Source organism: Crocodylus siamensis, chromosome 14 (assembly GCF_052110815.1).
Source record: "Crocodylus siamensis isolate JL-2025a chromosome 14, ASM5211081v1, whole genome shotgun sequence".
Classification (NCBI taxonomy): Eukaryota; Metazoa; Chordata; order Crocodylia; family Crocodylidae; genus Crocodylus; species Crocodylus siamensis.
The window spans coordinates 6,078,550-6,220,190 of record NC_143408.1 but is presented as its reverse complement, the minus strand read 5'-3'; the positions used below and the strand labels follow the sequence as shown (position 1 = coordinate 6,220,190).

Sequence of the window (141,641 nt, the reverse complement as noted above, 5' to 3'; positions counted from 1 at the left end):
ATCCTTGCAGCAGAGTCCACCTTCAGCCGAGCCCCAGAAGTATATATTCTTTTTCAGGCCAGCGACCCTAACTCAGATTCAGAGCAGCCCAATGCTCCTCGTCCTTTAGCCCCACGCTGGGGCCCGCTGGGCCGTGCAGACGGCGGAGCACAGGGTCCTGCAAAAGGCACAGGTGCTGGATGTGTTTGTTCCCCCTGTGTTTCGCTGTATCACACGTGGCTGAATTAACCCGAGTACAGTGCTCCTTGCAGATAGGAAGGTATGTGGGGGGAATACAAATGATCTTCCTGAGAAGTTTCTTAGAAGCCTGTGAGTAATACCAATATCTCAGCAGCTGAATCGATAGTGGGCGTCACTCGGGCTTCATTCTGGAGAAAAAGCAGCTTGGCTTCATCATACAAGGTACAGACGGCCCCGGGGAAGGGATCACTGAAAGCAGGGAGGAAATGGGAGGACTTCTCTGCCTGCCTCTGTAAGTCCCGGACACAAGACTTCCCTTGGCCACAGCTAGGTCACTTTAGCCTGGCGGGTGGAGGGGCAAGCAGCATCAAGCCATGCCAGCCCTTGTGGCACGTCCCTGGGAGAGTGGCAGAGGGGCTGGCAGGCAGCGAGGGCATGCTAGGAAGACATGACCCTGAGGGAATGAACGGGAGTGAGAGCAACTCCGGGAGGGAGGGTGGGGGATGCCGGGAAGCAGGAGGGCAGGATGTTAACCGGCCCTTCGATTGACTGCCAAATTTCTCAGTATCCACAAGCCTCCTGGCCAGCTTTTGCAGTGCCCTTTGCAGGCCAGGACCCGAATCTGTCATCTTATCAGAGCAGGAGCCTCAGAGAGGCCGCTCCATTGGCAGTGGAAACAGCACCCGCTTGGAGCCCGGCTAGCGTCCAAAAATAAAACGCAGCGACACGTTACATTGACCAGAGCTGATCACATGAGGCCGCAGGCTTTAAACAAGTGCATGTCGGGCAAGTTGCTGAAACCACCACTGCTGACTCTGCCAGCTGGCTCACAGAGACAAAAATAGACACCCTCCCTGACACTGTGTGCACGTTCACAGGAGCTGCCTCTCTCTTACTGCACCTCCTTTCATACCGTACCAGCCCAGTCGTGCAATGAAGTCTGCTTGGTTCGGCAGGCAGGGCAGGCAGGACTCCTGGGCGCTGTGCACGGCTCTGCCACAGACTTGCTGTGCGCCCATCTGCTCTCTCCCAGCCTCCCCTTGGACTCACAGGAGGGGGCCTGCGGGGTCAGCAAGTGCTCCCCCTGCAAGAAGGCAGGAATGCTCCTCCTGCTTGTGCCGGTTACGCGTCAGCCTTTGGTGGATGCGAGATGATCTGATCACTAACTAGACAGTGACCATAATCTATCTGGCCACCTACCGCTCCAGGGCTCGGGAGAGCTTCGCAGCAACGGAGGGAGCAGAGAGTGTATCAGACACACAGGGCCAAGTCCTGATGTCTTTCTCTCGCCTGGACTCCATTTTTATTCTTTGCTCAGTCAGCCTCCAGGCCATTTCTGGGAGATCAGAGTTGACTCAGCAGCCAGCGCTTCGCCATTCGAGCCGCCAGGCATTGAGGATGGAGCAGGGGCTGGGGATGTCTGCTAAGGAAGCAGACTGACAAATGACACACGGACCTGGAAAAGTGAGTCACGAGGCCCCGTGACATCAGGTCCTCGTCGCTGGCTTCCCTCCTTCCCCCCATGACAACGTCTGACATTTGGTGAAGCCCCCCGCGGGGGCCGGAGCCCGGTGCAAAGGGCAGCTCGGCATTTGCTGGCTCTCTTGACTTGGGAGCTCGAGGGGGGTGGTGTCCCCCACCTCGCATTTGAGTCACTTTTTGCTGCCACCGTTTAAGTGTTCATGTTCACACTTGCAGCTATTTTCAGAGGTTAAGCCAGCGGCCCCAACCCTGGTGCTACTCCTCAGTACAAGCCGGGCCCCCATCCCCTTGCTTTAGTGGCCACCCATTCCCAGTGACAGGTCGTCTCTCCTGGACTCCCCACCATGAAGTACCATCAAGGGCCTGTCTTGGTTCTCCCCACAGCCATCTCCAGAAATGTCCCTTGCACAGCATCTCAGGTGCCCCAACAAACCTAATTCGTCGCACTTGCCCAATGTAGCGGGGGGTGTATTTCCAAACAGGTTTGAGCCATAACTCTTAAGCTGATGGGACAAGAAGAGGACATAGGGCCTTTTGTTCATTAGGGGATGAAATATTGAGACTCTGCAGTGGGCATGATCATCGTAGATGCCCTAGGCTGGGGTAATGAGATAGATAATTGTGCCTTAAAATGTCAATGGCTTTCACTCCTATAACACACACCAAAAAAAATCATGGCTGTAAGGTTAAGAGAAGGGCAGGACATGGCTTTCTCATCCTAGGACAGTTTTTGCAATATTGAAAAATTGTCCTGTCCCAAATCAGGGTGAACTGAAGGCTCAAAAACAGTCACAAACTGAAAATTCAAAGGCCACTTCTAGTTTGAGCCAGTCCCATCATTTTGGTGTCAAAACCTTTGAAATCCACACAAACCATTTCAAGCCTTCTTTACATGTTTGCCGCACAGAGCCTAAAAGTCATACTGAGAAGTGATGCTGCGCTGGCAACCTGGCACGTCTTCTCAAAAACATTAAAGCAAAATGGTTGGACAATGTCAAAACTTTTTCCCCCCAAATGTGTTTAAGTCAAAAGATCCATAGGGACCGGCTCTTTCCTGTAGAAGTTTTAGTTTTGATGAATTGGCATTTTCCAGTGAAAAACCTTTGCAAAATCCCTAGCCAGCTGATGTAAGGAATGGTCCATCCAAATGGGAAGGTTGTGAGTTTAGTGGCTACAGGACTAGGAGTGAGGACTTTATCCAGGGTGGGGGGCGAAGTACGGTCTAGACCAGTGGTTGTCAAGCTTTTTTTCATTTGCGGACCCCTAAACAATTTTGAGTGGAGGTGCAGACCCCTCTGACTTGTTCGTGTGGGTATTCACAGTCTTGTGATTGATCACAGTCATCTTCCGCAGACCCCTTAGACATAGTCTGCGGACCCCCAGGTTGAAAACCACGGGTCTAGAAGCTAAGAGAAGAGGGTGGTTGGGCCACGTGGGTTCAGTTCCCCCCTCTGCCACTGAGTCCTCATGCAGGGCTGAGAAAGTCATTTCCTTGCTCTCTGCCTCAGTTTACCCTTCTGTAAGGTAACAGCTCCCTATTTCCCAAGGGTGTTGTGACAGCTAATGTGCGGGCTGTGCGAAAGAAGGGGCATCGCTTGTAAGTACTGCTGCAAGCCAGGCCAGGGGAACGCTCGGTGCACACGTCCTCCTCCTGACCTGGTAAACGCTTGGGGATCCCGTGAGGTTGATTTTTTTAACTGAGGATGTCCCTGGAACAGCGGCCTTTGAGCAGACCTGCCTCTGGTCAGGGTCTCAGACGAAAGCCGTGCCCTGGGTGGGCTGTAGCCGCTGCTCTCCCCACCTGGACAGAGCGAACTGCGTGAGCTACTGCTCGCCTGGCAGGTGCCAGGAGATGGTGAGAGATAAGCTTCCCTTTTCACTGTATCGCAGAGCCCTGCTTCCTTTGCTCCGCCAGCCCCCTGCGCTCACTCTGCACGAGCGCACCCCCCCATCGCTCGCCTGTCTGCGTAGCAGACTGTACTCCCGGGACAGGGCAAGGGCACACCGCTGCCTTTTCAACTCTCTTGCGAGCCTCGGGGGGCCAAGGGGAGGGGTGGGGGTATGTATAAGGGCAGGCTGGTGTCTCTGCCTCCTTTTCACACCATCAAGCTCTCTCCTGTCTGGTGAGGATGCTGGCACTGTTTCAACCACTTCCTGAAGTGTCCTGCAGAGGGGCTGTGGTTAGCGCAGCAGCGTTTCTCACCCTGAGCCCAGCCCCTCCAGCTGGGGGGGACTTGCACCTCGGCCTGGGGCACTTCAGACCCTGCTACGGGGAGTGGAAAGCGGGACTGTTTTTTCCTGTTTCACTGCTTCCCTGCAAGATCGTCCCGCTGACGCCCAGCCAGCCAGGCCACGTGTGAATGATGGCCTCTGCACTTTCCAAGGTCGCGGGCGATTCTGGGGGACTCGACTTGAGACATCCTGGCAGGGCCCAGAGGAGACATCTAGGATCGAGGAGATTCAGGACCTTTTAAAGGGTCAACCCAAACCTCTGGCACTGATGCAGAGCTGGCAAAGAAACACCAAATGCTCGGTCTGTCCTTGTAGGCAAGGGAGAGGCTGTCGAGGAGAGCAGCAAAGTGCGGCTGCAGTGGCACTGGTGAGACCTGGTGCTGGCGTCAGGAAAAGCGGGTGGCAGCGGGCCCCACTCCTGTTGTCCCCCCGCACAGCTCTTAGGCTTGTGTCCGCCACTGCTCCCGAAACACGGACGGAGCCAGACAGACTTAAGGGTCGAAAGGGCCATGGGACCCTGCTGGAGACACGGCTCTCGGGCCACAGGAGTGAGACACTAACAGGAGCGCTGGAAGCGAAGGAACGGGATGCTGAAATGGCTGCACGGGAGGAGCGGGCCTTAATAGTCTGAGACATATGTGCAGTAACAAAATAAGACTGGTTTATTTGTAAGGTCAATGGATTTTTCAACCCAAGAGAGAGGTGCCTGGCCCAGGACAGGGTGCGAGGCCGCAGGGCAATTCCAGGAGGGACCCAGGAGGTGAGCAAAGGGGGCTAGGGGCTTGCAGCTTAGCTGGTGCACAAAAGTTCACAGGTTTGGTGAGCGATGCCATGGCCAGTCACAGCAGAGCATTTTCTTTCAGAGGGCTGCAGGAAGCAGCATGCCCCTCGCAGTGTTGGGAGGCATGCACTAGAGCAGCCACCGGTGTCCTCCCCGCCAGGGTATGGCGTGCATTCCCCAAAGCATCACCAGCACAAGCAGGTGTGGAAGGGGAAAGGTGCCCAGCATGCCCAGCCCTGCGCCCTTGGGCACCAGGGCAGCGAGCGGGGTGCTATACGCCAGCTGCTTCCTGGGAGGGCGAACTTAGCTGCCCATCAGGTGCAAAGCTTTCCCCGGGGAAGCTTGGAGACATCTAATGTGCTGCAGAGCTGGGAGCCAGCGTGGCGGACCCTCGGGAAGGACGCTGGGGGCAAAGTGCCAAGCCGGGGGGGTCTGGCAGCTTGTAGGAACGGGTTGCAACACTGTTCTGTGCCGTCCCTCAAACGTGCCAGCCTGTCAATCCCGGCTGCTGTTTGTGGCCTAAGATGCGAGCTGTGTTTGAGTTCCCTCGAGGGCCTCGTGTCCCATGACGTCGCAGCCGGCCGGAGAATTTCCAAAGAATCAGCGAGAGAAACACACCAGTAGTTCCAGCGCCCATCCAGAAAGACCAGTACAAGACAGAGCATGTGCTGAGGGGCAGAGGGAGGAGGCTCAAGGGAAGGCTGCGCTTGTCTTGTCCTCCAGGTTGGACCCTTTTTCCGTCTTGGCGGCGATGCTGTAGTAGTAGGAGCGGATTAGGGTTTCGACAGTCACAAACCCTGGGCGATCTTCCCACCTGGAAGAACAAGGAGGCACCAAAGATCAGCACAAAGGTCTAGACCAAAGCCAACAGCAGAGGACAGACCTGCAGCGCAGGTGTGGAGGGTGCGTGGGGGGACCTGCCAGATGTGTCGAGAGGTCCTTGCGTCACCCCGGAGGTGGGTCAGTGCCTTTGGTCCACTGACTTGCTGGACACCCAGCTGGGACTGCACCAGTCGCGCTGGTGGTTTTAAGGTATCTAATGGGAGCTGGGTAGAGACAACCACTTTGGTCACCGAGCAAATGGCTTTGTGTCCCTGCGTGCCCAGCGGTGGCCTCCTCTGAGGCTCTGCCTCCTGTTACCAGGTGCATGGCACCGAGGGATGGGCCCAGGCTGCAAAGTTCAGCTCTGGGGGAGTCATGGGAAGGCACCGACTGCTTTGGCTACAGCTGTGAACCTCTCAAAGGGACCCAGCTTGGCAAGTCAGTGGCCCAGGGGGTTTCCTCTGAATTGCTTGATAAGTCCCAGGGATTGTGCAGAGAGGTTAGTCTCTCGAAGGGGTATCCCTCATGAGACGCTGTGAAATCAAGAAGCCTCTACTGCTTTGTGTTGCCATACCCCATGACTGATGAGACCCAGCTGGGAGGTGAGCAAGGAAAGCCTTACTTGAAGGTCCAGCACTGCTGCATCAGTGAGTATATCTCCGGTGGGCAATCTGCCGGGCTCTCCATGCGCTTCCCCTGCTCAATGAAGCTCATCACCTCTGGGCCTTTCATTTTCTGCAGGAAGACCATCAAGCAGATTAATGACCCTGACCCCCAAGCTGGCAGGCAGGCTGAAAGGAGGCAAATTAGAATAACTCACGTGAGGAATTGTCTGTAACTGAGTAAAAGCAGTGGCTGTGGTACACATGCCGGTATACATATATGGTATACCATACGTATATGGTATACATGCTGGACTGCCCTGCCCAGCTTCCAGCACTTTGTGAACACCTGGGTTTTTTTCTAGTTGGCAGGTGGAACGAGACATCAAAGAAACCCAGATCCATCTTTTGTTTGTTTCTTCTCCGAAACCAGGCGATAAAAACGGTTTCGCCAAATGTTCAGACGAGCGCCTCAATTGGGGAGGAGCCTTCAGCCGGCCGGTGGTTAGGGCACCCCCCCAGGAGACTCGTGTTCAAAGCCGCTCTCTGTCTGACTGAGACCAGAACCAGGATACGGTCACTCTCGCCCCATCCAGGTGCTCCAACCCCTTGGGCTACGGCTCTTCTGGAGTGGGCCTTCCTCCGTCTCTCCTGTTGATGCCGCTTCGTTGCATAAATGATTAAATATTCATAGCGGCAGAGAGAGGACGCTCCCGCATCGCAGGTGCGGGGCGGGGGGGCCTTCCAAACCTGAGCGCATGCCCCATTTATGAGCTTTCTCCTCTTTCTAATGGAGGAACCAGTAGCACAGACCTGGACACCCCCCATTTTGGGACTGTTTGACCGTGGATCTGACCGCATCCGTGTGGGCACTCGTGTGACGAGCATCATCAACAGGGGAGCCACCTGTGCAAAAGTCCCCTCAAGCTTGGTGGTGAGGACACAGGCTAGGAGGTGGAGGATGCGGGGGGACAGAATAGGGCACCCAGCCCACATCCTGGGTGAGTGCCTTACCCATAGGGCTACTGACCAGTGCAGGGAAACCAGCTTGTCCTTGCTTATTTTCTGAATCTTATTTTTTCAATTCTTCAGTGGCTTCAGCCTCACATCATGCACAGCTTCCAGGAAACCAAAATCACATTTCTTCAGCAAGTAAACTATTCACTGAGCTCTCCTTGGGTAACTAATACTTTGGCTGGCTACTTGCTACTTGTCTCAGGTACTGTTTACACGGCTTGTGCATGCTTGTCCTCCGGGTATTCCAGCACCATACTGGGAATAACCGTACCTGGGCTTTCCCAGGATGCAGTGACAGATGTGGTTAGGACATGTGGTCGGTGTGGGTGCACAGCTCTACTGAGATGGAAGAGCGTGGCCCTAACACTTGCGACCCAACTGAAAGTCTTTGCCTTGCTTACCTTGTACGGTTTCTGCCCGTAGCTGAAAGCCTCCCACATGGTCACGCCGTAACTCCACACGTCACTCTTGCTGGAAAATTTGTGGTAGAGGATACATTCTGGTGCGTACCATTTCAGCGGCCACTTTCCAGCTGTCCTGGCCTGCAGCAGAGTGACAAAGAAAGGAGGGGACCTCTTACTTTGGGACAGCTGGATAAGCACTGTAATGCCCTGTGCCTGGCCACAGATCCAGTTTGCTGTACACATTTTTTTTTTTGAAGGGAAATGTCTCCTGTTCCAGGCCAATGGTTTCCAAATCCAGGCGTCATTCAAGAACCATGTGTGGCCCTGTGACCCAGGCACTTGCAGGTTGGCGGAGGACGGGGGGGGATGACGTGCTGTTCCAAACATGAATTGCTTCTCCATTGATGGAGAGATCGAAAGCCTGGGTCTGAACAAGCACGGCATGTCTGTGAGAAGAGCTGGTCAGACACCAGCACGTTTCCCATGGAGCAGGAGCCCTGCCTTTCTACCAGCTCCGGTTTGGGGACATTGCTGAGCCAAGGGCGTCCTCTGGTGGCAATCCTGCCTCGTGCCTTGGCAATTACCATTACAGTGTTTGCCGCCTCTATCTCGGTAGTGCCTTGCCTCCCCAGTGGATCGGGATTGAGGCCCTGTTGCACGACACATGGTGCAAACAGGAAACAAAAGGATGGTCGCGGCCCACAGAGCGTCCGATTGATTTGCCACCTCTCCTTCACCCCTCCGCTGCCTGTCTTGCCCGATTCTTCCCTTCCTACTCTCATATCTCTAACTGGCTGTTGTAAATAATCTTCGTCTCCTGCTATTTATCTTATCTTATCGTCTCCTCCACCTTATCACGCCCCGTCACTGCCTCTCTTTGCTGCCTTGTTCTCTTTCCCCGGGTACATTTCCAGCTCCTCTACTTCCATTGTGCAGCATTATGCCTGTCTACATTAAACCGGTCCCTTGAGACAGGGACTGTGTCTTCCAGTCTGTCTGCCAAACCATAGTGCATCCAATCCGGACCATGCAAGAATTTAGTGTAGTCACATGGCAGGCGGCCTGGGAAGGATCTTGATGTGCTACCCTGCATCTCAGCACAAGGCTAGAAAGGTTATAGGTCATTGGGTTTAATGGCATGTGTGCAAGATGCATGCATAACTCCTATAAAGAAATGGGGGTAAGGGCATGGGCTCCTGCTGGGGTGGCTGTAGATGTGCCCCTTTCAGCAGTCCTCTGCCATGCTTCAACTCACCTTGTAGTAGCTGTCATCAGCACCCAAAGCCTTGGAGAGTCCAAAATCACTGATCTTGGCATAGTGCTGGTTGACTAGTAGGACATTTCTGGCTGCCAGGTCTCTGTGGACAAAATTTTTCTCCTCCAGATACTTCATCCCAATGGCCACCTGGTGCATCAGCTCCACAATGTTGCTCATTGGAATCTCATCTCTGGGGAGGAAAAGGGAACCACAGGGTAACAAATCCACAGACTAATAGGAGCTGCAGCGAGCAGATCATTTGGACTCTCCTGCTCCAGAAGCCTTATCCCCTCTAAAAGAGAATTTTCATTTGCTATTATCAATATAGAAAATAGTTTGGTTAGAGACAATAGAAATCCTTCACCTTTCTTACACCTTTCCAGCCAAGAAATCCTTCACCTTTCTTACAAGTGGTCCCTAGGATAAGATGATCCTTTTGCCTTCATGGTGCAACACAGCTATATTGTCAGCTCATGCTATCCCTATGCTGGGGACCTGAGAAACTGGTTAGCTGCAGAGGATGTTGGCTCTTGAGAGAAGAGCCCATCCGAAGAGTTCTGGCTGGGGTAGTTTCTTCGATATTATTTGCATTTAGATTAGACTAGATGAGAACAGCTGATCGATAAACAGGGTGCATCTACACATGCACTTTAATGTGCAGTAGCCTACTTTATTGCACACTGAAGCATCATGTAAAAAAGCACGATTGCGATGATGCGCAGTACAATAGGCATTAAGTGGCACTTAAAAACCACGCACATTTGTTACTGTGCATTAAGGCAGCCTAATGCAAACCTTTAGTAACTCACCTTGGACGTACTGCATTTAATGCACATTAGAAACAGCACTTTAATGTACTTTAATGCCCACAAACTCATAGGTAGAGCATGAATCTTGGATGTCTGCATTACTCTGGAGAGGCAAGGCCCAAATGTGGGCCTTTTGTCTCATACCACAGCTTGCATAAATTTAGTACCAGTGCATGCTAGAGACAATAGAGTCCAGGAATGTTTCAGAGAGTTTTATAGGGACTATTTCCCATGTCCCTCCACCTGCAAAGCCAGACTCTTGAGTTTCTTTGAGTTTTTCAATAGTGTGCCTAGACAGGCAGAAGAATCGGCGAGTTCTGCTTTATCCACGACCCCCGGAAACACTCACTTCTTGGAAGACAGGTACTTGTTGAGTGGCCCACCCGAGGCCATCTCCATAATCAGCATCAGGGACTCCGCCTCGCAGACCCCGATCATGCGGACGATATATGGGTTGTCCAGCTGGTGCATGATCTCTGCCTCCTTCATCATTTCATCCTTCACGGCTTTCTCGTTGTTGCTCTTGAGGACTTTGATGGCCACGTCAATCTGCTTCCTAGCCAGGGAGAAGAGCAGGAGCGCACACATAGAGTGAGTTAAGCAAGCAGCTGATCTGCTGGATCCTATCCTGTTGCAGCTTGGCCGCTCAGGAGGCCGAGCCCTATGTAACAATGATCTTCCAGGACTGCTCCAAGAGGAGAAGCGAGGCCTTTGGGGAACTAGAGTAGAAGGCAGGGAGACAGGAGAGAAGAGCTAAAGAGAAGGTGATGCCAGCTGAGAAAAGCAGATTAAAGGAGCTGGAGCAGTCAGCCTCTCCCCGCAGTGCCTCCGCGCAGCCTCCCCGTTATCTGCGGATCTCGAGGCACTTACTTCCTCATTTTGTAAACTCCCTTCTTGACACAGCCGAAGTTTCCTGACCCCAGCTCCACTTCATCAATCATCAGGTGGTCCCTCTTCAGGAACAGCTTCTTGTCCTTCAGCTCCTCGGGGTCGCTGTAGGGACTCTCGTAGACACTGGTGTCCATGGGCAGGACGCGTGATTTCCCGATGCCTTCCACAAGGGAAGAAGATCAGGTTGCTAACCGCCCGTTTGTTCCCTCCCTCCCTCTGGTGACGGGGTATAGGTTGTAGCCATTGTGGTCTAATGATGTAAGCAGGCATGGCTCTTTGGGTAAATCCACCGACTAAAAGTAAAAAATTCCTTGTTGCAAGCTTTCACGTACAAACAGCCTTCATCAGGCTGCGGACAATTCCTCCGCCTGACGAAGGGCGCTTGTACCCCCCAAAATGTTTCCAACTATTTTAGTTGGTCTAATAAAAGAGATCAGATTTACCCAAAGAAGCTTGCCTTCCTCTAGTGAGGTCTTTGAGCTGGCCACCCCAGCCTTTCTCTTCCATTTTCTGGCCTTCCCACCTGGACATCTCCCTTCTTTTTCAAACCTGTGCTGTCTTCCAGGATGATCCCATTGCCACAGGCCCTGGTTTTGCAACATTAAATAATGTGCATGGCTTCCCTCATGACAGTCCCATTGCAGCCTCCATATAACATGCCAGAGTGTTTGCATGGTTGGGCCTATTCGCAGTGCTGCAGAGGGGGAATGGGCCAGGCTCGATTTACTTCTGGATTTAGGATTCCTTTAAATAGATTAAAACTATTATTGCAAGGGATATGGACACCCGTGGAGCAAATGGGACCTTTGTACATCAGATACAGGTGCCAGGGTGAGAAATAAGCCTTGTAATATTTCTCTTTGACCCGAAGGTGGCAATAGTGTGCTGGCAGCCTATTTGTGCCCAAAAGCTTGCAATTAAAGATTTTTTTTTTTTGCAAAAATCTTATTTGTCTAATAAAAGATATCACCTCTGTCCATGAGCCCTGATTGATTTTTCCTCTAGACCAATACGGCTACAACCTGGATACCGACACATGGAAGATACCGAATTTTAGCTGATTTTTTTAAACGCGATCTTCATATTTTCCCAAGCAGGCAACAACTTTGACCACTGAAACCTGACATCTTGCTCCTGCCCTTGTCTAAGGTAATTTGCATCGTCACAGCCTCAGAGGAGAGCTGAGACTCTGCCCAGAGGGTGTTTCCATCTATTGAGCCCTCTGTCAAACCCTATGAAATGTGAACTTTCATTTCTACCCAGGAGAAAGCTTGCAATTAATTTTTTTTTTTTTTTTTGCAAAAATCTTGTTGGTCTCATAAAAGATAGCACCTCTGCCCACGAGCCTTGACTGCTAGGCAGCCTATGCCATATGCTGGTGCATGGAACGCAGCATCACCAACCTGCTTCCAGCAAGGGGCCTATAAAGTGCCCACCCCGCTCCCACTCTGTATACAGAGAAAGACAGGCCTGTGCAGGGATGCTCACCTATGGGCTCTGGTGTGTATCCATCTGCATTTAGGCTTGAAAACTGCCTGTGGACCTGGCAGAGAAATAGCGATAAAGTATGTAAGGTGATGCAGGGAAACAGTAGGGTCACTCATGGAAGGGCGCTGGGACCTTCCAAAATGCCCTCATGTCTCAGCAAGGACCAGGGACTTCCCAGGATCTCTGTGGCTTTCTGAGAGTGAGAGCATTGTCTCTATGGGCCCGTAATCTGGGAGTTCATAGATGCTAGGGTCAGAAAGGACTTCAAGGGATCATCGAGTCCGACCCCCCTCCCATAGCAGGAAAAAGTGCTGTGGTCAGGTGACCCCAGCCACATGCTTGTCCAGTCTCCTCTTGAAGACCCCCAAGGCTGGGGAGAGCACCACCTCCCTTGGAAGCCCATTCCAGATTCTGGCAACCCTCACTATGAAGAAGTTCCTCCTGATGTCCAACCTAACCCTACTCTCCTTCGGCTTGTGGCTGTTGTTTCTGGTTATTCCAAGGGGTGCCCTGGTAAACAGCATCTATTCCCTGCTGCCCCCCCTCCAAGTGAAGATATATACTGCCACAAGACCCCCCAACCCCTCAGCCTTCTTCTGTGCAGGCTGAAAAGGTCCAGGTCCCTCAGCCTTTCCTCAAAAGACAGGTCCCTAACCATGCGAGTGGCCCTCCTCTGGACCCTCTCCATGTTGTCCACATCCTTCTTGAATTGCAGCACCCAAAACTGGACGCAGCACTCCAGCTGCGGCCTGACCAGTGCCGCATAGAGGGGGAGGATCACCTCCCTGGACCTGTTTGTGATGCACCTACTAATGCATGACAAAGCACGGTTTGCTCTGCTAATTGCTTCGTCACATTGGCGACTCCTGTTCATCCTGGAGTCGCCAACGACTCTGAGCTCTCTTTCTGCCGCTGTGCGGCTGACATCATCCCCCAGCCTATAGGTGTGCTGGTGATGCCCTCTCCCTAGGTGCAGCACCTTGCACTTGTCCTTGTTGAGCTGCATCCTATTGTTCTCTGCCCACTTCTCTAACCTGCCCAGGTCCTCCTGGATTCGGTTTCCTCCCATCAGTGCGTTTGCTTCGCCCGTAGTCTGGTGTCATCTGTGAACTTGAACAGAGTGCTTTGCACTCTGTGGGAATTGCAAGTGCATGAACACTGCTTTCCAACCACCCAGTCCTGTCCGTCACACTCAGAAACCAGAGTAGGGGAGGTGAGTGGGGACGTGGGACCCTGCAGTAGGACACCCCCCACCAGAAGTCCAGTGTTGCCTGAGGATGTGTGATACGCTGTCTCCAGCATACTTTATAGCCCAGCTACATCTCTTCTCCCACCTTCCTCCCCCAGGTCTTGCAGCTGCCCTTAGTTCAGGGAAGGGCAGGTTTTACTCACAAGGCCTGAAAGGTAACAACATTCAAAAGCACTTGGAAAAAATAGACCCAGTACTTACACTCATGGAGGGGTGGGCTGGTAGGACCGGTGCTACAGTGCCTGAAAGTCAGGAAAGGGATGCTATTGTTAGCTCTCTATCTGGGCTGGGCTGGGTAATACAACAGGAGTATCTGGAAAAATACTGGGGCTTGCATCCTTGCCCCCCCACAAGGCCCCCTCCACACCTCTGGTCTCATGGGGGCCTTTAAGTGGATGCAGATGTCATTAGCTGTTAGGGGAAAGTTAATGTCAATGACAATCAGGCGCAGCCCCTAGAGCTCATGAAAGATGCCGGCTCACCGGGGGCGCAGGGTCCTCTGTCCAACGGCAGAGCAGGGACAGGACGACCCTAGCCCATGAAAAGCAATGCAGTGCCATGAACAGGGCTCTGGACTGAGCCTCGCAGGAGCATTAACCCCTGGGCTGAGAGAAACCGCAGTGCTTCTGGAGAGTTTGGGTGTCGGGGCAGTGACCAAAGTGGGTTGTTTCTGCCCTTCCGGCTGGAAGAATCAACCCACCTGTTGGGGTGCTGGGATTAGGGCAGCATTCCTTCAGGTTATATATCAGTCCGTCTGCTTTGAGTTTCAGGTACTCCACGAGCTGGGGCAGGAATCAGAAGGAAAGGAAATTAGTGCACGGAGGAAAACTGCCTCCTTGCCTTATGGGCAACATCTGTGGCTTATGGTAGCTCTTTCCCACAGACTTCTAACCGAGTCCCAGCGAGCCCGCTCGCTCCACCGCACGTGGGACCTTCTTGCGTTCTAGGAGCACCAAGGAGAGGGATTTGGGGTATAGGATTAGGAGCAAGGAGAAGAAGGAGGGAAGAGAAGCCTCCAGGAGTGGAGAGGGTCAAAACGCACTCGATGCCTTTCGGCCGCATCAAAGCCGGACCGATTTGCAGAGGTTTGTCGGGCCTACGAAAGGCCGAGAGACAGAGCCTGGGGTCGGGGGCGCTGCCCTGGAATACAGGAGACCCAGACCCCAGGCTCCGGTGTCCTGTGGTCATCCGTAATCAGGTGGGAGAAGGCAGAGCAGGGGCATACGCCCAGGGTCCCGAGTCAGTGCTCCACCCTCCATCTCCCTTCCTTTCCCCTGCGCCTCATTCGTCTCTCTGAAAACGGACGTTTGGGCACAACTCCATTTTAGTTTAGGGGGCCATCTCAATACTCCCCGCCTTGGAATCACCATGACAAGGATGTTGGAAATCAAGGGCATTGTCCCAAAGGACCTCCATAGAAAGATATGGCAATGGGGCCTTTCAGTGAGAGGTGCGGGGGGCATCACGAGGCCAGGACTATTTCAGAAAGGCTGGTATCTGTCTAGTACTGGGGTAGGCGATGTGTTTTGGCTGGAGTGCTGAAAAAACCCACCACGTCCACCTCGGAGGGTGCCGGAGTGCCGGCAAGCCGGCGCCCAGAGCAGCTGTTTGCAGCCCCCCGGCTGCACCGAGAGGCCAGTCTCCCTGCAGCGCGGCTTGCAGCCTCCTAGCTGCCTGCTGGGAGCAGCCTGGGCTCCGGGGCTGGCGGCAGCTGCTTGGAGCCCAGGCTGGCAGTGGTGTGCCAAGCAAAATGGCCTTGCTGGGCACGCATGCCAAGGATTGCTGACCCCTAGCCTAGTATCTGGTACTAGAGTTATTGCAGAGGCCTGACTGCCAGCTAGGCAACCGAGCACTACGATGGGGCTACTGCTATCTCTAGATGGAGCCTCCCTCTCCAGCTCCTAAAACTCAGGCAAAAGTTTCCTACCCTCGAGAGGTGCATAAGGCAGGAGAATTTCTCCCTCTCTTGGAAGGGGTGCCAGCTGCAGAGAGTGTCCCACAGCACCTTACCTGCCAGAGCGTGTCAAACTTGGTTCCCTCGGGGATGGAGTACTTGCCGGACTTGTCCTGATCGATGCGGTAGTGGTACACCGTTTTCCCATAGACAAGGGACAAAGCGTAGGTGCCGTTTTCTTTCCTTTGTCGCAGCCTGTGTGAGAAGGTGGGGGCTTACTAAGAGCTGGCTTTGGGGCTCACCCTGTGAAACCGCAGGGCTTCTGCGCTGGGAGGCTGCAGCTGGGGAGCCCCAGCAGTGTAGGGACGTGCCCAGGCATCTGGGGCAAAGAGTAATACAGTGCCTTCTGGTTGCTGCTGCTATCGTGAATGCACGGCTGCTGGAGGCAGCTGCTTTTTTTCATGCTCCCCCCCAGTTCAGCACCCAGAGCTCTTGCCTCTATCGTTCCCCTTCCGGTTATGCCACAGGGGAGCTCTCAACATTTGGGGCACCCTGAACATCATCCTCCCAGCTGGTCTCCAAACCCCAGGGCTCTCCTGTTCCCTGTGAGTGCACAGATCCCAAGGCATCCATAGGAAGCTGGAGTGCCCCATGCACAGCCCAGTACACCTCACTAACCCTGGGTCTTTCCTGATATTCCCTATGCAAACACCACAGTGGCCAAGTGCATTCATTTCTTCCTGGACGCGCACGCGCCAAGTGGTGATGGGTTTTTACTGCTTTGCTGCCCAAGCCCCACCAGGTTCATTCCTTTCTTTCGCCTCTTCAAACATCTACATGTGAATTTGCTTGGGGGACTGCAAGATCCCCTGGACTCAGCTGCACACTGATGGTCCCCTGCTCTATACCCCACCGGGAAGGGGGAGCAGTCACAAGAGCGTGGCATACAGCATCTCCCAGGGATTTGGGTACTCACAGGAATTTCCCATCAGGCTGTGCCCCAGAGTAGAGCCTGCGCTCAGCTTCCTCCCGGGAGATGTTGCCGTGGTACCAGGCCATGCTTTCATGGGCAGTGGTAGCAATGAGCTTCTCTACCTGCGGGGCCTGGCTTATGATGGCTTGTTCGAGGGCATCCCCCTGCAAGAAAGTGAGAGATGAGACTTGCTGTGTAGCTACATTGGTTTCCTTTGATTTCTGCATCTTCTCAGGCAGGGGAGGGTAAAATCACAGGGCACCTCTGAAATCTGCCTGATGTCACTGCTAAAGTGCTAGCCAAGCGTCACCACGATGGTGACACCAGGCTGAATTCTGCCCCAGGGTAACTCTGCTAGCAAAATGAGCCGGTCCCTCATATCCTTTGCCTGCCGGTTGTGAGGAAGGGGGGAGGACTCACTGGCTTGCAGTCAAGGGAAGAGAAAGGTCATGGTGGCCATGGGGGGATCAGACCTGATAAGCACAGCACGGGCCTCGGTGACCCAAGAGACCCCTTCCAGACCCGGGTCCTGTGTTCCTGGAGAAATATGGTCGGAGCTGCTCGCACAGCCCTAGTTTCAGCGTTATCTTTCCAGCATAGATCTTGTCAAACCTAAGCCTTTCCCAGCTCTGTCCTGCCCTCCTGGTTGCTCCCTGTCGCTTTACACTCTTTCCCAGGCCCTGTCAGGATCAATGTAATCTGGAAGTCATCTGCACCGCACAACTGCTTGCAGACCTCGCGGATTTATTGACCATTATTTTCTATCACCAGTAGATGGCATCACTCTTTATCTTTGGAGTCTGCATGTCCCTGCTTGTGGCCATCCATATGTCTCCGTTATGAAGAATTTCCCATAACGGTCCCTTTCTTGCAATCGAGGGCCATCCCTCCGAGCCGCGCCGACTCCTTGCTGCTCGTTTCCATCGGCTCCAGGCACTGCTCTGTGGAGCCCTGTTGCACTGAGGTTTGGAAGCTAGATCCACCCTCCACACCTATTCATTTCTTATGGGAAATGGAGATTCACATTCCTTGGGTGGCTTGAAACTCCCACTCACAGGATAGCATGGACAAGGCACGGTGCTGTGTCAAAAGACTTATTGTGATTATAGCAAAAATGATTGGGGCTGTCTTAACTCTGGCCTCACACCACTGCCGATTTCTGCATTGAAGTCTAGACACTCGTCCCGGTGGGTGCCGGTGAGGACCTGCTGAAAAATTAATTTAACCAAGCCAGGCCAATGGCCAGCGCTGTAGTAGTTCAAATGCAATGTCGACAAAAGCAAAGTCTGAAGTTTACTTTGGAGGGAATAATATGTGCTCCCCACGCTGGGATCTAAATGAACTTCATTGCCTGTGGAAAAAGACCTCAGTGTTGTTTTGGGCAGCCCGATGACGGCCTTCACTCAATGAGTAGCAGAGGGTTAAAAAAAAAAAAAAAAAGCAAACATTTTAGGGTCCAGAAGAATGGGGGCAGAGAGGGATATAATGGCATAATGGCACAATAGAAACCCCCACTGCGCTTCCTTCTGCGCAGCTCTGATTGTCATGGGAAAAAAAGCATTTTTTTGGCGAGGTTCAAAATTGGGCAACGAGACTATGTAGGGGCCTGAAATACCTTTAATACAATCTGAGATGATACAGATTGGGACCGTTTACTTCACAGAAGAGATGAATCATCATTGTTAATAAATGCAGCAGTTAAAGAGTGTAGTACAGGTAGAGAGGAAACTTCCAGTCACCCTGTGTGCTCATATAAGAGAAAGGGGCCATGCAACAGCACCCAAAGGTGGCAAAGAGAGGCAGAGCTTATCAGTGCAATGTAGTCTAAGGACCTGGCAAGCTGGGCTGCAGGTGCCTGCTGGATCCTCGTGTCCTGGGCAGGCTTGTGTGGGCCACACCGATACCCGTCCTGCCACGACTGACTTAGTGCACTGATAGAGGTGCATGACAGGACATAAGCCGACCAATATGCTTGGACCCTGGAAGAAACTTTGCACATTAGCCAGGTGTTTTTAAGAGGACTTTGTGTCTGCTCTTTTGCACTGCCTAATACTGTTAGAGTAAGGACCCTGGAGCAGATGGCTCATAATAATACCTAGCTCTTGTTTAGCACATTTCCTCCCTAGATCCCAGAGTACATCGCATTGGAAAATGGGAGTCATGGCACCAAACAGATGGGGAAACTGAGACAGACAGAGGCATTGGGAGAGCCCCTAGGTGCCACAGGGGCTTAGGAGCTCAGCCGCTGAGACAGAGCAGAGAGAAGGAGGAATTCAAACATCCAGGCCACTGATCAGAGCAATTTATCTGGACAGAACTGGGAAAGGAGGGTGAATTGGGCAGGAGCCTCTGAAAAGCCATTTGCCCTAGCGGTGAAGGGACTGGGTGGAGGACTAGGGAAGCGCTGGTGTTAGAGAGGCCAAGAAGGTGAGTGCAGCCAGTGGGGCTCTGAACACAACCGTGGACAGCGCGTGCACGGGAAGTGCTGGTACCTCCAGTTTCCAGGTCTGCCGGATGTACTCGCGCACCATGTTGTCCCTCATGTTGTCAAAGATGCCGGACTCGGGCTCCACACCGCTGGGGCGGGTGCAGGGCTTGCGGAGGGTGCAGCAGAGCCCGTCGGCGTCCTTGGAGTAGAATTCGCAGAGCTCCTCAGGCCCGCAGTGCGCCTTGCCCCCTGCGATGGCGTAGGTGCCGTTCATCTGCCGCTCGATGGGGTAGTGGTAGAACTGGAGGTTGAACACCATGGAGAGGACGTAGCCCCCCAGGCTGCGCAGGCACTGGCGCAGCAAGAAGAGGCCATCCCCCATGCCGGCCAGCTTGAGGTGCTCCTCGGCCTCCGACCGGGAGATGCTGCCAAAGAAGAAGGGCAAGTGGGAGGCTGCATCGGGCATCTCGAATGCTTACTGGGACTCCGTGGACCAGTTCATACGCTGCTTGGGCTGGATCTAGGGAAAAGAAGCAGAAGCCTTCAGCAAGACTTTGCAGGGCAATACTGACACATGTAAAGGGAGGATGTGGTCTGCAAACCCCTGTGAAATTCAGAGCCCCGACCCGTGTACCCATCCATCTGCCTTGGCAAAGCAGGTTTGTCTGAAAATCTCAATCTGTCGTTATTCAGATGTTATAGACATCCCAGACCTGTTTCAACAAGAGTGGGATTTCTGATCCAAATCAAAGAGAGTGACTGTAGCTCAGTGGTTAGGGCCCTCCCCCTAAGAAACCAGGGCTTTTAAGTCCATGTTTTGCTGAAACAAGATGTGTGAGATGAGATATCTGAATATCTGCCTATTCCACTCCAGGTTAGTGCCCTAATAAGCATGCTTTTGGCCTTCCTGGGTTGGCTTTCCCCCGGGTCTCCAACTGGAGCTCTTCTGCTTTGTATACATAATTATCTAGTTATTAGATGAGGAACATCAACCTTGGTCTCATGCATCCCAGGTGAGTGCCATAGCTACTAAGTTATGCAGTCACTTTCACCGGCTCAATTCATATTTAATCAAGTATGGAAAACAGAACAGCCCCAACAGGAGAACTTGAGTGAGACCCACCCCATGATGAGCTGGTGGGTTGGAGACGTTCCTGAAATGCAAGAGACTCAGATTCGAGCGCTTGCCTGAATCATCAGGGCAGACGCTGGAAGCTAGGACTTTGTAATCCTGGGTCCGTGTTCAAGCCAGTGCACTATTCTGAGTCCCTGGCTTTTCACTTTGAAATGCTTTGGGTTTGTGTTCATATGTGATGAGAACATTTTTGAAGTCACAAAAACCTCTACAGGATGGGAAACCTGCTTCCTGCCCAACCCTATTTATGAACTTTTTTTTGCTTTTTTAATGCATGGATTAATTAGCTGTGCCACAAGATACTGCTCAAGCCAAGAGCTTGGTGGATGTGAAAAACCATTAGACATTTCCATAGGGAATCAGAACATTCTTAGTTAATGGGGATATAAAGGAATATAAGTCCTTTATAAGCCGACCCCTATGTGACTGATGTTAGGAGGAATTTTCTTCCAATTTTCTGTTGCTCAATGTCTTGAATCGTCCTCTGAAGCATTTGTCTATGACCGTTGCTAAAGATGGTCCGTGACATCTGCCAGTGATCTGATCCCGTTTGGCAATTCCTACATATTCCTGAGTACGTACATGAGTCACAGCTCCTATAACTTAGAGAAACTGTTGACTCATCCTTGGAGTTTCGATTTCATAAATTTCCACGGTTGCTTTTGAAACGGACTCTGCAAATGTCACTTGAAACCCCGCCGTTAAACGAAGGGGAATAACAGAAATGGACCTACCGTCTGCTCCAGTAGAGTCCACTCTTAGTAAGAGCCCAAAAGGAAATGTTGTCTTCTGAGTCAACGCAGAATCCCTCCTGGCAATGAGTGGCTGGTATTTGAATCAAATTATCTAAATCCCACCCACAAACCAAAACCCGTTTCCGGTGATTAATGGAAATACAAACAAATTCAAGGGGGCTCATCAGGTCCCTGGAGATCGACCTTTGATGATAAAAAGTAGATGTTGCCCCCAATAAGAGCTGAGTGTGCTCTTCCCTTCCATTCTTCCTGCAAATGCGTAATGGAAACACAACTTTCTGGGTTGCTTTGGCAGGTCCTGCTCAGCAGTGTACAGGGCTTTGTCCTCTCCCTCACCTCCAGACATAGCAATGACCCATCAGGCTGACCCCACTGGGGGCCCACTGTGTTGTTCTGGCAACTTCCTGTCTATCAGGCATTTTAAATGGCAAAAAATGGCCAGACTTCTTGGTTGACCGAGGGGCAGGCCTGTTCCGCATTAAAGGGCAGACCAGAAGAAACCCACCGTTCAAAATGGGGCTACCTATGTCTGCTTTGCCTGAGGTCCTACTTAGCATGCAGGAAGGTATGCAGTGTGAGGAAAGGGTTGGTTTTGTGTCTGGTACGCCCGTACAAGTGGCCTAGGGTAAATTGCCCAGGGAAACTATTCTGCTGTCTCCCCTGCTTACACTAGTGAGGTGCCTGTACGAAGGTCTGGATTTATGGCCATCAGCTCTTTTTTTCTACCTATTTGCTTGTTATCTACATCAAGCCCAGAAATGGCCTTCTGATGAGAACAGGAAGGGAAAGCAGGCCGAGCAGAGGAGGCATTTTACTAAGGCAGGAAACCACAGCAGGAAACAGTCAGTAGGGTTTGTGACTTGGGTATAGGCCTGAGAGTAAACTGTTTCAGGCGCAGCAAAATTAAGCCTAAGCTGTGAAGCCCCCTTCAAGCAAGCGCACAAAATGGGGCGATCCTGGGGTCAGCTGGATCCGCAGGCAGGGAAAAGTAGAGGGCAAAAACCTCCAGTGTGTCCGGCACTAAACTGCGACTGGTGCCCAGGATGAAAGGAGCTTGCCTGAAAGCCAGTCTCTTCCAGAGAGCAAGCATTTTCTATAATGTTAAAGCCACAAAGCAAATGCCCAAAAAGCAACACCACTGCATTCAACTCTTGTCCCGTTGACTATGGCAAGGGGGAGTCAATCAATGTGTTGGGTTTTTTTAAATGCAAGACAAACACAGGACCGGTTGCAGAGAGCAGTTGGAAGGAGAAAAGGGCATTTCAGCTCATTCGACATCACCTTCTAATTGCAGTCGCAAGCATCTGAAGCAAACTAGATGAACACCAAGAGCAGCGTGTCAAGTGGAAAAGCAAGCAGGCACAACTGCTCCAGTTGGTACTTGATGGCACTTGCAGCCTGGGTGTGAGAGCTCGGTATGCTAACAACTCCCCGTGCGAAACCAGTGCGAAGCCCAACATTTAAGAGAGAAAAAGGAAACCAAGACCTTTTTGAAAATGCTGAAGTCTCTGAAAACTAGATTGTACGAGCCGCCGCTCAGTTACAGATCCCCAGGGAGGTGCCTGTTTTTAGCCAGCTACATTATAGGCAGGATGGGCTTGTCCAAGCATAGGGTTGGGAGACAGAAGACCTCAGTGACACAGGAATTGCCAGACTGACCTGGACTATGAGGTCCCGTTCGTCCAATGTCCTGTTGCCAGCGGTGCCCAACACCAGCTGCTTTCAAGGAAGAGCAAGAAACCCTGCGGGGCAGTCCTTGGACAGTCTGCCGCCGGGAGGAGTTACCTCCTGGCCCCAAATAGTTCAGGGTTGGCTTCTGACCTGAAGCAAGTGCATTTATATCCCTTCCCAGATGCTGGTGTTTATTATCTGCTCTGCACTGTGATAACTGTGGATATGTCTCTTATCTTTATGCGTGCTCAATCCTTTTCTAAATCTTGGGCCTTAATGAGACTGTCCAGTGATTCCCACCCCTTACTGTTTGCCTCGCTGTGTAACCCCGAGCAACCTTGTGATCCCTCTATACCTCAGCTTCCCTCTCCCATAATGCCGGTACCAGTACTGCAGCACTCTCTTGGCAATGCTTCGAGGAAACATTTATTAGGATTCATCAGTAAAGGACCAGTCTGTGGGGAGCTGGGGCCTCTCAACTCCCACTAATTGCAAAGAATCAAGAACTAATTTGCTCAGGTGTCTAACCTAAGACACCTTGGGCCTAACTTTAGAAAAGCTGAGTATTTCCATTGGCTTCACTTGGAAGTATGCATCTTTGGCCCAGCCCTGGAGTCCCTTGGGTCGAGCCTCCAAAAATCAGAGGCTCCTAAAATCAGTGCCCACTTTTGAAAACATTTTGCTAAACTGCATAGACAAAGCCGCTGGCCCTGTTGATTAGGCATGGCCAAAACTGCGTATCATCTTCAAAAGAGAAAACCAATCCGGAAGACACTTGATGCGACTATCATGTGTAGCTATATATAGCCCTCCACACGTGTTGGCTAAGATTAGGACAAAGCCACTACTGACAGATTTTCATTTCATAACATTGAAACATAAGCAGAGGCAAGTTCTAGTCTCTTATAGCGGAGCACATCCATCAGAGTTGGGGAGAGGGGATTATGGGTCAAGTACTGAAAAAATGTTTGGCCTCTGATCTGCTCTGCACGTGCCCGTAAGCCCCAGCTGTGCAGCTGTCAGGGAATGCACTGGCCCTTTAAGAGAGGGGCCAGCTGCACCTGTAGCAGGTGTAACTCTGCTTTTCTGGTTAGGGAAAGAGGTGGAAGGGGTGTCATGTGATGGGATCACGTGATGTAGTGAAGCCTGCTGGGGTGTATAAGGAAGGTGGGTGGTTTGAATCTGCCCTGGGGCCCTGAGGAATACTAAGGAGGAGTGGGGTTTTTGCAGCTGCCGTTAATGAAGCAGCTATGTGGGGCGAGGCGGCTCGCTGGGAAAACTCCTGGAATGGAAAGTCTTATTAGCTAATGCATGAGGGGCACCAGGGCACCAGCAGTTGAGTCTGAAGCTGGACTGGGTAAACTCTGCCTCAGCAGCTGCAGGATTTGTGCTGTCTTGGCTAAAAGCAGTTGTCGGTGTGGCTGCTGGGCAGAAGCGCCCTCCCCACATCTTAGGCACTCCGCTAACTGTAAAAGGTGCTAATTCCCCAATTGAGTTGGTCCAATAAAAGATACCAGATTAACCCAAAGACCCTCGTCTGCCTAATTCCCCAGCGCCTTCATACAGAGTTGTCTGTTCTCGTCCCCGGGAACAAGGCAGAAGCAAGCACATTGGTTTGGCCTGGAGAAAAACTCCTTTTACACTCTTGCCCACGCTCAGCTTCGTCTCCTCGGACGGCCAGGAGAATCTGGGCTGTGCCTCATCTTCAGGGCTGCTCCGAATAGTTCCCTAAAGTCAGGATGCAGCTTGCACGAAAGGAGATGTAGCAAAGGTGTCACTGTGCCATTGATTGCAATGGCAGCACTCTGGTCTGCCACCAGCAGGGATGATGATGAAATGAGGTCAAGGAGAGAGTTATGACGACAGCGATTGAGATGGATGGGCCGGTTGAAGGGGCTTGTCTGGAGGCAGGACGCAAAGAAGGAGAAAGAAGCAAAGCAGTAAGAGCAGGGAGGGACGGGAGGGTGGTAGAAGGCACAGAGCTGGGAGCAGAAGGGCTGGGAGTGAGGCCTGAGGACCTTGTCTTTATGCATGCCCTTACAGCGGCCCCCAAGCCCCTGCCTTCCTATTCCTGCCCCTGTTTGACAGGAGGAGGCGGCACCTTTGCAATCTTTACACAGGCGCCGCAGGAACAGGCACCAACCAGGTTTGCTGGAGCGGAGTCTCCCGGCGGTGGTGATTGCAGGGCTCGCTAATCGGAGCTACACATCGCCCCCAAACCTGTCTTTTAAGGCTCTGAGAACAACTGGTTTCCAGACTCCCCTCCTGGTTCCCAGCTAAGGAGCTGCTTGCAACTGCCGTGGAACATCCCCAGCCCCGGGAGTAACTGCCTTGTTCAGGAGCTGCAGGACTTGCATGGCTGTGTGTGCAGCTGGGGCTAGGTCTCCCTCGGGACGGTGTAGCTTGGAGGTGCGAATGCTGGGGTGGGCATTGGACATTTCTGCAAGCCTTGCATCTTCTGGCCCAGGAACCAGGGTTTGTGCTTTTTAAAATTGGAGGCTCCGTCCACACTGGATAAATTGTCCAGAGGTCTGAAGCCAAACTGGGTCTCTGAAGTTTGGGATGAGCATCCCCCACCAGGGAAAGTGAGTTTCTGTCCTATAAGACACAGAGAAGCTGCTGTGCCTGTCAGAGCCCTGGCTATCTTCTAGTTTAAGCAGCAGAGACTTGTACTTTAGAGCCAGGGGTCCCTGATTTAGATGGTTGACGACCCAGATTTAATGCACATGCATGTGTTGCCCAGAGCCCTTTGAGGGACAGGAGCAGTAAAGACTCAACAACAGGTCCATGCACTATATAAGCAGGGTAACACCCACGGTAGAGAACCCAAAAAGCAGGAAGGACACTGCTTTGCTTCCGTGTTAACTACCTGACTTCTGTCTCTTACTAGTAGTAACACATCAAATAAATCCCTGTCTATACACCTGCACTCTACTGGTATTGCCCTGTGGCTGTACCAGGTACAGGGCAACCGCAAATCCGACCCAGCATCATAAACTGCTTACAGTTCCAGTTCTCTTTTATATTTTAAAGTGGATAAAGAGCACTATAGCAAACATTATTAAGGAGACTGGCTCTTAGGCACTGTATTTCATCAGCGCCTTTCAATGTGCTAGGTTAGGTAGGCCATTTTACTGGAGAAATTGAAACCTGAATGATTTATGGATATGGTAAACCTATTACGAACATGCATGGTGTGTTATAGGTGGTTCTGAGTACAGCTGGGCGATTTTTTTGCAGTCATAAATTCACTCAAAATAATGGGGTTAGTTCTGCCAGGGCTGTTTACAAATTCAATGCATCATTTTAGCCAAAATAAAAGGGGGGGAAATCATTCTGAAAAGTGTTTTGCAGACAAAACCTTTTGAGTTCTCATTTTGGAACCAGGTTTTGTTCCCAAAAAGTAACCTAAATTTTTAAAAATTTACCCAAGAATGAACTACGGCAAACGCAACGTTTCAGTTCATCCATAATCGTTACTTTTGCTTGTTTCTTTGCTTTTGCTGGGAAAAAAAAACAGCCTTTTTTTTTTTGTTTTTCTAGGCTACTGAACTGAAATATCCCTTGCTCACACAGCTCTGTTCATAAACCCACCCCTGGAAGCTGTTATAAGCATGTATAGAAGCACAGGTGTGCGAAGCCTGTTGATGTATTGCATTTTGCAATCATTGATGAGCCACTTAACAACTGAAGAGCTCATGTTTCAGTAACACTTTAGTGGCTACTTCAGACTGCAGCTGTAATAGAGTACAATCCTAGTCACCATTGCTTGTGTTTTTTGCACTCACAAGTCGAATACAGGCAAGCAAATGGAAAGCTCTTCCAAGACTTGGCTGTAAGCAAAAGACTGTATTTGCATTTGCAAAAAAACCACAAAAAGAAAACTCTGAACTTCTGCCCTAAGGATTTGCTTTTGGAAACTTGCCCCTTCCTGGCTTCACTTGGGGACCCTTGTCTTCTCTCTCCCCGAATATGAGCTGATCGGGTCGCGCTCCACTGCAAGGTATATTATCTGTCTGTGTGCTTGAGTTAGACAATAATAAGTAGAAATCTGTAGGTGATTTCAAGTCCACGGATCCCAAGCTGGATTGTTCATCCTCCCACGGAAAGGCCACCACCTCTGCTGCGGAGAACGTTAATCATTTTTACCTGGGTAGTGTTGTGAGACACAATACTTTTCAAGGAAAGTGAAGAATATGTTCTCTAGCTGATGTGATTGTGGCGGGAGGTAGGCTCCCTTGCAGCTGGGTGGCAGAGGGGACGCTCCCCCCTCCCCGAGAAGAACGGTGCTCGTGGCCCTTCATGCACAGCCCCCCTAGGTCTGCCAGGAGCTGCCACCTGCACGCTTCGCTCCCGGCCTGCCCCTCTCGTAACGCTGCGTTGCCCCCGCCCGGGCTCCACCAGCCTGAACCTGCTACGGGAACAGCTTGTTGATTCTGCTCTGAAGGGGAGGGTGAGATCGGGTGATAAAGCATGGAAAATTAATGACACACTCTTGATTGGTGGAGTCAGGTGGCGGTAAGCAAAGGCCGAAGTTCACTCATATCCTGCCAAGGACTTTTTTTTCTCTCTGTGGTTATTTGTCAAACGCTAATGAGCGGAAGCAATTGGCTCTCTTTGCCGTCTGAGAACTGGAGGCTGGGAAGGGGGGGGACCACCTGCACGGAGGAGGGGAGCAGAGGGCTGGGGGGGACTGCTCAGTCAGCATTGGAAATCATAGCTCAGGTTTCCAATCTGAGCAGGCTTGAACTGATGCTTTACCACTAAGACTGACCTGCAGTCTGCAGGAGGTTAGGACAGGTGCCAGGTAAGTCTGCAAGGCAGGATGACATTGCCTGATTGGCAAATACGGTACAAAGTGCCAGGGGAAAGCTTTACTGACCATCAAGACTTTATCCAGGAAACAGCATCTCCAGCCACACAGGAGGCCCCTAGAGCCGTGGGCAGGGGGCCATGTACTAGTGCTTTCGCACTGCTTTTGTTGACCCACGGTGAACCTCCTCACCCCACCAGTGCTGCCTGGCATATCGTGGCGCTTCTAGCTACCTCTCCAGGTCCCTATGTGGTCACATCAGGCCAGCATCTGAGCACCAACGCAGCAGCAAAATTTCATCCACGAGTCGGCCTCTGACGCGAGCACAGCTGCACCCAGCCTCCCCCGCCGCGTCTGCAGAGCACTGCCTGAAGCAGAGGGAGTGGAGGTCATGAGGTTTTTTTTGGACAGTCTTGCTCTGCAGCAATCAGTGTCTGACCACAAACCACGTGGCTGACCCTGACCATTTTTAATCAGGTCCTGTCTCTTTTGAAGGGTGCCGGGGCTCAAAATATCCTGCCTCGGCGTGGCCCTGCAAGGCCTCTGTCCTGCATACAGAGGACAGTGGGATCTCTTCACAGTCAGGGTCCTGATCCTTCTGTCTCCTGAGGGCCATATACTTCGGCCATGCGGGCCACAGGAGGATTTGAGCATGGGTGGTGCTTTGTCTGACTCTCATCTTGAGTCTGATCTTAGCGATATTTCAAATTTCCAGTGAACCTGACTGGGGAAAGGGCTTGGGACCCATTTCAACCTGTACCACTGAAGTGAATGGGAGCTTTGGCCGTGTGTAGCTGAAACGAGGGGAAGGGGGTGTGCATGACACTTTAAAGTGGGCTAAATGCGTTTGCACCGCTTTAATAGTGTTTGCACACCTCAGCGGCCTAATTGCGCATTAATTCCAGCTGCTGCAGGAAATTCGGCAGCATAATGCGCTTTAAATGACTTAGGGCAAAGCAAATTAAAACTCGCCCAAGGAGTGTCAGTTTGCTGCCCCTACAGCCACGGAGCAGAGCACCGGGCTCTGCGCAGCCCCACAGCTCTGCAGGCAGCGTGGCAGCAGCCCGGGAAGGCAGGCTCCGCTCAAGAAAAGCAACAAGCCTGACTCCCCCTGCCTCCCCTAGAGCCCACCACTATTAGAGCCACCGCTTCAATTTAGGGCCCCCGTTTTGTCTACACATGCCCTTTGTCATCAACTTCACTGCAAGCTGGATCAGGCCACCTGCTAAAAATCGGAGTCTGTCAGCCACACTCAGCGCCGCCTCTGCAGCTGCCTCTTAGCTTCATCTTCTGCGTGACCCAGTTTCTCACTGGTCATAGTTTTCCTTCTGGGACTGAGTGCTTGCCTGTTAGGAAATGGCTGGCGTGCTGCGGTTCTATATGGGTGTCTCTATAGCTATATGGGCATTATCTATATGGGGTAGTGTGAGGTCATTGTACGCCAAGAGAAACATCCTCTTGCCATGTCAGGAAGTTTGCCTTGTGATCTGGCGCAGAAGTGCTCCAGACAACTCTGGGGGTGTATAATTGTGTGGCAGCGTGAGTCCAATGCCCTGCTCCTGCCTGCGAGGGAATGCCGTTCCCTTTGACTTGCAGTCAGATGAGGGGTCCAGTCTCTGCTTCTTGTGTGAGTCACTTGTTTGTCCGCCGCGTGGGTCTGCTGCGCAGGGATTTGATTGCCAGGATGGGGGACAGACTTGTATAAAAAAAAAAGCAACACTCTTCTTTTGTCCAACCACTAAACAGACTTAATGGCTCTGAACCTATGGGTCCTGCACAGCGTTTAATTAGCGCGCTGTAATCCTAGAGTGCACCAGACAGTTCCCAGCCCCGTGTCCCCAGCTACTCTTGTGCCTCTGCCCGCCCTGCCACAAGGGCATTGTCTTTGTACAAGTAATGCTAAGTTTCCCAGCCCAGTAATTAGTAGGACGCAGAGCCAGGCCCAGCACCCACAAGCCAGCTAAGCAGAGCTTTCCTGAGGACAATAGCTGCAATGTAATAACACAGCTTTCATGTCTTCCCTGGGACTGCCTAGCAAACAGGAAAAAGGGGCCGTGGGCCAGCCGAGAGAGCCATCATTCACCTAGCAAGGAGGGTGCTGCAAAGCAGGGGGTCTGTTACCTGCTTCCCTAGCTCGCCTGCAGCTCTCCCTCTCCGCAGCAGTCTGCGGCAAAAGCCCCATACAAAGCAGTTGCCTTCCCGGAAATGGCTAGTTCCAGCACGAAGCGTGCGGGGGGCTAAGATCAAGCGTAGTCATTTCACTGCTCTGCTGCGCAGACCGCGATGGATTTGAATGGCGTTGTGTAGTGGAGGGTGCTCCCCCGTCCAATGCACTGCGGACAGGACGCCCTACAAGAGTCTTGCAATTAGCTTCCCAGTAGACAGCTTCCAGTGCGAGGATCTCGGCTACACGCCGACTTTATGGGAACGTGGGACTCCTCCCTGGCTTGCTCCTATGGCCATTGGCTACGGGCGAGTGAGATTCGGGGGCATCTGAACTCCAAGTCTCCAGGCTTTGGCCTCCACATAGGATGCCCACCAATGGATCTGGGAGTATCTGAAGCCCCAGGCTGAAAAGTCTGGGGTGGAGGATAGTTCTCGGTTGTATTGCCACATATGGTGTTTGAACGATTGAGTTTTGCTCAAACAAGAGGATTCAGAATTGGTTCGGCTAATTTGACCTGGAATACGAAAACATTTCCAAAAAAGTTTTTTTTTAAGTGTGAAGCAGGGAGAAGCCTGAGAAGGTAGAAAGTCTGGTCCCGGGCTTAGGGGGCAGGTTGAGACTTGGGAAATGAGTGGGTCTCCTTGCTTTGCTACAGATCCCTTTGCAGCCTTCAGCAAGTCCCCAGCTGCATAATAGAGCTAATAGCACTGCCCTGCCTCCCAGGATCAATTCTTTGCCCATGAAGTACTCGTGCACTATGGTGCTGGAAGGCATGTAAGAACCTAAGACGCACGAGCATTCAGGACTTGTGGCAGAGGTGATATCTTTTTTAAGGCCAACTCGATTTTTGCAAGGTTTCAGTTAAAGAAAAAACATTTTTTCTTGCAAAAATTGAGTTGGTCTAGTAAAAAATATCACCTGTACCACGAGTCCTGAATGCTTTTTCCCCTAGACCAATATGGGTGTGATCTGGATATAAGATGCATGAGAGGTTTTTTCATTTTCCACTCTGACCTGAGTTTTTCTGGCCATGCAATGCATATGCATCTTCCGTACCATAGCTGAGCCCTAGGTGAGCACAGATGAGGCATGTACTTGATAGGCAGGCACATCTCACCTCAGCCCCTCACTCACGCTGCGCTGTACGCTACAGCAATAACGAGAAAACTATATTTCCAACCACAGAATGACCTAGCCAGAGACCCAACCAATTTCCTACAGGTCAGAAGCCTTGCAGTATGATTGATTTTTTTTTTTAATGGAACAATTTTAAAATCTCCACGTTGCAGAGTTAATCTGTACATTTCTCTCTCTCCACATTTGAGAGTTCAGCTTTTCATTATTGTTTGTATTATTCTCGCACCTTGTCTACTTGCTGTAGCCAGTGGGACAGTCTGTCTTTCTCAGCAGTGCCTTGATCTCAATTTATATTGCACTGCAAATAACAGGCATGTTGCTAAGGCTGCTTTCATGAGCTAAGTTGCATACAACCATTCTACTTTTCTCTAATGACGGGAATGAGACTCAGCTCCACCTTGGCTGCCATCCACAGCTGCCACTATCACCCTGCAACACGGCCCAGCCATTATCTCTGCTAATCCCAATTGGTTCATCAACCTCTACTTGATCACTAGGGGCACAGACAGAAGTGCCAATTTTCACCCACTCTGGCCACAGAAAGCAGATGATAGCTGTGACCAAACCCAAGTGCACAGCTGCAGACCACTTAAAAAATGGCGGGGTGGGGGAGGCGAAAAATCGCGCCCCCTCATTGCATGAGGGCTCACGTGACGACTATTCAAAACAGCGTCTTCTGTAACTTGTGTCTGCGCTGTGGGTGGACCTGAGTGCAATCCTGAGCTGTGCAGGAATGGGGGTTTCCATCCAGCAAGCAGTTGCGGGTTCCCAAACTCCCTTTGATTCTCAGCTGGGGCAGCAGTCATCGCTGGCAAATTGTCCACAGAAAAATTTTGGAAAATGCTGCCTGGCAAGCTAGCCAGGCACGGCAGCCCACTACTCAGGCTTGTCTGGAGCTAGACAGCCTGGGGGCCCACCCACCTGGTGGGCAGTGCATCGGCCTCCAGGAACATAGGCAGGTAGGCTACTCAATCAGTCTGCCTGCCGGCAGCTTGTGTGTCGCTCAAAGGTTTCAGCGGAATCAAAGTATTCTGCAGAAAGGTTTGATTGTGCGAACGCAGTAAGTTTTCAACCCAAACCAGTTCCCTTGGAAAATATTTGACAAGATCTGATGACAGCCCTGAGCTGGTTTCAAAAGCTTAATAGTGTCACAAATTATCTCCCTTTGAAACTATTTTTTTTTCCAATCCACACCCTCACCTAAGCTGAAAACTTCCATTCTTGTAATCATGCTGTTCGCTTTATGCTGAACTTCCCCCCCGCCCCCCAAGTAACTGTATCTTCAAAGCAGGGGAGTAAAAGTGGAGACTGTATCCCACATGTCATCTGAGCAGAGGCTTTCTGAGTGATAGCACATTATCCTTGTGTTTTTATTGCACGCTCTTTCATATTAGAAGCCAACCAGCTATCAGCTTTTTGTACTGCTGGGGCATCTGACGGTGGGATTTGTTAGTACCTCCTGGCTTTACATCTGTCCTTCGGTATATTAACCCCTGTAACCAACATTAACATCTCTGCTGTTGCAGAGAGTATCAGAGTATGTCTCACGAGATTTTTTCCAAGGCCAGGCAAGTTGGACCAACAGCAGAACCAGCTGGGCTAAAAAGTGCTTTAGGAGCCTCATGTTTCTCATTGGAGCTATAGCCATTCACGTCCGTGAACAAAGACGTTTGTGGGTGGGTTGAACGGAAGCCATCCAGGTTGGGGACGGACTATTGGGGAATAGGTATGTGTATTAAGGGGTTTTAAGCATACAAAACTGCACCCTTTTCACAGGGAATATCAAGTTGAGTTTCGGTTGGCAACTTGGCAGCAGAAAAATGTCAAGGACTAAGCAAAAATGCAGAGAAGGGTAATAAAAATAAGGACCTTATGAGTCGCTTTTCAAGAGCTAACTGCGCATGTAAGTGCACTGGCCAAACATGACTAGGAGGAAAATGTGATAACCATCTACAAGTAGCTGAAGAGGGTTGTCACTAAGGAGAGGAAGAGGAGTTGTTTAGGATGCCCCAGGGGGATATTAGTAGGAGGAATAAGATGATATTAAGATATGGAAAATGTAAGCTGGGTATCAAGAAACATTTCCTACTAGCAAGATCCATTAGTGTGCGGAACAGTCTCCCCGAGGGAAGCACTGGAAGCCCCGTGGCCTGAGTCATTTAAAACTGGACAGAAAGTGTGCTGTAGAAAACAATCCTGCGTTGGCAGGGAACAGGCAAGATGAGCTAACAGGACTTTCCCATATCTAATTTCTGCAATTCTAGGAGTTCCATCTGGGGAAAATAATCCTCCTGATTTCTAATCTTGGCCAGAGAGTTAACGTCAGATGCGGTTAGTGCTCCATGGAAAACTCTGCAAAACATTTGATGTTGAAACAGTCTGCTCCCATATGGTGGAATCCTTGGGCTGATTTTCTGCTGGGTCTGGGGAGCTTATATGGACAGTCCCGGGGAATGAAGGCTGGCATCTACCAAAGACGGGGAATTACACGGGCAGCAACAGATACAAGCTTCTGCCACCCTTACAGCTTCCACCTCTGTGCCGGCCACTGGGGGAACAACCAGTTCCACTTGCATGACCTGGTCACCCCTTAGCTTTCATCCTTTCTACACGGCTGGGCCTGGCTTCCCATGCTTTTTGCATTAAGCAAAGCCTGTCCTTGCTAAGAAGTTGTCTACCAGGATGGGACTCGGCCCCATTCTACTGCTGAATATTTGAACGATGTGGCTGAGATCAGCAGCAAAGAGCCCTCTGACTACTGTTGTTTCCTGTCTCCTCCTACTGCAGTGTCCAGCTAACGAGTCAACGTGCAGGCCGCTCCTTGTGTCGAGCAATAGTAACCAGTTCAAATTCACCCTCAGGAGGGGATATCATGGCTCGAGGAATTAAGTTTATGCTATAAAGCCATTCACCTCTAGGTTACCGGATCACATCCAGCCATGGGAAGAGATTGCTTGATAGTCCCAGTTTACAGCTGCTTGGTAGCCCTTTGCAGAAATGTCTTCCTTCCTTCCAGCAGAAAGGCTGGTTTCCCATCCCATTCTCCAACCAACCTATGAATTACACTGATGTAATTCATAGGTTGGTTGGAGAATGGGGTGGGAAACCAGCCTTTTCTGCTGCCTTTCGGTTTCTCTGTGTAGCCAGAAGGCTTTAGGGAGGGTCTTGCAAAAGTTTCCAGTGTGATTTAACTCACCCAGTGAAGGTGACAGTAAAACCCCTACTAACTTAACTAAGAGCAGGCTACCATACTGAGAGCATCCCTGGTGCCCATCAGTCCAGGAGACAGATGCAGGATAGAAAGTTTTCTGGCTGTTGAGTTTCCTCTGATCCGTTGTCCATTCATGCAACTGGATCGTGTTGTTTGGCCGCACCCTTTGGAGCAATGACTTTTAGGATACAATGGAGCAATGACCTTCAAGCAGGATGAGAGACACCAGTGACTCTTCTGAATCCTTTGCTTGGCTCTGGTCTGTGCCCCCATTCCTGTTTCTGTATCCTTTGCCCCTCATGATCGATGGACCCTGTTGTCTGACTTTTAATGGAGGTGGCAGGGCTTTCTTCTTCCAACTCAAGGTAAAATGGGCAGATGCCTTTTATCTGTGCTAAATTAATTAAATAAACAGACAAACCCAAGTCCGAGTTTTGAAACGATTAATAATCATACAGCCACGCAGACTTTCTTGCCTCTGCTGCCAGCTTTCCCAGGGTGTAGATCGCAATCAGCTCAGATAAGCATACGTACATGTTTATACCCTTAATCTTTAACATCTCGACATTTTCCATTCAAGCATCATTTTGGGGGAGGTAGCTGCTTGCACGGCAGAGGGGCATAACATGCACAGAGCGATCCTCCTTAGTTGGCCATTTGCCAGGCAGATCTCAAGCAGCGCTGCTGCTTTGATTTCATTAGGGTGTCCTCCTGGGAGTTTTTTAAACTGAAGCATAGGCAGCAGGAGGCAGGTTGGGAATAGGGCTAGCGGGGGGGACCTGATGACTCTGGTGATCTTTTTCAAATTGACTAAATGACAGTGAGGTTCAGATTGACGGGCTTTGTCAAAAGCTTTTTGAAAGTCCAAATAAACTACTCCGACATAGAGGTCAAGACATTATGGGACCATAATGATCATCTGGTTTCATCCGCTTAACACAAGTCCACCAGTCGTGTTCTGGACCGGCTCAAGTCTTGAGCCAGCGACCCGCAGGTGGCTCGGATCCCATTTGCCACTCCGTGAGCCACTCTCTTTGCCCCTAGCACGTGGCTCTTCATCCACTGTTATGCTGAAATAATTGTAAATGCTTCAAGTTATGCATGGTGGACTACTCATCTGTGCTAATTCTTGTAAAAACATCGAGATTGGTGCTGTATTGCACCGCTGTCTGCATGCTGGCAGCTAGCACAGAGCCAGGGAGCAGTAACGTTTGCGGCTTTACTGTTCAGCCGGCTCCGCTCGCAGCCTCTGGAGGTTTGCTCTCCCCCTGAATCCTGCCTGAACTTGAATTGTTCCAGGAGCCCCTGGAGGAATCGGGCACGTCCCGAGGAATTCGTCTCCCTGCTGTGACTTGAGAAATCGTGTGAGCAGCATCGCCAAGTCTCGCTGCGGATGAACTGGAAAGGCCCAATGTTCTCCTCTGGTTTTAACCCTTCTCAAGGAGAGTTTTAAACCTCTTTGCGAAATGTCAGGTTTTCTGCACGCGGCTGGAGATCCCGAAGGAGGGGGTAGCGGAGAGCTTTCCTTCCGTGCCGCGAGGCTTTCTCATCAGTATATAGACTTGTTCTAGCTTTTGCCTGATACAGTCTGTACGGCGGAAACATTCACATGGGATTTTCTCGATATCAGAAACACTTTGCATTTACAAAGCACCCTTCACCTCGGCATCCCCTTGCAAAGGTGAGAAAGGCACCTCCATCTTGCGCTTGGCAAGCAGGCATTAAATGCCTGAGCTGCAGTAACTCCGACAGTTGGGGAAGTCAGACACCTTCGAGACCCATGGTCTATTTTTGGATCATAATGATCTGCAAAAGGCATTCAAAATATGGCGGGATTTCTTTTAGCTTTGTGCGTTTTATCGGTACAAATGAGACTTGAACCTATCATGCTCCTTGAAGACCCCATGGTGGTTTTTTATGAATATGGGTGTTAGGATCAGTGTCCCAGCTACTTTGTGCTTACTCACTACATCCTCCCTCCCTGATTTTTCTGTGCAGTTTCAACAGGAGTTAGTATTTTTCTTTATTTGCTGCCTAATATTCTGCATTGTGTCTTGTATGTGGGTAAGCAACTGCTGCCTACAAACGCAGAAGCAGCTGAAAAGGTTGCTTTCTTTGTAAAGTACTGCGGGAACCTTCAGGGGAAAAAAATGGCATGTGTTTGTACAAGAGGATAAGAAGAATGGATAAAACACAGCGATTCAAAATGCAGCTTTGCATGTAGGAGCTGCACTTGCAGCCTCCATACTACCCAATGTATAATACATCACGGCACCTGCTAAATGAGCCCTGTAATAGTTTTCAATAACCGGCAAACTGCCACCTCTTCCCTTGAGATCCAGGTTGAACACAGGGTTTCAATAGCTCCATGAAGTCCTGTGTCGGTGTTTGATGCACATGCACAGATCATGTTGCAGGAGGGAAGCCACTTATTGCCTCCAGCCAATTCTGCACCTTCTCAGTACACAGGACATTACTTATGCTCTGGTTGTGGAGTGTGAATGGCCCACAGAGTCCAGCCGAAGCTGGTAGTATTCTCACTAAGCACAGCAATCCATCCAGGGACTGTCCTTTTTGGGATGAGGGTCTTGGGGTTCACGGGCACTGCATGGCTTCCCCAGGGAAAGTTTCCTGTTGCCTCAAAAGTCTTGCATTTACCCACACTTACATTTTCAGCCCTGTTGACAAAACCCTGGTATTGGCAGGTATTGCATCAGTACCAAACATCCAGAAGAGTCCTATCTAAATCACTGCTGCTGCTTCTCCCTGCCACCCAGCTCTGGCACAGCCCTAGGAGCTCCCAGCAGCTGGCTATGAAGCCACCTTTCAAGTGCCTCTGAAGCCGCTGGTGCTGGGTTGGCTCTGGCCCATAGTCCACAGGTTGCTGCCCTCTACTTTATGTATGGATTTGTTCCAGCTTGAATTTTGTTCCAGAAAAGTGGATATATTTCATGACAGAATAGTCTGCAACACCAGAGAGTATGGAGCACACCAGTTCCCATACTAGAGCTAGTGCAGCTACTGTCGCACGGTAGTATGTGTATGCCTCTGCCACTGCCGCACGTAAAAGGACCCACGAAGCCAGATGAACTACTTAGTTTGGGAGGGAGCATGCAGGGAGCAGAGGCAGCACATCTGAGCATGGCACTGCCCGGCACCCAGCTGGGGTGGTAGAGATTTGAGCCTCTGAGAATATGGTGGCTTTAGATCAGGGGCCCGTGGGCCGGATTTGGGCTTCCAAAATATTGGATCCGGCCCTTGAGTAGGTGGCCGCCAATTGATTGGATCCAGCCTGCAGCTGCCTCATGAGGCCAAGCCCTGCCCGCTCCCACCCAGGGCAGCGTGTGCTGCACTCCTGCCCATGCCCACCAGTCCTGGCCCCAGCCAGCGCACACAGCTTCCCAGTAGGGCTGCTCCCAGTGTGGCTGCAGCTGCCCGGGGACTGCCCGGGTCCCCCTGCCTCCAGTGGCTCCTCCTCCTCCTGCCTTTGTGCCATGGGGAAGGATGGTGGCCACGGGGATGCACGCTGGGTACCACATGCCCAGCCAGGCAGGGGGGAAGCTGCAACCAGGTGGCTCCTGCCCCAGCGCCTTCCACCTACTCCACCTGCCTGGAAGGATGAGCAGCCACCTGCGGGAGGCTGAGTGGGTGGAAGGTGGCCAGGAGCTGGAGCTGGAGCCCCACGCACTGGGGCAGGAGCCACCTGGCTGCAGCTTACTCCACAAGACTGCTCAGCACATCTCCCCATGGCTGCCATTGCTTCCCCGTACTACCTGCTTCCCAGAGCAGCAAAGAAGGGGCAGGAGGAGAAGGAGGAGCCGTCAAGCCGTACCCAGGCATCTGCAGCCACACTGGGAGCAGCCCCGCTGGGAAGCTGTGTGCACTGGCCAGGCATCAGGGCTGGTGGGTGAGAATGGGAGCTTTGCACTGGCTGCCCCGGGCTGGAGCTGGAGGGACTCAGCCCCATGAGGAGTGCTGCAGGGGCAACCATAGGCCAGATGCAGGGGCGATTTGCACATGCACCTGCACAGCCCAGGCGAGCTCTGCTGCACGCATCCCCTTCCCCCACCCCTCCCCACTCCTGGCTGGCTCCCAGGACCTAGCACACAGGCAGATCCATCCCCCTTCCCCCCCCACACACACTCACCCACTCACACACGCTATATACAGAAGTAATACTTTATTTTGAGCTATCATGCAGTTACCTCTATATACACTACTCAAAAAAACCCCAACCCCATAGATCAGGACAAACATTTTTTTTTAAAATAAAATTAAAATATGTGAGAGTAGATGTTTGATTTTTTTTAGCATATGAGTTGTTGTTATCTATAACTTGTTCAAATTCATATCTTCTGAAAGATTTTATGTGTGCGGCCGTCAACAGATCACCAGATGTCATTACATGGCCCTCCAGCCAAAAGAATTGCCCATCCCTGCTTTCCCACCCCCCTAAGCACTGTCAGCCGTCTACTAGGTTAGCTCTTGATGCAATGTCAGAGTTGATACCAGAGCTGGTATTGGCATATGCAGTCCTCCAATAATGAGCCATCAGCACAGCTGTCCTTCAACAGTGACCTGCCTGCTAGTCTTCAGACTAAGCTGTACTGGGCGTGCAGTGGGCAGAAGCCTGAATCTCCCATTTGAAGAGTGCAGGGTATTGTTGGTCGCCAGCTCAGTTCCTATTACCTACTGCCTTTCCCAGTGCTACAAGCATAGCTCCAATTCACCATGTTACGCCCCATGGACCAAGAGAAAGGTTCTGGATTTTCTTTGGAAGTGTAGCCAAGTCATTCTCATAGCAACTACACATAAGGCCCGAGCCTAACTGTGTAGGGACTGATGCCAGTGGGAGATGTAGCTGCTTAACAACTCTGGGAGCGCGCATGTAGGAAGTGATTTTGAAGTGCCTAACGCTTTCCACACCTATTAACTTCAGAAGGTAAAGGGAGCACTCAGCCCCTTGCAGAAGATCCCCAGAACCTCTTGGGATGTGAGAGCTCCAGAGTCCCTAAATTCAGTACAGTGGATGGACCTTGATGAATAAGCTTCTTCCCAGGTAAGGATAAGAGCAAAGTTTTACAATAAGACTCCTGTGCAGAGTTTGGCCTTATGCACCTTCAGTCTTTAAGGACAAACAGAACTTTCTAGCCCAGGGGTGGGCAAAACATGGCCCGGGGGCCAGATCCGGTCCACCAGGCCATTCTATCCAGCCCACGGGGCCCCTAAAACATTTAGAAAAGTAATATTTATTTGCTTCTAGCTGCCTGTCAAAGATGACAGGACCCAGGGGCAGTAGGGCCTAGAGGAAACTGGTGGCAGGACCCAGCAGCAAGGCCTGCCCAGCTTTGCCCCCCCAACCAGAAACCCCTGCCTAGCAGAGGCTTCTAGCCTGATTCATTACAAGCCAAAAACTGCTCTCTTGGATCTGCAAGTCTGGTGCTTGAACAATAATAGCCAGGTTATTTATTAAAGCCTCCGACAGACAAATCGATACTTGGCACATTGAGGAAGATTTTCACTGGAGTCTTCAAAAAAACTCTTACATGACTACACTGAGTTTTTCAAAGGGCCCTAAGGATATCAGGCACCTGAATCCAAAGGAAAGCCAACCCTCGGGCTCCTATGAAAATCCCAGCCTAGGGGAGTTGAGTTCTTAACAACTTTGAAAACCCGGTCATCCCTTAAGGTGTCACAATAGGATTCAGGGCCAGTGTTTTTGGAAAGCCTGTGGGGGTGAGGTCTGTAGCTTCTTGTAGGCTCACTCCTTAGGCTGATTTGAAAATCCTGATTTAAGTGACTATTTTTAGGGAGCTGGCTTTGCAAACATTGAAGTCAGCGATTATGAATGGTGAAAGGAAGCAGCAAACAGAAAGAGCTTGATTCTCATTTTACTTAAGCTCTTGTAGCTCCAAGAGCCTCTATCCTGCCATAGCAGTGGAAAGAAGTTTATTCATAAGTAAGGACTGAGCTATGTGAGCCTCAGCTATTTTGAAATATTAGCTGCAAGTGAAGAAGCTGTGGGAAATGGGTATTGCACTAAAGAGAATGCCCAATTTTCCCTAGAAATCATTGGACTGAAGAGAACAGGAAGGTTCATTTGATAATACAATACTGCTTATTTGAGAGCTTTAAAGTTACAAAATTAATTTATAATTGAAGTGAAACCAGCAGCCAGTGGAGGTTTGGCAAGATCTGATACTAGATGGCACCCACAGCAAGCAGTAGGGTATGGTACAGGCTGTATTGTCAAGCAAGGGATGTGCATTTCCCGTATCAGTGTTGTTTTGCTCTGCCTTGTGGAAGAGCATGCAGGACTGCAAGTTTCTGAGCAGAAAGGATATTCATCCTTTCCTGAATAACCAAAGGCACGCCTGCAAACGTCACACTAATGTGCACATTTCAGACAGCTACGTCCAATCTCTCTGTCTTGGAGAGTAATATAATCGGTGCAGCGAGGGATGAAGGTCCAACCAATACCAGCTCAGCTGGCTTTGCAGGACAAGCAGCAGTTCCACATCCCCAGCAGGCACCTGGGCAAACTGCACGAGTGCCCAAAGTAACGGGTGTTTATGTATTTCCTCTGTGAAATGGTCTGTTCTGAGTGTGAAAATGCACTAGTAATCGTGCAGGCAGCACGTACCCTTTGGGGAGGCAGGTTAAGTCCAGCGGTGTGAAAGGCCAAGCTCTTCACTTCTGTGCCCCAGGGCCGTCGCAAGGGGGGCGGGGAGCGGGGTGACCGCCCCAGGTGCCGAAGCAAAGGAGCACCTACGGGCACTGCCCAGCTGGGGCAGGGTGCAGGACGGAGCCACGAGCAGCTCGTTCGGGCTGGCGCGGGGACGGGGGGAGGGTGGCTCTCGCTGCTGCGTGCACTCCCAGGCAAGCACGGGGGGGAACATGTGCCCCCTGCATCTGTGCACGGGGTGAGGGTGGGCTGCCATTGCGGGCTTTGCCCCAGTGCTCCAGTTAGAAATCAGTGTGTCTTCAGTGCCTGCCTCCAGCTGCAGACAGGCACTTCCCTGCACTCGGGATGCATGGCCTTTCTTATGAGACCAAAGAAGAGGTTACTCCTTTCTTTCAAAGCACGGCCTGAGATGGCGGGGGCCTTCGCCACTTCCTCAGCCCACGCCTTTTACATAATAGCCTAGTGGGTGGAGCACTCCCGCAGGATGTGGGGCAGCCATGTACAGTTTCCTCCTCTGCCCAAGGGATTTGACACCCACCTGTCCCATCCCCTCGGAGAGTGCCCTCAGCACCAGGCTAAAGGCTTTCCTGGGACAGAGATGATCCCCACCCACTCTCTTGAGCTAGCGAGTGCAGGAAGGCAGGACCCACTGGGCCGGAGAGAGCGAGCACGGGGGCAGGGGCAGGGGCATGACTCTGCAGCCTCGCAGGCAGAGCACTCACAGGGCTCCGCTCCCTGCTCCTCATGCTGTTTATGGATTTTTTTCTAGTGGCTTTTTCATGTGAAAGACGGAAACAGTCCTGGGAGCCACAGGCACCAACTTTTCTTTTTGCCGGGGGGGGCCTAAGTTGATGGACACCTGAGAAGTTTTATGCATGTCAGGTGACAGGCCTCTTGCCAAGGGGTTCCCACGTACTCAGCATCTCCACTGGGAGCAGGGATCAGACCCGAGCTCCTCTTTCCCCCAGAGGAGGGCCCTGACCACTAGGCTAGATGCACGCCGTCTTATATTCTCGCTGTCTCCCAGTATGATCTTCGGTACAGGGGACCCACTGCAGCCGGAGGAGTCTGGGGCGCCCCGACCCAGCCGGGCAGCTGGGAGCTGTGTGTCTGAACCCCAGCAGCGTGTGGGATCGGAGCCTCCCACATCCGCTTGAGCGTCACACCCACTGGGGCAGCAGCCACGCTACTTCTACTGGCCCCAGTTTTTGACCAAAACCGGTGGCTGCCACAGCATGTGCAAACCTGGGGCGTGATCCTGCTGGCACGGGTTAGACCCACTGAGAGCACAGCAGGCCCTCCGGGGCACATCAGCGGGGAGCGGCTTAGTTTGTGAGCTTAAAAAGGCCCCAGGCTGCTCCACACGAACGAGACTGAAACAATTCTGAGCATGAGCAGAAGCAGAACTTGAGGCACGGAGGGAGTTTTTCTGACGAAACCTCAGGCCCCTGCACAGTTAGCTGGGGGTGGAGGAATGCACTTGCGTGCCCAAAGTTTGCCTGCTCACAGCACTGTGCAGAGATACTGTGAGCTTATGGTGAAGCTCCTGCCCCAGTCACACCTCTCCCCACCCCCATCTCCATTAGGCTGGCGTCCACAGCACTGTGGCCCCCAGACTGGCATCCTACTGCATGCATCAGGTTTAACCTCCATGGGTTGAAGCAACAAATGCAAGCTACTCTTACCCTTCCTGGGACAGTGCCTCAAGTGTGACCTATCGGCATCAATGGGGTGGAAAATAGTGCTGTCTCAGTGTGTGTGGCTTCTCTGCTTTCTCTGCTGCTGGCTCCAGGTGTTAAGGGTTTGTGGTAGATAAGGTCCATCCTCGCTAAAGTGTGTGTGTGTACACATATGTGTGTGGGCATGTATATATAGGTATGTATGTGCACGTGTGTGTGTGCATTGCCATGTCAGTCTCCCAACTCCTCACAACTTTAAGAACCTGGTACCCTGGTTAAAACACACCACTGCCTTATCTGTGTTCAAAGACCATCACACTTAAGGCTGCCTATACACATGATTGGAGATGGGGGGGGGGGGTGCGTTTTAATTAGAGCAATTCCCAAACAGCCGCTCTAATTAAAATGGGTCACCTTCACATGTATTAAGTCTTATGCCTCTCTCCTCGCCCTGCCACCCCCCCACATTTCAAAATGGCCACAGAGGCGCTTTAACTAAAGCTCATTTGACAAGGTTTACTTAAGGTGTTCCCATGCCCATGGCCAGGGGGGGCTTAATACACATGACAGTGAAGCAATGCTGGAGTGTTTTAATTAGATCACAAACAAGCACATCTATAGGCAGCCCAAGAGTCTAGCTTTCTAGTGAAGCATCTGCTCATACAGAGCATACTCGCTGGTAGTGCTGCACAAAGAGCAAAGAAAAGATGGACAGCCAAGCTTTAATGCTCTTCCCAGAAAGGCTTCTGACCGCCAATTACTTTCTCACGCATTCTCTGATTAAAGGACAGATATGCCGAGGTGACTTTCATTTCTTCCTCCTTCTAATCGTGGTCTTGGTGGAAAAGAACATTTAGCAAAATGTTATTGAAAACCACAAGTGTGTTGCAGGCTGGCACTGCAAGCCCTTGTGGCTTTGTTCCTATTTGTCTGCAAAACTGTGTATATCTCAGCATTGGTGCCAAGGCATTTTCCAAGAATATCAGCAGGTTTTGCAGGAAGCTGGACCAGTCCTCAGCTCAAGGCGGGAAGGGTGATGAATTGTTGAAATGAAGGGCAGGGGAGAAAAAAAACCCCCCAAAAGCTCTTCAATCATTGAGACCACCTCCCTGTCAGGGCTCAAGCCTTCCCTCTGATCCCTGCCACTGTTGTTGGTCCAGTTCTGCCCATGTGATGGGGTTTCCACCCCTTCCCTTGGGAGCTTATTCCACAGCCCAGTAGAGCTGACCATTAGGAAATGTTTTCTGAGACTTAATCTCAATTTTCCTTTGTTCCACTTCATTCCATAACCCTTTAGACTGTGCTTAAATCAATGGGTTCTTGGACTATCGCCTGGGTTCATGGAAAACGGCAGAGCAAGAGCAGATGAGAGAACAAAGGAATGAAAGGAACTGGATGAGAATTTGAAGTGGCCTTCCTTTGAGGGCAAGTTATCCGTTGGCATTTTTATGTGGGGAACCTTTGAAGTCCTTTTTTTGGGGGGGTGTAGGGGGAGTTACAGGCATGCTCCCCCTCCCGTACTGTTAGATGGGACTTGGGGGCTCTGGTAAGATCCCAAGAAAGGAGAAAGAAGTGGGGTGTCAATGTTGAAATAGGTGTCCTGACACAGAGAGGTTAGGGAAGGACTGGCTTAAAGGACATCAGGCCATTTTTTTCACCATCGTTTCATGCTAGCCCAACCCATCTGCTTCTCCATCTGTTCAGAAAAGAAAGCACATGGGCCCGATGCGCTCTGTCACGACTCCAGTTTTATTCTAGAGTAACTTCTGAACCCCACAAGGAAACTGGGAGCAATCGAGTTGGGCTCAATGTGTTAGCAGTGACCTCTGACAACATCCCTAGTCCCCAGGAGGCATCAAGACAGACATACGGCAGGGGACAAAAGCAGTACTCGTGCATCACAACAACCGAATAACCAAGGAGCCAAAGCCTGTCTCTTACCTGGTCTCACCACTGGTGGAAGGGTCTTGTCTGGGCTTCTTCACATCAAATGTGTTTTAAAAAAAAGCCAAGCCAAAATATATTCCTCTGCGTTAGTGACTTTTGGAAGAGAGGCAAAGAGGGGAGTAGGCCACGTAGCATCCACCGTGCTGACTGACATTCACAGAGCCTCGCTCACTGGTTTCTTTGAAATGTGACCTATTTCCTTGTTGCATAGACAGGAAGGGAAAGAAGAGAAAATAAAAGCTCTTCAGCTCTAGCAGGGGAGCGAGTTCTCAACACCTGCTCGCTACCATTGCAGGGCTACATCTTGTACTGGGGGCAACAAAATCGAAGGAAGATGCTGAAGCAACTGTGTTCATCTCATGTAGCCCTGGCGAACAATGTCGCCCTTCCTGGACAGCAAGCCCAAGGAAGAAATGGGACTCAAACCCTCTCACATAGATGCACCTCACTAGCAGGGCACGACCCTTGACTTGGAAGTTACTAGGGGCAAGAGGAGTGTTTAGTCGCCATGGAAGATTGCAGATTTGGTCGCTCCATAGAGATTACCAAGGAAGGACAGGGTCACTGTTTTATACAAGAAATGGCACGATGCAATGCCTCTGATGGCATGGGATTACATTTGAGAGTGCAGGAGGTTCGCACCAGTGCTATGGCTCTGTGTGTGTTGCTCTGCCAGTGGCTTTCTGTGCAGATGATGTTCAAGTAGCAGCTGGACTGAGGTCTGCCACCCCCATTTCACATCAAACCGTGCCCACAACGGATGGACTCATAGCTACGGTTGACCTGGGTCCGTTCCCACCTCAGAGAAGAGAGGTGTTGCATCCCGTTGCCAGTTCTGTACTCTATTTGTTGGGCAGCGGAGACCTGGCAATCTTATGGGATGAGCGTGACATGCATTTTCCCGGGCAATCAGGAGAATGATAACGATATGCTGATGACAGTTCACTGTGAGCAGGCTGCAGCATACCAGACAAGTCTCTCTGCTTTGGTGTCCCTGCCCCTGCCCCCGTCCCCAAGGATTCAGAACTGTGACCAAGGTATGGTCCAGCTGGGTTTTGTTTTTTCCCATCTTTTGTGATGATGCATGAACAAGACCCACAGTAAAGGTCACAGCTCTTTGCCTCACATGGCCTCTGTCACCAGCCTCACTTATCCTCCTACAGGTCTCTCACATGCTGTTTCCGGCACTGCCAGCACAGGCTAGCAGAGAGGGTAGCATTGCTTTGAAAACCTTGGTCCCCTGACTGCACTTCCTTGTCACATTCTTCCTTTGGCCTGGTGTTGGTTGAACCTTCTGGGGAAAAAAGTGTGACACAACCCAACTTAGACCACCATCCTAGTATGGTGCACCAAGCTCCCCATCTTTGGGGACATAGGACAATCTCTGTTAGCTTTTCATTGCATTTGAACATTGGATTTTGTCGCTTCATAGATCTCCTGTCAGGAGAGGGCAGCACAAGCATATGAATGTGTCCCAGTCAAGCAGAAGAGAGAGGACTGGGTTACTCCAGCCATATGCAAACCAACCTAGACCTCCCAAGGTCTGGCATGGCCAGACCCTGGGCTGGATTCCTGTTTATGGAAAGGATGGAGTTAAGATATTTAGCACAACGGCTTCACGCCTGACATTTATAGCCCTTGAGGGGTTCATTGCAGATTGTAGGATGTCCTGATCACCCTGCCCCTCCTGAGAGCAGTAAATAGAAAAGGGGAACTAATAACAGTGGACTGGATGAGAACCACTGGCCTAGTGACGAGAGGTTTAGATCACTAATTGGTGTAAAATGCTTTCAGATACTGAGGTGAGTGAAAAGTGCAACAGCAGAAAGTCCCTGACTTTGAAAGTTGCTCCATTCATTCATCCTGGGATTTCTTGTCTTATACTTCAATGTGCAGCAGCCTTAGATTTTTCCTCTTCAATTTGTAGTAAACGTTTCATGCGAAACACGGGATACAGTAAGATGTAAGAGCTTGGTAAGAACACTACAGGTTTGGCTATGCTGCACGCCATCACTACCCAAAATGTCACAGCCTGGTTCATGCACTACTGTCCCCAGCAGTAGGGACCCACGCTCACTCTCTCCTGAGGTGTCACTAGTATTTGTCTGCATATTTGTCCCGCGCTGCTGACCCTCCTCCATCTGGGCAGTAAGCCGTTTCCTTGCGGATTGTCCTGTTCCAGTTCTACTTTCTTGCCATCTCTCTTCTTGTAACACTGTCGAATGCGGGGTTTGCTTTCCATTATGACACCTGATGCGCCTTTAGAGGGATGCAGGTTAAAGTGCCGCTATGCACATTGTAGCTGTGCTGCAGCTAACACCTGGGATTAAGGAAACGGTTGTAATTTTTCTCTTACTGTGGATGCAGTTAGCTGACTTCCTGTTTGCATTTCTCCCAGCTCAGACTATGATTAAGGACAATCATTTCACTACTGTTTATAGCCAGCTTCACTTGCAGCTTTTCAGCCCAGCAATATTTGGGCTACAAGTAAAGCAGGGGAAATAATAATAATAATAATAATAACTATAAGAATAATATATCCCATGGCTCCATCCTGCTCCGCACCCCAGCCCCAGGGTCCCATTCACCACCCTGGCTGGGCAGTGCCCCGACCCAGTTCCTGCCCTGCTCCCGCCCTCACAGTGGGGCTTTGATCTGCCCCCACCATGCCCCTGCCCTCCCCCACGTCCCTTCCCCTCCGCAGACTTACGTTCAGGGCACTGCTCTCCATGCTGCCCGGCTGCATTCCTGGTCACGTGCATGCATTCAGCTGCACGCATGTACGTGGCATCCGGGGGCTCCGGCCAGAAGGCATATTGTATTTATCAGTGCATTATTGGCTAAACCAGCCAAAAAAGCCGATAGCCGATAATGTTAACTTTCCTTTTAACCCTGCCAATATGATATGGCACCAATATACCAATGCAACTCTTCTAATAATAATAACAATAATAATAATAATTGTTGTTGTTCTTTGGTCCTGGGTATGACCGTAAGCTGCATCTAACTTGAGGGCCTGGTGGTAACATGGTGGGATAGCTCCTATAAAATACCACAATATGCCTACCCCCAGAGTAAGGTGGGTATAGGGCACCTCAAAAACCTAGCCCCCGCTGCCTTGTGGGCTGCTGACTACTCTAGGCCTTTTACATGTACACCATGATCCAGAGGATCAATGTTTGCCTGTTAGTACCAGTCTTTGCTAATGCTGTTGTTGCTGAAGTACTTCAATTGCCCCACGTGGAACCTTGTTGGGCCTTGCACTGTATACATAGATACAAACTGACCTCATGATCCAAGAAGCTGACAGGACACACGACCTATGAGAGATAAGGGAAATCCCACAATAGAATTATTTTGCATTGCCTGGACGGTCTGGAGAGATGTGTGCCAAGGCATCATTAAGTAACTGAGCTCTAAGAGGTTAAATGCTGAGAACTCTTGGCAGCACAGGTGGAAGTGGCCTAGCTGCTGTCAGACCACATCACGTCACTAGGACTTACTCAGCCTCAAGTGGCTGGGCTCGTCCCAATGGCGTGAAGTCATCCGTGTCCTGCTGCAGCCTCCCACCAGAAGACCTGTTGGGATGATGCTGTGTTGCAATGCAGCCTCACCAGGCCTGAAATGGCTTTGGGGAATCCTCAATTAATCTGTGAGCTCCAGCTGTCACCTCTCCAGTGGGTGATGCTCGCGCTGTGCCCCAAAATGTCCCTCTTTACAGTATTTGTACAGGGACAGTCAGAACCAGCGTGGCAGCCCTGTGAGATCTGTGCCAGTCCGATGACTGGTGATACTGGTCTAGTGACTGGTGATATACAAGCACTCTGGAGCTTACAGTGGAAGTTACTGTTCAGGCTCCTATGCCAGGGGGAATATAGGAAATACTGAACCACTTCAAATCTGAATCCAGATGTGACTGCTGCCAATGGCGGCCACGGGAGAGCACGGTGTAACTGGGCATCTGGGCACGTGCTGTTTCTAAGGGTTCTCTGCCAAACCGATGAGAGCGCAGTGAAGCCGGGTGTTTGCATTCTGTGCATCTGCTGAAAACGGGACCACAAGCCCTCCTTACTGTAGAGACCGTGAAAAAAAACACTGGCCGGGAGGTCTTAATTACAGCCTGAATCCTGTGTCACCTGCACCCTCTGCTGGAGAGAAGCAAGACAGTTCAGAGGATCAGGACACTCTGACCCTTCAGACCAGTCTTTTTGGCAAGCGTGCCACAAATTAGCCCCGCACCCCGCCCAAGTGCTGCTTTGCTGTCCTTTCCCTGCCTGATCTGCTGCTCTGCTTTCTGCTCGCAGCCCTGTGCTCCCTGCCCAATCTCCCTCTTTTCTGCTTCCTGCCCTGTGTTCCCTGCCTGATCTGCTGCTTTGTTTCCCTCTCCATCTGCCACTGTGCTTCCTGTCCCCTCCCTGGGCTGCCACATGCCAACCCTGCTGTAGACTGGCCACGTTCCCTTTTTGCTCTAGTGACAGAGGCTTGTGCATTGGAAGCAGGAGGACCTGAACTCTGTTCCTTCTGCTGCTGTGCATTTCTAATGATCACATCATAAAGTAGATGGATAATAGCTTTAGGGTCAGCCATGCCCAGCTGGCCTGCTCTCAGGGCCAGGATAAGAGTCTCTGTCAGGATGTGAGCGGGACTAGTAAACAGATCCAGCTGGGGCTCTTGACCTACCTGCGCCGGGTTCATTTCTGTGAAGTAATCTGCTCCTCTTGAGAGCTGTTCACCTTTTTTTTCTGCAACTATATATACACATATACTTCTATATATAGATACACACACATACATACATACACACACACATATGCATACATCCATACATATACATCCATATATATGCATATATATACACATATATGTACATATGGATATATGTATACATACATACATATACATGCATATCTATACACATACATATATATGCACACATATATATATACGCATGCATATATATATACATGCATATATATACGCATGCATATATTTATATACACATGCATATATACATACATACATATATATACATACATCTCTCTCTTGCTCTCTCCATATATATATATATATATGTAATTCCACCTCCAACAACTGTGACCAAAACCCAGGCCCTGCCACTTTAGCCAGGCTGCCCACAGCCATGCCGAGCAGGCAGAGGAGAGAATCCCCATGCGCAGGATGAGGCAGCTTTGAGCTGGAGGCAGCAGAGCATACTTTAACCTTGCTTCCTTGTTTGGAAGAAGTCTCCAGCATCCTTCCTACAGGCTTCACAAATGCCAGTCTCTGACTGCAAGGAGCTGTGCCCTAAGGGAAAGAGCAGGCAGCTGAGGGGATGGGGCTGGCAGAGCAGCAGATTCCCCAAGGAGAAAGATGTATGTTTGCAACCTTGTTTCTTCTTAATTACATGCTGAACCACTCCATCACAAGCTTAGCAGGGAGAAGTCGATCAAAAGCTCCTTGCCTTGGCCTTGGGCCACAGTCAATACAATTAGTGAGTTTTCTCCGGGCCGGAAGCACTTCCATTCAACAGTTAAGCCCCAAGTACTTTGTTTAACTGCTCTTTTAATGTCTGCGCTTTGGGGGCTCACATAATGGCGAAAACAGCATGAATGGTATGAAGAGGAAGGAAGCCACTCTTCCCACCCAACGAGGGAGCTGGCCAAGAATCCAGTAGTCGCCTCCTCTTTGAAATGCGCTTTATAATGGAGACCTGATCCCATTTGGTTTTCAGTGCCAGTAATGAAAGGGTATTTCCTTGCCTGGTAAGTTCTGTTCTCCGGTGTCACCTCCCGCGGAGGCACCAGGGGCTCTGCCCTCTGCTCTCATTGTCATGCTTCCAAAGTGCCCGTGGATGTTACCCACCCATCCGTCACCGCAGGATGTCAACCTCTTGCTGAAGCTTTGTATCGCAGCAGGGGAGCTTTAACTTTCCGAGTGAATTCCTGGCTGCGTGACATACAGATGCCATGGTGCTCGGCTGTGGGGCCACGTGCAGACTCAGGAATGGGAACCCAGCGCTTTGCACTCCCACCACCAGGCATCTCTCTTCTTACACCTGTATGGCTTCTCCTTTCTATGGGCTACTGAAGCCAGCACATGCAGTCCTGGCCCGCGCTAGACCCGACGGCTCCTTTCTCCTCAGACCCTCGAAGCCTGTTTCCAAGCTCAGTATGGGACATATTGAGACATACTGCAGAGATAAGGCAGTCGGGAAATAGAAGGATGCTCAGAAAGTCGTAGCATAGTCACTAGGTGCAGTCTGTCCTGGGTCAGTACTGGCAGGGGAGTCTCGACTGTGGGCAAAAGCCAAGCTGAAAGGGTGACAGTCAGCACAGGCCATTGATGGAAGCTGAACCCAGGGCCTGATCCAAGAGCATAAGCTTAAAGGAAAGCCTGTTTAAGCCTCTTGAAAGCCTCCTGAAAGCCTACCCTTCCTCTAGCCAAACTGGTGCCTCCAAGCTGCCATAGTGCAAAGCCTTCTCTTTAGGGTTAGATCATGCTGGCTATATAACTGCTTTTACCAAGGAATGGTCTGGATAAGGATTTGCCTACCTCTTTCTGGAGCGTCTTTGTGGCTCCTTTGGGAGTCTTTGGCCAGTAGAGCTCATGGTCAGGAAGTTTGTTCTGATACTTGGCCTAGATATTCCCTCACTGTATTTCACACCAATCCCCTTGTTTCAACCCCATCTTATTATGTCAAACAAGTCCTTGGAGACAGTTTTTGGGCACCTTTTTAAATAAAGAAGGACCCCCCTGGCATCTTAGTACCCTAATCGTTAACTTTAACCCCCATAAATGCCCTTTTTTACACCGCTGTTTTTTAGGTCTAGTCCAGGGGTTTTGAACCTTATTGAATCGGTGTACCCCAGCTGCAGAGCAGTGTAGCCCCAGCGGTTGGACGCGGAAGGGGTAAGGGGTGACGCACGGCCAAATGCGGAGTGGCGGCAACCACCACGTGCGAGCTTCCCCCGTGTCCAGCGCCTGCGCAGCACTGCAGGATAGTCTGCGGTGATGCGCTGCCCCCACATGCCCATGCATACCCCCCAGGGCCTTCTCAAGTACCCCTGGGGGTATGCATGCCCCCAGTTGACAACCCCGGTCTAGTCTACCCAGGAAGCTGCTAAGATGATTTCAGAAGAAAGGTAACGGCAACATCACAAGAGCCAAAAGAAAGAAAGTAGGCTAACTGAGAAGGGAAAAGCTATTTTAGATGGTATTAAGTCCCCTTTTTTCTCATTTAATGCTAATATTGAATACCAGGCTGGAAAAAAGGTTCACCAAAATTCCATATTCTTTCCATCCAAGGTGCAAGAATAGGTAAAAATGCATGTGGGGGGTGTTGCCGTTCGGGAGCCGAAGTCTGGCTTTCTTTTACCTATTGCCAGGAAAAGAAAGCAGCCCGATTTCTTAGACATCAAGCACACATTTGTCACCGTCAGACGAGCCCACAGATTCCCTGCTCCTTTATGAGCCCTGATTCTTTGTACCGGGGTGGCACGGGGGAGCTCGCTCGCATCTGGTGCTGTACACACGCCGAATGGAAAGCCGGTCCACCTATGTCGGGGGTGGCGGTTCTCTTGCAGCCGAAAAGACGATTTTTTTTTTTCTTTCTGTACCAGAAAAGATCTGCCTTCTGCGATGACATCATCAGTCTGGGGAAGGACTTTTATAGCCTGGTGAGTTTTTTCACTTTTTTTTTTTTTTTTGGTATAATCCTGGTAAAATTCCTAAACAAAGGGGTTGGGTGTTTCTTTTCCCCCGTTTTTTTTCTTTTTTCGAGCAGCCCCTGTCCATGCTGCCTCCAAGCTGCTCTCTTATTACTGCTCACTTCCTGAAAGGAGACCTTTTAGCAAAGCCTCCAGCTCTTGAGCTGCCTGAGTCTGACAGGAGAAGGCTATTCTACCGTGACTTGAAGACAGGCAACGCACACCCTCAGCCTGGAAAATTTCTGACACACACAAGACCGAGGGAGAGGGAGCGAGAGAGAGAGAGAAGCTTTTGGCAGCTGCTGGGAAAAAAAGAAAAGAGGCTTAAAGAATAAAAGAGAGAAAGGAGGAGGAGGAGGAGGAAGCATCTAGCAAAGGTAAAACATTTTCTTTAAAAAAAAAAAAAAACAACCTTGGCAGAGAAAAGGCAGAGAGGTTGGGATTGGGGTGGCTTGGAGCAGGGGCTTATGCAAATGTTCATCGAACTGAAAGCTGTCTCGGTCTATCGAAGGAATGAGGCTGAGGGATCCTGCAGGCTGGAAAAAAACATTTCTGAGAATGAAAACCATGTTCACCCTTCTCCGAGGATCAGACTTTCCATAAAAACGCAGGGTTGTGTTTCAAAGCGTCCGCAGGCAAGAGGACTCAGGCTGGGTTTTGCTCGCTTTCGCCCTTCCTTCCTCCACCTCCTCCTCTCCCCCACACCGGTCCGCTTCTTTTCTTGTGTCGAGCCATGCGATGGCATGGCTGTGCTTCTAAAATGGGATCGCCGCTTGAAAAGCAGCTATGGGGGAAGCTGTTAATTAAGACAAGCCAGCGCTATAATCCCTGCTGCAGAATTATATGTTCTTTGCTGCCCTCATTCCTGCGAATAAACACACGTTGCACTCCCTCGCGATTCCTTCGCAGCCTTCACGAGCTGCCAATGCTTCCTCTCCCTCCTGCGCTATGTGGTCAGTGGCTCAGAAACTCTCTGCCCTGCGAACGGTTCAATGTCATGAATTTTGGGAGCAGCAGCAGGCACTTGGCCGTTTTGCACCGATCAGACGGTCCTCTGCCTTGATAATATCTTTTTAAAGTTTGGTTTTTGGGTTTTTTGGGTAATGAACGCCCTGGAACGTGTTATTTTAAACATCAAAGTAAATATTAGTAATGGTGAAATGCCAGCAGATTATCTCACTACAGCTGATGAAGCTGCACTATAAATAGAAAGGAGTTTATAAAATAACCGTGGCCATCTATTCCCAAATTCGGGGGGCGGGGGGCAATAAAAATCAAGAGAGCAGCTTAATGTAGGGCTGGTCTCAGCCCCGTGGCCGGCTGGTGCTCGCTCCCTGGGCGCCAACTAGGGGGATGCGGCAAGATTTAAATTTTCAAATCGGGGTCACTGTTTGGAGGCTTTGCTCAGCAGTGATTTGGTCAAATAGAAAAGTGTAAGCCTTGCGGGAGGGTGGTTTTCCCTCCCACCTAATTGCAGTCTGTACCGCTGCCTGCTTCGACGGGAGAAAACTCCCTCCCGCAGCCCGCCACAGCGACCGGACCGGGTTTCCGCTCCACTTCTCTCCGCTTCTCTCAGCAGAGTTTAGCTTGTGACAGCTCAGGATCCCCCGTAAGGTGTCGGCAGCAGAAAGAGTCTTTCCGTCGGGGGCCCTTGCTGGCCTGCTGCCTCGTTTCCCGCGGAGAAGCTAGGAAAGGCAATCTAGGCCATTTTGCCAGTCAACACAGGATTGTTCCCTGTGGCCCATTAGGCTTTGCCTAACCTAGTCCCCCCTGCTCCGCTGAATGACTGAGGTCTCTGTGAAGACTCTCTATAGTATTATCTATCAAGCATTAAGAGGTTTGGCGGGGGGTTGCTCTGTTTCTTCCCCTTGTTCTTCCATATACTCATTTCCAACATCTCCTGCCTTTATAGTTGCACATGGAATATCCTTGCCAATGGGGCTCTAGACATCTCCACCTTTTTTCAGTTGCCATTAAGTCCAGTAATACAGATTTTGCTGCTGGGATCATCGGAGGGAAGCCTATCCCTTTCCCAGTTCAAAAGGACGAGACATTTCATAGACTTCATAGACGTTAGGGCTGGACGAGACCTCGGAAGATCAAGTCCAGCCCCCTGCCCCAGGGGCAGGAAATCAGCTGGGGCAAACGATCCCAGCAAGATAAGCATCCAAATGTTTCTTGAAAGAGTCCAGACCGCCGCTGGAGGGGGGTCTGTCCCAGGCCTTGGGGGCTTGGACAGTAAAGAAGTTTTTCTTTATGTCCAGGCTCAAACGGTCTTCCAGCAGTTTGTGACCATTGGACCTTGTCATCCCCTGGAGCGCTCTGATGAACACTGATGGCAAAAGCATCCCATTTTGGAGCAGAATGCATCAAACAAGTTATTTTTATAGAGAAAGAAAGGGATTCAGGGAGCGGGGGCTATTGTCTTCCACAAGTTTCTGCAGCCCACACTGGGAACCTGTGTCCTTCAAGCAGTCCTGCAGAGGACCTAGTGATCCTTGCTCTCCCGCATGAGAGCAGGATAGGATGCTTTGCCACCACTGATGGCTGGAGATGATCCAGAGGGGGGAAGTAGCCATGGGATAAGTGAGCATGTAAGGTCTCCATGGCTTGTGCCTGCCTACCAATGCAAGAGGTCGGGGGTGCTGTGCTGTTCAGAGGGGACCTGATCCAATGAGTCTCCTCATTGACTTCAATGAGTTGTCTGGCCTTTATTGATCCAGATGCCTATCTAAAGCATAGTTGAACCCCTCTAGAAAACCAATTTGCTTCCCAGGCTTCCAGTGGTTAGTTCGTGCCATGAGAGAGATACACCAAGAAGCACTTCTCTCAGCTGCTTAACCCTTACTGTGCGAGTTGAATCCCGGCACAGACAAAAACAGGAACAAACTTTCTGCATGTCCAGGAAGGCTCAAGGGTGTTGGTTGTAGCCGTGTCGGTCTAAGGACATAGGCAGATGAGGTTATTTGGGCCCAGGTGATATCAGGAAGGCAGATGAGAAAGGTCAGTTTGGAGTTGGAAGTGAAGTTGGAGCCCCACTTGCCTAGTGCGGCCCAACCCAGCAGGTACCCGGCCCAAGCCCCAGACGCTGGGCAAGGTTGAGAGGGCTGGCAACGAAGGGAACTCTCTTTGGATGTGTCAGCTGATCCGCTCTGATGTGAAATGATTACAGTGGAGTCAAGAAACGTGGAAGCCCACCGGGGTGCTTTCGGTGCTAAGCCATGCGTAAAAGGACACCATCGAGGTATTGCTCACATTAGTCACTGTTAACCTTCAGATTAAGTCAGAAAGCAACTTTGGTACCGAGCCACATCTTTGCATAACCCACATGCAGCCAGTAGCTCTTTATCAGCTGACCCCTGCTGAAGGTCGGCCCGTCGCTCTGCCTGCCCCAGAGATGCTCTTTGTTTTCTTTGGGGGTTCGGCCAGCTTGGCTAGTGAAAACCAAGTGCTCAGCAGCACTGCTTCTGCCCACTTTCATTTTCTGTTCATCATCCTGACCCAATGCTGTTATATTTGGGTTTCCAACACTTCTATTTTAACTCATTTTTAACAGGGAAAGAAACCAACCCACTCACTTCTGTTCCTAATGCTTCTCCAAACCCTTTTGATGCAAAACCTACACAAATACTGGTCCTAACCTGAGCTGAACTTACCGAGTGAAACGCTGGCCTGATGAGCTCATGGGAGTTTTGCCATTGACTTCAGTGGGGCCAGGATTTCACCCAAAAGTGGCTTCGGCTGAAACCGCAGCAAAAATTATTGGTTGAATCCACTTTGGGGCAAACAGCCCTTTATTTCGAAGCCATGAACCAAGGCATCTCCTCTGTGGCTGGACAGAGGCAGTGACTTTGTGGCCTTTGAGCTGCCACTTCCTCATTAGAAACCCACACGTGCTGGCAAGTCAAGGGAGCTTTTTTTTCTTCCTTTCACCATATCCCATCAGATCTAAGCAAGCTGGGCCACTTGCTTCCTTCTGGGGGAGAGCCTGCACGAAGGAAAAGTAGGACCCCCACATTTTTGGCAAGTTAGATCGGCTGGAGCAATCCCCATGCTGCCTTTGGGGTGCAGGATTTGGAGGCCAGGCCAAGAGGAGCAGGGGACACGATGTGTAAATGAGATTTGAGACCAACAATAAAACCCCCAGAGCTTTTGCAAGGGGGCCAGGCCCTCTGTGGCACTCCTGAGGCCCGTCTCCCCCCGGGCAGAGCTCTTCCTTAGGGACCACGCTGTGATTGATTTTCCCCTGCCTTACCCCAGCCCCCTACCCAAGGGGAGAAGGAGCTGCAGCAGAGAGCTAGTGCTGCTTGGCCAGCTTCATCTCTGGGCTGTATTTTTGCCCAGCAGTTTGCAAGGCATTGGAGGGATGCTCCTTCCCGACCGTCTGTCCCTCTCACCCCTCTCTGTCTTCAAACGCACTTCTCCCATGAAGGCTTTTGGACGGGATCTCTCAGCTGGGCTTCAGGGCTGACCCATCCTGTGTTTCAGCTGGGTTGCCTGTGTCGACACAGACTGCGCACTCTTGGGGACCTTTACAATGGATTCAGTCCCATTGTCTGAATTGTGACCGCACAGTCCCAGGTCCATAGGGTGATACGATGACGTGACAGCACAGTACTGGATAGCAATGTGGCATTGCACTGCCCATTCCTAGGATGAGGGACCAGTGCTGGGTTAGGACTGGGAAGATAAAATACTGGTAGAGAACATATATTACTGTAGTGACCAGAGGCCCTAATGAAGTTAGAGACATTCTGGGTGCTGGTTATGCTCCTGGTGCTGCCAGGGGGACCCACTTTCAAGCACAGGTTGTCCACTCATTCTTGTCAGGGGTGACACGCTGCAGATGAGGTGGCAAAGTAGCTCCAGGGTGCCCCTCCATCGCTGTCTCTAGTGACCTTGAGAGTGGCTGCAGGGGCCGTCCCCTGGAGCAGCAGCACTGCTGCATTGTGGATTTGGCACACGTGGGTGGGAGTGGGTGGGTCGGGCGCACTCAGGGGCGAGACTTGCCAGAAACACCACGGATGCGGTGGAGGTTTTTCATGGATCGTTATTCACAGATTGTTAGGGGCTGGAAGGGACTTTGCAGATCATCGGGTCCAGCCCCCATCATTGACGCCAGGTGACATGGTGAGAAACAGCCCTGCCCCAGAGATGAAGATGGGAGGGGAAAAGTGGTATTAAATAGGAACCACCGCTCAGTCCCTGCATTCCTTTCCAGTGTCCTCCCGCACCACCGCCGGTACTACAGTGCGGTAACAATTTGCCCTGGAGACCCATCCTAGAAAGGACTGATCTTGGCCCCTTTGCTAGCGCTCACTGCAGGCTTCTACTCCGGCGTTTTTAAAACCCAGCTTGCTGCAGCATTTCTCTACGTGTGACACCGCGGCATGGGGTGGATCTAGGATTATGAAAAGGAGGGTGCAGATGAGATGACACAACATGTTTTTCTCCATTTAAAAAGAGACTAGATGCTTTAGTCATATGGCAGGGGGCTGGCACTATGCAAGTAGAACTATTGGACAGTGCAGTACTTTGCTAGATTATATATAAAGTTGAAAAAACTGACACCAAACACGACCAAAAATAGTCAAAAGATATTGTTGCATTAGTCCGGTCATCATTATAGTTAAATGTACGTCTCATTCAGATTCATAAAACAACATCTAGCCTTCCTGAGCATCTTGGCAGTGCCTCCAGAAGTTCACTTGTAGTCTACACCTGAGTTAATATGACCATACCTGGTCACTGCACATCCCACGGCACGTTTCAGACACTGGGATGTTACCTGGAAAAAATCAGGAGAAAAAACACCCTGGCATAAGGTACACTGGTGTCGGCCACTTCTATCCCAGATTAGCTGTTTATTCAATCGCAACAGGCTGTAACCAGCTCCCGATCACTCACGCACATGGTGCAATAATAGCATCTATTGCTGCATCTCTCTACACCAGGGCAGTTGGTCACCTCCTACCACTGGACACAGGTCGACAAAGCCGATCTAAGTGACACCAGTAGTGACACATGCTGTATGTACGCCTGCAGGTCTGCACACCTGATTCTCAATACTCCTAGATGTTGGGCAAGGGGTTACTATGCTAGCATCATTTGTAGAGGGGTAAAAGGCTGCACAAGCAGAAGGCAGTAGAGGATGAAGCCGCCTGTGTCTGTCTTTCCAGATAGGGCAGAGGTATGTGCTCACTTGTGCAGGCAGAGCAAAGCGCAGCAAGGCTGCCTATGGAGGGTGAGAGGGCAGTAGGAGGAGTGGGAGGGGACCGGTCTTCACTGACGCCCGCAAAGGCAGCGATTCCATATTTCCTGACCACACCAAACCCATAAACGGAGTGGAGCATAGTGGGGCCATTCATGATTGCACACAGCGCAGCTTATGTGTCTCGGGACCGTGGGGCAGGGGCTGCAGGCCCTCGCAGCTGCTAACTGGAAAGCAATAAATGGTCCAGTTTAGGAAGGGAGGGTTGCAGGGCTCGTGTGGAAGGCCAGGGTGTAAAATGATTGGGCAGCACTGGACAAGGGTGCCTAGCAGGTGTCCTGGGCTCTGGATCCCCTGGAAACAGGATTGGTTGTGTTTTACGATTGTGCACTGAAGATCCCTGTACTAAACACACACATACACTCCTCTTGCATTCATGTTCAGTCTGCCCCGTGGTTTCTCAGACGCATCCATTGCAGGCCATACAGAGGACAGGGATTTTCACAGAGAGAAGCAACAAGCATATCAGTGATAAATACATATCATATACCCGTGGCCACTTGTGTACTTGTTTTATACACAATTTAAGGCCAGACCTTGAAAGAGCTCGGGGCCAGGGCTCATTCTGTGCATACACTCAGAGCAGATGGCAGTCACGTAAACAGGTTGAGAGACGATCCATGTCAATGGGTGGAAAACATACCTAGTGCCATGCAAAGCTGGAAAGGGCAGATGTGCAAACGTGTAGCTAGCATCCATACTGAGAAACGGGTTTACATGTCTTCATACATAAATAGATTACACATATGAATGTGGTGACACGTACACGGATGCATAGAGGACACAGATGCAGAATGTGTGCACATATCCATAGGAGTTATGCACCCAAGCATATGTGAATGGCACAAACGCACGTGTATGCATGCGTGCGCGCACACATATACATAACACATGTATGGGCATGTCACACGTGTAAATGCATAGATGGTACACGTGTGTGTGGTATGTACATATGCCCATACATAGTGAGAGCACGTATGTGTGCAGATAGCATGCACATTCTTTCAGTGACTGCTTGCTCTTTTTTTTATATATAATCTGCTGTGTTGTAATGTGTTCGAGCCATTGAGGAGGGTGGTGGCTTGAGGCCAGGAAGTCTGGATCACGTGGAACCGCTCCAAAACATTGCATAAGTCCTGTCTGAGAGGGGACCTGCATGGGAACGCTCAGATTTCACTCCTTAAAGAAAAAGAAGTGCCAGGGCCATCGTTTCCATCGAAGTCAGGGCAGGAGCTTCATGTGGCTGTCTGTAGTCATCTCCTGGCTTAGGAAGTCAACTTGTATGGTATGGAGATGGGTTCAGCCCTTGTGCTCCACAGCTGAGGGGATGCCACTGGACATGCATCCCTCCTAGAGCTTCTCTCTTCAGTAATAACAAGGGTTTTCTCCTCCATAGCACCTGCCATCAAAGGGTTTTGCAGAGCAGGGCTGGAGAAATGAAATGATCCTAGTTTTATGGAGCAGGAAAGTGAGGCACGGAGGAGTTAGGTGATTGTTCCCAAGACCCCCAAGGCAGGCAGGCGTGGAACAGGGAAGGGACCTCAGGTGCTGTGCTCCCCAGTCCTCAGCTCGGATACCCCCACTCTGACGAGGCTCCTTCTGGTCCATACCTGGTGACATTAAACACCCTACAACACTGTTAGAAGAGAGCAGTGAGCGATCCAGTCTCCTGGAGGGCTGCCTATACCGCTTTCCGACTGTGCGGAGGGCTGCTGGTAAAGCATGGCATGCTCCGTCAGTGCACCCTGCATCCAGAGACAGCTGCGCCCGAATTGCATTAAAGCAACGCTGGGCATGTGCCAGGTCATTAGCTCTCACATGTGCTCCTTGGCATGCAGACCACACTGCCCAGCTTCCTCGAGCAGGTGCTCAGGGGTGAGGCTACATAACGAGGAATTCAAGATACACAGTGAGACACTCTGAATCCCAATTTAGGCATCGGATTTGGTATGTGATTTCAGTAGGAGCTGGGTGTCTAATTGGAGTTATATGCCTCGGCAGTTCTTAACACAGGATGTGTGCGAGGGAGCAGGTTGTGACGTCAGGTCTTGCCGGCACCTCTAAAGCACCAGGCCATCCTCCTCCTCTGCGCTGTGCTCCTGTCCTGATTAGGATAACCATGATTGTTGCATTGAGGAGGCGATGACAGAGGTCAGGTCTTCTCGTTCATTCATTGAGTCTAGGCAATAGAGCAACACAGGAATATTCTTCTCTTTGGAAACGGTACAGCCAGAGCTTTCCGTCCTCATTGCTTTCCACAGCTGACGCTGCACGACGCGCATCATGAAAGATGAGCTTAGCCATAGGGGGCAGGGTGGGGATTGGAGGGAGGGGGTTTGCAAGTATTTCCTCCCGCTGGGGAATGTTGGAAAGCGAAAAGGCTGTTTGTATTTACTTCGCTTTCAAAAAGGGAAAGGGACACCTGAGCTCCTACTTTGCAAAAGTTGGATGAGAAACCTGGACCCAGCCAACTGCTGCATCTTTAGAAGCATTTAAGTTCCTCCCCTCTGCACTAGGAGGCACCTTGAACCTTTCTCGGGGGCCAAATCAGAGTCCATCTGCTTCCTATTACCTTCCCATACAGCTGCCTCCCGAGCCAAAAAGCCAAGCTTTCAGGGAATTCTGTCTGCAGCCCCGATGTTGAAATTAGTAACAGTTGTCATCTGTTTTCTTTCTTTCTTTCTTTCTCTTTCCTCTCAACTCTGAAATTCCAACTTGACTTTTACAAACCCCGCTAAACTCCTCCATGTTTTCAGTGTTGGGAAAGGCCAGCTTGAATCCAGCTGTGGAGTCAAGCTCACCCCTCTCTCGAGTCTGGGTTTCTGGGGTGGCTGTTGCCTTTGTTGTTGCAGCGGAGCAGGGGATCCAAATAGCCTCCTTGTCCTCGCTCCTCAACCCAAAAGTTCACACAGCAAAAGCCACCTTGGCACACGCAGCAGGGAGTGTTAGCAGCTCTCCGGCAGCGCCTGCCAAGTACAATGAATTCCTCGGAAAGAAGCAAATCGGAACCGGCCCAAGTGAGGCAGGCACGAGACTGCGAGAGGTCACGCTGTACCCTGGCCCTCACCGCGGATGGACACGGTCCACCCCGTGAGATTCAAACGAACACCCATGCCCCCCGCCGTGCACAAATTCAGGGTGCTTGCATTCGTTGTGCCTGTGAATTATTGCCATCCTGAAAGCACAACCTGAAAACTGAGGTTATGGAAAACTTTATACATGTTAAAGGAACTGAGAAGCCCTTCGTCTTCCAGCTTCTCTCCTCCTCTGCTCCTTTTCGTCCTTGTTTTGGGTCCTTCCTTCACGTGATAAAGGCTCGCGGGGGTCTGGGAAGTCGAGTGTTGTTGGGAAAAGGATGTCTTTGCGCCACTCGGTCCTTCCCCCACCTCACTTCACAAGAATTTCACAGCCCTAATTCCCAACATGTGGTGTTGAAAACATACCTACCTCCCCTTACAGCCAAGGGATTGAGGGACTCTCCCACCCCTGAAAACCTGCATAGATTTTCCCTTTGGCTATCAGGGATCCACTGACAAAATGTGGATTTTGCCCACTGGGGAGAAGGGGAGGGGGAGGCGAGGGAGGTCATAAGTCAGGACCACTGCAGTTCAGGGGCCTGGAGGTACAGAAGAGCGACAGGAAATCCTAATAGCTTTGAGGAAGCTCGTTCAACAAGAAAAACAAGACAAATTAGAAGGGTAAAGCTCAGGGGAAAATGTACTTCAACTGAGAGGCTTTCTGTCCAGAAACCTTGGAAGTGTGACAGAGTTTAAGAGCTGGAATCTCTAAGCTTAACAGACGCTGAAAAATGCTGACTTAGGAGAGAGTCGCTCCATGCTGGGCTTCTGTTTCCCTTTTGCAGTTTGCTTCACACCACCGTAAATGCAACGGGGAGGCACAGGCCCTCCGCTTTTGCAGTGGTCTTAAATGTATTGCATGCAGGCCACAACATCCAGGGTGCGTGTAGATGAAATGAGGAGCATGTGTGCGTGACGCTTTGAAGTGGGTTCAATGCTTTTGCACTTAAAGCGGGTTCAATGCTTAATGGCGTTGGCGTTTGCAGGCGGCGGAGGCATGTCGCATGTTAATTCCAGCCGCTTTAGCACACGCGGAGTTGTAATGCGCCTTAAATGACTTTGGGACTCAGCAAACTAAAACACGTCCAAGACGTTTTAGTTTGCTGCCTTATCACTGTGGAGTGAAGCACCGGGCTCCGTGTGGCTCAGGGACTGTGCAGGCAGGCCATGCAGGCAGCCTGGCAGCAGCCCGGGAAGGCAGGCTTCACCAAAGAAAAATTAAAAAATTGGCAAGCCTGATCTTTTTTTTTTCCCCCTGGACCCTGCCTGCCTGCATGAGCTGTGCAGGGGCCTGGTCCTTCCCTCCGCAGCTGCGGGGTCCCCTGGGACCCCTTGACCTGGGTGCCTGTGGACAGGTGCTGCCGGTGGGGGGTGCTGCTGCTGCTTTGGAGGGAAGCACCAGCCCCCACCACAGCCCAGGGACCACTCCACCTGCCAGCAGCTCTTCCTCCCCTACCCGCCACCGGAGAGGCAGGTAAGACACGTGTACACGACATGGGGGTTTACTTCGCCCTAAATTGAAGCAGTGTTTTTAAAAACCCACCGCTTCAATTTAGGGCCCCCGTTTTGTCTACACACACCCCTAGAGGTCAAATTGCAATGAAGCAGTATAGGCAGGATGCCAACTGCTATGTCACTGCCTCGTCATCCCCCATGACTAACCCCCACATCATCATATCCACACCGCCATCTGGTAGGATGGGAATAGCCCTGCAAGTGTCCCCCCATCTTTCTCTGTTCTTCATGACAGGAGGCTGAAGTTCAACCAGTCATTCTTCAGCCAGACATTTATTTCACTATGGCACTGGGATAGTTGTGAACTGAGTGTGACGTGATTTAAGGAAGGGTATGGACAGCTGTGTGCTATCTGCATAATACTGGAATTTGGATCTAGGGTTTCTCGTGGTTTCCTCCAGTATTTTTAAATGGATGGTGAATAGGATGTGTGAGAAGATAAAGCTTTGTGGGGACTCCTTCAATGAAGCCCTAGAGGCAGGAATGAGGATGGCCATTGAATAATAGAATCATAGAAGTTGGGTTGAAGTGACCTTGTAGATCTTCAAGCCCGACCCCCCACCTGGGCAGGAGAAAAACTGGGCTCAGATGACTCTAGCCAGGTAGGCATCAAGCCTCCTCTTAAAGACCCCCAGGGTAGGAGCCAGCACCACTTCCCTTGGAAGGTGGTTCCAGCTCCTAGCCGCCCTGACCATGAAGTACTTCTTGCGGATGTCTAATCTAAACCTCCTCTCCAACAACTTCTGGCCATTATTCCTTGTTATGCCTGGGGCGCTCGGGGAAACAAGGTCTCTCCCAAACCCTTCTGGTCCCACCTAGGGAGTTTATAGATGGTCACCATCTATAAACCTATAAACCTAAATCTTCTCTTCTGAAGGCTGAACAGGTTCAGGTCCCACAGTCTCTCATTGTAGGGTCTGCCCTGCTGTCCCCGGATCATGCGGGTGGCCTCCTCTGGACCCTCTCCATGTTGTCCACATCCCTCCTGAAGTGTGGCACACAGAACTGGACACAGTACTCCAGCTGTGGCCTGACCACATGTAGAGGGGGAGGATCACCTCCTTGGCCCTGCTTGAGATGAGCCTGTGGGTGCATGACAAGGTGCGGTTAGCCCTGCCAACCGTGACCTCGCATTGTCAGCCCATCCCTTTCTGCCTCCATGCTCTCAAGCAGGGAGTTTCCCATCTTGTAAGTGTGCTGCTGGTTACTACTGCCCACGTGCAGCACCCTGCACTTGTCAGTATTGAAATGCATCCTGTTTATGTCATCCCACTCCTGCAACCTATCCAGGTCTTGCTGCAGTCTTTTCCTCCCTACTAGCATGCTCACCTCACCCCAAATTTTGGTATCTTCAGCAAATTTAAACAGGTTGCTTTTCACCCCATCATCCAAATCACTGATAAAGAGATTGAACAGCGCAGGCCCAAGGACTGAGCCCTGGGGGACTCCGCTGCCCACTTCCCCCCAGGTCGAATATGACCCGTGCACCACCACTCTCTGAGTACGACCCTTCAGCCAAGCTGCAATCCATCTGACTGCATTGGCATCAATGCCACAGTCGCCTAGTTTTTTAATGAGGATGGGGTGGGAAACGAGGTCAAAGGCCTTGTTGAAGTCCAGAAAGACTACGTCCACGGTGACACCTGCATCCAATGCTTTTGTGACCTGATCATAAAAGGCAATCAGGTTGGTCTGACAAGACCTGCCCCTAATGAAGCCGTGCTGGTTGCCCTTGAGCATCATCCCTGAAGCCGGCCCATTACAGATGTGCTCCTTGATGATCTTCTCAAAGAGTTTCCCTGGGATTGAGGTAAGACTGATGGGCCTATAGTTGCCCGGGTCCTCCCTCCTCCCTTTTTTAAAGATGGGGACCACGTTGGCTATCTTCCAGTCATCTGGCACCTGGCCCAAGCACCACGAGCACTCGTAAAGCCGTGCCGAGGGCCCTGCAATAACCCCTGCTAGCTCCCTCAACACCCTGGGGTGGAGAGCATCTGATTTGAACATGTCCAGCTCCTCCAGAAGCTCTCTAACCCGGTCCTCCCCAACCTGAGGTCTGGAGGCGTTCCCCTCGAGTCCGTCTTGCATCGTGGTGGGGAAGTCCCGGTCCCTGCACAAGAATACAGAGGTGAAGAATTGGTTAATGATGTCTGCTTTCTCCTCTGGCGCAACCACCAGATTGCCCATAGGATCTTGCAGGGACCCCACATTTCCTGGTGCTTTCTTCATCCTCCCTATATATTTGAAAAAGGACTTTTTATTATCTTTGATTTTGGACGCTAGTCCTAGCTCTATGTCCGCCTTAGCCTAGCTCTATGTCCGCCTAATATTGCAGCCCTCTGGGTTTGTTCTGGGAGGGGGCACTGGAGTCATGAACATGTCATCTCCTCAAGAGCATTATCCAGATGACTAAGGCCATGTCTCAACTGTATCCTGGCCTAATATTTGAAGGGGTACAGAGTGTTGATGCAGTGCAGGTGTTGTTGGAATTAGCCCTTTGTTAGCTTCTCATTCACCTCATTTAGAAATGGGAAGTTAAGACACCAGGCAGTAGTTAGCCATGTTGGATGATTGGCCAAGTTTATGTCAAGTGCTGGTTTCATAATTACTGCCTGAAGTCTGTGGATTCTTGAGAGCAAAGACATCTACAGTCTTCCAAAGAAACATAAATTATTACATTTCTGCAACTGGAGAGCCCAAGATTTCCTGGCTGTTCTTCACCAGGCAAAATGGGTATGGGATAGGACTGCACGCAGTAGCTTCTAGCTCTTGTGGCTCTTCCAGTGCTTCACATTATGTAAACATCCGGAAACCTACAGAGAAAGAAATGAAACTATAGGTTTTATGCATGTGCATCAGTGTTTTCATCCTTGATAGGCCATCTTGGAATTGCTTGACTCGACCAAAAAACCTCCTTATACTTTTGTGCATGGCCGTTCATGCTCTGTTACTGACCTTCCAGCTTCATCCTCTAAAGGTCCTCTAATGCCATGGCCCTCTAAAGGCACAGGCATCTATGGGACAAGCTGAAACGGAAGGGGGAATATTGCTAAAGAGTCAATGGCAATGGGAAGTATGTGGTGTTATAATACCTGACTGGGTTTCCATGCCTTGGTCATTTCTTTGAGTACTGAGTTCTTTTTAAAAGCCTTGCAAGTTGGCTGAGTCTTCATGTTCGGGCTATTTTGACTAGAGGGGGCAATACCTCACTTTACCCTGGATGAGCTGACAATCAGGCCAGGGCACTCATGAGCTACATAACAATGCCTGTGTCCAAATCTAGGCTGAAGATAAAGTCGTAAGTGTGACAGGCTAAGTAGATAGGACTAGAGGCTACCAGAGGAAAGTCCAAGGAAGAGAGGAATGAGATGGAGCTCTTCATGCTGGTTTCTCTGCAGAGCTGTTGGTCCATGCATTGAAATCTTTGTGACCCCTAAGAACTGTGACCCATAGAAAGCAGTGCCCCATAATAACTCCACTGCCACCCTAGAAAATATTTCTCCCTTTCAGTTCTACTGGGAAATCCTTCATTTTTGGAAGTCTGTGAATTCGAAGGACATGGATGAGGACGTTGGGTTTGCAGAACTCCTGGGACATTCATTGCTCTAAAGGAAGCCTCTTGCATGGAAGAAAGCTGGGAATAACACAGCCACCCTAACCTTGGGTTTTCTCTTTCTTAGATGGCATCAAGCATTGTAGCATGAAAGGACAGCATCAGCCACAATAGGGCTTGTGGTTACCGCGCCAGGCTTTGGTGATGCAGCCCATTATGGAAGTCCCCAAGAAACTCCCAAATGACCTTGCTGTCTCTCATTTTTCATTCCAGATTTCTTCTCCAGGCTCCCTCTAGCGTTCTTGAGTATGCGGTACAGTTAATCGCTCCAGCTGTCCAATTAGTATTTGATGTAATGCAGTGCTACGTTTATTTATATTGCTTTGTTTCCTGACTTTTCAATGCTTCAAGGAAACATTGTTATGAGACTAAATAGAAAGTCATGCTATTTAAATTCTTGGATGGTAGGAGTGCCCAGAAAGAGACTTTACCCTTGGGTTTAGCTCCTTAAACCTAGGTCCATAAAGCAAATTTAACCCACAGAGCTTATAAGCACAGGTACAAATACAGTTGTTCAGGGTCCTTTGGCTTGCTGCAGAATTGGCAATTTGCTGTAAGCTGAAAGTTGTTCACTTTGACTGTCACCTGCTATCCTCCCACTAGCTTGCAAAGTCGTGCTGGACTCTTCTCTGCGTTCTTCCATGTAGCCCAGTGTCTGCAACCTTTTGCTGAAGTGGTTTCATGCTCTGTCTGTGGTTTTTAAAGTCCTCCGAGTAACATCCCCAAAGCAGCATCGTGATCCTGCTGCAGGATCTCGAAAGGCCCTTGGGGCAGATTTTCCATTATGATCTGGGTGCAAATGAGCAGAGAATCACACAGTCTAAAATGTGCTCAAATACCTAAGGGAACAGTTAAGACAGCTAGCCCCAGTGTGAGGAAGGGAACTGATTGAATGCTCCTTGGGGCATCTTTTTGTTCTTGCTACAGTGCCCAGCACTGGGGGGGCCCTGCTCCCAAACTGGAGATCCTAGGTGCTGCCACCATACAAGGATTAGCTACAGTTCACAGATGGGGAATTTGATGCTCAGAGGGACTATGGATGAATTGGAGGTCACAGAGCAAGTCAGCCTGCGACAGAGCGAGGGGAGAACTCAGGAGGCCTGCCCTGAAGTCTACCCACTAGACTACACGGCCCTCCTTTGCGAGTTAGACACAAGAGGAATCGAATCTATGAAATCTGGACAAGGCAATGATTTAATGATTCAAAATCCTTCTTTATTCAACGCATTTCTTCACCAGGATAAGTTGAGTTGGATCGCTCCGGATAATACAGAAACCACTTCCATTCTCAGTCCTTGAGCCAAAACACACACAAACACACACATACGTCAAGTAGATCTTATCCTAAGGTTCAAAAATGCCCCCTCCACGCTTTCCCTCCAGGACTGGAAACAGAAATGGGCAGTACCGGGCCTGAGCAAATCCTGTGAAACAATGTCGCTGACTGTTCAGACTTGAAATCAAGGTTCAGTTTGTGCCTGTCACCTTTTCTGTGTTTGCATTTCCAATTTGCACTTGGTTATTTGTGTGTGAGGATATCCACAAATGGGGTATTTTTATCTCCAATACTGGCAGGAAATGACTTTGAGATTCTGTATTCCATAAGTTAAACATAGGATACATTGGGTATTTGTAGAAGTTGTCCAACGGGTGAACAGAAACAAAATCACGTGACTTTTGCAGCTATCCAACACTATGAGCATTGCTTCTAATTCCCATAGACTGGCCAAAAGTGAACTGCAAGCCGGACAGCTTTCACTGAAGCGATTCATCAAACATTTTGAATAACAAATGCAACCGAGAATCTCATCATCTGTAGAGTGAAGGGCAAAATTCAGTGACTGCTTTGGTTTGAATTCTTTGGGTAGCTCTAGCCAAGATGCTGAGCAAAGGGGTCAGAAGGGGGGATGGTGGGATCTGTTAAAAAGCTGGGTTTTCCACCCAATACCATTTATTTACTGCATCTATTTTTTGTTGTCAGTAACACCAGCGATGATGTTGTCTCAGTTACACATTGAAATGCCTGGTACCTAATGATGGTTTAATGGAGGCAAGTGGTGCTACCACTTGGGAGAGCGTGCCAAAATGTGCAGCCCAGTTTGGGAACCTAACATAGTCCAAGGAACATCATAGCAGTAGATTTGTTCTTGGCTCCAACTGCCCATAGACAGATACAATTCCCCTGCAGGCAGGAAACACGGGGCACTGGGAGGGGAGACTTTTGTGGGAGACTTCCACTATACCACAGCCCTCCATGCCACTCTTGCTGCCTTTTCTGCTCTTTGTTTTTCGTCTCTCAATACCTCTGCTCTGGTGCCAGCTCCTCCAACATTTTGCAGAGGGAATTCTTTAAGGGAGAGCTTCCCAATCGCAGTCCTGATGTCTCCTAAAATGGTCCAGCAGGGACAGCAGTCTAGGTTTATGGTTCAGTTTTGAGAGATCAGGTAGCTCTTGATGGTGTCCATCACTGGCCAACATCTTCCCATTTCCCCTAAGGCCCCTTTACACCCCTCTAGCAATGTACAATACATTAACAGACCTCAAAGGCCCCTTTGCATTGAGAATTTAAGCCAATGTGTGTATGCGGGAACTAAAGCGTTACCAAACTTGAACGGGTGTAAATGATGGCACAAGATGCAGGTGACAGAGAGTCAGGTCCCTGGCAGGCTTATCAGCGCACTAGAATAATGTGGCTTGAAAATGCTGTGAATTGACTTGTTTGATTTCATGTGCCCTCTTTTCCCCACTTGCCTTCTTTTTCACACTCCCTCTCTCTCACTTTTCCCTGCTTTCTCAGTCTTCTTTCTTTAGTTTTTTTTTCTTTTTTCCTTTTACTCTTCCCCCCCCCTTCCCCTTTTCTCCAATCCTTTTTCTCCCCCTCCTCATCCTCTCTTCTACAGGGGCAATGCCGCCGAGAGGCTTTGATGCTAATTAGCACATGTTGAAGCCATTACGCCAGCCTGGGTACAGTACAATATAACGACTCTATCAGCCTCGCTGCTTTGGGGAGAGCACGGAGTGGCTGAGGATGTCTGCGAAGCAACTGAGGACTCCTGTCTCTACATAAGCAGTGGCCCAAAGAGAGACATGTTGGGACAGAGCTCTTTAGGCTGGTACAATACTCCCTGCACTGAGACAAGCATCGCAAACTATGGCAATAGCTTGGAGGCTCCTGACGTGGACTGTCATCTTCACCACGGCCGTGTGCAACTTTCCTGGTTACACGTTCCAGTCACAAGGTAGGGGTTTGCCATGGGGAAGGGGAAAGTGGGCTGGACGGTTGTGTCTCAGTAGACGGTTCCCAATGCTGGTGTGCACATGGGGAACCTCCTGTGCGAGTCCTGTTATGCTGACCACTGCACGCCACCCTGCTTGACCGGCAGTAGCGGAGCTCCTGGTGCCATCCCAGCTGTGTCTGGGGCAAAGGAATACCCTTCCACCAATGAAAAAGAAATAATTTTGGTCTAGGGTTTTCAGGTCCTTGTAGCCAGGAGCTGTGTCAAATGATAGCTAGAGAGCCGGGCTGCTTGCCTCCTTGAAAGCAAAAAGGGTCTTCGGGCCAGATAGTAATAGAGAGAGAGCTGCCGTTGCATTTCAGATGAATGAAGCATCCTAATGTGAAGACGAACTTCATAGCGAAGAGCCTTCCAAAAACGAAGGCGTTCGGGTGGGCACGTGTGCTTGCGAGCATCTGTGTATGCATGGTTGCAGGTCTCCATTTCAGTGCTTGCGGGGGTGTTTTCTGTGGGTGTGCGGATAAGCGTGGGTGCTTGCATGTGTGTATGTCCCCGTTCCATGAACACGCGCACGTGCTACCTGGCAGGGAATGTCCATCTGTGCATGTGTGTTTGCCTCTGGCTACGGATATATGGACTGGATGCTTTTTGTGCGTGCCAGCATACATGTTGAGCATGTGCGTTTAACTGTGTTTGTCCAGATGCTGGATTGACCGTGGGACACTGTGTGCAGTTGAGGCTGTGCAGCTAATTGCAGTAGGGCTACACTCCATGATGTATTAAGGCCCCCTGCATACATCTGAAGTTATCCGCCGGCAGTTACTGTCGAGTGAGACTGAACAGAGACAAAATGAAAAGCCACAAAACACACTGGGGTTGCAACGCTTTATCTGTGCCAAATGTGTAGAGCTGTCCCATTGCCGCATATGCTAGTATAAACAAGAGGTGACCGGAGACAGAATAATTGCAGACGCGGCGCAGTTCACAGCTTTGTAAAGGCAGAAGACAAACTTCGTCTGAAACAAGCCTGGGTTTTGGTGCTGTTCGCCAAAGACTCTGGCAATTCCCGTTTCTAATGTACTGGGCTTCCTGCAGCAGTCAGTTCAACTTCCCTCCATCTGCATCACCTTATTCGCCACACCAAATACATCTGAATGACAACTCGACTCCCCCGTGCAGTCCTGCCAAACCACCGCAGTGCTAACCTGCAGCACCCCCTCCAATTCTTAGCCCCGCTCGATTTGCTAGTTCATCTCAATCCAGATGTGAAGCGCCCCTTGCCTTCCAGTCTTGGGCCGCTTTGCAGGTCATTTGATGCACTAGGGTCCTGACGCAATGTACCTTTACTATTCTAGCCTTGGGCTTCTGCTAAGTAAAGGCCGTCTTAGTCTATTCTGCCAAACTCTGGAGTTGTTTGGTGATATGCAGAAGCAGAAAATATGCTGAGGCTGCCAAACACCCTTGCACATTTGACTCAAGTCAGGATTAGGACCCAAGTCTCCAGACTTGCAAAGTTGATGACCGTTTCCGTTGAGTAAATGTATTTATGACCACCCCTTGGGCACTGGCCTCAGCGTTGATGATTTTAACTCAGTTTATTCTAGTTGCCAGCTGGTAGGAAGGCCCTAAGTTCTGGGGAGTCTTGAAGATAAAAATGAGGATTAAGAACCTGGCGTGAGAAGCAACAAGGTGACAAAGGAGGAGCATGGCCATAAAGTTGGTTAACTTAGATGGCTTATGGTTGAGTAGAGGTGAATGAGGTGGGAGGCATGATGCCTGGAGATCAAGGGCCTGCAATAATCAAGTGGGAATGATATGGTAGGAATGAGAAGGAGGCGATGCCATGGAGAGGAACAGCAGTTCAGGAGGAGGAGAGAGCAGTAGGAATGGACATCAGATCTGGCCACGCCAATGCAGTGCATTAGGTTGTCCTAATTTAGTCCGAGAGCCTTTGGGGACCAGAGGTGATTTTAATGAGTGAATGGGCTGTTGCCAGGGTTCACCTCTTTTCAGGTAATGAGGTCAGGGGGAGCTACAGCTTCCTTCTCATTTGCTAGCCAGATCCTTGATTCAAGAAGCAACGAGGAAGGAGTGCGGGGTGAAGAAACAGCTGCTCTTCGTTATTTTTGTTCCCCCTAGATCAAAGCTGCCTGTGTTGGGAATCACACCTTCATTTTGCTGCATAGGCAAACCCACAGAGATTCTAGCTTTCTTAGGCACATCTTGAGCTGGAGGCTGGACCAGATGACCTCAAAAGGTCCTTTCCAGTCCCACTTGCCTACGATCCTGTGATCTCTGACAGCACTGCTGCATATCCAGGTTGGGGGTGCATCAACAGGCAAGGACTTCAGACCAGCATCACGGAAGTAGCATAGATCTACCCTGTGTGACTTACCCAGTGTCTCAGGGCATTTATGGCCCTGCAGGGACCTGAACCCAAGTTTCTCCCATTCAGACTCATTTCCTACCTACTCTACCAGCCTTCCTGGCTATGCCATGATGAGCAGAAGATCATTATCAGAGAGCCCAACCCCTGGCTCCCCACTGGCACAGCCCCTATTCCTAGCTACTGTTGTGTATGTCCAGGTGGTGGACTGGAGGAGAAAAAGAAAAAGAAAATGCTTCCAATAGGAGCAAGTTTTTCCAGGCCTGAAGTCATGACTTAAGTGGAAATAGCTGCGTTCGTTTGCCCGGCTTCTTTACACACAATGTGGGATGGTGCGGAGGAAGCTGAAGCATGGGGAATAAAAAAAAAGTCATCACTTCTGGTTGGTCAGGCCAAAGATAGGTGCCAGAGGTGTTTATGGCTTGGAAGGTCAGGAGCTAACCCCTAAACCCAGGCAGTGGGAAGGACCCACCCATTAGCGGTGGCCGAGGAAACCACGGTCAGATCCCACACTGGAAAACACACTAGAAGGAAAGCAAACTTTCCAGAGCCGGGCATGTGGTGAGAGTGGGATTTGGAGTCCAAATTTCTGATGGCTAGGAAGGCTTTGAAGATGGGTGGCGTGGAGTCAGGCAAAATGCAGCCACTGCAAGGCAGCCCGACCTCTCCCTGTTTGCTTAGAAAACAATGGTAAAAAAAAGAAAAAGATGCAGAAAGTACAGCAAGTCCCTTCCAGTTTGAGGGCAGGGTAGAGACGTCCATTCCACACCATGAATCATTCCTGCTTCTCAGCATAGGCCCACGCCAAACTGTTGGGAGTTAGGTGGAGAGTTCCCTGGAGGAAGGTTACCCCAGAGCTGCCAAATGCGGGTTACCCCATAAACTGCCAAAGGACTCACTGTACCTTCCTCCGAAGCATCTGGATGCAGCCACTGTCAGAGACAGATCTAGACAGGCTTGCTCTGGCAGTTCTTGTGACAGTTTGCTGGTCGTTCGAGACATGTTTCTAGACGCTGCAAAAAGCCAATTTCTTTGACAGGGAAAGGTGTTATGTTACTATGCAAGCACAGGCATGCATTGCGGACTGCAACCTTGTCAAATCATATTTGCTCCGTGGTGTGAGGCTGACTCAGGGACTGAAGTGTCCATAGACAGTGTGGTAGGACAAACGGATGTGTCAAAAAGCAATGAGAGCGGGTGAGTTGAAAAGGCAAGATGGCCTAGTGGTTAGCGGACCCGCCAGTGAATCATGGGCCTGGCTTCCAGTCTCGGCTTGGGCCTGCTGTGTGTTCTTGGACTCTGATTTACCACCTTTATTTTTCTTGTAAGGTTTTTAATGCAGGAACTTTCCTACCATGGGTCTGAACCGTGCCTACCCATTGGAGCGTTAGTGGTTGATGATACCGCTATAATATAAATAATCATCTTTACAGCAACAGATTTTCTCTATATTGCTCTGCAGTCTATATTTTCATTTGCTAAATACATTCTCATTTCCTCAGTGTATGGTTCTGGGTACTTTTTTCTGTGACTGAAACACCACCATATAGATAGATCTATAGAGCTATAAATATAGATCTATAGATATCTATCTATAGCTAGATCTAGCTATAGATATATAGCTATATCTATAGCTATCTATAGCTATATCTATAGCTATATCTATCTATATATCTAGATATCTATTTATCTATCTATCTATATAGATAGATAATCTAGATAGATAAATAGATAGATAGATATAGATCTATAGATAGATAGATATAGCTATAGATCTATAGATATCTATCTATCTATTTATCTATCTATCTATATAGATAGGTAGATTTATCTATCTATATAGATAAATAGATATCTAGATATGTACATAGATAAATAGATAGATATATAGATAGATCGATATAGATCTTTATATTAGTGGTGTTTCGTTTTAATCCTGGAAAAATGTGGATTTTGGGTACCTTTTTCTAATCCCAAAATTGGGGATTTTTTTTTTTAATCAGGGAAAACCAGGATCCCTGGTGATCACTTTACCAATGCCCCAAATTGCTGTGTGAAAGCGAGTCCCCAGCTGGAGAGAAGAGGAATACCAGGGGGGGAGTCTAAGGAGAGAAACTGGTCCTATTGTGGGAGATGTTGAACATCTATCCCAGACAGCGTGCAGTATTCTCGCTGCAGCCTTACTCCGGAGAAAGAGCCGGTCGCCTTTTTTCTTCATGGCATGGCCGAGCAGCTGAGAATTGCACTGGCTTTTCATTGCTGGAGTCATTGCCCATTGTTGCCCCCATGCCCCTACGTCATTGTGTCTGTTGGCCAGATTGCCTAGCTAGCTAGTCACTGCTGTTGTGTTTGTTTTGCCCGCCAGAGGAGTTCCTCTCCAGCCTCGATCACTATGAAATCGCTTTTCCCATCCAAGTGGACAAAAACGGGGACTTCCTCACCTTTGACATGAGAAGCCCGCTGAAACAACGCCCCCGGCGCAGTCTGGGATCCCTGTCCTATGAGCCATCTGAGCAACAGGTCTTCTACAAAGTCTCTGCCCACCGGACCCAGTTCCTCCTCAACCTGACGCTGCATTCGAACCTGCTGGCTGAGCACTTCACGGTGGAGTACTGGAAGCGCGACGGGATGGACTGGCAGCACGACTTCCACGAGGACTGCCACTACGCAGGCCACTTGCAAGATCGCTACCTGAACTCGAAAGTCGCCATCAGCAACTGCAACGGACTGGTGAGCCTCCATATTTGCCCAGCCGAGGCCATTGTTACTCACTATGGCCTCCTATAAAGCAAAGCAAATCTCCTAATCTTTATCACAGAATTGTACCTTGCAACGCTGATGGGTCCCAACATGCACTTCTCCACTGGAGTACAAATGATCAAATGGAGGTGGAACAGTGCGTGCTGGGATCTGGACTCTCCAGAAGCCATAGCCCTTGGTTAAAGTTATGGGTAGCCATAAGCCCTACTTGGATACAAGTCAAATTCCCATTCAGATCTGTGGGAGTCTCTCTGCTGACTTTAATTGGAATGAGCTGGGCAGATTTATAGCCCGCATTCAGATTATTTAATCTCTAAGAGATCCCACACTGAGCTCCCTTGCCTCTTTCCAACAACAACAGAGGCATTCTGCATGTACAAAAGGAGGAATGTATTGTGGAAGGGTGGAGGTTTCTCCGAGAAGGAACATTCATAAGTCAAGTGCTTATCCAGGCCTCTGTAATTAAGACAGCATCTTTAGGGACCACCATCTGTCTGCATTTAAACTGCAGACAAAAAACCCCAACCAAACAACCAAAAAACCCACCACCCAATGCCAAAATGCTTGCGCGTCTTTGCTTCAATGATATCTTAGCCAGAAATGGGGACGTGTGGTCACACTGTGATGTAAACCTTGCTGTGCTGTGATGCAATGGGTTTTCTGCAAGCAGTCACGGACATGGTGAACTGTGCTTATACTGATGAACTGTCCAGTATCCCCCCATGCAATCTCCAGAGCAAAGGCAGAGTCTAGCATCCCGCTGGTGCCAGGCACACCTATACCTTCTGTCACCTTCCACTTCCCCTGGATGGATGTGGCCATTGCTCTAACGCTTCCTCAACACGTGGGAGTTGGTGCTGCCTCCAAAAGAGTCTCTATCCCTAGCCTCTCTATCTAGACCCCTCTCCTCTACACCAAGCAGAGGGCTTGGTGCAAACATATTCCTTGAGCAAACCATGAGAAATGTCCTAGGATCATAGCAGAGCTGGAAGGGACCTCCTGAGGCCATCTAGTCCAGCCCCCTGCTCGTGGCAGGATGGTTTCCTTTGTGGGGTAAAACTAGAGAAATAGACTTTATGGGTTAGACTCATCTTTAGAGTAAAGCCCCCATATACCGCTACAGCAGTGTAAGAGGGCTCTGATTTGGGAATTAATTCACAGCCAGTCTACAGTCAGAGCAGCCTAAAGGGGCCTTACTTACTATGTACGATACCTCTGTATGTCCTGTTTCCAGTCTGCCCCACAACCAGTGGATAACATAGATCTTTCTTTCTTAATTTACTGATAGTCCCCCCGGAGTTTGCTGGAGGGTACATTTTGCACTATGAGGGATCTAACCATTAATTTTCCCCTCCTAGCATGGCTAGCAAATCCTCAGACAATGTGTGGCCAGGCGATACTTTGTCCAAGACCAGATAGTCCCATAGAACAGGAGGGGCACTGGGAGATCCCAGTGGCAAACGAATCTCCAGTCCCTCCCCAGGAGAGCACAGCAGGGCAGTGAGCATATTTTCTTTGCCTTCTGCTGGTACAGTAGCCCAGCAATGGCCTTGTTATCTGAGTTTACAGAATCAGCTGGGGGGGGCTCTTCTGTTTTAATGAGAAAAGTGGATCCAGCTGCTTTAAAGATAAACAAAGCTCTTGGATCAGAGGCAATATTTTTTATTAGACCAACTCAATAGTAGCAAAAAAAAAAAAATCTTTTTTGCAAGCTTTTGGGTCCAAACACCCTTCTGGAAGTTTATTCCTTTGCAAGAGTGTTGCTCTGTGGTGTGCAGATTAGGCAGGCTTCTTCCCTGGAGATGTCCAATGTCCATCAGAGAGGTTAGCAATGAAGTTTAAATTTTTTGGCTGCTTTGGCATGGGCGACTGGTGGGGGGGGCATGTGCCCCCCCCCACCCAATAGAACCCTCCCCCCACTGCCATCGCCTGCAGCTTCTATGGTTGCTTGCCAGCCCCATCCCCACCAACAAAACCAATGCCAGCTTCTGAAGGTGCCCCCCCCCCGCGACACAGGAGGCACCAGTCACCCATGGAGACTGGTGTAATCTAACCCAGTAGTGTGGATGCTGTCCAGCCGCCCAAAATGCCAGCCCACACTTTTGTCACCGCCTCATTCTGCCATAGCGCTTCCTCCACTAGGCCCTTCGAATGGAGGTGACTAAGCCTTCTCTGGGGATAAAAGAGGATAGTAGGGACCAGAACCTGGCCCAAGTGCTACTTTCATTTTCTTCCTCTTTCCTGCCAGAACTATTCAACTCTCACCCTCCACTGCTGCAGAGCCCTCAACATCCCATCCTGTGGCCCAACAGCACCTCCCCTTTTAAAACCTTTTTAACCGGCAGTGGAAGGAGAACCTGGCAGCCTCCTCATCCTGTTTCTTCTTCTTCTTTCAGCTCTTTCCTCTCATTGTCCATCTCATGTGCCTGGGAGAATCCAACGCTGGGTGTGTCTCTGAAAATGGGGAACCCCTGGTTTTCCCCAGTTGCAAGGCATGCCTAGGACTCCCCCAATCATCCCTCTGCTAGTGGAAAAACCCAAGGTTCCCCCATTGGCAAAAGTGTACCCAAGGGTTGTCCCACAGAATCAGGCCCCAGCTGTCCCCAGAAGTCCCTGCAGGACAACAGACAGCATCTGTTTTGCCCAATGAAGCAGATCAGCCAGGATGTGTCCCAGTATGGCTGATCCACTTCCTTGGACAACGTCTGTTTATAACCCCTGTGTCCAGTCAAGTAGAAATGGAAAAGATCCGTCTAGTTCCTCTAGTCCCTGTCCCAAGGGAGAGTGCTGGACGGACCGGTCCCTGTTGTTGCTTGCATCGTGACGGGAAGGCATGATATTTTCCTGCACATGACATGCAGAGCTGCTATTAAGGGGGTGTTTGTCACATGCTGCAGTTAGTATATGCTAATATAATCCGTAGGCTAAGGAGGCCGAAGGTGCTAGACGTCAAAGACCAAGCAACCGAGAGAATGGGCAGCAGAACTCAAGGCTGTCCCAGGTTCCCTGAATGTCCTGCCCTGTCCCCTCACACAATGCACTCATTTCTGCCTCATTGGGTAAGTTAAACTATCTGAAGTTGCAGCAAGGGAAGTTTTGGTTAGATATTAGGAAGGATTTTCTCACCAGGAGGGTGGTAAAGCACTGGAACTGGTTACCCAGAGAGGCGGTGGAAGCTCCATCCTTGAAGGTTTTCAAAACCCGGCTAGACAAAACTTTGGCTGGGATGATCTAGCTGGGGCTGGGCCTGCTTTGAGCAGAAGGTTGGACTAAATGTGACCTCCTGCGGTCCCTTCCAGCCCTCGTTTTCTATGTCAACCCCCTCCCCACTCTCATTTTGCTGTCTACTCACACCTTATGTCACCTCTGAGTTTGGCCTATGTACTTGCGTACATCCACACAACTCACACTGACCTGTGTACAACTCACAACTCTCACAACTCACCTGTCATGCTATATGCACACGCTCAGACACCTCAACACAATCCCAGCGATCGAAACACGTGCACAGTCACCTGGACGCACAGACAGTCATCCCGACACACGCACGCACCCATCCATGCTGGCATCCCGCACGCCCCGATGCACACCAACCCACCGCATCCCAGCACAGAGAGCCTGCTCACGTAACGTGCACGATGCTCCACTTCAGTTTGAACAGAATAAAAGTCACTGCGGCTTAAGTTGTCGGAAGCGAAGGGCAGGATGGTCGAGGCTCCAAAACACGCGCCGGCCGCTGGCTGCCAGCAAGGCAAGGCCGCCAGCAAGCCTGCAACAAAAAGCAGCTGGAATCGACAGGAAGCAGGCCTAGAAGCGTTTGCTGCCTGAGCCGTACAGGGGAACTGAAAAGCTTGTATTCACCAGAGAACTATTTCAATCCACTGGCTGTTTGGGATCCCAGAAACCCATGTGCCTGGGAGCACCATACATTTGCACACCTCAGATGGAAAGAGTCCAAAGTGACATTGCCCTGCATTTGCCTCTGAAGGCAGCATTTCTCCTGTAACCAGGATGTCCGAGGAGCAGCAAGATCTATTACACGGGGGGGGTGACTTGTAAATCTGCAGACCTGTGTCCTTCTCCCACCACTTCTGTTACCGAATGCGTGTGCGCTTCGGCATATCGCTGCTCTTCTGTGCCTCTATTTCTTCCTCTGTAAAATGGGGAGAATGCTACTTACCCTCCTTTGTAGAGGAATTCAAGTCCTGCAAACGAAAAAGGCTGAGGAAGTTTTAGGTATTGCTATTCACCTGGGTAGAGAGTCTCTGGAAAGCTGATCCTAAGGTTAAAAAACGTGTCTGTTCCTCTTCTATTCTACTTAGTAAGAGATTTGTAAAATCATTCGATTTTACCTGGTAAAGTATTATTACTGTTATTGTTTCTATTTTGCCTTAGAGTAGGACCTACAGCAGTGGTTCCCAACCTTTTTTTGCCTTTACCCACTGCTGGGAGCGGAGTGCAGTGACGGTGGCTCCTGGCACAGCTCATTCTTTGCGTGTGGCACTGCCGGCATTGCCCCCGCGCCTCTCATTTGGGTTGCGACCCAACCGCTGACCTAGAGGCGGCCCATTGAACTCAGAATCTCATTGTGCCAAAGCTGTACAGACCCAGAAAAAAGGTGATTTGTCCTTGCTCCCATTGTTCTCTCCCCTGAAAATCGGTCCACTGTTAATAGTCAAACTGTAGAGACAGGAATGATACAATGACATGATATGCCAGTAGACAGGCAAACACCTACATGTCAGGTCTTTGGGGTGGGGATTGTCTCAGTGCTCTGTGTTACTACAACACCTGGCACAGTGGGCTCCTGCTCGATGGCTGGAGCAGCTTAGATCACAGCTTTAGACTCCACTACTGGTGACGTTTGGATCCAGAGCCTAAGCAAATCTAAGCTTTGTGGATCAGGTCTTCATTGAGCACCAGCTCCATAAAAATGAAATCCCCCGGGCCAGTCCTGCAAAGACAAACACATGTACTCCTGTAAATTGTCCTCCTGAAGTCAATAAAGCAACTTGGGTGCTCGAGTTGCCTTATTAACTTATAACACTAAACCCAAGCTCTTATCTGTCTCTCTTTTCCTCAGCAGAACTCAGTGTTTTACAGGGGCACCGGTATGTGTAAGGGTTTGCAGTTTTATATGCCAGAGTTTGCAGGATTTGGGCCCTTATCCTCCCAGCCTGGTTATAAGCAGGGATCCTGATTTTGTCTGATTTAAAAAAAAGCCAATTTTCAGTAAAAAAAAGTAAATCCAAATCCACATTTTTTGGTGATTTAAATGAAACACCACAGGTAGATAGATAGATAGATAGATAGAACTACCTATCTATCTATATCTATATATAGTGGCATTTCATTTTTCCGTGATTTAAATGAAACTCCACTACCATATAGATATATACAGATATAGATATCTATATCTAGATATATCTCTATATAGATATCTAGATATATCTCTATATAGATATCGATATCTATTTATCTATAGATATAGATTAAAATGAAACACCACTATATATCTATATCTAGATAGATAGATAGATAGATAGATAGTGGTGTTTCATTTTAATCATGGGAAAATGTGGATTTGGGGTTACTTTTTTTTAATGAAAAATTGGGGATTTTTTTTAAATCAGAGAAAACCAGGATCCCTGGTTAGAAGCTAACAGGACAAGCCGTTCAGCATTCGTCTCTGCTCTGCAGGTGACTTGAGTGCATTGCAGACAGGATGTCCAGTTCAGCTCCCACACAAACCACAGCTCTATCCCGGCGGACTCCACGCGGCCCCCCTTCAGCAGGCGCTGGCCCGTTGGAGAACAGCGAGAAGTAGTGTTTGGCTCACCCTTGTGACGGGGATAGTGGCAGGGCCTAGAGGTGACAGCCCTGCAAAGAGCCAGAGAGGAATCCCTAGACAGAGGGAACGACCTGTCTCTAGCAGCACGGCCACGCTCTCCCTTCCTGCTGCTCTGCCATAAGCCGGCGGTGACCTCCTTCTCCCCGTCCCACAAAGCCGGCAGCCAGCTGGCTTCGCAGGCCGACACTCGGCTTTCCGTCGGAGTCCTTGCCAGGCTAACCTCACACTACCTCGCTTGTGTTTGAAACGGTGGAGCTGGGCCAAGAGCAACAGAGCTTGGTGCAGAAGGAAATCCCCCGGCACTCTGTGGAGATGGGGACTTCACAGGGCGCACACTGCCCTGATTCAGCTTTCCTAGTGGGGCGGGAGGGTGGGGAAGGAGACAGAGAAAGACCTATTAAGGAGGCAGCTTTGACCCCTAAAAAAGGCTCGCCCCACTCGCTCAGCAACAGCACTTTTCGTGAGAGTGCACCTTCCAAACAAGCATTGCAGGATGTTTTCGAGGCATTTTCATTGCCCAGGCAGCTCAGTATTGTTATTCCCCTTTTAAAGAGGAGAAAGCTTAGGGACAAAGGGGTGATGCGCCTTGCTGAAGGCCAAGCCGTGGCAGAGCTTGTAACAGATGCCTCTGTTCTCAGGGCTGTGCTTCAGTGCCTAGGCTGGAGAGGAAGGATGGTTCAATGGTTAGGGTGCTACCCTGGTATTCAGAGTACCCAGTTCTTGCTCTCTTCCCTGTCCCTGTAACCAAGTCACTTTGTCTTACTGTCACTCCACTACCCAACTGTAAAATGGGAGGAATAGCACTGCCTTACCTCACTGCCGTTGTATGAGAATAGATTCAGTAGGAGCGTTGAGGTGCTCAGGTATTACAATAATATGGGGCAGGTAGGTATGTACCTTGGATAGGGTTTCTCCTACAGACCTTGGAGGACCCTGGTAGATCACCTGGGTCAGTAGGCAGAACTGGAGCTTAGTGGTATGTAGGGAAAAGTATTTGCAAACTTCTCCTGGTTCGGAGGCAGATTTTGATCAGGCCCAGGTCTCCCCACTCTTTTCCACTGCTTCTTGTGGATGTTGTTAAGATCCGCGTTTCACATGCACAGCCATTTCTAGCAAGTTAGAGAGCTGAGAGATGTTCAGCCAAAGGGAAAAAAACACAAAAGGAAGGAGGGGTGCAGGTTGTAGCCATGTTGGTCTAAGGACATAGGCAGACAAGGTCCCTTGGGTAAATCTGATATCTTTTACTGGACCAACGCAAAGTCTTTTGGACCAACTCACAGTCTTTTATTAGACCAACTCAACTTCAAGAGGAAGTAGGTGAAACAGGCTATGCCAACCACTTAATGTAGTAAATTGTGGCAGCAGAGCTGAGCAGTTAAAGCAGTGGCCTTAGACTTGGGTTATAATCCCATCTCTTCCATTGGATTACTGAAGAAAATTGGGCTGGATTTTTAAAGCTATTTGGGTGTATGAAGCTGCTGATAGATGCCTGCCTCTTGGGATCTTCAAAGTCCCTAAGTATATTACCTGGTATATTTAAATGCATGTAAAAATGCTGTATCACACCTAGGAGTAATAACTGAATAATACTGAACATAATGCTCACAGCAAATACACATAATCCAGGGGTGGGCAAAATGAGGCCTGGGGCCAGATGCGGCCCACCAGGCCATTGCATCTGGCCTGCGGGGCCCCTAAAAAATTAGAAAATTAATATTTATCTGCCCCTGGTTGCCTGGCATGCAGCCCTCGATGGCTTGCCAAAACTAGGTAAGCAGCCCTCCGCCCAAAATAATTGCCTACCCCTGACATAATCCCACAGTCCCCTAAGCCTCCACTGGTGAGCAGAGCTGATTGACTAGGAAATTGCACATTGATAAGTTTGCAAGTAAAGGCTGGGATTGTCAAAGGATGATGTGGAGCATCCACGATGTTGAGTGTCCTATTGGCGTTGAGTGTCCACCACAATCGCAAGCACCAGGTTCAGCTCGCTCTGACCTACGTGGGCATATGTCCATTTGTGCATGAAGGATCACTGCACATTCACAGAAATGCTCATTAATCCCCAGAAGTTCACGTCATTGATCGGGAATGATTAGCTGTCTGCAAATTCATTATGAAAGGTCATTGCATGTCACTCATTATCCTCCCGTTCTAAAGCGTTCGGTTATGGAATTAGGATGCACTGCAGAAGCAACTACCATGCCACGCAGGGGACTGATCACACAACGTGCATAACCAAGGGGCAAAGAGAACGCTTAATGAGCCTAATGAGCTGGCTGGATTTGGTCAAACCCACTGTGTGAGCGCTGTTGAATAAGGGGTTTGGGGTGGGAATGATTTGCTAATCAAAAATGGGACTAACTTCTGGAAAAAATCTCCTCTATGTGAAGCTGTTCAACCCACTCAGCTAACAAATAGTCCTGGGATGAAATTTGTTCACACAAACCATTTCTCATACAATTAGGAATAACAAAGTGTAAAAATCAAAGCAATAGGGTCCCCATTGCCCTGCTTCTTCTCTTGCCCTCTACCAGTGCAGCATGTGTGTAAAATGCTAACAAATCTCCGCAATAATATTTTACAGCTGCTGTTTTGCAAATGGCTGCTCGCAGGTCAACAGAGAGTCTCCGCAGCTCTGTTCATCGCTCACTCGGAAAGCATTGAGAGAGCTAAATTTACCAAATTGAATTTTTTGTGTGTGTTAATTCTGCACCCAGCTCTGTTCCCTCGGGTCCGTTCAGTCTACTAATGTGCATGTGTGCGTGTGCTTGCACGTGTGTGCATGTGGATCCCTGTGTGTATCCAGGCGTGCACGCATGCACATGCATAAAACTCATCTGTGTTGGGGTCAATCAGAATTTGTGCTTTCAAGGCCCAGTTCTCATTTACACTGAGGCCCTTTAAAAATCTTTTGCAGTATATAGAGGGCTCAATATGAATTAATAATGTGCATTGTTACGTGTCTGCCGTGGCAGCAGACCTTTCTTGCCCAGTTTATCTAATGGGGGGAAGGGAACCGGCAGGGAATTTTACACATGGGACATATCACCTTACTTCTCTCCTCTTTTCCTTTTATTCCCCCGACCTTTCCTTTTGCAGCGTGGGGTGATAGTCGCAGATGAAGAGGAGTATTTCATTGAGCCGCTGAGCCTAGGAGCCAACGTCAGCACAGGGAACGAGGGCGAGGGAAGCCCGCACGTCGTGTACAAGCGATCGTCTCTCCAGTACTCACACATGGATGCAGCCTGTGGCGTGTTAGGTATTTGTGCCAGTGACTCCGATTCTCTCCGGTGCAAGCTGGGAATTCAGTTCCATGTAGACCCAAATCCTCAGCTCTTTGCTGCCCCTTGTAGCAAGAAGCAGCTCCGCATTCGAGCCAAATTTATATCCTTCCTATGAGAACCTGGCATTGCCCAGGTTGTTCAAGGGTATAAATCAAAGAAGTCAAGAAGGCTGCTTCTGAAAACCTTTTTAACCCAGGCTATGGCATTTTAACTATTTTAACTATTTAACTATATTTAACTATTTTAACGATAGCATTTTGTCCCCATCTATTGATTAGAACACATCCCAAAGGTAATACCTCGCTCAGAGGTGCTCCAATAGCTCAAGGAGCACAGGCTTGTGGTCTTGCTAACAGTTTTGGTCTTGCTAGTGACTTGTGAGGGTATCAGTAGTATGCCACTATATATGAGTTATGTTACAGCCTTTAATTGCATGATCACATGCTGTTTTTCCCAGAGAACCCCGTCTCATTCAGTGCACAGGAGTTGTGTAGTGAAAGCGATAGAGGCTGCCGAAAGAGAAAGGACAATGAATGGTTAGGGTGGTTGAATGCTACCCTGGAGAACTGGATTCAGCCCCTGCCTCTGCCACAGAGCTCCCATTCGATGCTGGGCAAGTCACTTAAAGTGTTTCATGGTTGATTACTAATTGCGTTTTCCACATTTCCGACTTAAGATCCTGGTGGCTGATTTGCAGAAGAGCTGAGCACTCAAGCTAATGAGTGGTCTGAACATAGATAGCGCTGCATAATGCTATGTGCTCTGAGAAGTCAGGTTCTTATCACATCAAGTCTGAGGTCCTCCTGAGCCTAGCAGCCTGTTGTGGTTAACCTTATCAAGGGCGGGAGGGATTTTGAGATTGTCTCGGACTGGGTGTTGCGGGATGGAATTAAGAGCTCCCTTGTCAACAACTGAGTCTCAATTGAGAAGGTCTTGAAAATGCTCCTTCTAACGGAGTTGGTGGGTCCCCTGTCCTTGATCAGATCTCCTCCGTCCTTAGGTCTCAAGAGGGTTGGTCCCTGGGTGCTCGGACCTTAGATGGCTTTGTTGACACTGACAAAAAACCCATGCATAGCGTGGATGTCAGCAAGATGTTGAATCTCCTTCACCTTGTCTTCCCACCAGCTATTCTTCATATTGCAGGTCCTCCTTTGGACCTCTGCCTGGGCTTGGTGGGAGTTGATGTCCTTCTGCCAAGCACAAAAGGCCTTGCGCTTGCAGCTGATTAACTCTTGGGTCTTCCCTTCATTCTCATCAAACCAGTCTTGATGTTTCCCAGTAAAAAATCCAAGCATCTCTTCACGGACACTGGTGACAATGGACTTCAAAGCACCTCAAGTGCTACCAACAGTCTCCCATTGTCCGGATGTCTGACACCCATGCAGCTGTCTGACTCCAGATTCCTAAAGCAAGGTTTCTTCTCACAGCTCAATTAAGGCGTACGCTCAAGAGGAGGGCAGAGAAAGTGCTTCAAGGATGTCCTCAAGGCGAGCTTGGAAAAAATGCAACATCAACATCAACTCATGGGAGGCTATCAGCCCAGACCACCCCAAAAGGAGAAAGAGTCTGCTGCAAGGATCTCAGGACTTTGAAACCTTACAGTGACAACACGAGACGGAAACCCGGGAGTGACAGAAACAGCACATCACAGCCCAAATCAAAAACTCAGGGCCTCCCACCGCACACAGAAACATGTGCCCAAGTTGCAGCAGAGCCTGTCAAGCCCAGATCAGCCTCGCCAGCCATCTTCAGACCCACAGATAAGGCAGTCATGGAAGGCAATCATCCTCAATGGCGAGGGACTGCTGAAGATTGTGGTTAACGCATACCAGTTTTTGTAGCCCACAGCACACCAAGGAGTGATGTGGCCAGCTGCCTTTGATGCTCCAGCCCGAAGGAGCAAGGAGTACCCATTTACAGCTGGGTCATTTGGCATGAGTCCAGGGCAGGACTTTAACTCACATCTCCAGAGCTGTAGCAAGCTGCCTTACCCCTTTCTGTCACTACACCCCTTAGGTGTCCCATGTTGGCGCCCCAAATCAGTGACCATTTAGAGTCTAGTGTTTTTGTGCCTCAATTCTCCATCTGCAAAATGAGGACATGGACTCTTCATATGGCTATGAAAATAAATTAATTTGTGTTTGCAAGGCTCTGGGATACTCTAGTTATGAGCATCACAGCAAAACTAATAATTCAGAGGAAATGAATAATGCTCCTTTTGGAGCAGGGTTGGAATAGTGAGCAGGAAGCGAGGCTTGGGGACACATGCTGAGTGAGGAAGATGCAATGTGGAACAGCTGTTTATTAATTGAGCACTGAATGAAACAAAGGTTGTGTCGAACACATAGTATGTGATCAAAGGCAATCAAAGACTGAAGCATAACCCGCATACACAAAAGGGGCAAATTTAAGATTTGCACGGGTTTTCTTAATCCTGACATCTCCCAGATTTGAGAGCTTGACTTTGCAATGTTAATAATGTTCTTTTAACATACTGCTTGTGCATGTGATTAATGTATCTATATATCTATACCTATATCTCTCTCTCTATCTCTCGCTCGCTATACATAGATATAGATATATAGATATATCGATATAGATCTATATCGATATATAGATCTATCGATATAGATCTATATATAGATATATCTATAGATAGCTATATATAGATATAGATATAATATAGATGCAGATATAGCTGGTGGTAGATATATCTATATATATAGTTGGTGGTGATGGAACAGATACCATTTTCTCTTCTGTCTTTCCCTCCAGAAAGATGGAGAAAAATGTTGTTTCGGTGAATGTGAAAATCGGTTTATAACCCATGTATTCCCAAACTTTGTGTTCAAGCACCCCCTTCAATGTGTGCCTTACACGTGGGTCTTGATGGCTAGAGATGGGAGCTTGCAGATCTGTCGGTGCTGCACGTGCCATGACTGTGCTGGAGTCTTTCTGTGCCCGGACTGTGTCCATCTGAGGGCACTGTGCATTTGGTAAAAGCTGGTATGCGGCTGGATACTGTATAGCAGGGCTGTCTTTATTCTACAGTGATTTTTGGTGAACGTGTACGGGGCTGGGAGGTATCTCAGAACAAAGCGCGGGGGTGTGGGGGGGGTGCGCACGGTTGAGCGATGTACCAGAACAGGAGGCTCTGTGCTAGGCAAGTCTCTGCAGACGGAGGTTGTGTGAGAGGCAGGAGTACACGAAGGAAGGTATTGTACACACGTAGGTGAGAGGCTGTGGGCAGGGTGCCTTATTAAATGGGGAGGGAGCCCCAGGGGAATTACTTTTTGTGGGTGCACCTCTTTGTCATGGGCCGAGTCGTGGTAGCTGTGTGCCTACGGTGATGAGTTTGTCCTGGCTTTTGGTAGGAGCGCACCATGTGCAGGGGAACGCAGGCACACGTGCAGATGGTGCGCGCGTGCCCTTTCTCCCCCAGCTCTTCCGCAGCCGGCAGGGAATGATGATTTTGCCCTCTGTTCCCCGTGTGGGATGACCCCGAGGCCCGGCACACGTTCGGTCTGGAGATTTACGCTTCATTCTGGATTTCCTGCCTGGTGTCCTGGCCGCCAGGCCCTGCAGTGGATGCCCGGGTGGAAAGCATGTTGCTGGAGGGTTACAATGCAGGAGACATTTATGTGAGACGACAGCAGTTTCTTTTGAGGAATTGCTGTGGGCTGCCAGAGATATTTCAAGCAAAGCAATGATGTCTTTGCCTTCCCCTTATCCTTCCACTTGGAAGCTTCTGCTTTCCCCTTCTGTTTTCTCTCATTCATCTCCTCCCCTTCACCTACTTATCCTTGTCCTAGAAGAAGTTAAGTCTAGGCTCCCCCAGAAACGTTGCCTCCCCACCCTCTGCATGACCCAGCAGGTGCCAGGAAAAGTGTCCTTGCCAAATGCAGGGCCTTCAGTCCTGGCTGGGCTGCCGAACATGGTCGTCTCCTCCTTTCTTTGAGATGGTGCTTGGACTACACTTCTAGCCCCATCCCATGCACAGTAGCAGAGGCAGGAGACACATACCTGCTCCTTGCTACAAAGTGCTTGCAAACGCTGTGTCTCACAAGGGTGCTGTGAGGAAATATATATTGCAGATTATCAGACGGCGCGGTAAATAGTTAAGAAAAATATAGTACGTAGTGCGTGCGTGCGTGCATGTGTGCACGCTGCAAGGAATTATTGCTCAGGTGTTTCAATGTGCCTGTGCTGGCAGTAGAAAATCTTAACACAAGTGGAAGCAGACAGAGCTGCTGTCTGTGGCATGCAGCAAGGTGGCAGTCCAGGGCCTGAGAGGGCTTGCGTGTCTGTAGGATTTCGGACTTCTTTTCCATGAGTAAAATCTCCCCATCTAGCAAGTTGCACCGACGAAGCATGTCACTTCCTTTAGTGACAACACGTGCCTATACACATGCGCCAGGGTGGAGGCGTTTTAATTAGAGCAGCTCCCAAATAGCCGCTCGAATTAAAACGTTGCAGCGTCACGTGTATCAACCACCCCGCATGGGGAAATGGCAGCAGGGGCATTTTAACTAAAGCTCATCTGACAATTTCAGCTAAAGTGCCCCCGCCACCACGTGGACGCTTACTATACTACACGTGACAGTGAGGCACAATGAATCGAGTCTGTGCCGATGTGTTGTAATTAGAGTGTGCCAGAGCATGTGTATAGCCACCCAAAGGCTCCCACTGACCTCTGGAAAGGAAGCTAGTAAAGGAAGGGAGGGAGGCTGGTGTTTTACGGTCAGGATCAGAGGATGCAGAGAGGAGGGTGCTCCCAACTGCCCCGAGTCCTTGCCTGGTTTGTGTGTCCCTGCAGGATACATTTGATCCTGAGGTTGTAAAGCCCGTGACACGTGAGCCAGCGTAGAAGCACGGCTGCGAGGGATGGTGCTTCTAGGAATAGCGTCACCTTTGTGGCAGTGCCGGCGGGGAGTGAGGCGGGCTGCATCCCTCCTGCTCCCGCCAGAGCGTCAGGAGACGACCTGGATTTTCCTGGCCCCGCTCCTCCCACCGTGGCTCCCAAAGTCATGTTACGCAAGGCAGCCAGCAGACTCCCCTTGTGCTGACTCTTTGCCACATTCCCCAGCTTCCAGACGAAAGCGAGTCTGTTCCCAATTGTTTCTTGGAAAGCAAAGACCACGGAGCAGGAGCCACAGGCCAAATACAGTTCAGAACAACCACAGCGCAACTGGCCTCGGCAGTGACATCCCCTCCTGTCGCCCCACAGTCTTGACCTGTCCTGACCTCCCCAAAAATCCCCCTTCTCTGCGGGCAGCAGACCACAAGCTCTCCCTGGGCAAGCCAAGTGGCCTTGTCTGAGCTCCACGAGGTCGGATTCAATCACCTTTCCTACATCCCCAGATTAAGCCCACCGCCCCCATCCTGCCCAGGAGGATGTTTCAGTTTTATCACCGCTCCATAGTAGAGGGGCACGGATTCATCTCTGCCTCTGGTTTCCTACCAAAATAGCTTCAGAGGGACCCCCAGCTTCCGGTGCGCTACGGTTCCCAGCACTCGGGATGCTCCTCCCGCAGTGCCGCTGTGCTGGGCAAAGCATGGCAGTAGGGAAGGAGTATGCTCAGCAGGGCCAACTCTCTTTGGAGACAGGCACTTGAGCTGAAGCGGCTCGATTTATCAGTCAAGGCTGAAGCGAAGTCCTCCATCCTCCTCCTGTGAGTGTAGGGCAGAGGTAGGCAACCCCTGGCACGGGTGCCACAGTGCAGCACTTGAATGCTTTCTGCTTGGCACACGTGCCTCGGGGTGGACGGCAGGGAAGGGGCCACTACAAGGATCGGGCCCCTGGGGGCTCCCCCACCATCTGCCCCCGGCACTCCAACATCTGCCACGTTGAGCTCACGGGTGTTTTTGGCAACTCCGCCCAAAACTATCGCTGACCCCTGGTTTGGAGGTTGCAGCCGCTGCTGAAGCCAAAAGCCCAAATCCTGTATTTAGGGGTGGAAGATGAAGAAAGTGGGGGGGAAGATTTGCAATGGCTTTGTTTCCACGGCATGTTCGCATGCTTTCTAAGTGGAAGAGCCATAGGGGGAGGGCGGAGACGGCTGGAGCAGCGAAAGGTGCCGCAGGTAAGGACTCAGCTGTGTTGCGGGAGTTGTGGGGGGGAGCCCAGAGACAGCAAAGGGGCTGCAGGCTGGCGTGAAGGAGAAGAGGCGGACCTGAGCTTGGGGTTGGGGGAGCCAAGGGACCTGGGGCTCAGCACAGCGGTACAGGTGAGGAGCCTTTGACAGGTGTTATGCACCTTGTACCTGGCTGCAGCCAATGCTCTCGCGCTTCACTTTCCTAATACGAAAAAACACTCTCAGTATGGTATTTTGGGGCAGTATATAAGCCTTAAAGTACCTTTCTTTCCCCAGATGAGAAGCCCTGGAAAGGAAGACACTGGTGGCTGAGAACACTAAAGCCCTCCCCGCTGAAGCCATCAAGCAACCACAGCCAGCGAGGCCAGCTGCCCCTAAAGAGATCGGTCAGCACCGAGCGCTACGTGGAGACCCTAGTGGTGGCTGATAAAATGATGGTGGGCTACCACGGGCGGCGGGACATAGAGCAGTATATCCTGGCCATCATGAATATTGTAAGTGTTATACCCACATCACAGTCCTGCCTGAGGTGTATAGCAGGGGAGCCTCTAAGGGATTCCCGCAGCACGGTGGGTGGGGAAGTTTGCTTTCTTCGAGGGAAAAGGAGACAGTGGAAGGGACCTCAGGAGGTCATATCTAGTCCAACCCCCTGCTCAATGCAGGGCCAGCCCCAGCTACATCATCCCAGACGAGGCTTTGTCTAGCCAGGTCTTAAACCTCCAAGGATGGAGAGTCCGCACCCTCGCTGGGTAGCCTGTTCCAGTGTTTTACTACCCTCCTCATGAGAGAGTTTTTCCTAATATCCAACCTAAACCTCCCTTGCTGCAACTTGAGCCCGTTGCTCCTTGCTCTGTCATCTGCCCCCATTGAGACCAGCCCAGCTCCGTCCTCTTTGCAACCCCCCATGCAGGGAGGTGAAGGCTGCTATTAAATCCCCCCTCCGTCTTCTCTTCTCCAAAATAAATACGTCCAGTTCCTTCAGCCTCTCCCCGTAAGTCATGTCCCCCAGCTCCCTAAGCATTTTGATTGCCCTCCATTGGACTCTCCAACTTGTCCACATCCTTTCTGTAGTGGGGGGCCCAAAACTGAACACAGGACTCCAGATGTGGCCTCCCCAGTGCCAAATAGAGGGGGGAAAATCACTTCCCTTGATCTGCTGCCAACGCTCCTACTGATGCAGCCCAGGATGCCGTTAGCCTTCTTTACAACAAGGGGACACTGCTGGCTCCTGTTCAGCTTATTGTCCATTGTAACCTCCAGCGTCTTTTCTGCAGAGCTGCTGTTTAGCCACTTGGTCCCCATATGGTAAAACACAATAGCAATCTGCTCTCATGATGCAGGGCGCAAACTGATCACCATAAAAATTAGGAAGGAGTAAATCCCATCCCTCCAAATGGTGCTGCCCTTTTCTCTAGGTTACAGAGCAGTTAGGACTTCCTCTGCAACACTGGGATTGGGTTACTGTTGGAGATGGGATCCCAAGCTAGAGACAGGGAGTCCGCTCCGGCTGTGCTGAGTCTTGTGAGGTGAGACAGGCTAGGAAGGCATCCACGGATATATGAAAGCCCTCTTTTCCCCACCCATTTAACTAGAGTGAAGGGCTCGTTCTGTTTGGATTTTCAAGGCAGGGGCCAGATTTTAAAATAATCCATGTATCAACAGTTGCACACGGTATAAAGCGTTCATAATGTTGGAAAAACTTTTAAGGTTTGGTACAGACGTTCAAAAAACCCAAGGTGGACTGTCTAAAATTGTAATGCCTGTATTTGGCCTAAGAGACCGTGTCATTTCTGGCCCACGTGCATAGTCATCTGCAAAACTCAGACCCAACGTTTTAGGCATCTGAACAACTTACCACCAGGTAGACGGGTGTGGAGCTTTACCGTTGCGCAGTAACAGCCCAAGTGTATGCCCTCGCTCTGCGGCAACTGGAAGCTGAGACACCATTACTCACTTCTTTCTCACTTTCCTACTGTTTAACTTCCTCAAACAGGCTGACAAGGGCAGCTGTGATGGAGCTGCCAATGCATGGCAAAGTCCTGCCCGCTTTGTCTCCATAACTGACACACAGTGCAGCTCCAAAGCCAAAAGCCTTTGCCCTCTGGGCGTAAGAAGGAGATCTAGGTACTGTTTAGCACTTTCTGTTAGAGTCAGGCCAAAAGCAGGACCCCCAAACTGAATGCTCCTTGCTGTTGGAGAGATGTGAAATCCAAATCCAGACTCCATTTCTGGACGGTGTTTATCTTTGTGTTCAACACGATGGGGCCAAGACCCCTAAAAACCAATGCCCGCGGATGTCCTGCAGCAAAGGGCAGCAGTGTGCACCCACCCAGGCGCCCCCCACCCGCCGCTGCATCGTCTCAGTGACAGCGAGCTCATTTTTAAGACTCGTCTTTTCTTGTTTCTTGGAGGTCAGGTTGCCAAACTTTTCCAGGACTCGAGTCTGGGCAATATTGTCAATATTCTCGTGACCCGACTAATCCTTCTCACCGAGGATCAGGTAAAATTTGGGGGGAGCTTCTGGGTCTTTGCCAGCCCAGCACACCTGAACAGCATGGCGGTTCTTCCGTCACACTTCTGAGCGTGTTGTAGCCCTGCATGTTAAAGCACGAAGCCGTGGCTGAGCAGCCCAGGCATAACCAAGTCGAGCGTCTAGGCAGAGCCCAGTGCGCTGCTCCACAGAGCAGGCTCTCCCGGGTGCAAGATGCTTGCTGACTTGCTAAATGTACCGAGTCCCCTTAGAGAAAAGGGACCTGCTGTGTAAAGAAGCAACCCAGGATCCACCAGCCACAGCTGAACGCACCACAGTGTCTCTGTGGTCTTGATTCCTCCCGCACCGCCTTGCTCAATGGGAGAGGGAAGTGGATCTCCGGCTGATCTGGGAGAAGGTATTCCCGGTTCACCATGTCGTGGCCTCTTTGGGGACATAATGGGACTGCTTTCCTTCCAGCCCACTTTGGAGATTAACCACCACGCCGGGAAGTCCCTGGACAGCTTCTGCAAGTGGCAGAAATCAATCGTGAACCGGAACGGCAATGGAAACGCTATCCCTGAGAACGGCATCGCCAGCCACGACACGGCAGTGCTGATCACCAGGTAAGACCCCCGCTGCTCTCTGAGCATGCGTGTGCTGAAGAGTTACCTGGGGCTCTTATGTAGGTGCGTCCCCCAAGTCTCCCCACCCCACATCCCCATTCATACACAAAACCCTCTCACCCGGCTATGGTGGTGCTTTAAATTCACGTGGGTCAGTCCAGCTGGGGCTGCAGCCTGTGTGGGGTTTGCCCCCAGGCTGGTAACTCAGCCGCACACGTCACAGGGAGGACGCAGACTAAAATACCTCCAGTGCTTTCTCACAACTCCCCTTGGAGGCCCAGAAAGACAAACGCATTCTCCTGCGTGTTACTGGAAAAGACTCATAAACTGGCTCGGTTTATCGTTCCACCGGCAAACGCACAATATATCCACCCCCCTGAAGTCCTTGGGGATGCCCATGAGGAACCAGTAACTCAAGCATGGTTTGCACTCCAGGACTTGGCTACCCCGGGTGTCAATGGTCTGAGCTAACGCTGCGTTGAACACTTAACCCAGACTTGCAAATGCATGTGCCATCAGCGCTAGACTCTTGAAAGGAGGCAAATGAGAGCGGCTTGCGTGACGGCGAGTGCTGTGCCGCGCGCGGAGGAGGGAACCAATGCAATTAAGTTGCAGCAACAGGCAGAGAGAGTCGGGTAGAGAACAGGCGCCGTGCACCATGCAGTTCTTTGAGCATCAGCACATCCCTGTGTATCAAAATCAGTGGGATATAAGCACATGCTCAAGTGCATTACTGCGCTGGGGCCGGCCTGGCCTGCCTGTGAAAGTATGCTGACAGTGCAGATATGGGACTTACACGGGATGCAAACAGCAGAGTGCATTGGACGGGGTCGCACCAAGGGATGGGAGCTGGAAGAACCATTTGGGGCCCAAGACTGGAACGACCCTGGCGCTGGCGGGGAGATTTAAAGGGCGCTGGCACGGCTGCACGACACCGGCCCTCCGCCAGATTGAGCCTTTCGTTGAGCACGTGAGCGCTGTGTTGTAACGGAGGCGCGGAGGCCTCCGGGAGTCATCAGCATGGCTCTGCTTTGCACCTTTTTTCCCCTCTTGAGGAAAAGGGGGAGGCTGTAAAATTCAAGCAGCAGACGAGGGAGTCTCCAAGTGGGAGCTGGCTCCCTTTGGCTTCCCCGCACGCTGCGCGCTCGCTCCAGTTCCCTTCAGCTGCAGGAGCTGCACGGAGCCTGGCTCATGTCAGAAGAGCTTGTGAAATTTTTACAGGGTGGAGGGAGGAGCCAGCAAAAGGCCCCGTCGGCCTTGGCTTCACCCTTCCAGGACTGCAGCGTCTGTTTTCCCTTCCCTCGCCCCGCGCTTGTGGTGTACAAACGCTGACTCCGAATTCCTCGGCTTCCCACCAGATGTTTGAACTAACCCTAAGCAACTCCTCGGCCCCGCGCTCCTCCTGCGCCAGGCCTTGGAAGGGGCACATCCGGCCCTGTCTCTAATAAATTCCCCGTCTCCCGATAACATCTTGCTGAGCTGTGGGCTTTTTGCTCTTGCAGGGACGTGTCAAATCACAACCTCAGAAGGGTTGCATGGAGTCGGCTCGAAACAAAGCAACAAATGCTTTTCACTGGCTCGGTTCCCTGGTAGGGGGTGAGGGGGTCTGCAGCGAGCAAGAGGCCAAAAGGCCAGGAGCCCTTTACAAGGAACATTGCTCTTAACCCACTACAGCTATAAGTTTCACGGGCTGCGAGAAGCTTAATGACGGCACCTGGGCCCATTCACAACCCAGGCAGATGCACAAACTTCTTCCGCGGGGCTCAATCCCGGCTAACGATCTTCATCAATCCTTGTTAATTATCTTTGCATGTTTCATATGCATCTAAGCCCTGACCAGCACCACACCTGCTGCTTTACTCCTGGCCTTTGTATCCCGCACAGCTTGTGCATCTCAATCCAGCCCCACCTTTGCACTCGCTCCTGGTACCCTGCTGATAGCTGGCAGCACCCTGGGCTATTCCAGCTAGAGATGCACTGCCCGCGTGAGCTTTAGTATCTGATGGTACGGATCATCATGACAAAGAAACAAATGTTTGGGTGGGTGTGACAGGGAAGGGGCAAAGAAAGGGACGTGGGCGTTGGGGGCAAGTATTCGGATTGAACCCGAACTTCGCTCTGTGGCCTTAGCTGTTGCCTAGTGAGCCTGAAACAGCTGCTGCGTCCCACTGTAGAGCGGGCTGCATCTCATTTGGGGACTGGAGTTTCCCTGATTGCTGTCCTTTAATCTTTATGTGCCAGTAACTAAAGCTGTGTAAATAACTCCTATTTTGGTGTGTCAGCTGAACTGGGAAGCTGGGAGGAAAAACACCCTATTCTGGGTCAACCCAGGGCTAGATCTTGTGAAATTTTTCATTGACTAGCAAAGGCAAAGAAACTCCATTTTGCTTTTTGTCATGCTTTTCACCCGAGCTTTTTAAATAATGGTAAAGTGCATTTCAATATGAAACACCCTTTAAAACTGGAACGTTTCCCATCGTGTGAGGGATGCTCCCCAGCCAGCCCTACTTGCACACACTAAACCCCCCAAAAGGCAGCAGTGAAGCTGCTTGGAGACGGCCCCTGCAGTCACTCCTAAGCCCACCAAGGAGAGGGGACGTGGTGTAGACATACCCGAAGTGACCCCAAAAATGCAGTCTCTTGGCAGGACTTCTGTTGTTCTGTAGACAAGTCCTTAATTAAGCAAGGGCCCAAGTCACAAATTTTAGATGTGGAGCCAACCCGCATGTGTCTTCCTGTCTCCAGCTTCAGTTGAGGGCTCTCTTTGATATCTCTCTGTATCGCCCTGTGCCTCAAGTAAGAAAATCCTCCGGGAAGATTTATTCCCCGCCATTCGAGCCCTGTGAATATACGATTCTTTAGCTCGGGCCAGCTTTGAAAAATTAAAAGAAATTGGTCCAGAGCCGCTGAAAACAAAGCATTTTTACTCTTTGCAGCAAGGTGGGAAATCAAAGAAAGTTTCCTCCCAGGTCAAAGGAAATGTTTCCTTTGATTTCAAATTTTTGATTTCAGATTTTCCTTTGATTTCCTTTGAAATCAAAGAAAGTTTCCTCCCAGGTTCATAGTCAAATGGTGCTAATGGCTCTTTTTTAAAAATAAAATTGAAGGGAAGTTCAAAACAAAAGGACATTTTTAAACAGAAAATTGAAAAATGTCCTTTTGACTGTGTTGAAATGAAACATTTCAACTTCATTGTGGTTTTTTGGAATCTGGGGGTTTTTTAATCTTTCACTGGAATATTTTTGTTGAAGCCAAATTGGGTTCCTGAACACCTTTGGTGGCATCAAATCTGCATCTCTTTTGTCAGAAGAAAGTTTTGGCTGATAAAGATCTCCCACTTTTACTCACTGTGCCTTGATGACCTCTGGATTTGAGCTCAGCCTGACTAATGGGGGAGGCAGACTAGACAACCAGGCCTCCATAGGGCAAACACGCTGCTCCCTGCTGCCATCACTGCCAGCTCCTCTGGTACTGCAACGGTTGCCAGGCATCTCAGCAGATCTTAGCTGGTGTAAAATAGTCAAAAGTGGCCAGGATTGTAGCTATCCCCTTTGTCAAGTGGCCCACCAAAACCTGGTTAACTGAGACAATGATCTTTAAAGTGTTAGCCTCGCATCAGTTTTCCCATCTGTAAAATGGGGCACACGGAAAAGTAATGAAGATAAGACCATTAATGTATGTGAGGCTCTTGGACCCTGATATGATGGGAGCTATTCAGAAGCCTCATAGGGAGAGGCATAGGCTGGGGAGCAAAGCACCATGGGTAATATGTGGTATAGCTGGAGTGAGGCATTGTGGTTGGCCAGCTATATCACTGGCTGCTTGGTAGCTTCTTTCTTTCTTTCCATCTCCGCATTGTTTTGTTGCGTGAAACAAGAAGGGGCTGTTCCTTCTGGAGGCAGCTTTCTGGTATGTAGCGCCCAGGATCTCCTGCCCACTCAAAGCCCCGTGCTATGAATCCTGGGATGACCAAAACTCCCTAGATAATACTGGCACAGTACTTACAGCTGCACAACTATAAATATATCTGAAAAGCCTGTACTCACCAGCCCCAGGCAAAAACTCCATGGAGGTTAAGACGCTTTTGCAGTTAGCAAATAACGATGCTTTCCTCTGGGAGGAAACCAGACCATCTAACGAAAGGGCGCTTTCCCAGACTACACAGGCTTTGGGGCTTGCTGATGCCTCTTTCTTTTTTTTTTTTTTTCCCTCTTTTCTTTCAGGTATGATATTTGCATCTACAAGAATAAGCCGTGTGGCACTTTAGGTACGTGGTCGTCCCGCTCCAGAATCTGTGGTGGTCATCATACGTTGCTCCCATGTAGTGCACCAGTGATCTCAAGCAGTGATCTCAACATCAGTAGATCTCAAGGCCAGTTTCAGAGGTTAGGTGTCTAGCAAGGTGGTCCAGAATTGCATGGGCTGTGGCTGGTGGTCTCCTGCCTCATCACTAGAGTATTTTCTGCCATGGTGGCATGATGGCAGGTTGTTGGGTCGTGTATTGGACAAGCTTCCCCTCCTGGTTCCCATGCGGTGCTCGCCCTGCAGATACATGAAGAATTTAGTTTTCTCGATATAGCAATGAATCCGATCACTTAAAATACCATCTGAGCCTTGCCTGCCTTTTTTTTTTTCCTCGCTTGGCCCCTACTACTGACAGTGCATTCTCTGTGCAGAGGCCTTGAAGAATTTGCTGTCATGAGCTCAGGGATGTTTCTGGGTTGTTGAACAAGATAAATGGAGTCAGGGTTGATTCTGAGTAGCGCTGGCACCAACCAAAGCCCCTGGGCCAAACTCTGGGATCTGCGCGTTGTATCACTGCAGCAAGCTGGATAGGACCTCAGTGCTGGCCCTTTAGAGGCAGTTCTTCAAGCCAAGGTTTTGGTGTGGGCCTTTCTCAAGTTCCAGGAAGAGCCAACCCCATCCTGGGAATGTCAGCACTTGTGTGACCAGACCCATTTCCTCTCTGTGGAGACAATCTGGGATTAAGATGAGACTTGGCACTTCCAAGCCTTCCTCCAGCTGCCAGTCATCTTGCTGCAAGCGCTTTCACCGGCGGCACGGAGGGTAATGGGAGGCTCAGATGCCAAAGCCCATAAAACCACTGTCCCATCCTGCCCTGAGGCCTGATTCAAAGCCCACTGAGATCAGTGGGCAAAGTCAGGACAGTAACACGAGGTTAAGGCTCACAACAAATAGCGAGCTTTAAGCCCATTGCTGAGCCCTGAAACACAGCCCTTTTCTGTGCATCATTGCACACATCTGCAAACTCTCCAAGCCAGCCTCCCATGCTAACGGCAGCTGCCTTTCCTAGGGCTGGCCCCGGTCGGAGGAATGTGCGAGCGAGAGAGAAGCTGCAGCATCAATGAGGACATTGGCCTGGCAACGGCCTTCACCATTGCCCATGAGATTGGCCACACGTGAGTTTTGCTCCCTGAAGAGTCCTCTTAGGGATCCCTTAAAGGGAAAAGCCTGCCTATTTTGACTATACTTATTGGTAACAAGCTCTACAATCCTATTTTAAAAAAGAGCATTATGTCATCATAAAGATCCAGAAACTGCCATGCCAGATTGGACCAGTGGTCTGTCCAGTCCAATATTCCCCATCCTTGCCCAACCAGATCATATCAAAGTCCAGCTGGCCCCAGACGCCTGCTCTACCAGATCCCACCACCGATGCCTGTGCTCTGATGTCTTGCTTCCTTGCACATACTGGCCAGAAAATGGATCATGCAGTCCAATGTCCTGTTTCCAGTGCTCAGAGCTTCAGAGTAAGACAAAAAGCCTAATGTATCTGAACAAACTATAGTGCATGGAAGGGAAATTTCTCCTTGGCCTTCATTGATAATTGTCCTGTGCCCTGAAGCCTGAGGAGCAATAGTACCTTGACATTTTAGCCTTCTTTGGGACAAGAGCTTTTCCTGATGGTGTTTGTGCAGCACCTAGCACAACAGTTCCAGTTAAGACCAGTTGCTGCACATGCAGTATGCCTCAACCTAAATATTAAGTAATAATAATTCATACATGTCTTCAACCCAGTAGGTAATCCTGCTCAGCTGTGCACCTCAGTAAAAAAAAAAAAGCGGGATCATGTGTATTTAGGTAGGCTAAGCTAAAAACAGCCCAGCCTTGTGCTCTGGGTTTTTAGCTGCCACTTCCATAGCTCAGAAAGGGATTTTTGCCCGACACACAACATCGTATGGTTGGCCTGAGCGTCGGGCAGGAAACGGCAGTGAGGTGGGAGGCTGGGGACAACCGGGGGGCAGGTCAGAAGAAAAGGAGTTTCCCAGAAGGGGCAGCAACATCTGGATGGTGACACCCTAAAGTCTTCCCCTCACTGAGCCAGAGTTTGTCCATCACTGCCGTGCCCCTTGGGGTGCATCGAAGCCTTTGGAGACGGGCCAGACCCAATATCCCATCACACGCTGGCCTCCCCGGTTGCAGTCTGAGGACACCCAGGAGGGACATCAAGTGCAGCTCATGTCTTTGTTGTCTTTGTGATGTTCTCCAGATTCGGCATGAACCACGATGGGGTCGGCAACACCTGTGGCTCTCGTGGGCAGGAAACAGCCAAGCTCATGGCTGCTCACATCACCATGAAGACCAACCCCTTTGTATGGTCCACGTGCAGCAGGGATTATATTACCAGCTTCCTGGAGTAAGAAACCCCGCTAGTCATGCTCTCCCTTTCCCCTACAGCTGAGATCCTTCTCCAGCCTCCACTAGTGAGTTACAAGGAAGGGAAAGCCCAGGAGATTGCCCCACATGCACACACCCCATGCACAATCTGTTCCCTGGCTCCCAGCCTCCAGATCCTCCCCAGCCACGAACCTGCTCTCCTTCCTCCTCCTCCCTTTTTCCACTGCTTGCATTATCATCTGCTAAAGACACTAACCTCCTGATTTACCCTGCCCCACAGCATGGAGACCTTAGCAACACTTCCAGGAGCTTCACCAAGAAATCAGTGGCTCCTTGGGATGTCTGAAAGGAGTCCAGGGCAGGCAGGAAGCAGGGAGCAGAGTTTATGTAGTGGGGAAAGGTGTGCTGGAGACTGGATTCCTCTCTCTATCCAAGCAGTACAGACAGGCTTCCCCATCCATTGCAGGATCAATTTTAAGGCGCCCCTAAACAACTTGGGAAGAGATGTTCAGAGACGCCACTGAGATTTAGGAGCGGAAGTCCTAGGCCTTTCAGAAGGGCTGTACTCCTACACCACAGAGCTGTTTTTTAAACTTGTCCTGTCATAGACTGGGTCTCCCTCTGTGTCATCTTCAGTCTTTCCATCAAGAAGGGACTGCTCTGGACCAATTGTGAAAGGGCTTTTATTTTTTTGGTGGGATCTGGGTGCTTGGGTCTACTCAAAAGACTAGGTCCAGCTTAAATATAAGCCAAAGAGGAGCAAACAGTGTGTTGGGATCTTCAGGCGCAGGTCCCGTCTTGGAGCAGCCCCAGGGTTGGAGCCCAGTTGGAAAGGAGGTAATTCAGCCCCTCGCCCTGGAATTGTTGAGGAGTGTTACAAATGCAAACCTTATTCACGGATCCCGAGGCCTTGAGCTTTCCCTCCGTTCCAGCGAGCTTGGCCGGGACCTGGGGCTTGCCGTGAAATTCCAGGTCTGGCAGCTCATGTTTGGCTGCAGCAGAAACCTCTCCTTGTGACCCCTGCACCCACAACATAGCAAAGCGCATTCCTCCTGCAGCGCTGGGAGCCTGTTGCAGCAACTTCTGTTGTCCTCATGTAACCCTGCAAGGTCTCAGCTGGGTTGGCAGAGAGCGGTGAATTTACAGCGCGCTCCTTTACCATACGTTCTCTCCGCCCCCGCTTAACTCTGTAAGCTGGAGATGCTCCCCTGTGCCAGTGATCTCACTTGCTGCAAGGCTTTGGGACTCAGGGCTCTGGGAGTGATGGCAGGGGCTTCAATTTAAGGAAAGGGTATGGCTGCAAGGCGGGGGGTCAAGGAGGAATCGTTCTTGCAAAACTTGGATGATCCAATTAAGACCTGGCAAATAGGAGAGGCCGGGAAGAGTGAGGGGTTTCCATATTCAGCACCTCCAGCTATCGTTCTTCATTACACTTACATGGCCCTACAGTCACTCCGGACAAAGAGCTTTGCAAGGGCAGCTGCTTCTTTTCCCTCCGGGCACATGAGGAAGAGGGTTAGAAGTTCTCAGTGCCCTAGACCTGCTCCATCCAGCCATGCATTGTCCAAAAATCCCAGTATCCAAAGGGCTTCTTTACTGGTGGAAAGTGCTGGTGATAGGACACAAACCCTTTAGGCCAGGGCTTCAGATCTTGTGGGCATTGGGACCGCTTGTGTCCCTGAAATGAAGCCTGTGCTCCAAGTGCTTTGCTGTATCTGGACCATAATACTTAGATCTCAGAACACTATAATAAGATTGATCAAACCCCAGAAACAGTCCTATGTGGTGGACAGTGTAATCTCCATTGTGCAGGCAGAGGAAAAGAATCCCAGAAGGGCCTTTGGGAGGGGGCACCTAACTCCCTTAGGCATTTGAAAGTCCCATCCAGAGTTTCAGATCATTGTTGCCAGACTTGGGTTCCTAAACATACACTCTGTGCATGCACAGCCCTGTGATCGGTGAAGGCTCAGCACTGTAACATGGACTTAATGCCCAAACGCGGAGTTAGGTGCCCAGCTTTAGGTCCCCAGTTAGCGTATATTGCCCAACCTGGATTTGGCCACCGTCATCTGGGATGTCACAGAGAGACAGGTCCCTTTCTCCAAGACACGGCCTTATATTTTGGACCCCAAACTAACCTCCCTGACTCTTTCTCCTACCTTTTCCCTGCTACCTGGGGGCCCATGTGAAGTGAGCTCATCTGTTCAGCCTGTATAACGCATAGAACTGAAACCCCAGAATCACGCGGCTCCAGAGCTAAGCGGGAGCCTGCAATGCAGGTCCAGAGTTTGACCTATCCCTAGTGTCAGTCAGGTAAGGAGAAGGTTGAATCCCTCGCTCCCTCTGTCTAGTATCTCTACGCCCCATCGGTGTAGTTTAGCCCCTCACTGAAAACTCAAAGGGAGCCCTTTCCCAAGTCCAGAAAGGCACCATTCATTTGCTCCCCATTTTATTTCATTTTCATGGCAGTGTTGGCATTTCCCAGCTGCCTGGCCTGAGGCATGGAGGTACTGAAAGACCTCGGGAAAGCATACCCCACTTACATCCCTTGCTTCAAATATAGCAAGGCTTCTCAATGCTTAGCTCCGGGTTGCTAGCAGTTCAGCTGACACTCGCTCCCAGTCCCTGGTCACAACCCTCCTGTTCATCTACAAGAGTTTCCCATTAGTGATTCTTTGTCTTTTCTCCCCTCCAGCTCAGGGATGGGATTATGCCTGAACAATGCTCCTCCCAAGCAAGACTTCATCTACCCAACCGTGGCTCCAGGGCAGGCCTATGATGCGGATGAGCAGTGCAGTTTCCAGTACGGAGTTAAATCTCGCCAGTGTAAATACGGGGTAGAGAGCCTTCCTGCTTTACTATTGGTTCCAAGGGAGTGGAGGGCAGGGCTGTGCAGGGCGAAGGGCTTGGGCCACTGGTGCATTTCTTTTGCCACCCACGATGCTTTGCTGTCTCGCTTAAAATGGAAGGCACTCGCACCGCCGCCGTGAGCTTTGCCTCGTTGCTCGGGGGCCAGGCCAGATCTGCAGATCCGCTCGGCTCCGTTTCCATCGGCTCTCCCTGATGGGAGGCGTTCGATTAATTCCCATGACATCCCGGCTCCCTGGGGATCAAAGGGCTGTAGAGGGAAACCAGGCTGCAAGCTATTCATCCGATACCCTCTTCAGTTGATGGGTGGAGGCAGGGAGGTGTTATAGAAATCGTGCCCTATACAAATTCCCGGCCCATGCATAATCCTAAGGAAAACCTCTCCAGTGGGCATGCTACCTTGGTGAGGCCGTCTCCGAATATCTGCCTGGCTCAGGTGAGACTGTCCCAAGGGACGTGCTCTTGAGCCCCTTCTTCCCACATGGGGAGTAAAATGTAGGGTCTGAAGCCAAATCAGGAGCTCTGCTCACCACTGGTGGGTCTGTGGAGCAGCAAAGCCAGGTTAGAAAAGGCAACCCACCAGAAGGATGGGCCCCAGACATGGATTTCCAGTGCAAAGCCAAAGTCCACTAAAGCCAACGGAGTTGCTCTCAGTTTACAGGGCCAGCCTGGCCCTTCACCCGGAGAGCCCCATAGGTCCGGTTCCCCTGCAGCAATTACCATCCCGAGCATGATTTGCTACTAATGGCTTCTGAGTCCACCAGCAACTCCCACAAGTTCATTCTGCTTAAAAGTCAAAGCGGGGTTGTTTTCCCTGGCAGCGCTTCCAGCTGGCCCTGGAGCTCAGACACCCTGCGGGATTCTCTCTGCTTCCGACGGCATCAGCAACAGAAGAGAGCCTGAAACCTGAATTTTATTGGTCACTTTATCAAATGCCTGTGGCAGAACCGTTTCCGGCTCATGCTCTTAAAACTATGTTGGATCTGTCAGTTTGGTAGGGCTGCAAGAGAATATCATCCGTTATCTGGGACCCATCGGGAGGTAGCCTTGGCTTCTTGAACCTGGCAGAGAAAGGCAGAGCAAGAACCAACACCTGGAAGCTGAAGCCAGGCGCATTCGAGTGAGAAAAGGCACGCTAGTGAGAGCGTTTAACCATTAAAACAAACTACTTGGACAGTAGGAGCCCAGATGCTGTAGTGTATAACATAAAAAGTTGCATGGAAAGATCATCTTTGTGGTATGCCCTCAGTGACTCCTGTGAAATCCCATGCCCCTCTATGAGCTGCTGCACAGGGGGAGCTGGTTAGCTTAGCAAGCAATTTGGTCCGTGCTGAGCATGAAGGTATAGACTCTATTCCCACTCCCGTTCCAGTGTTAGCTCGACACGGCTAATAGGAAGGAAGAAGGGAAGACACCCATTTCAACAGGCAAAGAGGACGCCCTTCTGCCAGTCTAAGCCCCAGTCATGTGGATTTGCCAAGGGAGGTTGGTGCTCGCATCCCACTGAGAAGCAGCCAGAGTCCAGTGCCCTGCTCCTTCCCACCGGCCGGAGAACGCCAGCGGGGAGCGGGGTTCCTGAATCACGCTGCGGACTCCTTTTCTTAATCACAGCGTCCTCTCCCTGCACCTCATTATGGTAACTACAGTAATAATGCACACACCTTAGCTCCCTTTTGACACTAGGCCAGAGGATTCCCAGTCACTGAGTCAAGAGAGTTTCACGCAAGGCACAGTGGCTATTTAGGACGAGGCTTCAGAGGGACCAAAGAATCCCACCCTGAAAAGCTAAAGCAAGTCAGAAAGGGATGCTGAACAGCCTGCTACCTGATGGAGGGTAGGTGGCCTGCAAGGCCCACTGCTTCGGGCTCCAAGGGCAGGCTGGAGCCAGAGGACAGAAAGCTGCTGCCTTGTTGCACAGCAGCAGTGCTGGGCCAGTGGCGGAGTGTGCAATGCTGATGATTTGCCGTGTTACCTGGCTGACCTTAGGATCGTGGCCAGCCTGCCTAAGCACGTGATATGCATAGCAGGAGGCCGTAATCCTCCAGGCCGTGTGTCTCTGGAGAAGCCCTAACTGTAGTGTCATGATACTAGATCCTACTGCCTGCGTCCCCTGTAAGCGTGCTCTGCTTTTGATTCTTCCTACTGCTCCTCAGCGCCTGGTCATCTCGGTAACTGCAAGAACTGCCCAAGCTGCTGTCCCTCACTGTGCAGCAGGACAATGCAGAAGGATCCTGCTTTGATAAGTCTGTGATGTAGAGATGAGAGCAAAGACCCAGCTTGGAGAAGGGAACCTTTTCTGTCTTACAAGCCATGCTCTATAGCTCTGCACATTGGATGTCTCTGACATACCCCAGCTGAGTTCACAGAGGGCTGCAGCCTTCAGAGCCTGTTCTCCCACCTCAACATTTCTTCCATAGAAAAAAACCCCTATCTTTCTATTTTTAATACCCAGTTTAATTCCCAGGGAGTCATTTTCTGAGTAAGAGTTCAGGATTCAAACAGGCTTGCTCTAATAACAAAAGGATCATGATGATGATCTGGCAGCTGGCTCGGCCATGGATGCTAGACACTGCCTTGCAGTTTGCAGGTGATGAAATCTGGACTTTGGATGATTTAGGGGGCGAGCAGGCTCCAAGGCTCTGCATGTTCTGATTTAGCATCTGCAATGGATTTGCAGCGTCTCTGTGATGGGGCTGGCTCTTGGGTGCGTTTTAAATTGCCTGGGAGAAGAAAAGGCACAGCTGAGGGAAATTGTTGTTGCCTGGAGCTCATTAGAGGTCAGGGTGGAATTGCGCTGAAGGACCTGGAACTCAGATAGAGCCTCTTGGAAGGAGGAGAGGAATGTCAGGGCCCTTTCTGGCCAAACGGCACTCGATGCAGCACTTGGTGAGAGATGAAGAAGCAAGACATCTTCCCTCTTCCCCAGTCTTGGAGCTGGCTAGTGGATGGCAAGTGCAGCAGCTAGCGTAATTTTGAGCATCCTAAAAGCAGCTCTAAATGCAACCACCAACAATGTGTCCTTTAGGACTATGTTGCTGGCTGGTGATTGCTGTAGTGCAAGGATTCTTTGCTGGGTCTCTTCCATCCCAATGCATCCCCTAAATGCGTGGGTGAGGCCAGAGAGAGAGGGCATAAAGCTGCTGCCTGTGCTAGCTTTTGCCCTCCAGCATGCTGCTGCCTCTGGGGGTAACCAGTTGCCCAACTTGATCTGAGTGACAGAAAGGAGCTGTGATCAGATCTCTGTATTTATCATTACTAACTACAACCCAAAGAAGGAGACAGTCCCCTGACTATAAGGGTAAGATTGGGTTACTCTTGGACTTCTTCAGATCTCCTGGGATATGTGTTCTCTGGTAAAAATGGAAATCTGGGGTGCGGGGAGCCAGTTTTGATGCACTCATGTCATTTCGGTACTTTGAAAGCAGGGGTAAATTTTGGGAAACTCTTTCCTTGGCCCACCTCCTCATCTGAATGCCTGATCAATGCAGAATCAGTCCTGCTCTTGGGCTGGATGCCAAGAGGTGCTGAGCTCTTATTGATAAGTAGGCTGCGAGAGCGAAGCATCTCTCAGGACATGGGCCCATCTTTGTGTTGCTTCCCTGCCTAAAATGCGCCAGGTCCTAGACCGGGGTGGGCAAAATGTGGCCCGCAGGCAGGGTGCAGCCCACCTGGCCTTTCTGTCTGGCCCACAGGGCCCCTAAAAATGTCGGAAATGAATATTTAGCTGCCCCTGGCTGCCTGTCATGCGGCCCTCGATGGCTTGCCAAAACTCAGTAAGTGGCCCTCCACCCGAAATAATTGCCTGCCCCTGTCCTAGACCGTCCCAAGCCAGCTACACCTTCTCGTGATCACCAGAGCACCGCTTCACCGCCCCAGCTGCCGCAGCCGCAAGTGATTCCTAATCTTGGCTCTATCTGTTTCTTTTTTTTTTCCTCCCTACCCCCTGCCAACATCTCTCTTTACAGGAAGTCTGCAGTGAGCTGTGGTGTCTGAGCAAAAGCAACCGCTGCATTACCAACAGCATACCTGCAGCCGAGGGGACCATTTGCCAAACCAATACCATTGAAAAGGGGGTAAGGAAGCTGAGGGCACCAGAGTGAGTTGGCAGTGAATGGTCCTCCCAGTGACGAGCATGTTGACTGCTTGCATGAGTGCGGGGCTGATTCAAGATCGTGGTTCGCCCACCCCTGGCTCTGGCATCCGGTGCTCAGGCGTAGTCCTTGGAGAGGAAGGCTGGAAGTTGGAACTTCCCAAAGAGCCTCCATGCCCAGCTCTCACTGTGTTTCAGTTCATCTCTGACTTCTTCGGTGATCCCAGCGTGAAGTCCTGGAGAACTCACCGCAAAGTCTGGTCAGGCCTAGCGCAGGCCAGAAGTGGGGTGGAAGGCAGAAGGAGGGGTGTTGTGATGGTGGCTCGAGCACTAGGCTGAAACATGCTTCAATTCCAAGCTCTGAAAGTCATTTTCCCTTTCTGTGCCTCAGTTTCCCCATCTGTAAAACTGGGGCAATTATTTGCTGAAGCACTTTGAGAGCCTCTCATGAACAGTGCTCTGTAAGCGCTAGGTATTAGTAGTAGGCCTCATTTTTCATGTGCAGCTGAATGTGGCCTTTTTTCCAAGACTATTCATTTTGAAAGTGAATTTTGATTTAATGCTGCTCACACCCCTTCTGTGTTTGCTCAGAATTTCCTGTGCCAACATTCAAGTAAGGAGATTTTTTTTTTTTAAGCTTGAATATTTGCTGAAAGCAAATGTCAGCCTGTGAAATGGGCTGTCACCATCCGTTCCAGACATGGTCAGCTGCATGCCATCCAGTGAAGGGCAGGAACAGACACCACAGGACTACCTGGCCCAGCAGGGATTTCCTGGTTTAAATGTTAAGGGCCTGATTCCCAGTTTGCCAGCTTTCTGTGCAGCCATTTACACCAGTGCATATCAAGCGTGAAGCACAGCTATTTCCAAGTGCTAATGACCTGCTCTGCCTTGGCTAGCTGCAAGTGGTGTCTAGGGCAACAGAGAATGAGGTCTGGAGCATTCCTAGTGTAACAGAGGTGTGTTTTTCCTAGCAGGCGAAAGCCATTGCAAAAGGAGTCAAGAATGAACTTCAAACTCTTAAACAGCTCATGAGTCTCACATGCAGGAAAAGAGCCAGAGTCTGAAAACGCATCATTCTCTCTTTTCCCTGTTGGCCATCTTTCCATCTAACAAAGCAACCCACTTCGAAAGAGAAGCAATATGTCTAGTTATTGCAGCACTTGGTCTCCTAGGGTCCAGTCCCACCTCTGACACTGGCTCCCTGTGTAACCCTAAGCACGTGACTTCACCTCTCTATACTGCAGGTTCCCCTCCCTTATTGTGGGGACTATGGGCACTTGTACACATCACGTTTTTTGCCCTTTCCAGCACTGCAACAGCATGACTGTTTGTACAAACAGGTTTTCCGGATGAGATGAGGCTCAACCCATTAGTGGTTATGAAGCGATTTGAGAGCCTCATGTGAGATGCTACTGGCCAGTATTAATTATTTGAATCCCCATTAGTCAGAGCTCCTGGTTAGCAAGACCTTGGCTATTTCCCCCCATTGGTTTTCCTGTTGGGCAAGCCCCCAGACTGGAACAGTTTGTAGAGCTGCTGCTTCAGGTCAATGCTGGCAGTTCCCCCGTTGGCTGGTGGGAGAGAAAAGGATCGAGTGATTTGAGCAAAGAAGAGAGGAACTGCTATACTATAGGGGGCACATAAAGACTTCTCTCCTGTGATCTACCAGCCCTCCAGGCTAAGGCATCTATAAGATATCTAGGCAGCCCAAGTCTGACTCTGTTATGGTGCCTCCAGGGTGGGGCTCTCCTTATTTATATGAAAACAGTGATTTTGTCTTTAGGGATCTTTCTGAGCACTCCCCAGGGGTGTTTCTTACCCATCTTGTGATGAGCAGAGCGGGCCTGAACTCTCAGGGCTCTGCACCTGGTGCCACTGCTGCAACAGAGCAGCAGCATTTCACACACAGGGCACATAAACCTATACTGACCCAATGTACCAGGCTGGTGGCAAAAGTGAGGGTGGTCATTCAGCCAGTCAGATGGACCTCCCAGGGAAGCAATCACATTTCTTTAGCCATCCATGGAAATCCATGTCCACATGTGGATTGACATTAAGATTTCTCAAAAGCAACTGTGACTCCAGACACACCTCCCCTTCCATCCAGTGAAATCAGGGTCTGGGTATGGTGCAGCTTAAGCCCATTTCTGAGAACCAAAATGTTTTCCAAATGAATCGGCTATCACCCCTGTTACTCAGAGGAGCACCAAAGGGATTGGGTGCTCTTGGGATGCCCATTTGAACAGTCTCAACCTGCAGAACTGGGCTGGGAGCCCAAAGACCCAGTTTTCTAAGGAAAGCAGGTTGTTAATGCTTGAGGGGCATTCTTGGCTCACCCCATCCCAGGATCAATGTCTGTCTGCCTCAAGTCTTCTTTCCTTCCCTTGCTGCTCCCCAGCAGAACATACGGATAATAATGGTGTGAAGACCCCATAGCAGTGGTCATTGGGAACAGATAAATGATCACGGTCTCCCCTCCACTTGGGAGATGCTTGGAAACTGTATTTCTAAGGGTCATGCCTGGTCAATAGGCAGCAGTACATAACCAGTCTAGCCCCAGTCCTTAAGGAGTCACCCAAACTATCATTCTTTCTCCTGCCTCTTCTACCTTTTGTTCATCGAGAAGTGGCTATGGGATCCACCCCCCGCCTTTTCAACAGGTCCCCAAGATCCCAGAGTCAGACCTACCCCTGAGTGACTTGAAAACCCCACATCCTTGGATGGCCTCCATGCGTGATCTGCCCCTGCACCTTCTCAAGCAGGATGAGACCCAGCACTTCACCTGACTTTCTTCATGTCCACGAATGGTCCTAACCCCCTCGCACTGCCACAGCCTGACTCAGCTGCCCTGGCCCAGGGGTGGGGACCTCTCTGGGAGGAGGGTGCATGTTCTTGGTCTTTAAGGCTCTTTGTTTCCCCAGTGGTGCTACAAGAGGGAGTGTGTGCCCTTTGGCACACGGCCGGAGGGAGTGGACGGCGCCTGGGGGACCTGGTCATCCTGGGGGGAGTGCAGCAGGACATGTGGGGGAGGAGTGTCATTCTCCCTCCGCCAGTGTGACAGCCCCAGGTAGGTGAACTGTTCATGCATGCTTCTTGCCTTGTAGGCACCCTGTCTCATTCCTCACCCTGTCATTACTGGCTGGGTTACTGGTCCGAGTGGCAGGGAATGAAGCAGCAATGTCCCCAAGCAGCAAAGGGCAGCACTGTATTTGCCAGCCTGATCTGGAGAGCCAGGCTCCAGTACTCTGTCTGGAGAGATGAGTTTCCTGGAAGTCAGCTCCTGAACACATCGCAGCCCCTGCAGATCACCAGGAGCTAGAATCAGTCTGTGCTCGGCAGAGATCTTGGCTTCTAAGGAGATCATCACAGGCAGAGCGCCTGGTCTGAATCGCAGGACACAAGTGGGTGTGCTGAGGGTAGAGCGAAAGCACAGTCACTGCTGCACTTGTGCTATATTGTAGACATGCCCAGCTCCAAGTTCCTTCGCTCAAGGTGGGCTTGCAAAACTCATTGCAAAACCCACCTAAGTAGTTGCAATTCATTGCAAAACCTGTCTAAGTAAAAAAAAAAAAAATCTAAGTAGTTGCAATTCATTGCAAAACCCATCTAAGTAAAAAAAAAAACCCCACCTAAGTACAGCCTCTGTGTTGCCCTGGCTCCGTGGCTGGCACTCCCGGAGCTGCCTAGTTTAAACCTAGTAGGGGCACGTCTCCCCTGTGCTGCAGCACTACTGCAGCCGCAATGTAGATGTACCATCAGGTTCACGGGACAACGCATTGGCTCCGATTACTTATCTGAAGTACACTAGGTTTCCCATAAGATTGCACTTCTGAGATGAGCCCTACAACAGGAGTTTCTCTCCTACCTGGGACAGTGCTGCAGCAAAGGCTGCAAGCTATGGAAAAAACAATAGCACTGCCACATGGCAGGTCGGTGGAAGGGGTGCAAGTAGCAGCTTATGGTAGTAAGTATTCACAGCATGGCCCACCGCACTGAGCCGCCCTCTTTTTCCCTATTTAAAGGCCAACCATTGGAGGGAAATATTGCCTAGGCGAACGGAAGCGCTACCGGTCGTGCAACACCGATGTAAGTGGACTTGGGGCTCTGAGGGAGACCGTGGGCAGTGGGCATGGCCTTGCAGTGCACTAGGGCTGCTGCCCAGGCCTAGGCAGGTGCGGGCACAAGGCAGCGTGTCACAAAGCAGGCAGGTGACAATTCCTCTTGCAAGAGGATTGTGCGCAGGGTTGGGATTCGCGGGAAGGTATCGACGGGCTGGAGGCAGAACGGAGAGAAGCCACGAAGCAGTCGGAGAGACTGCGTTCAGAGGGGCTTAAGCAGCTCCATGCTCCTGCCCTGGGTAGTTAAAGGAGGGTGGCGTGTGGGAGCTGCTGACCCGTGCCAGAAAGGAGAGGGACTATGTAGCACAGCCCAGAAAGGTATTAACAAGGGAAGGAGAGAAGGAAATAGTGCTTTTAGACTAAAGCTAAGTTGAACACAGCTCTGCGAGGTGTCCTGTGGGTGCTGGGGTCTTTGCCATTAATCTCCCTGGCCGTTGCACCCCGCAGGACTGCCCTCCTGGCTCCCAGGACTTCCGCGAGCTGCAGTGCTCTGAGTTCGATAACGTTCCCTTCCGAGGAAAATACTACACGTGGAAGACGTACCGGGGAGGTGAGTGGCACAGGCCACGGGGCTCTTTCCTGCATCCTGCTGCGTCTTGCCCTCAAGCTCTGGCAGCCAAAGCTGGGGTGAAGTCTTACCAGGGAGCCATTTCCCCCTTCTCTCCCCCCACTCTCTGCAATGATTTGCAGTTCGCCCAAGGGGTGAAACGTCTCTGTTCCTACCAGTGCTCCTCAGTTTCCCGCACACGACTTCACTATTTGTTTCCCACCTGCATTAGTCCATCTCGCACGAGCCAATCCTACCCGTGCAGCGTTCAGTGCAGCCCCATGCCTTTGGCATCCTATTTTTTAAATGCTGCCTCTGTGGATGCGTTGAGTGACTCTTGCACAACACCGAATGAAGCGCTGCCCATCGCAGACCAGCTGCCAGCAATGTGACGCCACCCTTATCCGTGGAAGCGGGCCCTTTAATTCCTTGCTAGGCAGGAAAACATATGTACCCAGCAGGATCTGAGCTGTCTAGATTATTTCTTGGGGTCCGATTGTTTCTTTAAACGTTGAGGCCTATAAACACAAGACCTAGAGACATCGCATTGGGAATTACTAGAGCAGTGCAAACTTCTAGTCCATTCAGTCCCATATCCTGTGCTTGGCAATAGCCAACACCTGGCAGGGTAGGAAAGGAGGTGAGAAGCTCCCATAATGCACCTAGCCACATGGTGTTGCACACCTTTTTGCATAGTTCAGGTCCTACATGCAGCCACCTGGGAAGGGACCTAAGATGCCTGAGTAGTGGCGGTGCCCCTCTCTTCCCTTAGAGCCATTCGAATGTGTCCTGCAGACATGTGGCTAGAAGAAAGTGGTGGGAGGAGGGCTGTGTGGCAGCAATCTTTTAATAATGAGAAAGAACAGTGTGTCTCCTTCATGTAGTTAATGAACTTGACGGGGGGAAATCCTTTGCAGCTGTGTAAATAAGCCTTCCTCCCAGCACGGACCCAGCATCAGGAACAGATGTGCTGAGGCTGCAGGGGATAGATCAATAAAAATGTAATAAAATTGCAAAGCAGTAAGTCAGGCAGACAAAGACCCCGACGGATGCTGGGTTGGGGGGTGGAACTGAATTATGGATTTGCCTTTGCTGGGGCTTCTCAGAGACTCCCAACTCGGGGACAGGCTTGGGCTCATGGTGTGAACACAGGACTGAGTATAATGAACAATTAGCCCCGTGCACCTGGGCCCTTGCCTGTTCACACAGCCCTGACACATCTGTGACCTACAGCCAAGTCCTTGCCTCTCTCTGTGACTCACTTTCCCCATTTCTACAGCTCATCTTCCTCCCGGGTGGTTAGGAAGCTTCCTGAGTTAATATCCGGAAGGCATTTGGGACTCTCAAGGTCCAGGTTTGCTGTGGTCAATGGTGAATAATAATCATCATGTTCAGCTCTTGTAGTGGGTTCATCCATGACCCTGAAAGCCCTGTACAGAGGTCAGTGTCATTATCCCCGTGAACAGCTGGGGAAACTGTGACACTGAGAAAGGAAATGAATTGCCTGTGATCACACAAGCCGAAGTAGGACTAGATTTGAAGTCTCCTGAGTCCTATCTAGTATCTGGGCTGCTGGCTAATTGTTCCTGTGCTGTATCCTAGACCTCAGGAACGCCTTGGGGATATTGTGCAACCTGCAGTCATGCTTTCCAGTTAGCAGAGGCGGAGAACGTGTTGGATGGTGATGGCTGTCAGGCCTACTCCTCACCGGCTAGGTGTAAGAGATGAAAAGATGCAAGGTGCAGGGTGGTAAGGGCAGACAGGGACCCAGAGGACACCCCCAGCACTCAGTGGTGATGCTGGCACTAGCAGGATGCTTAGAGTTATTTTCCACTTGGGAGTATCTTTGGCCTAAGTGCGGTGTGCCCTTCCTAGCAGCAGCACCTGGGCGTGCAAACCCTGGGTACCAGTGTAGCTCAGCGGGAGTTGGCACGACATCCTCGAGACCGTCTGCACTGTGCCCAACTTCACCTCTGACGCAAGCGAAGAGACAGGGAGAAGTTCCCCAAACAGGAGGCCAGGAGGCTCTCGAGGTGCCCGCACTGTCCTGCCTTTTTCTCCCGTTGTTCCCCTGTTGTTTTGCTCACCCCCACATTTTAGCAGCACCCCAGAGCCTTTGCTCCAGGTCCCCTCACCCTGCACAGGTGTCACCGGCTCTCGGAGCATCAGTGGCTCCGCTTTCCCTTCTTCTCGCCCGGCTGCTTGACCTGGTCCACCCCATGTCTGTCTTCCTGCGAGGAAGGTGGGTCAAGTCCCCTTCTCTCCCACGGGCATACAGTAAGCCTGTGAGCAGAGATCAGTAGGATGTTGGCCATCTAACCCTGCCTTGCTGGCAGGCCTGGAGCACCCACAGGACACGTTCTGCTCCATGCTAGATCCCTCCTGAGCACCCTCTGCCCCTTCAGGGATGCTGTCGTGGAGCTGTTCCTCTGGCGGTTGCTTCATGCCCTGGGGGAGTCCAGTCCTCAAAGCCTCCTCCTCCTCCCTCTTCAGCAAGGCTCCTGTCGGAGAGCTGGTGTCAGCTCTCAGCTCCGTGCCCACTCCCCCGGCAAGATCGGCCCGTGTGACTGCCATGCTCGCCTTTGCACCTCAACGCTGCCACTCTGCCCACACAAGTGCCATGCCGAGGGGCTGGCATGGGGTCCAGATGGGTCAGGTCTCCCCCTAAGGCCAGCCCGAGCAGCACAGTCACTCCTGCTGTGACTGCCCTGGCTAAACGAGGAGCCGTCCCCTGCACGGGGAACTGGCAGCTTGACAAGCGCGTGGTTTGCACTGGGAAGGGGCGGCGATTCTGCCGAAGACTGGGGAGAGCAGGAGCGGGCTGCTGAAAGCTGGCGCCAGCCGCCAGGTCGCTGGCAAGCGGAGCTCGGGTTTTGCATGGGGCCGGCACGGCGTGTTTTCCTGGCGGTGATTTATAACGGTCCCGGAGCCCAGACCCCAGGAGCGTAGGATGCACGGGCCCAGCGAGAAGCGCTGAGCTCAGCCGTTCAGACTTTAACAGTCAGCAGATACCTCGTGGAGCGGCTTTCATTGTTTGTTTATTGAATTGTATTCGCTTAGTTATTCATTTTGCTCTTGGCCACGGCCGGAGCCAAGGGAGAGTGGAACGACACTCGGGGTTAGCAGGGGGTGGCGAGGACAGGGCCCTGCTGCAAACAGGAGGGCTTGCTCATCCTAAATAGCAATGGGCTTCAATTCCTGATGGCACAGGATGAGTAGGAGGCACAAACACACATCCTCCGTGCAAAGCATTGTGGGCAAATGTCGATATCCAGCCTGGTTCATGTTCTTATTGATTTTGGACATGGTGGAGCAAAGCAAAGGAGCCCAGGGTTTTGATCCTGATTCACGTTTTCTGGACAAGGCTTTCTTTTGTTTGGAACTGGCGTGCCATTTACCGGCGAGTCTCGTCTTTTGGGGCACTGCCGCCTTTTTATTTCCCCCCTGCTCGTAAGAGGATGCAGAATTGGAAAGATTTGCTGGAGAATCAGCTGTCCAGGACAGTTTTGCCCTAGGAAGGACCGTGTCAAAACGTCCTTTTCCTGCACAGCAGGCCCATCCCTGCATGTAGTCACAGCCGCGACTGTCCATATTACTGACACGCGTAAGGCTTCCACCCTGCTACACCTGCAGGGCCAATGCAGGTAGGAAAGGGGCAGCGGGCTCTCTCCTGGCTCTTACATCACCTCATTAACTGAGCTTGGGATGGGTTTCATTTCTGCCTGTGCAACCACATCGATGCCAAAAGATTGCACCATAGGAGAGGACAGTGGGGTTACAAAGCATCTGCCCCAACCATATACAGATCATCCTCCTCTCCTTCTTCTTGATCCCTTTCAGCCCAGTTCAGCTGTGATCGATACTAGTTTCCAGTAACTAGTTTCAGTGCACCTGATGAAGCAGGATTTTGCTCATGAACGCTTGCGCACCTCTGATTCAGTTGGCCCGTGGATGTCAAAGTCATCCAACCCACAAAGAGGGATGTGGAGCTGGTCTGCAGACCAGATCAGAGCAGCCCCGTGCACCAGAGCGAGCACACAGGGCCCATCTGGCCCGAGCAGCTCATGCTCCCCTTAGCTGTGCATGCCACATGCAAACTGGGCCACGCGTGCAGATCCCACACAGGGCACACATCGCATGGGGTGCGTGGGGAAGAAAACCCCATTTCCCACTGGAAGCTGCTGAGCAGAAATGACCAGTTGCAGAGTCTGGGCTGCCCTCCCCAATCCTGAGTGGGGAAGCCCAGCTCCAAAGGGTGCTGGTGAGAGTCAGTCTGCAGCCCTGCCTGGGCATCTCCAGTCTAGCTGGAGAGGATAAGGCACAGAATTAATACTGTTACACTGTTAATTTGGAAAGTCATCCAAGGATCACCAAAGCCTCTTACAAACATGGATAGGGACCCGTAGCGCCATGATGAGGCCCCTAAGGCATCCGTCGCTGAAGAGCTGCCAGCCAGGTGGGATGAGACGATGCCAGGGGCAGGACCGTGGACCACCCCCAGCCAGTGCGAACGCCGAGATGAGGTATATGTGTTCGTCGTACTCCTTGATTTGTTTCAGCCGTGCACCCTGGAGGCAGGAGCTCGCTGCCTTTCATCGTTTCGGTTCGTTTGCCATGTCAGTGCTTTGCTGTGGTGCTGGTGCACATCTGTCCCAGAAGGCTGCTCACCCAGATTTGGGTTCCTAGCTCTGCCACAGGGCAGCTCCAGGAAGGAAGGAGGGAAGCTGCACGTGGAAATGAATGAAACAGAACGAGGCAAATCCTGCCCTGGCTGCCTCGAGAATCACACTGTCATCTAAATGCTGACCTTAATCATGCTGTTCAAGCTGTGGCTGAGCAGGTGTAGGTGATGCCATGCTCACTTTGGTGGGATTGCAGAAAGTATAAGCCAGAGTTTGGCTGGGTCATATAACCCTTGTTGGAGCACCAGGACACCCGGGTTAACACTCCTGGGGGACTTTGAGCCTCCATCCTGTCTGTCCCCCGGATGACGGGAACTACAGCAGGCTGGCACCACTGGGGCCATGTCGAGCTATTACTTCAGAGCAGACTTGGAGCAAAGTGCCACCTCCTTTAGCTGCCGCATCGAGCTGTTTCCCCATCCAGACATGACCAGGCCTTGGCCCTGCTGAGCTGACGAGATCCTAGCAAAATGTAGCCTGGCTGCGTCCAACAAGGGAGCCCCGGGGAGACAACTGCATTGTGCAACTTGCTGGGCGTCTTCATTTCCATTTTTTTCCTGATGAACCAAACATGCAAAACACTGAGAAAAGTGACACTGTTGGACCCTTCGCCCGGGTGCAGCAGCCACTCCCCCAGACACGGTCCACGGATGAGATCAGAGCCACGTCTCCAGGGCTGGTGTCTTTTGCCAGCCCTGAGTCATTCCCCGGTGCATAGCAAGCCCTTCCACACTGTCTCTGTGTAAAGGGCATGCAACGCCGCTGTCCCAAGCTTGCAGGTGCCATCACTGCAAATGCTACAAATAGAGGCATTCAAGGAAGGCATTGATCTTCCATGGCCCTGAGGACAGTGGAGGAGCCAAGGGACGGGCCATCCTGAACAAAGCAGGGCAAACAGGATGCCCACGGCCAGAGCCAAGAACAAGGAGTCTCTAGCAAGCCACTTGTCTCGTGCCTCGGGACAGAGCTGAGTAGCTTTGTTTCGAGGCCTGTTTATTTTTTTCTCTTGGCCCCGGAGCAGGGATATCAGCCTGCGCTGCCACTGGTCTGTGGGAGTGCAGCCGGCTTGCCATGCTCCTCCTCAGATACACGCGGCTTGGAAGGCTTCACGAGGCAGCGCCCATCCAGGCCTGGCCAACACGCATGCAATCAGTGGAAAGACTCCCGCTGGCTTCAGTGGGCTTTGGACTGGGCCCTTAAGGAGCAATGCTGAGAAGGGGGCAGGAGGATATTTCTTCCCCCCCTGCAACCCTCCTCCCCCATTTTCTTTCTCTCGGAAAGCAATATTTTGGTTGTTTCAAGGGAAAGAGGAACTCTCTCAGCCAAACAGCCAGCTGAGGGATGGGTCCTGTAAGCCACCTTCTGCTTACAGAGATTTCCCGGCCTGGGCCATGCCGGGCTGTGAGAGCCCCCCGAGATGTGCTCGCTGTCAGCAGAGCGCTCGACATGTAAGGCAGGTGCCTTCCCCACGCACCCAGGTGGCAGCCCGGGGACGGAGCTGAGATGCGAGGGCTATGATGGAGGCAGCGTGGTCCCAGAGTGAAATGGTGGTTTAATTCTGCATTCGCTGCCCATACCTGGAGGAAAAACTGTTCCCTGACCCTAATTAGGCAGAGACACGAAGGGGAAACGGAGACTAGCAGAGACTTGTCTGGAGTATGTGAGGAACGGAGATAGAGAGCGAGCCTCGGCTCTCGGATCCCAGTCCTGCTGCCTGTCGGCTCCGCCAGGATCCCGCAACGCGGCACGGGAGGCCTGGCGTTTGCGTGTCACCGGAGGTCACGGCCGGTGCCAGCAGCGAGAGCGAGGGGACAGAATCCGCCGTCCCATTTCGTCCTGAGCGATTCACCCTTGGGAGCAAGTCCCCCCTTCTCTGCCACCCGGAGTCCGAGCTGCCGTGCCCCTCTCCTCTTGCCCGTTGAGCAGGGTGATTATTCGCCTCACCAGCTGTGGCTCAACAGAGCAGAACAAACAATTTGGTTCTGCATTTAGCAGCAAGCCAGGCAGGCCGGGGAGCATCTTTTGTCGCTGGAGGTGGCGGTCCCAACTCACCTACCCGGTGAGCTTGCCTGTCTGCTAGCTGGGCTCCCTTTATGCACAGCCCCAGAGCCAAGACTTAGGCAGGATGCTGGTGTGCCATAGGAAGACAGGAGCCAGGCTGAGCTGGCCACAGCTGGAAGTCTCTCTCTTTCTCTCTCTCGATTGCATTTAGAGAGAAGGGCAAGTTTGAAAGGTTTTAAGCAAAATCCTCCCCACACGCCAAAAAAAAAAAAATCTGCTTGGGCTGTACGACACCAAAGGCAAGGAGGAAAACACAGAGAGCATCTCCGTTGCAGGACGAGATCCTTGCAAACCATAGCCTGGCTGCATCCAGTGTGAGAAATGCATGCCAGTGTTTCCTTTGCTCCCCATTTCTCACACTGTGCCCCACGTTTGCAGGCGCTGCAACAAAGCTGGGGCACGGAAGGCAAAGGAAAGAATTCAGCCTTCACGCCGCCAGGCCCAGGTCCCTTCTTTTTTTTTTTCTCTCCCTCTTGTTATTTTTTTTCATTCCAGTTTTCCCTGCTGGCTCCTCTTTCCAGCCTGTGACGATTGCACTCTGGGTTGGTTGCTGCTGCAGGAGTCTGGGCTGCTGCACGGTGAGCGGGGGTCTAGGCTTGCAACAACCGGAGGAGTATTATAGGAAAGAAAGGGTTTAGAAACAGCAGCAGTGGAGGACACACAGAAACAGAAAGGAAATATGGTCGTGTCATGGTTGAGCTGCTTAACAGGGAGCTGGAGTGAGGTGCCAGCATTTGGTCTCGTTTCTCCTACAGGGTAGGCAGAGACCAGAAAGGAGGAGAAACTCTGTGTGTGTGTGTAACAGTTTAAAAAAACATTTGAGAGTCCTGAAATGAACCCCCGTGTCTGGCTGTTTCCCTGCTCCACTTTGTTGTGTAATCAATCCTGTAGGCGAGTGGTGGAAGAAAGGCTGCCTTAAAGAAGTCATAGACACAAAAGGAAAAGCGAGGGGCCTCTTCTGGGGCCAACGGACCCTGTGTTGCGTTTAATCTCCCTGGACAAACTGGTGGGCTTTTCTGACTCGTCGCTAGGTGTCGTCACTGTCCAGCCGGGCCAAGCCACCTGCTGACCGCCCAGAAGCACCGGGCAGAAGTGCCCGGTCGGGTGTTAGGCTGGATGGACGAGAGACGACACGATGCATATGCCATTGCCATTGTGCGTCTCAATGGTGAGTCCTTCCCGGGAGCAGGGAAAGGGCACTCGGGCATTTCGAGGCTCCTCATCGCAGAGAAAGCCTCCCAGGACAGGACAGCTGGAACGGGTGGTCTCACGGGCGCGCGGGGAGTCAGAAGAAGCTGCCAAGGCGGGGGCAGTTTGGCTTTCAAGGTGAAGAGTAAGAGAAATCGGAGAAGAGCACGACGTGAATTTGAGAAGGTCGAGTTGGGTGACCCTTTGGCCATGACTACTCAAGAGGAATGGGCAACTGAGCCCTTACATTAGACCAAGTGACTGACGGCTCTCGCTGCCAGGCTCCCGCCTGGGCACCTCCCAACCTACGCTTACAGGATGCAGCTGTGCTTTTCATGCTTCCAGTTCTGACTGGAATAAGACAGTCTTGGGATACCGTGGCCAAGAAAATGAAAATTGCAGCAGAGGACCAGCAGGCTTGAGGGACTGGTGGTGGGACATTGAGCCTCCAGCCTTCAAACCATGAGTCCGAATGCATCCAAGGTTAATAGTGACCTAATATCCCAATATCGCTAGCCAGCAGTAATGATTTAGTGGCTTCCATGAAACACAGCGGTGCTCTCACTTGCGTTCTAGCGGATGGGCATCTTTGCGACGGGATCCGGATGAGCTCAGGTTTGTAGATTAGACAGCAAAGGAAACCATGGTGGTCATCTTGTCTGTTTTCCTGCAGAGAAGAGGCTATAATCTCTCCCTGAGATAACTCCTGTCAGAGCTGGAATGTAACTTCTATAGAAACACCGAACCCTGACTTAAAAATATCTAGTATCGGAGTGAGGGGTTCGGTATTTAATGTCCGACTTTGCCAAACTTCAAATGAGAAGCTGAAGACTGAGTGGGCCATGGAGACTCGCTTTCAGAGGGACCCCCTGATCCGGATTAAGTGGCGATCCCAAAAAAGAAAGCTTTCTTGGTTCTACCTGGCTCGTGATTGCTCTCTAGCACAGTCCATCCAGAAACTCTCAGGAACATGATTTTCTCTGGAAATGTAGAAAGTTCGAGGGGAAATGGTTTTAATAGGCCCCAATTCTGCTTTGGAAGAGGTGGACTCCCAGAGGACCCTTTCCCCAAGTGATCGTCCCCAACTGCTAGCTAACCTCTGAGCCAGCCGAGCTCCCCTCGGCCATCTCCTCCCTCCCCCGGCGTGACTCTTTCTTCCCCCTCCTCTGCTGTCACTGAACTCAGGCTTTGAGATGCAGCTGGGCCCCCCGTCCCCGCATCTGCCCCTTTGAAGTTCAGTAACGGCTTGCAGATGTCCTCACAGCTGCATGTGTCCTCACCCAACCAGGTAGCATCACTGGTGCCGGGGAGAAAAATAGCCACAGGCTGCATCTACGTGAGCGGCGGACTATGCAGTTGTTACCATGCGGTCATTGAGTACTTGCTTAACCGGGTGCTAAATGCCTGTGCAGTAACGGGCAGTATTGCACAGTACCGTCACCGCCCCGATTTTCTGAGATGCTGCTGCACAGTAGCAATGAGTTACTGCGCAGCGGCTCGTCACTACTGCACAGTAGCGTTGCCATCACGGGTCATGCCTGGTGATGCTACGGCGTTGTAGCATCTCGTGTTGATGCACCCTACAGAGCTGGCTTTAGGGGATGCCGCTCAGTGCGAGCATCCTGCACACTGCTGAATCCCTTTGGGGTGAGGTATCGAGTCTGGACCCATTTGCAGCCTCTTTTTAGCACAGCAGGTTCACTGAACTGATCCTCCCCCCACTTTTCTGCTATGCTGTATCAGTGGTGACCAACCCGAGTGAGTAGCGCAGGTTTAGTTCAGGAGCTATGGCAATTAATGCTGCCGCTGCTCCCCCCCCACCAAATGTCTGGTTCCAAGAGGAGCCCCTGGGCCAGATGACAGCTCCATGGGCCAGATCCAGCCAGGAGGACGTATCTTGGTTAACCGAGATCTAGACCATTGTCTGGCTTCCTCTTGTCCCAGAGGAAAAAGGGGGCTCAGCTCATCCTAGTTCTTCATCTGCTCTGGCCTTGCCACAGCCTCCAGCTTGTTCTCCAGATGGAAATTCTTACCATTTTCCTCCAGTTTCTTCCATGACAAACATCTAATCCTGCTCAGCAGGGAGGTGAACTGGGTGACTTCTGAAAATCTCTTCCAGCCCTGCATTTATATGGTACTTCTAAACCAGAGGGAGAATTGCTCTTGAAAATCCTTCCATTTGCTCATCCCTTCTGCCCCCAGCATGGGTTAATCCTGCAGAAGGCAGCACGGGAAGAAACTGCAAGGCAGCTTAGCCACCGATGCGGTGGAAGAGAGCGGTCAACTTTCCCATGCTCTGCAGAATAGCAGCCGAGCCTGGAGGTGTGAGACTTCATCCTGCGTCACAGCCCTGTGACAAATCCGGACCCGGTCCTGCCATCCCTGGCCGCAGTGAGAGCTGAATTGGGCTCATAAATGGGGTTACCTACTTCACCCGACAACCCTCTGCTTTGCCATTTCCCCTGCTGCACCCCACAGGCATCTCCCCTTCCCCTTAACGATCCACATTTCCTTCCCATTGCCCTACTCGTGAGGCCAGGGGTGGCCTTTGCCATGCGCTTCGAGATCTGGGGATGAATAGGCCAGAGCAAGGTATTATTGTGGTTGCAATCATCATTGCCCTCACCTGGGTGTCAGTGGGTGCATCCACCCTGCAGGTCAGCTTCTCTCTGTCCTCATCAGAAGCCGGGCTATGAATGGTGATGGGGGAATCCAGGCTCAAGTGCCAAAGGCGGGGTGGGAGAATAGTGGACCCTCTCCTCCCCATGCCATGCTCCCGACAGGAGAGCGTGCTCAGCTCATGGCCATGCTGCAACCCTGATTAAAGACTCTAGTTCATACAAAGGCACCAGTTCCTCAGGAGGCCTAACACATTCCTCCGGGAATTAGCACAGGTCACGTGGCTCCCGATTGTGTGCTGCGTGTGTCAGGCAGTGAGGCTGCCACGTTCAGGCGCCCCTCCCCAAGCCTCCCCCAGTTAGGGGTTGGGACCTACAGTGATAATGGCCTATAGACAGGCTCTCGGATGGCACTGCTGCCCTTCGGGGGGTTGTGCAGGCACAGCACAGGGTCTGCAGCAGGCGCCGTGTGTCTGCCCGCCTTCCCCCCGGAGGCTGCAGGATCCAGAGACTGGGAAGTTTGGGGAACTCCGTGCTCGTCTCAGGGGACCTGCTTGAGACGAAACATCTGCTGCTGTTGGCCGTGGCCGTTCTGCGGCAGCGTCCCGGGAGACCTGCCTGCTCCCGGGGTCTGTGCGTACCTGCCATCTGCCTGTCTGTACACATGGGCCTGTGCCACCTCCATCTCCTGAGCCCAGGTCACATGCAAGCTGCAGTCTCTGCTTCACCTTACCCTTGGCCATGCATCCAGGGGAGCACTTGGCAGCCTGACCTGTTCCTCCCCGCAGCAATGGGGATAGGAGAGAACTGCCTCCAGGTTTGGGCTTTCAGTCCCCAGAGTGAGCAGTAGAGAGCAGCACAGGCCCGGGAAGCAAGCTCCCTCGCTAGCAACTGCAGATAGGACCTCTGTAATGTTCCCAAAGTGAGGGACTGAGTCTTGAACCAGGACTTCTCCTTCCCATCCAGGCCTTTTTACTGGCCTAATCCTAGCAGTGGGTCAGCTTCAGCTCTTAGACGCCTGAGCCTAGCTTGGTCATGCACGGACTAGGATAACAGGAGGGGAGACAGGGGTGAAGGTGGCAGCTCCCCAGTGATGAACTTGTGATCCTTTCTGCCCTCTGTGCTCTGGGACAGAAGTTTCATCTGCCGCTTTGACCCAAATCCGCTGGGTCTGATCTGACATTCAGCCAGGTTTATCTTCAACTAGTTTCAGCCTTCCTGAAACTGGTTTATGTGCACTGATCTTCTGTTCTCTTACAGGTTTAAACCAGTTTCTGATGACTTGTGTGTAACTTCTGCCCTTAGCCTTTGTGTTTGTGGAGCCAGCCCCTTGGGTCTAGAGTGATTTGAATGGTCTTCCTCTTCTCTTCTAGGGGGTGTGAAAGCCTGTTCCCTCAACTGCTTGGCCGAGGGCTTCAATTTCTACACGGAGAGGGCTGCGGCTGTGGTGGATGGGACCCCCTGCCGGCAGGACTCCAATGACATCTGCGTCAATGGGGAGTGCAAGGTACTTTCTGGTTGCTGGAGAAGGACCAAGGGCGGGTTGGGGATCCCTGGAAGGTGCTTTCCTCCTGGAGTCTCCACATCCCAGTGCTGTCCGTGGAAAATACAGCAGTGGCCTCCATGAACCCTAGACATATGCAGTGGGGGCTGACGTTCAGCAGTGATGTCAGTGGGGCTTGAGGCTGCCAAAGGCTGCTTCAAGGCTGGATCCACACAGCCCTCCCATCCCCGCAGCTCAAGGAGGGTGACCACAGTCCTGTATTTGGGACACCCTGCCTCCTTTCTCCTTCTGCTCCTTCGTTCCTTGGCTGCCCTGGCTTTCTTAGCACGCTCTCTCCTACCTCGCTGCTTCTCTGGAAGCCCTCACACCAAATATGCTACCGACATTGGTCATTGACATGATTCAACCAGTAGTGCAACAAAGCGGGTGTGGAGCGGGTGCAAAAGGGGCAGCAGCTGCACTACTGCCGGTGTAGCAGTGATGCTGGCCCATGTGTGACTGCCACCCGCAGCACTCGAGTGCCCAGTGGCACCTCTGGATTCTCCTCCTTGTGGCAGCTACTCGACACCTTCCTGAACCAGAGGGGCACAGACGGAGACAGGTGCAGGGTGCCTGCTCGGTGGACAGAAGGAGGGAGGGAGAGGGATAGACACATTAAAGGTGGGGGAAAGAAGGGCTCTTCTGTTGCTTGATCTTATATTTTGCCATCAGCAGCTGATGGAGACGAAAGCCAAGAGTTTCTTTTCCTGGGGTCCTGGCTTTCCTGTCACTGCCCAAAGCACCTGGCTTACCTGTGGGACATGCCCTGTGGAGCAAAAACACAGACATTTCTTTGTTTCTTGTGTTGCTCCAGGCCCTGGAACAGGCGTTGCTCTTTGTTCTGTTCTCCAAGGGCAAAGTGAGGTCCTCGGCTGGGTTAATGATCAGCCTCTTGAACCTTCCTTCCTCTGGGTACTTTGAAATGGTATCTGGAGGTCTATAAATGCTTCTTTCTGAAGGAGAAGAGCTGCAGGAGCTGGGAACTTCCCCCAGCAGCAGGCCCCTCTGCCTTTGCTTGTCTCCCTGCCTGTGCCTCTGAAATCTGCCTCTTTCTGTAGATATGTGTGTACAGCAAAATGAAGGCACGGTTGTAGCACAGACGCCCACACCAGTTCAAATCCAGCCAGCTCAGGGACAAATAGCAGTGGAGACGGGGAGGCAGAGGCGTCGGCTTGGGTCAGCCACCCGAGTACAAACCTGCCAGCAGCTTGACGGGCATGATCCTTGCCACCCCTACGGGCTGGAGGCTCTGGGGCTCCGGGATGGCAGCTGACACCTATGACTTGCATTTCTGCCGTGCCTGGTGCTCCACTTCAGTGCGTGCATTGGACATAGGCTACATCAGATGAGAACCCACGCTCCAGCAGTTAAAGTGGGGCTCCTTCTCTGTGCCGACACCCCCAGGGACTTAATGGGCAGGAACCAGCCTCCCTGCTGAACAACCATCCTACCTGCGGGCACAGGCTGGACTCTAGCATGTCTTCTGGGCTCTAAGCCCAGCTCTGCCCTAGACAGGTGTGAAGCAACTCGCTTCACCCAGCTGCACCTCCATGCCCCACCCTACACAGGCAGTAGCACTTACTTAACAGTGGGCACGTCTACATGTGCCATTCATGTGAAGCAATAAACTCTGGAATTTATCGCTATTTGAACACGCACCTGGGACCGCAGCACACTGAGCGGGGTTGGAGCAGCTACAGCGGGCCCCGGGGGTCCGCCTGCCAGCCTGGGGCTGCTTCCCCCAGCTCAGCGTGCTGCGGAGGGCCTTCCCCGCAGCCAGGGGACAAGTGGGCAACCATGAAACCATTGCCTCAAGCCGTGTTGCCGGGTTGGGATAAGGGAATCCACTGTCACATCCCGCCAGCAGTTTGCCCAAGGCCTGTTCGTTCTGGGTTGAGTGGCTTTCAACCTTGGTCCCTGCACTGCTTCCATCTCTTGCCCCTTTTCTCCTATTGCCCCTTAGCTGTGTCCTACGGGTGGCAGAAGGAAGGCCATGCTGAACAACCCCCCGCTGGCGTGAGATGTAGATGAGAAGGAGGAATAAAATCAAGGCAGATTGGGCTCCCTGAGAGACCTACACCGTCATTCGTTTCCCAAGACACCTGGGACCTCTCCTGGGACCCAGTCTGGAGGTCTGTCCCACGGGGGAATGAGTACCTAATGCCTGCTGCTCTTTCCTTCTAGCACGTGGGCTGTGACCGCATACTGGGCTCTGACTTGAAGGAGGACAAGTGCCGCGTGTGCGGTGGCGACGGGAGTACCTGTGAGACCATCGAAGGCATTTTCAACCAGTCCCTGCCTGAAGGAGGTAAGGAGCAGCCAGGGAGGCAACCTTGCGTTTCCTTTATATCTGCTGGTTTTATCCTGGGAGAATCTACTGGCTTGGTCCTTAGCTTGGCGGGAGGTAAAGGGCTCGCTGTGCTTGCCGGGGGTCATACTTCTGCCAAAGCCACCTGGAAAGGCAAATGCTCCAGAGGTACATCCTCAAGTAGGGTTCAAGCACACCTCTGGGCTCTGCTGAGATCCTCGATTGAGCCCCACTTGCTCACACAGGGTCTGCCAGCACTTGGCTTCCCACCGGTAGAGTTGGGCACCTCGCAGCTGCGGTGGCACCCACAGATCCCTGCTCCACCACCTCAGGCTTTCCTCCGCAGCCTGATCCCAGCAGGGCAAGGTCTCCCCGCTGACCCGGGGCACTGGGGTGTCTTCCAGGTTATGAGGAGGTCATCTGGATTCCCAAGGGCTCGGTGCACATTGATATCCGGGAGCTGAACCTTTCCATCAACTACCTAGGTGAGAAAGCAGCAGGCTTGGGAATCCGGGGTGTAAAGCTGGGAGGCTCACACTGCGCCATCAGGGAAATCCAAATCAGAAGTCGTTTCCATGCCCGTACCCCTCCCTCTCTGTGGCCAGCATGGCAGCTCTCTCCCCAGTGGGGTGTTTGGCCTGGAGGGGTCGGGGAGGGTAAACTATTCTTTACACTAGGCGGCCTGGTGCACTGGGTGGAGCAGGTCCCCCTTTGCAGGGGACGGCACCCGCTGAAAAGGCCTGCCGCTTGCTGACAGCTGAGGCAGGACCGGGATGTATTCGTGTGCGGTGTGGACAGCCCGTCCCCACTGCGGCTCTGCCCTGCACGTACTGCTCAGCAACCACCGCGGTAACCCTAAGCAAGCCCCACGCCCCCCTCGGCACCTCCCTCTAAGCCAACATGTCAGGCTGGGGTTTAAAAATAGGCTGCCTCCCGTTTTCCTTGGCCTCAATTTTCCAGCCAGACTCGAGCATCTTGTTTTTCCAAAGGGCTTTGCAATTAATCAGCGACAACTGCAGGGGGCAGGGGGGGAGCGCGGCTTTCCACACCTCGCCCAGCAGCTCACCTGCAGCGCTCCCAGGGAAGCGACGCCGACGCCGACGCCGACACCGGAGCCGGCCCTGAGGTCACAGCGGGAAGGGAGCTCCCTCTTTCCTTGCAGCTGTCCTGGGAGACCTGCATTCACGAACGCAGCCCACAGGCTGCCGTGCAAGGCAGGCTGGCTCCCAAGGGGCAGTGTCACCTACCGGAGCCTGCTGCGATGCTCCCTTAGCCTTCCTTGTTCATCGGGAATTAACTTGTTCACCTGGGCCGATGCCAGCTATGGGGCGGGCTGGGATTGCATCCCCCCCCCCGCATTCCCTCCACTGTTCATTGTGAAAGGTAAGGTGTGCCCCATGCCCGGTGCTAGCACTGGGGTCCCTTGCATTGTCCAGCACATACCACTCTGTGCCATGGCCAGTCTCAAGGGAAGAAAGTCTTCCCCATCCTTCTCACAACCACAAGAACATCCTCCCTGCCCGAGTGCTGCAGAGAAGGACACGTTCAAAGTGTTGACAACAGCAGCAGGCAGGTAGTAATGAAGGACCTAGGTGCAATGGTGTGTGTGTATACAGGAGAGGGAGACAGGGAGAGTAGGTCCCCTCTAGCGACTGCCATCAGCAACAGCAGCTGGCTGCACACTCCCAGCTATTGAGGTCCTTCTTCAGCCCAAGCTGTAGACTGTAGAGGCCTGTGTTTCCAGCATCATAGACTTCAGATCTGATATGAGCTGAAGCCCCGTGTTGTCTCTGTGCAGGGCTTTGTGGCCACAGTTCGTTCTGCTACCAGGATTTGAGAAGACCTTTGCCAAGTGCCTTCCTATGTGCTATCCCAACATAGTCATCTCCCCAGAATTGGCCAGCAGGTCCTGGACCTCGGCAGTATGAGTGGCCCAGTGGCAAGTTTGCGAGCCTGGGAGTTGAATCGGGCACGGGCTTCCAAGGGAGGTGGTGCTCTCCCCTACCTTGGAGGTCTTCAAGAAGAGGTTGGACATGCACATCTAACCCCAGCACCCTTTCCTGCCCAGGACATAGGGGGTCGGACTTGACGATCTACTGAGGCCCCTTCCGCCCCAAACATCTCTGAATCTATGAGTGACAAGATCAGTGGTCAAACCCATCTCGGTCACTGCCTTCAGACGTGGCCTTGAGCAAGTCGCGAGTTCTCTACAGCTCAGTTTCTTTCCTGCAAAGACGGGGATAACAGATTTCTCCTCCTTTGTAACAATGCTGAGTCCTAAGGATGAAGAGCACGGTGTCGTGGCTAAACACTGCGTCACGCAGTGAGCGGTGAACGCAGTCAGAGCAGCTCGATACTACCGCGGTGCGAGTACTAGACGTGCCGTCGAAGCTGTGTTCCCCCGGGGCTGCTCAGAGAGAGCCCGTGGCCTCTCAGCAAGGACGCCCGTTGCGCGGGGGCAGCTCCCGGAGAAAACGGCCTCCACGCTCAACACTCTTTCCCCTCCTTGTCCTTCCAGCACTGAAAGGGGAGAACGGCGAGTACTACATCAATGGCAAGCTCTCCATCGACCCACCGAGGCGCTTTGACATAGCTGGGACGACGTTCCACTACAGGAGATCTCAGGATGAACCCGAATCGCTGGAGGCCTTAGGACCTACCAATGCCACTCTCATTGTCATGGTAGTATAGCTTTGCTTCCCCACATTCCCACCAGGCTTAGTCTTGACTGAACAGTCACTTCCAGTTTTCCTCTCCCCCCACACTTGCCCCAGACATAGTGCCGGCCAGTCTGCAACACACTCCCTGTTCCCTTGTTATAAGGCCAAACTCTCAGCTTTGCCTTCCCCTGTATGGGGGCACTCCTAGACGCAGAAGGCCCAGCCTCGGCTGTAGCTGCACGGGCTCCTGTCCCCTCCCGATCGCTTCTCAACCCGCTACTCTGGCTTCACGCCTCTCCTGCTACCCTGCTGCGCCGACCCGAGGCTTAATAGATATCAAGTCAAAAATAGCTGCAGAGCTAGAGGAGGGGCAGGCGAGGACCCCGCCGCACACACCTGCGTTCACGCCCAGCTCTGAGAGCGCGTTGGCACCGATGCACTGACAACACCTCTTTCCACAGGTTCTCGTACGGACAGAGCAGCCAGGGATTCGGTACAAGTTCAATGCACCCATCACCCGGGACACCTTAAACCAGTACTCTTGGCACTACACCCCATGGACCAAATGCTCAGCTGTATGCGCAGGGGGTGAGAGGTTTGACTGTGCTTCAGCAGGGGAGAGGCGTATGTATCTGCAACCCCCTGTGACTCCCGAGCGCCAGGCCTTGGCCACGCAAGACAGCCCACGGCGGGATTTGGTTTGGCAGCCTTTTTAGTCAAGCATTTTCATACAATGACCTCACACTCAGGCACTTGCAACTCGGTGTCAGTCAACATGGTTTTGTGGGCCACGTGTCCGGTCAAACCAGCTGAGTTTCATTCTTTAGCTAGGCAACAAGAGTAGCTGGTAAAGGGAACTGTGTTGACATGTTGACCTAATCCACTTGAAATTCGGTGGCTTGTGTTATGCAGGTCAGACTTAGATGATCATAATGGTCCCGTCTGGTCTTCAGATCTACACATCTGTGAACTGATGCACCTCAGATGCTTCCCAGAATCCCTTGGACTAGTTCCTGTGGGAATTGAAGCAGTGGTTTATATGATGTGTCTGGTGTCTCTGGAGAACGTGGCTGCAAGTGACTGAGCAAATGTTGAGAAGAAGGGAGAGGCAGTTTCAAACACAAGGTCTAATAATGTTTCATATTTGAAGTTAGGGACCTCCTTCCTGGCCTGTGTGCTAGGCCTCAGCAAGGGGAGTGAAGGAAAACAATGTTCACGGCGTTTCTTCCCACTGCTTTCCCCTCCGTAATTTTGCTCAAAAACTGGTCAAACCAGCTGAGAGTAGCTTTGTTGCAGGAAGCTGTTATCGCAGGTATCGCTTAACCAAATAGCCTCAGGTTTGCTGTAAAAACGCTTACTTGTGGCCTGAGCTGGCCTATCAAGTCCCAGTGCAATCTGGCTGATTGGGTAGATTTTTGAGAGAAGGAAGGGCTTGGCTGGAAATAGAAATGTAGGTATGACCCTAAGTAGCTCTATGATGTAGACCCAGGAGGAAGCGAGCGGCGGTGTACTGTACCTGCAGACTGACTGGAGGGGCATGTCGAGCAGTTCAGCAACCTGCACTCGCATTCAGGCTACGTCACTCTTTCTACCATTTCTCATCTCTTTGGCAGGCAGTCAGGCCCAGTCCATCGTATGCAGAAAACTGTCCGACAGCTCGACAGTCTTCAACCATTTCTGTAACCCTGAAGCCAAACTACCTGAGAGGCAGAGGCCGTGCAACACTGAGCCATGTCCACCGGCGTGAGTACAACGGCCTCTGTGCGACAGGTCGTCTCTGCTGGCGGAGCGTGGGGTGATGGGGCTGGTGGGATGGCTGATGGGGGTCTTAGATGGACAGCCAGGCTGGATCAAAGACTTATTCCCCCTTGGGGTCTTCGTGACAACCCAGACTGCAGCTACGGCAAAACACACCCCCTGTCACATATTGTCGATGACTGCCCGCTGACTACGTTCAGTGGTGGGCTATAGGAACAGCACGTGCCACTGAGGACACTATCGGCAATTATGCACGGGCTGGGTGACTCACAGATGCTCTGTGCCATAATACCCAGCAATGCACTAATATAGATTTCATGGATTTTTAGGGTCGGAAGGGACCTCTGTAGGTCATCGAGTCCGACCTCCTGCCCTGGGCAGGAAAGAGCGCTGGGGTCAGATGCTTGTCTAGCCAGGTGCTTGTCTAGTCTCCTCTTAAAGACCTCCAAGGTAGGGGAAAGCACCACCTCCCTTGGAAGCCCAGTCCAGATTTTGGCAACCCTCACTGTAAAGAAATTTTAATATATGTATAGCACAGTTGGGTTCCCTGGAAAAAGGGGGCTAAAATAATTGTTAGCATTAGTAAAACAGCATCAACTTGACGTGAGAGTAAAATGGAGCCAGGCAAGATCTAGCAGCAGAAGCAGTGGGAATAGAAAGCCAGCGGATAAATTATTACGTCGATAGCTTTGCCCTATAGCACTCGGTCCCGACTGACTCGGGAGCCGTGTGTGTCATCAGTGTTCACCAAAGAACCGTGACAGTGCACACACGCCTAGGCGAACCGGAGGAAACAACCTTCAGTTCACAAGTCAAAACTACAGCCCCTGAATGCCTGCCAACAAGCGGCCGAGTGTTACTAACTTCAGTCGAGCTCACACATTGCATCGTGCAAACCCCGAATGCCGTCTTTGACAACATCTTCTGCGAAGAGCTTGGGGTAATAAGTTGATTTGCTGCTTGCGGCTTGGGAGCCGCGGTCTGGCTTAGGGAGATGAGAACAGAGTAGCTATGCAGAAGTAATGTGCAATGCTAGCGTAGGCCCATAGAGAAGGTGTGAGCTGCAAACATCCTGTGTGAGAATTCAGTTAGCCAACAGCAACCACAAGCGTGCTTTTGGCTGGGTTGAGACAGAGGAGGTAACAGTCTTGTCTAAAAGCTTTGCGTAAAAAAGGGAAACGGCTTTCGACAGGTCCCGGCAGAGCCAATATGAGACCGTGTGCCCTCGTCTTAACCCTGCTGGAAGCACATTTGGCCACTTCTTCCAGAAGCTTGTGCTGCGAGGTGGAGGCTGTTGAAGTGCACGGTGCCGAGTGCAGCTTGCTTTTGGACTCGACCAGAGCTTGGCAGAGGAACGGGAGCCACCGGTTGCATCTCTGATGTCTGGATACTCGTTCCTGGTATCCCAGGTGAACTGAGGCACATGAGGTGTAGGAAGAAGAGCTGAATCCTCGGCATTGTAGGGACTGCAGAAGAGGACTTGAGAGCAAGAAGCGTGCTCTTGGGGAAAGAATTGAAAGCAGCCCAGAAGCAAGCTCAGGAAAGTGGTTGGCTGTGAACACGTATAAGCAGCGCTCAGATTGAGGCTCGGGAGTTCACAGGAGCCCACACAGAGACAATCTGGCTATCAAACCAGCCAGGACCTCATACCTAACTGCTAATAAAAATGTTGCAAACCCAGTGGAGTTAGAGTGCCCGTGCATACGCCAGAGAAGGAGATGTGGCAGCGCAAGGGTGGAGATGCCTGGGAATCGCACTGGGAAAACCTGTAGTCGCTAAAAGCCAGGGAGCAAGTGAATCAATCGAAATCCCACTTAGGATAAAGGCAGGCAGCATCATGCTGCAGGAGCTGGGGGCTTTTTTCTGTGATGGCAGAGTAGGGAGGCTTACTAATTGGCTAAACACCCTACCTTGGGGGTCTTCAAGAGGAGGTTGGAGAGATAGCTGGCTGGGGTATTATGATATCTGGCTGGGGTATTATGATCCCAGCACTCGTTCCTGCCCAGGGCAGGGGGTCGGACTTGACGATCTGTTCAGGTCCCTTCCGACCCTAGAAACTATGAAGCGTTGCAATAGCCCATGAATCTTAATGGCCTAACCCGTGTGATGTAAGAAGGGCATTGGGGAAAGCTGAGGAGAGAGCCCCGCGGGATTGTGCACCAAAAGAAACTCTTAAATATCACAGGCCCGTAGGTAGTCCTCCACCATAAATAGCTTCCAGCAAGCACCGATAATATCATGAGTTGAATTAAGTTGCCTGGGGACTCTCCTTTCAAGCATTGAGCAAAATAGTTGGCTTATTCAGGTCAGAGCCAGACTCTGATATGGCTAAGAAGCAGGTTTGGGAGATAAACAAGGAGAGGAAGACTGAGCCGCCGGCCACCCCCCGATGAGCTCGGGCCGAATCTGCAGGCAGCGAGTGCAGAGCTTCCCTTCCCCATGGCAAATGCTGGAGTTGAGGGTATTTGAGTGATGGGAACCATTGGGCACGTAGGCATCTATTGCAATCACATGTAAAGGTGCAAGTGAACCCCAGGAAGGAGACGCAGTCTCTCTTTGGGGAATCCTTGGTCTTGCACGCTTAGTGAAGCAGACCCAACCCCTCCATGTTCAACAGGGAGTTGGGAGGGGAAATAGCTTGTGCAGTCGTGCCTCATACTCGGGGAATCTTGGCAAGGGACTGAGCTCCTAACAACGTAGCTGCTCTCCATTTGGCACATCAGTCGGAGATGGAATTCAACTGCAAGTAGATGAAAGAAGGAGCCAGTAATTGTGTCAGGAGCAAACACAGTGCAAGTGGTAAAGGCAGCGTGGGGGGGATGATTCTCTCGCTATCAGCAGCACTCAGGCAAGCGTGGGACCCCACTGAGTGAAGCTGAAAAGAGCAAATTCAGTAAGTAATAATGACTCGATGGGGGCGACTCCAGTCTGAAACACCCTCCGCAGGGGACAGGGCCCGGTAATGTATGGGGACAAGGGCTCCAAAGGTGCTCTCTGCCTCCATCGCAGGTGCCCAGCATGCAGCCTCACTCCTAACCGCTGGCATTTGCCTCTTTCCCCAGCTGGGCGATCGGGAACTGGTCCGAATGCAGCCGGAGCTGCAATGAGGGCGTCCGCACACGCAGCGTCAACTGCAAGCGCAAGATCTCCACCACCGAGGAGAAGACGCTGGATGATGCCTCCTGCGCCCAGCCACGGCCCAAGATGCTTGAGCCCTGCAACAATCAAACGTGTCCCCCAGAATGGGTTGCTCTGGACTGGTCAGAGGTAAGGGCCCCTGCTCCAGCACACGGAGATGGTAGTTGGCATTCAGTTGGCAGAGGTGCCATTCACTGAGGCAGGTAAAGACTATCCAGAGCTACTGGAGCGGGTGCCATCGCATCCTGGAGAGGCGATGCTGGGAGCAGCCCTTCATGGACCCAGGGGACAGAGTAGATGGGGGTGTATTGGGACTCGCTCAGAGGGACCTCCCTGGTGTCTGCCCTGCCAGGACAGCAGAGCTGCATTCGATCCTCTGCTCTGACATAAGGATAAGCCGAGGTTTCATTAGCTACAGTCAGCAATGTGCCTGTGATTGCCGAGGGAGCTCCACGGGGCCATGTGTGGCCCCTAGTCTGTTGTGTGCACAAGAGAGTTTGGTGCTCTCAGCCCCAGTGCAGAGGTGATTGCAAAGGATGAGAGCCTGCTGGCCGAGTAGCTGGCACACGAAGCGAACAGTCAAGGCTCTTGAGGTATCCCTTGAGCAGCTCGGGCAAATGGGTGCCCAGTCCAGGCAGGCTCCATTCGGGGTGCAGTTCTTTGGGAGAGGGCACTGTGCAAGACTAGAAAGATGCTGCAGCTGCCTGACTATGCCTGGACCAGATCCAGATCCTCCACTGCCGAGAATAAGAGCATTTACACGACAGCTGAAGGTGCCCCCACGCCATACAGCTCCAAGCACGTTAGCAAGGTCCCGCTCAGAGCGGGGCACACAAAGCTAGAGAGAGAAGAAATGACTCCTTAGTCATCCAATGGACTCCGTGGCAGAAGGGGAAATAGATGTGCCATTGCTCCCCCCGCCATCCTCCAACTTAATCACTAGATCAGGGGGCCTCACACCTGCCTGGAGGCACCTTGTGGTGAAGGAGAGACTGGCCCAACGGGGATTACTTAGCTTGGAGAAGAACCAAATGACGTGTTAAGATGAGTTCTTGGGTTTAGCTGGCCCTCAGCGGTTGTTGGAGAGACCAGAGGTCAGGGCACTAAGGACGGATGGAAAAGGCATAGGAAAGGGGATGCAGTATTTTCTGAGGAGCGGCAGTCAGCTGGACAAGGCAGCAGAATGACTCAGAAGTACGTCAGCTCCTCATCCCACCCATTACATTTAATGAAATACTCACGAGGCTTGACCCACCCCTTGCAACAGCCTGCGAGGGTGGCAAAGAGCCCGCTGTGGCTCTCGCCCAGCTCCAGTGTCCAGGCCGCGGTGCTCCCTGACTGCGCCACGTCTCTCTTTGCAGTGCACCCCGAGCTGCGGGCCGGGTTTCCGCCACCGCATCGTGCTTTGCAAAAGTGGTGACCACAGCTCGACCCTGCCGACCTCGCAGTGCCCCGAGAGCTCCAAGCCCCCTACCAGCATGAGGTGCAACCTCCGGCGCTGCCCGCCCCCGCGCTGGGTGACTGGCGAATGGGGAGAGGTACTGAATGACCTACTGCCACTTACTATTTGGGGGGCCCAGAAGTTCCTAACCCATGCTCCAGAACCCCCAAATCCCTTTGCAGTCACATACTTTTTTAGCCTTAGCGCCGAAGTTGGCCAAGCAGCTCTGCCGTGTCACAGATGCTGGGAGAAGCTGGGCTTTGCACTGCCCGGGCTGGTGGGGTGAGGGAGAAGGGCTGCACTAGCTAGTGTCATGACTGGTTAGCGGGGTGGAGGGACCAGGCATGGACTCTAGCCCACGGTGGCATGAGGGTGATCGAGCCTGGAGTCTGTCAGGGACGCCAGTTGTCACACTGGGCTTGGGCATCTGTTCTTCCTGGGTATTCGGGGTGTTCTGGCTCAGATCCCCAGCTGGCCTGCATGTAACCCACTGAGACCCTGCGCTCATCTGTCTGCAGCCGAAGTAGCCTGTGGGACGGAGGGGCAGCAGGGTAGCCTACCTGCCCAGGACTGTAGAGCAGCCGGATGCAGAGCTGGGGGCTTTGCTTCCTGCAGTGGGGATCGGTATTGTAACTAAAGCGAGGCAGCAGCAGCCCCAGGTGCCAACTAAAGGGGCTGGGGTGGGTGGGAAAAAATAACAGCCACTGTTGCTGTCACCTGGCCGTATACCACTGACACCAGCACCCAGGAGCTGCTGCTGCCCCCGGTGCCAAGCTGCCCTGCTGCACCTCTGACGGGGGTGTCCCACAGTGCCCGGCTCTCTCTGCACGTTGGCACATGGCATCTGTCGCTGTCTCCAGCACCCTGTGCATGCCCCTAATGACTCCTTGCACATCCTGGGCTGTAAGAAGCCTGGGCACGGTATAGGATTTAGGGCTGGAGGGACTTACTGGAGCCAATGGAATAATTCCCACTGAGCTCCCTTGGGTTAGATCAGGCTGGACTGCGGGATAATTGCTTGCATGTGAGATCCCTGTGGCCAGCTGGCGTTCGGAAGTCACCAAGGGGCACTTAAATCCTTTGGTCTGGTTACAGCCTGGGGAGGAGGGAGGAAATCAGGGGGTCAGGGGATGACCAGCCCAAGTCCCTGTTGCTGCATGCTGTTTGACACGGCATGAAGGGCGGCTGCAGCTCTGGATCGTGTCCCTGCAGTGCTCCACGCAGTGCGGCCTCGGCCAGCAGAGGCGCTCCGTCCAGTGCTTGGCCCACACAGGGCAACCGTCCAGCGACTGCGTGGAGTCCCTGCAGCCGCCGGCCATGCAGCAGTGTGAGACCAAGTGTGAATCGGGACCTACGGACAACCCCGAAGGTACCGGCCGATGGGAGCACGGGAGCCGCGGCTGAACCCCCAAACCCTGCGCCTCGCTAGCTTTGCTGCAGGTTAAAAATCTGCCCCCGGGGCTCCTGTGGGTTGGTACAGGGGAGCCATGCTGCAGGGGGTGAGGCACGGGGCACCATAAGATCTGACGTCTGCCTTGAATCAGTGCTGAACCAGCCGCCTGCCTGCGGGGAAGTGGATCAGTATACCGATCTCGCAGCTTGTCTACACCGGGGAGTCTGCCATGACAGCAAGGCTCCTGGGGAGGATATGGCACGTGCCTGGCAGTGGGGTAGTTCTGCCACCTTCCCTAATGACCCACCTAGGCTTTGTACTGGCGTTGTTACCTCAGCTGGGGGGCATCATTCTTCCACATGCCTGGCCAGCGTAGCAAACTTTGTAGTACAGCTCTAGCACCAGCACTTGGGTACATTTGGGAAAAGGTGCCTAGTCTCTTCCCTTGGTCAGCTCATCACTTGCCTGGCGCTCGTTGCTTTTGCTCCTGGCCAGCCTGGGCATTGGGAAGCTACACTTTCCCCGAGCTTGGGGGGGCCAGGGGTCAGTTTGAAGCCCTTCTTTACATCGGGTGTAGAGGCAGCTGCCATGCGGGGGGCAGATTTAATCCCTGTCCCTCTTTTGGTCCAGAGTGCAAGGACGTGAACAAGGTGGCCTACTGCCCCCTGGTGCTGAAGTTCAAGTTCTGCAGCCGGCCCTACTTCCGACAGATGTGCTGTAAAACGTGCCAGGGGCATTAACGGAGCGAGGCCGCCCCTGTGGGAAAACTGGAAGGCGAGAGCTACGCTGAAGGGCAGCCGAGCCGGGCCGTTCCCCTCCGCCCCTGGGAATCTCCAGAGGATTCAAAGCAAACACTGGTCGCGCTCCTGGTGGGAGCCGGCGACCCCCGACCCCTCCTGCATGACCCCCCCAGAGCCCCGACGGCGGGTTAAACCACTGCTGATGCCCGTGCCACTCCGGAGACCACCAGCGCCAAGCACGAGGGGAGCGGGGCAGTCCCTGCGGCCATGGCAGAGCCGGTCACCATGGTGGGCGGCGGGGAGCGGGGCAGAGCTCGGCAACAAGGACATTACTTGAAACAGACATTGTTATTTATTTAGTAGTGCAAATGGGTCCCGTGGGTGCCAGCCGGTGGCCATCAGCCCTGTTAGCCCCGCCCACCGTGGCGGGGGACCCCATGGCGGCTTGTGATGTCATAGGGGGAGGAGATAAAACAAGTCGCTGGCAGCGAATCAGCATTCTGCACTCCTGCCCTCTTCCGGCACCGAAGGGCACCTCTGTCCACCACTGGGAAGCTGAGCGCGCTGCGTGCCTGCTGCCGCACTGGGAAACCGGCCTGGGTGAGGTGGGGGTGGGGAACAAATCAATGGAGCGATGGAGAAAATGGGAAGGAGGAGAGGGGCAAGGGATCCAGCTACCAGCCTGCCCCGGACAGTCAGCACCGCGCGTGCCTTTAGGCTTCTTTATGGTGGAAGAGGAATTGCTGCTGCAAAGGGGAGAGGTGGAGGAGGTTCCTTGGAAGATCTCCTGGATGACTGGAGATCCGCTGAGTCCTGAGCAGCACCCAGGAAGCAACATGAGATTAACTTGGGGGGGTGGATGGGGGTTGTGCATTGTTTACAGGCATGGTTTATTTCGTTTCCAGGTTTTGCAAAACTTTTCCCGGCTGCTGTGATCTTTGTTACGGAGGCGCCTGGCAGGCCCGACCAAGATCAGGCCCCAGTGTGCTGGGTGCTGTACATGTATGTTGTAGGAGACAGGAATGCTCCCAGTCTAAGTATAGATGATGAAGAAAGGCTGGAAGGGGGAGGGCAAATGACTTGTTGAAAAGATCACTTGGCAGCACAGCTGGCATTCGAGTCCCTAGGCTGGGGCCCTGTCCACTGCCCAGCTGGCCTCTTTAATTCACCCCCTACGCAGTCAGTCCCCTTTCAAAAATCAGCAGCCTCCCCACTTCCTTCCAGGCTGAAAGAGCTCCCAATCCACTCCTCCAGCTCTGCCCAAGAGGACACCAGCAGCCCTGAGAAAAGAGTGACCTTGCAGCTCCCCCACGGCATCCTCCATCAGGGTTCACTTCCTTAGTATCTGTGATGTAGCAACCTGCCAGTTCCCTTGCCATCCAAAGTCTTCCAGGGCAAGCAGATCTGGGCCAGGCCTGGATTTCCAATGCAAAAAGCAAGTGGGTTTTATTTTTTTTATTTTTCTTTTTAAGTTTCAGGCCTTTTGCATCATAAAGATGGAAAATTCAGCACAGCCCCATGTTCGGTTCCCTTGGCAGGGAAGATCCAGGGACGCTGAGAGGGCTTGTCTGGGTAACCCTCTTCTCTCAAATGGCCCTTTCTCCCCTGCCCCAGTCCTTATCTATTCATGTACCTTCTACAGTATTATCTGTTCACCAGCCAATCACAGCCTCCCAAGTACTGTGCAGTTCCCGATTGGCTGGCAAGCGGGCATCAATAGCTTTCTTCCCGGTGGAATGCTCCATCCCAATATTTTCGCTGGGGGGGGTGGTGCAGGGGTTGTTTTCACCATTTTATATAAATATATATAATAAAAAGTGTTTAAAATACTAACTCTGAGAAGGAGGAGCAAAGTAACGGCATGATGTATAATAAAGGAGTAGCTACCATCCTGGGTGCAGCGTCTGGTCTGAGTGGCATTCCTCAGCTCGCATTCGCCCCAGGTGGATGTTCACGTGGGGCTCAGGTCGTGTGCTCGGTGGCCCGTTGCTGTCCCTGTCCCAGACTTCTCCATCAGACACTGAAGCTTGCCCTGCACCCCAAACAGGGGGTCCTCAAAATGTATTTGTCTGGTGACTCATTACACACCTTTTCCACCCCGGTTCTCCCTTTTGGAGACATCTGTGAGTTCCTCCCAGAGATACGGCTTAAGTGCATACTTACAAAAATTCACCGTGCAGGTGAGAAGGGAGCACTGTGAAGTCCACCCCAGATCCCTGGAGCAGCCTGGATCCTTGGAGGAGGCAGGTGGATTGCCCAGCACCAGGGAAAGCTTGAAGGACACATTGCAATTGGCCCTGCTTTGCACCCTCTACTCTGTAGCATGACTTGCCCACTTTTCTCTTCCCTTCCTGGGTTGTCCCTCAAACTTGGCAGATTATTCCTGGAAGGACCACCTCGCATTCAGCCCATTGAAGCTCGGCAAACCCCAGACATGATCCACATTAAAGGTCTACCCAGAACCTCATAGCGTCACCAGCAAATGCGGAGGACTCCAGGGGCACATCCAGATGAGCGGGAATATGTGCTTTGCAGTGCCTCAAGGCTTTTGAGGTGCCACAAAATCCACGTAGCCCATGTCAAAAAGTTCCCCATGCTGCATATTTGCAGTGTGGAGACCGGGAAATCCTGGTGTCGGGGGGGGGCAAAACAATGCACCCAAAACAAGTGTGGCGGCACATATGGCTACAGCGTGCACCACCAGAAATCAGAGCCATGCTCCAGCTGCTGGGCAGGGTCTGCACACCCAATCACCACCACTGTGACCCTGGGAGGCCCCCAGGACCCCTGAGGCTGCTGGGGCCAGGTCAGGTGCTGCCCCAGCCTCCTCAACCCCACCCGGGGCAATTTGCTGCGTGCCGGAGCACACATGCAGGGGTGTTCCTAGGGGACAAGGAGTGGCACAACTATGTGCCGCTGCTATTTGCACCCAGGAAAACACACAGGGATGCACCCCAGGAGGCTGCAGAGGGAGAACAGCTGGCTTCTGCTTGCAGCCAGACTGTACCAGGCTGAAGCAAGGCCCAAGCTGCCGAGCAAGGAAATCATGAGCGAGACGCCTGCCAGTTCAGTACAGGCTCATGGAGCTGCCAAAAGCATCCTCTTTTCCAGGATTGCAAGAATCGAGTCCCACCAAGCTTGAGGCTCTTTTAACAGAAGACGCAAATGCAGCGTGTATTTGCCCTCAGGTTTGGGAGCATTTAGGGTGCTCTGACTTCATGTTTTCCAGCTTTCATCTGCAACTGCAAGAGTGATCAGTGTAATTTTTTTTTTTTTACATGAAAATGGAGATTCTGACAAAACCGCGACTCCAGGAGGCGAGGCCTTAAGAAAAGGGCCCAGATCAGGGCCCACCGCAGATATGATAAGAGTTAGCTGCGTGGCCGTTGCCTCGCCCTGGACTGCAGGTGCAGGAACTGGTCTTATTCGTCCAACAACTGCCGCAGAAAGTACAGCTGTCTCCATAAGCAGAAAGTATTGTCATCGGTCTCTCAATGTCCCCAGCTCATCCCAAGTCTTGTCTGCCGCCCAGAGCATCTGCTGCTTTGGCGAAGCCAGCAAAGCCCTCCAGTCCGGATGCAGCGTAGGCTGGCAGGCGTTTTCCAGCTGGCACAGTTCGGAGGTAGGTGGTCCAGTGAAAGGTCGTACCAAGAAATCCCATTTCTCCCTGAATGCCATCAGCCAAGCCTACAGCGGGCTCTGGCTGGCATGACTTCATCGGCACCCGAAGCGCAATCCGTCCCATCCCGGGTAAAACTTTGTCTTGCAAGCCGAGCCCCGGGCAGGCTGCAGTCATCCACTAGATGTCCTCCCAGCCCTGGCGGATCAGCACCCAACCCTGCACATGCCGCCCATCTGCTATTTTTGGAGCTACAGCTTCTGCTGTCTCATCGGTCCCTACCACAAACGGCACGAAGGCATCACGCCTGCCAGCACCATGGGGCGCAGTTCTTGGTGCCGTTTTGTAACCGTCCCCACTCAATTAAACCCAAGGCCAGAGCGGCTCAGGGCTTATCTACGCCAGCGCTGCTCAATCAGCCCTGCGGGGCCGCTCCATGGGCCGGATTCTGCACAGGGTCAGGCCCCACGTGACCGGGTCTAGCCTCGCACTGCCCAGATTGGGTCCCACACCCCTGGATCTGCCTTGCAGCACCCAGATGGGGCCTTGTGCACCCTGATCCAGGCCTCGTGCTGCACCGATCGGGCCCTGCACCTGACTGTAGCACTCCCCACAAGTCCAGAAACTTGGCAGCAGGGGAGCAGCATTTAGCGCTGCCATGACTGCCCACCACCAGGTTTTCAGGCCCATGAGGAGCCCTGTGAGCTGCACGATATGGCTCCATAAGCCATGCCGTGCCATGCCAAGGTCCCCCTGTGACATATGACAGATGCTGGAAACGAGGGTGCAGGGCTGCCGGAGAGCAGCTTGGGGCACACACCGGTGAGCATCTCCCAGCGGGGTGCACCCAGGAGCAGAGCAACCCTCCCCTACATAACCCTGTAGTGAGCCACAGGGCAAAGGCTTTGGGTTTGCTTTTATCACTTCTTGTTCTAGCCCCCACCTCCTTATGGCTTTGTGTGTCATACAGACTTAGCTCCATCACCCCTTGGGCTGCAGCCAAGACCCCAGTCCCCAGCACCGAGCCAAGGGTCCGTGTGCTCACCTTCTGCACAATGTGATTGTGCGCACGTGTGTGTGGGATGGGTCCTGGCATAGGTCAGGGTCTGTCTGTACTGCAGATGTGTCGACTACACTCCTGCATCCCCTCCATGCAGACGCCCTACCAGCATGTCACGTGGGCCCCGCACCTGTATGGCTTGCTCTGGTCTGCAGCTATGATTCAGCCACACCAATGCCCAGATGGTGTTGCCAGCTCTCAGAGTCCTCCTGGCAGTAATGGGATGTCGCGAAGCCCACAAGCCTCAGACCGCTCGGATACCCTCAGCAAACTCCCTCTGCTTGACCTCCTGCTCCGCTGTGCGTATGCGGGTAAGAATCCACCTGGGGCTGGTGGGCAGAGTTGACATGGAGCCGGGATAAATGAAAAGGCATGTTTCAAAACCAGGCCCTAATGAAGAGGCACTGACCTGCTCAGTTCCCACCTCTGGGCATCACACCAAAGGGATGCAGAAGAGCACCTGCCACCGCTGCCATTCAGAGCTGGGAACCCCAGCAAACCACACACGTGTGTAAATGGAGTCTCCTCTGAGAGCATGCCTCCAGACCTGTTGCTTGCCTCGAT

At 51.5% G+C, this 141,641-nt stretch overlaps 2 protein-coding genes across 4 annotated transcripts; one reads left to right on the top strand and one right to left on the bottom strand.

The window, feature by feature from the left end:
* Positions 1-4,560: 4,560 nt before the first annotated feature.
* ZAP70 (zeta chain of T cell receptor associated protein kinase 70) lies at positions 4,561-43,871 on the bottom strand. The gene is made up of 13 exons (XM_090027093.1): positions 43,705-43,871; positions 18,575-19,030; positions 16,086-16,246; positions 15,226-15,364; positions 13,916-13,997; positions 13,417-13,457; positions 11,967-12,021; positions 10,458-10,638; positions 9,937-10,143; positions 8,776-8,968; positions 7,518-7,658; positions 6,120-6,232; positions 4,561-5,489 (listed from the first exon to the last, which is right to left on the bottom strand). The coding sequence occupies exons 2-13, from the start codon at positions 18,974-18,976 to the stop codon at positions 5,366-5,368; spliced, it is 1,839 nt and encodes a 612-aa protein (XP_089883219.1). The 5' UTR covers positions 18,977-19,030; positions 43,705-43,871; the 3' UTR covers positions 4,561-5,365.
* Positions 43,872-51,241: 7,370 nt separating this feature from the next.
* Positions 51,242-138,292, top strand: ADAMTS10 (ADAM metallopeptidase with thrombospondin type 1 motif 10). 3 transcript variants are annotated; one of them, XM_090027542.1, is made up of 26 exons: positions 51,242-51,386; positions 51,494-51,793; positions 68,793-69,131; positions 73,880-74,244; positions 83,228-83,387; positions 89,784-90,001; positions 91,924-92,007; positions 92,458-92,603; positions 96,827-96,870; positions 97,918-98,023; positions 99,115-99,261; positions 101,938-102,079; positions 106,076-106,183; positions 109,125-109,270; positions 110,226-110,289; positions 110,769-110,871; positions 122,791-122,924; positions 125,145-125,268; positions 125,673-125,753; positions 127,787-127,950; positions 128,390-128,516; positions 129,542-129,671; positions 132,749-132,953; positions 134,186-134,362; positions 135,478-135,634; positions 136,289-138,292. In XM_090027542.1, exons 3-26 carry the CDS (start codon positions 69,044-69,046, stop codon positions 136,396-136,398), a joined length of 3,330 nt encoding a protein of 1,109 aa, XP_089883668.1. In that variant the 5' UTR covers positions 51,242-51,386; positions 51,494-51,793; positions 68,793-69,043; the 3' UTR covers positions 136,399-138,292. The 3 variants fall into 3 exon arrangements, with proteins under 3 accessions (XP_089883668.1, XP_089883666.1, XP_089883667.1); XM_090027540.1 differs by having other exon boundaries at positions 68,690-69,131; XM_090027541.1 differs by lacking the exon at positions 51,242-51,386 and having other exon boundaries at positions 51,475-51,793; positions 68,690-69,131.
* Positions 138,293-141,641: the final 3,349 nt, after the last annotated feature.

What these genes read in the sequence shown, in the direction of transcription:
- ZAP70 (XM_090027093.1), bottom strand. Translation starts at nt 18,976, where the DNA reads ATGCCCGATGCAGCCTCCCACTTGCCCTTCTTCTTTGGCAGCATCTCC. An exon ending in AAGTACCTGTCTTCCAAGAA is followed by an intron (nt 8,969 to 9,936) that starts GTGAGTGTTTCC and finishes TTTCCTCCCCAG; the next exon opens with AGATGAGATTCCAATGAGCA. An exon ending in CAGCAGTGCTGGACCTTCAA is followed by an intron (nt 5,490 to 6,119) that starts GTAAGGCTTTCC and finishes TTGTTCTTCCAG; the next exon opens with GTGGGAAGATCGCCCAGGGT.
- ADAMTS10 (XM_090027542.1), top strand. Translation starts at nt 69,044, where the DNA reads ATGGCAATAGCTTGGAGGCTCCTGACGTGGACTGTCATCTTCACCACG. An exon ending in TCAGCAACTGCAACGGACTG is followed by an intron (nt 74,245 to 83,227) that starts GTGAGCCTCCAT and finishes TTCCTTTTGCAG; the next exon opens with CGTGGGGTGATAGTCGCAGA. An exon ending in TCCTTCTCACCGAGGATCAG is followed by an intron (nt 92,008 to 92,457) that starts GTAAAATTTGGG and finishes CTTTCCTTCCAG; the next exon opens with CCCACTTTGGAGATTAACCA.